The 144179-nt window shown below is 43.4% G+C and overlaps 3 protein-coding genes across 3 annotated transcripts; 1 reads left to right on the top strand and 2 right to left on the bottom strand.

Annotated features, from left to right (window-relative positions):
* Positions 1 to 36869: 36869 nt before the first annotated feature.
* UBC (ubiquitin C) lies at positions 36870 to 40014 on the top strand. Its single transcript, XM_073565343.1, has 2 exons — positions 36870 to 37023; positions 38300 to 40014. Exon 2 carries the CDS (start codon positions 38306 to 38308, stop codon positions 39905 to 39907), a length of 1602 nt encoding a protein of 533 aa, XP_073421444.1. The 5' UTR covers positions 36870 to 37023; positions 38300 to 38305; the 3' UTR covers positions 39908 to 40014.
* Positions 40015 to 62085: 22071 nt separating this feature from the next.
* LOC141079453 (uncharacterized) lies at positions 62086 to 98008 on the bottom strand. Its single transcript, XM_073565340.1, has 13 exons — positions 97496 to 98008; positions 93842 to 93916; positions 91369 to 91508; positions 90214 to 90367; positions 85403 to 85478; positions 85063 to 85152; positions 82390 to 82480; positions 81763 to 81855; positions 76706 to 76734; positions 72104 to 72195; positions 71935 to 72021; positions 70575 to 70669; positions 62086 to 62263 (listed from the first exon to the last, which is right to left on the bottom strand). Exons 1-13 carry the CDS (start codon positions 97563 to 97565, stop codon positions 62087 to 62089), a joined length of 1269 nt encoding a protein of 422 aa, XP_073421441.1. The 5' UTR covers positions 97566 to 98008; the 3' UTR covers position 62086.
* A 6598-nt stretch (positions 98009 to 104606) lies between these two features.
* LOC141078500 (uncharacterized) lies at positions 104607 to 134402 on the bottom strand. Its single transcript, XM_073565165.1, has 5 exons — positions 134307 to 134402; positions 128496 to 128634; positions 124806 to 124951; positions 110148 to 110265; positions 104607 to 105096 (listed from the first exon to the last, which is right to left on the bottom strand). The coding sequence occupies exons 1-5, from the start codon at positions 134400 to 134402 to the stop codon at positions 104963 to 104965; spliced, it is 633 nt and encodes a 210-aa protein (XP_073421266.1). The 3' UTR covers positions 104607 to 104962.
* Positions 134403 to 144179: the final 9777 nt, after the last annotated feature.

The raw sequence follows: 144179 nt of genomic DNA, 5'->3' as shown, positions 1-144179 counted from the left end.
GCCTATATAAACAACTGTTGGTAAAAGCTAGTTGATCCTTTTGTTATTGTGCAGTCGGCAGTGATTGTATCAGGGTATATACATATATATTCCATGAGTTGGAATTGGTGGTGTATATACGATACGCTCACTGTAAGTTCCCCAATAGCTGGCTTAGTACTGGAAACAGCTGCAGCCTTGTCCATCTCTCATCAATTATCCTGATGTTTGGAGGCAGCAGTGTTGCGTCCCCTGACAAATTAGTGACAGAGGTGGGATCTGTGTGTCTTCACTGGTGTTCTCCCTGACTGGGGGCCTATGCTGGGGCATATACTGTATGTAGAAGGACTTTGTGGGGCTCATACTGTATATAGGGGGCTGTTTGGGGGCTCATAACATATAGACGGCCGGTGCGTGGGCTCATACTGTATATTGGGCAGTATGGGGCTCATACTGTATATAGAGGGGCTGTGTGTGGGCTCATCCTGTAAATAGAAAGGTTATGTGGGGCTCTTTGTCAAGAATACTGCACAGAACTTGCTCACTGAGCCAGTGAGCATGTCCTGAGTAAGACAAATTGTGCTCAAAGATACCTGTGGAGTGGGGCAGCAGCGGTGAAGATGCGTGCTTCAGACTAACAGGACCTGAAGTGTTATGAATGAGTCACCGTAGGAGGCAAAAGCAGAAATACAAGCTAAGTCCAGAAAACCAGAGAAGTTGGCAACTATCAGATTGCAGACCCCTGAACCTATCAACACAACTAGCAGTAGCCGTGGGGGGTTCCTACGATGCCCTAGACCCCTCGATCACAGCCGGAGAAATACACAGGCCTAAAGAAAGAAAGGGGAAATCTAAACTGCCCCAGAGCAGACCCCAAAGCAATAGGCAGCCCCCAACATATAATGACGGTGAAGCAAGATGAAAATACTAACACAGACAGAAAGATAGACTGAGCAAAGACGGGGCCCCAAAACTACCTAGATAGGAAAGGACAGGAAGGCTGCTGTCTGCAATCTGCCAAAACCCTATCAAAGACAAAAGCCAACCAGCTGATATGAAAAAGGCCCTGAAGCAGCTAGGCTTCAAAAACTGAATCAGCACTCAGGTATTTTCAGAAGACAGAGCTAAATGAATTCAGCACACCCCAGCAGGTAATGGCAGAAATCCAGAAAAACAAAGCAAAAACAAAGTCAAAGCAAAAAAGCAAAAGGCCGAGCAGCAAACTTAGCTTTGGAGGAGCAGGAATTCAGACTGGTCTCCAAGGATCCCACAGAGAAATCACCCGCAGGGCAGAAGGGTGTCGGCAGCATTATATCCAGTCCGTAACTCCACTCAGCCAGTCACAATCATCAGCCTCAGGTGTTTGACAATCAGGCTCACTACCTTTCTTTACCAGAAGAGGGAGTTCCTCGGGCCTCAGTAATGAAGGGGAAAATGAACTCACAACAGTACCTCCCCCTTGAGGAGGGGTCACCGAACCCTCAACTATGCCACCAGGGCGATCAGGGTGAGCCCGATGAAAGGCACGCACCAATCGTTTGGCATGAATATCAGAGGCGGAGACCCAGGAATTATCCTCCTGACCATAACCCTTCCACTTAACCAAATACTGGAGTCTCCGTCTAGCCAGACGGGAATCCAGTACTTTCTCTACCTCATACTCCATGTTACCTTCAACCAATACAGGGTCTGGAGGTGCCACCCCCGGAACAACAGGTTCAACAAACCTCTTCAACAAAGATTTATGGAACACATTATGGATTTTAAATGTGACAGGAAGAGCCAAACGAAAAGAGACCGGATTAATAATCTCCACAATCTTGTAAGGTCCAATAAATCTAGGCTTAAACTTAGGAGAAGCCACCTTCATAGCAATATTTTTTGATGATAACCACACCATATCACCAACCTTAAACTGGGGACCAATGGTCCTATGTCGGTTGGAAAACCGCTGGGCCTTCTCCTGGGAGAAAGATAACTTATCCACCACTTGGTCCCAGATCTGGTGCATTCTCTCCACCACAGTGTCAACACCTGGGCAGGCAGAGGGCTCCACCTGCCCTGAAGAAAATCGAGGATGAAACCCAAAGTTACAAAAAAAAGGTGCCATCAAAGTGGCAGAACTAGCTCTATTATTCAAAGCAATTTCGGCCAAGGGCAAAAATGAAACCCAATCATCCTGATCAGCAGAAATAAAACATCTCAAATATGACTCCAAGGTCTGGTTTGTTCTCTCTGTCTGCCCATTGGTCTGAGGGTGAAAAGCAGAGGAGAAGGACAACTGAATTCCCAGCCTGGAACAGAAAGTTCTCCAAAATCTAGACACAAACTGCACTCCTCTGTCAGATACAATGTTCTCAGGAATCCCGTGCAAACGAATCACCTGTTGTAAAAACAGGGGCACCAACTCAGAGAAAGACGGCAACTTAGGGAGTGGTACAAGATGAACCATCTTAGAGAACCTATCACAAATCACCCAAATAACAGTCATCCTCTGAGAGACAGGCATATCAGAGATGAAATCCATTGAAATATGGGTCCATGGCCTCTTGGGGACAGGCAAAGGCATCAACAACCCACTAGAGCGAGAACACGATTTAGACCGGGAGCACGTCCCACAGGACTGCACAAAATTCCTGACATCACGAGACAAGGAGGGCCACCAAAAAAAACGACTCACCAGATCTCTAGTACCAAAAATACCTGGATGACTAGCCAAAGCAGAGCAATGAACTTCAGACATCACTCTCTTCTTCCACTGGTTAGGAACATACAACTTTCCACTGGGACAACGCTCAGGTTTGTCCTCCTGGAACTCTTCCAGAGCACATCTCAAATCGGGCGAGATGGCAGAAAGAACTACCCCTTCGCCTAAGATGGTAGCAGGCTTGGTCACCACAGGAGAATCAGCAAGGAAGCTCCTAGAGAGGGCATCTGCCTTGACATTCTTTGTTCCAGGAAGAAAAGAAACCACAAAATCAAAACGTGTAAAAAAAACAAGGCCCACCTAGCCTGTCTCGGGTTCAAGCGCTTAGCCGACTCTAGGTAAATCAAATTCTTGTGGTCAGTGAGGACCACGACTTGATGCTTAGCTCCCTCCAACCAATGTCTCCACTCCTCAAATGCCCATTTCATGGCCAACAGTTCCCTATTCCCCACATCATAGTTACGTTCAGATGGAGAGAACTTTCGGGAAAAGAAAGCACAGGGATTCATTTTAGATGTTACAGGATCCTTTTGGGACAAAACAGCTCCTGCACCAATCTCAGAAGCATCCACCTCTACCTGGAATGGAAGTGAGACATCAGGTTGCCGCAAAACCGGGGCGGAGGTGAATCTTCGCTTCAACTCCTGAAAGGAAGAAACAGCCTCCGGAGACCAATTTAACACATCAGCACCCTTTTTAGTCAAATCAGTCAATGGCTTGGCAATACTAGAAAATTTTGCTATAAATTTCCGATAAGAATTAGCAAAACCCAAAAAGTTCTGGAGGGCCTTCAAAGAAGTGGGCTGAACCCAATCATGAATGGCCTGTACCTTGGCCGGGTCCATTTCAATAGTTGACGGGAACAAAATAAATCCCAAAAAAGAAATCCTCTGTACTCCAAAAAGGCATTTAGATCCCTTGACATACAGGGAATTCTCCCTCAAGATCTGGAACACAGTCCGAATATGTCCCACATGAGAATCCCAATCCTTGGAGAAGATCAAAATATCATCCAGATAGATAATCAAAAATTTATCGACAAAATCTCGGAAAATATCGTTCATGAAGCACTGGAAGACAGAAGGGGCATTAGTGAGCCCAAAAGGCATCACCAGGTACTCAAAATGTCCCTCCGGAGTATTAAACGCCGTCTTCCATTCATCCCCATGCTTAATGCGAATAAGATTATACGCCCCCCTGAGGTCAAGCTTGGTAAACCAGCAAGCACCTTTAACTCTGGAGAATAGATCAGAAATCAGGGGTAACGGATACTGATATTTAACAGTAATTTTGTTGAGGGCACGATAATCAATACAAGGCCTTAATGATCCATCCTTTTTGGCTACAAAAAAAAAAAACGGCACCCAAGGGTGACGAGGATGGTCTAATATGACCCTTCTCCAACGCCTCCTTAATATAGGCTCGCATAGCCTCGTGCTCGGGCACAGATAAATTGAAGAGCCGACCCTTGGGAAATTTACACCCCGGGCTCAGTTCAATTGCACAGTCATAACTCCTATGAGGAGGCAGAGACGCAGACTCATTCTCACTAAATACATCATAAAAGTCCGCCAAATAATCAGGAACATCATGCGACTGAGGAGAGGTGGAAAACACCGGAGCCTCACTAAAGGCACACCGACAACCCCAACTCACCACAGACACAGATTTCCAATCCAAAACTGGATTATGAATCTGTAACCAGGGAAACCCCAGAACAACAGTATCATGCAGATTATGCAACACCAGAAATCTGCAATTTTCTTGATGGTCTGGGGCGACCCGCATTACCACCTGGGTCCAAAACTGGGGTTTATTTTTAGCCAAAGGAGTAGCATCAATTCCCCTCAAAGGGATAGGCGTCTGCAGAGGTGTCATCGGAAATCCACAACGTTTAGCAAAATCCAAGTCCATTAGGTTTAGGGCTGCTCCCGAATCCACAAACGCCTTGGCGGAAAATGTGGACAGGGAGCAGATCAGAGTAATAGCCAGAAGAAACTTAGGTTGAACACCCACAACAGAAAACGTGTGTGCAAAGCGTTTCTCTCGTTTGGGACAGACAGAAATAATATGCGAGGCATCTCCACAGAAAAAACACAACTTATTACGCCTTCTGAACTCCTGACGCTGCTCTCTGGAAAAAAACTCTATCACATTGCATAGGTTCAGACATTTGTTCAACAGGTGGCAACACCTCTCGTGCAGCTTTGCGTTCGCGCAAACGCCGATCAACCTGAATGGCTAATGACATAGAATCGTCAAGACCAGAGGGAACAGGAAATCCCACCATAGTATCTTTTACGGCTTCTGACAACCCCTTCCGAAAGAGAGCAGCCAAGGCATTATCATTCCAGGTAGTAAGTACTGCCCACTTTCGGAATTTTTGACAGTACAATTCTGCAGAATCATGACCCTGGCTCAATGCCAGCAGGGTCTTTTCAGCCTGATCAATGGCATTAGGTTCGTCATACAACAACCCCAAAGCTTGAAAGAATGCGTTCACATTAGTCAGAATAGGATCATCTGGTTTCAAAGAAAACGCCCAATCCTGGGGATCGCCACGCAGCAAAGAGATGACAATTTTAACCTGCTGCGCGAAGCTCCCTGACAAGTTAGGCTTCAAGGCAAAAAATAATTTACAATTATTTTTGAAATTCAAAAATTTAGACCGATCCCCAAAAAATACATCAGGTGTAGGAATCTTTGGTTCAGCAGCATGTGAATGAGCAAGGTAGGCGGAAATTCCCCGCACTTCCGCAGCGAGCTGCTCCACACGATCAGACAATTGCTTTATCTCCATTGAGAGAAAAAAAAATTCCCCCTACGGCCTCAGAGATATAGAGGAAAAAATATACACTTTTTTTTTTTTTTTTTTTACAATTCTTTCCTGCTATTGAGTACCCTAGAATCTGCGTTATGGCGGGTGATTCTGTTATGAATGAGTCACCGTAGGAGGCAAAAGCAGAAATACAAGCTAAGTCCAGAAAACCAGAGAAGTTGGCAACTATCAGATTGCAGACCCCTGAACCTATCAACACGACTAGCAGTAGCCGTGGGGGGTTCCTACGATGCCCTAGACCCCTCGATCACAGCCGGAGAAATACACAGGCCTAAAGAAAGAAAGGGGAAATCTAAACTGCCCCAGAGCAGACCCCAAAGCAATAGGCAGCCCCCAACATATAATGACGGTGAAGCAAGATGAAAATACTAACACAGACAGAAAGATAGACTGAGCAAAGACGGGGCCCCAAAACTACCTAGATAGGAAAGGACAGGAAGGCTGCTGTCTGCAATCTGCCAAAACCCTATCAAAGGCATAAGCCAACCAGCTGATATGAAAAAGACCCTGAAGCAGATAGGTATTTTCAGAAGACAGAGCTAAATGAATTCAGCACACCCCAGCAGGGAATGGCAGAAATCCAGAAAAACAAAGCAAAAACAAAGTCAAAGCAAAAAAGCAAAAGGCCGAGCAGCAAACTTAGCTTTGGAGGAGCAGGAATTCAGACTGGTCTCCAAGGATCCCACAGAGAAATCACCCGCAGGGCAGAAGGGAGTCGGCAGCATTATATCCAGTCCGTAACTCCACTCAGCCAGTCACAATCATCAGCCTCAGGTGTTTGACAATCAGGCTCACTACCTTTCTTTACCAGAAGAGGGAGTTCCTCGGGCCTCAGTAATGAAGGGAAAAATGAACTCACAACACTGAAGCACGTGACGGCTGGGGCGTGGCCTAAGCTCCAGAGAGCTAGGAGCTGAATGAAAACTCCTAGAAGGGTAACTACGGTACAAAGTTACCAAGTGGCATAGACAGGGATGTAAACCAGATCAGGCCGGCGTCAAAGCACGAGATAGCAAAGGATTAGATAGAACAGATAATCAGGACATAGCAGGAGTCAGAAACCAGAGAAGCAGATACACAGTACAGAATCAAAAGGCAAACTCACAACGGGGACAGAACCAGGTCAGAACCATAGAAGCAAGCTAGAAGACAACGAACAGGCACAGGCGCACAGGGGTCACCACACTCGGCCAAGGGCAAAAGTATAACTGACGGGGATTGGAGTTTCCCAGGGCTATAAGAAGCTCTCCCCGAACCAAAGAGAGGCCACAATAATTAACCCCAGGTGTGCAGGTCAAAGCCTGCACTGGGCTCAAGACATTAACCCCTGGCATGCAGGTCAAAAACCTGCACTGGGATCATGAGACTCTTACTGTATATAGAAGGCTGTGTGTGAGCTCATACTGTACAGTATATAGGGGGTTCTGTGTATGGGGTCATTCTGCATATAAGGGATTTTGTGTGTGTGATCATACTCTTTACAGGGAGCTGGGTGGATGCTCATACTGTATATACTGTGTGGGCTGTATATAGGGGGGTCTTAGCATACTTAATTATGCTCAATATTAAGTGATACAATTAATATTAAATAATAATTATTAATATGTTATTATTAATATTGATCAAAATTAATTTCAGGCTGTTGGTTCGGCCTCCACAACAGTCTTGGTCTCCCATGTGGTGCCTCGAGAAAATTAATTGCCCACTCCTGCCCTAGAAACATCATATGTCGTCCTAAGGCTTTTTTCTGCAATTGTATAATTAACAGAGTTCTCCACTTTATGATTTTGTGGTTCTTACTAATATATAATTATTAAAGAGGCAGAGTCTCTCAGATGCAAAGATGGTCAGAGGTTCACCAATTTGTGAACAACCATGTGTAAAAATTGTGGAACAATTTTAGAAAAATGTTCCTCAATTCAAAATTGCAAAGACTTTGAATATCCCAATATCTCCAGTACAACCTATCATCAAAAGATTCAGAAGTTTGTGGAGAAATCCATGTGCACAAGAGATAAAGCCAATGGTCAATGTAACGCCGGTGTCCCTGCAGGGAGGAGGTAGAGTAACCAACATGCTCACACAGGCTGTATCCCTTGATCTGTCTCCCGCAGCAGCTCCCAGCTTCCAACATCCTTGCACGTCATAAAGGTCTCCCAGCAACGAAATTAGGGCGCGTGTTCTCTGCTTCTTAACAGGGCAGTGTGCGCACTCTGGAAATGTCACCACTCCCCAGCCAACATCTGTGAAGCTTTAGGTATTTAAGGCATCTAAGCAACTTTAGTATCTAGTGTGTCCTAGCACATTAGTCTGTTGTTAGGTACCTGTTACTTAGCCCGTCCTGCAGACTCAAGAGGAAAGGGACTACCCAACTTGCCATCATTGCACAGTTCAAAAGCCTAAATAATTGAAGGCATGTTATTGCATTAGTGCCTATGGCATGGGCAATGTACAGTAGACATCTTGTTGTAGGGTTATTGTGGTTAGCTTCAAGAGCCTATGCAGATTGTTGATTTTAGTTATCAAAATTTTCCAATTTACACTGTTGCTGTTATGTTCATATTAGAGCCAGGGACCTCTATCTACACTGCTCAAAAAAAATAACGGGAACACTCAAATAACACATTCTAGATCTAAATGAATGAAATATTCTCATTGAATACTTTATTCTGTACAAAGTAGAATTGGCTGTCAACATAATCATACAAAAATCATCAATGGAAATCAAATTTTTGAACCAATGGAGGCCTGGATTTGGAGAGACCCACAAAATGAAAGTGGAAACAAGTCAAAATGAAAAACAAAACAAGACAAAATTAAAGTGGAAACAAGTCAAAATGATGCTCAGTATTGTGTGTGGCCTCCACGTGCCTGTATGACCTCCCTACAATGCCTGGCCATGCTCCTGATGAGGTTGTGGATGTTCTCTGAGGGATCTCCTCCCTGACCTGGACTAAAGCATCCGTCAACTCCTGGACAGTCTGTGGTGCAACGTGACGTTGGTGGTTGGAGCGATACATGTTATCACAGATGTTCTCAATCGGATTCAGGTCTGGGGAACAGGCAGGCCAGTCCATAGCTTCAATGCCTTCATCTTGCAGGAACTGCTGACACACTCCAGCCACATGAGGTCTGGCATTGTCCTGCATTAGGAGGAACCCAGGGTCAACCGCACCAGCATATGGTCTCACAATGGGTCTGAGGATCTCATCTTGGAACCTAATGGCAGTCAGGCTACCTCTGGCGAGCACATGGAGGGCTGTGTGGCCCTCCAAAGAAATGCCACCCCACACCATTACTGACCCACAGCCAAACCGGTCATGCTGAAGAATGTTGCAGGCAGCAGGTTCACACTCAGCACATGTGACAGACATGACAGTGGCCTGGGACACTGACCGTGAGGTGTTGTGTAGGAAAAGGCGAAAAAGCAACACAGTGCGACGACCTGGAAAGGCAGATACTGAAGGGAGTGCTGGGAAGGTGTTCTCCATCTTTCTGGGAGTTGACTGGGCCCCTCATCTGAAGAACGCAGCACCAAGCGGGCATCTGTTCGAACCAGAACTGTGAGTAAAGCTTTGGAACTGCACCCCGCTGTGTCCTGATTCTTTCTGCAACACCTATTCAGCACTGCTACATCTCTTGCCAAATATACTACACCACCTTCTACAACATACATCTGCCCTGGGACAACAGCTCTGCCTATGGAGAGCTACTCCAATTCTGCTTCATCACACCATCAGTCCCAGAGGATCTGCACTGCAGCTCTGCTTGCCTCTGACCAGAAACCACAGGTGTCGTCACGAACACTTCATTATAAACTTTAGCATCCCTTGTAAATATTCCCCTTCTATTGGACGCCCAGGGCCACGGACGGGGTCACCGCCGCTGTGACACTGCCCCTTTAAGAAGTGGCCCGGTATCGATTACCCCACGGCCCTGGCGGGTGCTCCAGGGTTACTACAGGCAGGGTCCAGGGTTGGAGGGGTCACCGCAGGCAGGGGCCAGGGTTGGAAGGGTCAACACAGGCAGGGGCTAGGTTTGGAGGGATCACCACAGGCGGATTGGAGAGGTCACCACAGAACCATAGGCGGGAGCTAGGGTTGGAGGTGTCACCAATGGTGGGGACCAGGATTGGAAGGGTCACCACAGGTGGGGGCTGGAGTAATGGCACCAAACAAATAAAATACTATCAATACTTGGGTAATCATTTATTTTATTTGTGTTGTAAATCTGTAGTGTTGAATATAGGAAGTGAAATTTTTTTGTGCAATATAATCATTATAATTTTTTATAACTATCCACAGTTAGTTACTATGCCAGGGCAATGCCGGGCTCTTCAGCTAGTTACTTATAATCTTTAGATATTTCCAATTTATCCATAAAAAGTTGACTGTCAGTGATCTTTGAATAGACTGTCCAGAGAAAAAAGGTTGGCAACGCAGTGTCTTAGGAGGACTATATCACATTAGAAGACTTCAGTATTTTAAGTGGCTCATAATTGATGAGGTACTGTTGCAAATGTTGCATTTGGCTAGATATTAAAACATCATGTAACAACTGTTAGGGTATGTGCACATGTTGCGGATTCTGCTGCGGTTGAGCAACGTTTTTGGCCCTGCGGATCCGCAGCAGTTCTGCAGACATGGTACAGTACCATGTTATCCTACGTGTTTTCAAAACCGCTGTGCCCACGCTGCGGATTCCGCAGCGGTTTCGCACCTGTTCCATTGTCCAGGTGTTAAACCGCAGGAAAACCCCAAGTCACTTTACCTGCGGTTTTACCTGCGGATCTGCACGGAAAAACCCGCAGGTGAATCCGCAGCGTGTGCACATAGCCTTACAGTAAGCTGAAAACAGTGATACTACTTAACGTACGTCTTCACGATATGCTTTCTAGCAAATTCGGCGTAGAACTTGCCTGAATAAGCGTGTGAGCTCTGTTTTACCCTCTTTTTCATGTTGCCAGAATACGTTTAGTTGGAATGTGGCCAGAAGTGTGGAAAGGGTGGAAACCTCATACTTGTGGTCACTTGATGGCAGCTCCCAAAGCCAATATCGGAGTATCCTGAAGGTGCACGCTGTGAGGATTCAGAAGTCTGAAGTCAAATAGACTTTAACCCCAAGCCTGGTCAACTCCTTTAATGATCAGTATGGTGGTATTATCCCTACTGTGTATGCTGGTAACATTTGGTTATGGTTTGTTGGTATTTGTTTGTTATATTGCAATATTGTTATTGCAGTATTGTTATTATTATTCAAAGTAATATAGCGATATTTTGGGTATTATTAAAAATATTGGAAATCTTGATTTCCTCCAGATAGTGTGATATTAGTAATAGATATCTTCATCTGGGGCACGGGGTTGGGGACAGCATGGGCCTGTGTGCTTTAAAACGCCAGGGCTGAATTTCAGTCCCAGTCCGTCCCTAATGGGTACATCAGCATCTAAAAGATGTTGTATGCACATACCCTTGTAGTCTTCACAATTGTACAAAATATTGCTGCTTGAAACAAATTTGGATCAACACTACAATGACATCCCTGTCAGCTATGTAGTTCTTGCCTATAATTAGAGTGTTGTACGCCTGTGGGTGTTAGGCGCTGTTTAATTTGCATTAGAGCCTTTTCTCTGATGTATGCGGTATGTTGGAAAGCTTTCTGAAAGTATAGCCATATAGTAACATACGCTGCTAGAAGCTTTTACCAGCAAATAAACTAAGCATAAGGTTCAAATGCCGTGTTTACAAAACCTTAGCGAATCCAGCAAGAAAATGCTATTAATCAGTAGCAACAAGGAAGGAAAAGAAATGTATACGAGTCATACCGAAGTGGAGCCAAGCTGTCCAGCCGTAGACCACAGAGGATTTTTGTCTTTACAGGATGTTATCCGACAGTGATATTTTAGGTGCATTTTTACACATGATAAGCATAGAAACCGGAATCTTTTGTAAGCCAAAACCAACATGTAAAGTGCTGCAACATGAGTGAGGAACCAATAACATATTTCTGCAAATAGTATATTGTACATGAAGAGAACAACTACATATTAATTTGTTGTTGTTTTTTTTATTGGTTCTGGGTTATTTAACTAATGATGCCTTATCTATTGACAAATTAACTTGTCTTCTCACATGTCTTTTTTGCTACAATAAAAGCTTAACTTTAGTCTAAATAGCTTTGGACTCCTGTTTCATTTTTTTCTCCTGTTTCATTTAAGTAAAGGAGTCGTCTCTATTGCATATATTATTGAGGCATATTGTTGTATATACAGGTGATGGATTGAAAAGGTCTTTTTGGAGTATCTTATTCATATTAATTTGTTACACATAGTCAGTGTCGGACTGGCCCACCGGAGAACCGGAGGATTCTCCGGTGGGCCCTGGCATCTGGTGGGCTCTGGCACCTGCTGGCATACAGGGCCAGCAGTTGCCTAGGGCCCCCACTGCTCCAGGGGCCCCCAGCCAGTGCTGTGTCGCTAATATGGTGGCCCGTGCCAGCAGAGCAGCAGCGGGTGACAGGAGGCAGGAGCCCCTGTCCCCGCTGCTAAAGATAAATGAATATTCACTGCTTCCCATGCCCACATGGGCGTGAGAAGCAGTGAATATCATTTCACTTTAGCGGTCTCCACTCCCCCGGGGCCCCGCCCCCAAGCCTAGGATAGCCGGCACCGCTCTCAATTGCAATGGAAGAGAGAGCCTCTCTCCCATCAGTCCCCTCTTCTGATTCACAGCCGATGCGCGATGACGTCACTTCATTGCGCACCCGCTGTGTGTCTGGCAGACGGGGCAGCTCCTGAGACTGAAGCAGGCACCGCATCAGCGTGGGAGCGAGGAGGAGAGGTGAGTATTGTGCTTTGTTTTTTTATATCTCTCTATCTATCTATCCAGTGGTGGGATTCAAATTTTTAACAACAGGTTCTGTGTTTGTGTGTAGGAAAACCACCCCCATTTAAGCCACACCCATTTTAAGCCACACCCATTATCAAGCCACACCCATTTACACACACCTTTTCCTCAAACATATACAAGTAGGGGCGCAGTCAAACAGTTGAAAAAAAAAATAAATTGGAATGAGATCAGAACAGTGCACATTCTGGCCAGCGGCTCTCCTGACCTGAGTGTGACAGCTGCATATATTTCTATGCAGCTGTCTCACTTGACTGTCCGGCTGGCCAGGCTGTGCACTACATGTCTGCGTCCTAATGGAAATTAAAAGTAAAAATAACCATACCCTTCCTGGAAACTGGTGTTACTCAAGTCCCATCTATGTCAAACAATGATGATTTTAATTGCAGGGTTAAATTGGCATACTTCCACAACTAGAACACCACAAAAAGAATGGCTCATGACAATATCACAACCACAAGTATAATCGACAGAGTAATAATAATTTATTAATGTATAGTACTTATAAAATCACATCAGAACTACAAAGTGCCAAATCCCCAATAGGCAGGCACAGGTCCCCAATAGGCAGCATTGTTCCCTAATAGGCAGCACAGGTCCCCAATAGGCAGCATTGTTCCCTAATAGGCAGGCACAGGTCCCCAATAGGCAGTATTGTTCCCTATAGGCAGCACACGTCCCCAAAAGGCAGTCACAGGTCCCCAATAGGCAGCATTGTTCCCTATAGGCAGCACACATTCCCAATAGGCAGCACAGGTCCCCAAAAGGCAGCATTGTTCCCTAATAGGCAGCACAGGTCCCCAATAGGCAGCACACATCCCCAATAGGCAGCACAGGTCCCCAATAGGCAGCACAGTGCTGCACAGGTTCCCAATAGGCAGGCACAGGTCCCTAATAGGCAGTACAGGTCCCCAATAGGCAGCACAGGTCCCTAGTAGGCAGCACAGCACAGGCCCCCAATAGGCAGGCACACAGGTCCCTAATAGGCAGCACTGCACAGCACAGGTCTCCAATAAGCAGCAACACTGCACATATACAACTGACCTGGTGTTGGCCTGTGTGTACCACAGGCTGAAGTTGAACTGAAGACTGAAGTAAATAATCCCTCGGTGAGGCAGGCGGGCGGCGGGCCACGGTCACCACACACAGACTAGTGTCCTCCTGTCCAGGCCGCCGGGGTGTGCTGTGCTGCTCTGTCCAGTAGTCAGCAGACAGAGAGCAGCACGTCAAGTATCAATGCGCTCGGTATCCGGCAGGAAGCAGAGCAAGAGTCCTCCTTTGCTCCTTGCCTGCAGGCAGCGCCGCCAGCAACATCAGAGGACCGGATCGCGGCTCTGGATCTCCCCGGTTCGGGGAACCAGCTGCTTTAACAACCGGTTCCACCGAACCGGGGAGAACCCGCTGAATCCCGCCCCTGTATCTATCTATCTCTATATCTATATCTATCTATATCTCTGTCTATCTCTATATCTATCTATCTATCTCTCTATCTCTATCTCTATCTGTCTCTATCTTACATATAGAGTTAGAGAGATAGAGAGATATAGAGATAGATATAGATAGAGATAGATAGATAGATAGATAGATATATATAGAGATTGATAGATATAGAGATAGATAGATAGAGATACAGTAGATATAGAGATTGATAGATATAGAGATAGATAGATAGAGACACAGTAGATATAGAGATAGATAGATAGATATAGAGATAGAAAGATAGATAAATGTAGCGATAGATAGATAAATGCAGAGATAGATAAATGTAGAGATAGCTAGAGATAGACTATTTATATCTATCTCTATATCTATCTATCTATCTCTATCTCTATAGCTATCTACAGTATATCTATCTATAGCTATCTCTATTATCTATTTATCTATATATCTATCTATCCATAGATCTATTTATTTATCCCATATCTATCCCTATATCTATCCATCTCTATATCTATCTATTTATCCATTATCTATCTTCTATCTCTCCATCTATCCATAGATCTATCTATTTATCCCATATCTATCTATCTCTATATCTAACTATCTCTATCTCTATATCTATCTATTTATCCATTATCTTCTATCTATCCATAGATCTATTTATCCCATATCTATCTATCCATCGCTATATCTATCTATTTATCCATTATCTATCTTCTATCTACCTATCCATCTATCCATAGATCTATTTATCCCATATCTATCTATCTATATATCTCTATCTATATCTATCTATATATAGCATTATACCCTATGAGGGGGCGGCATTATACCCTACCAGGGTATGCATTATACCCTATGAGGGGGGCAGCATTATATTCTATGAGGGGGTGCATTATACCCTATGAGGAGGGGAAGCATTATACCCTATGAGAGGGTGCATTATACCCTATGAGGGGGCAGCATTATACCCTATGAGGGGGTGCATTATACCCTATGAGGAGGCAGCATTATACCCTATGAGGGGGCAGCATTATACCCTGAGTGAGCAACATTATACCCTATGAGGGGGCAGCATTATACCCTATGAGGGGACTACATTATATTCTATGAGATGACTGCATTATAATCTATGAGGGGGCTGCATTATAATCTATGAGGGGCCTACATTATATTCTATGAGGGGGCTGCATTATACTATATGAGGGGGCTGCTTTATGTTCTATGAGGGAGGCTTCCCCAACTCCTGCTACGTAATTAAGACATACTACCTTATATTAAACCCTGATATTAGCGCGTTTTACCACACAGTTGGCGGTCTTGTATTTATTTCTATGTAGCTACATAGTGGGCCCCAAGAAAGATTTTCTCTGGTAGGCCCAAGGTGCTCCAGTCCGACGTTGCACATAGTAATGGCCAAAAGGGTTGGCACTCTTGAAATTGTTCCAGAAAACAAAATATTTCCCCTGAAATGTATTCAATTACATGTTCTGTTATACATTTTATTTCCTTTGTGTATATTGGAAAAACACACAAAAAAGAGAAAAAAGGGCAAGTTAGACATAATTTCACACAAAACCCCCAAAATGGGCTGGACAATATTGTTGGCACCCTCAACTTAATATTTGGTTGGACACCCTTTGGAATAAATAACTGCAATCAATCTCTTCCTATAAACATCACTAAGCTTCTTACACCTCTCAACTGGAATTTTTGACCACTCTTCTTTTGCAAACTGCTCCAGGTCTCTTCTCCCAACATCAATTTTAAGATCTCTGCACAGGTTTTCAATGGGATTTAATCTGGATGCATTGCTGCCACTTCAGAACTCTCCAGCATTTTGTTTCCATCCATTTCTGGGTGCTTCTTGAAGTGTTTGAGATCATTGTCCTGCAAGAAGACCCATGACCTAAGAACCAGCTTTCTGACACTGGGCACTACTTTGTGACCAAAAATCCTTTGGTAATCTTCAGATTTCATGATGCCTGGCACACAACTATGGCACCCAGTGCCTGCAAAACAACCCCAAAACATCTTTGAACCTCCACCATGTTTGACTGTAGGTACTGTGTTCATTTTTTCTAGACCTCATTCTGTTATTGGTAAACAAGGTTTAATTTTCATATTGCCCACACCTGTTACTTGCCACAGTTGAGTTTGAATGAGCATGAAACAAAGTTGTTTACCCACAATTTTGCAAAGGTGACAACAATTTTGGAGGTTTTGTGAGAAATTATGTCTAATTTCACTTTTTTTCTCTTTTTTTGTGTTGTTACAATAAACACAAAGGAAATAAACATGTGTATAACAAAACGTGTAATTGCTAAAATTTACTGGGAGAAATACTTCATTTTCTGGAACAATTTCAAGGGTGCAAACACTGTTGGCCATGACTGTATGTATGTTGCACTAAAAGTAGAAACTGATTCTATTGGGGCATATGAATATTAAGGAGGGGCGTTGTTCACTGGGGACCCACTATGAACCAGAATGGAGAGCTGCTCTATAAGATATGACCATCATGTCTTGCGACTAGTGATGAGCGAACGTGCTCATCACTCTTATCTGAGCACACTCAGGTATTATCCAAGCATCTGGGAGTGCTCGTATATTATGTTCCAGTCCCTGATGCTGCCTGATTTGTGGCTGTTAGCCAGCCTCAACATATGTGGCGATTCCCTAACAAACAGGCAATCCACACATGTGTTCACACTGTCAAACAGGTGCAAGTCATGCAGCCACAGGAACTCGAACATAATATGCGAGCACACCCAAGATAAGACGTTATCTGACCACATTGGCTCATCACTGCTTGCCACTCATTATTGTCAGAGACACCGCACTGAACTTGCTCACTGAGCCAGTGCGCGTGTCCTGAGTAAAGCGAACAGTGCTCAAAGCTACCTGTGGAGCGGGCAGCAACCGAGTAGATGTGTACTTCACACCCGCAGGACCTGAAGCACGTGACTGCTAGAGGCGTGGCCTAAACTCCACAGAGCTAGGAGCTGCAAGACAATTCCTAGCAGAGTAACTGCGAGACAAAGTTACCAAGGGGAATAGACAGTGAGAATAGTCAGGACGTAGCCAAAGACTCACACACAGATAGCTGCAAGGTACAAGAGGGGCGAGCAGAGAGTAATCAGGTCACAGGCAATGGGTCATACACAGATAATAACGCAGTACAAAATCAACAGGCAAACTCACAACGGGAAACAGAATCGGGTCAGAACCATATAAACAAGCTATAGCAACAAACAGGCACATGGGGGTCAGTACACTCGGCCAAAGGCAAAAGTATAACTGGCAGGGATTGAAGCTACCCAGGGGTTTATGAAGCTCTCCCAGAACCAGAAAGAGACCACAATCATTAACCCCAAGTGTGCAGGTCAAAACCTGCACAGAGCTCCAGACATTAACCCCCGGTGTGCAGCTCAAAAACCTGCACTGGGATCATGACAGTACCCCCCTCTCAACGGGGGGCCTCTGGACCCCCAGGCTTCCCCGGGTACTTGGCATGGAACACCTGAACCAGACGATCTGCATGTACCGAGCGAGCAGGGACCCATGAGCGCTTTTCTGGTCCATATCCCTTCCAGTGGACTAGGTACTGCAAAGAGCGGCGCACCCGCCGAGAGTCCACAATATGTCCGACCTCATACTCCAATTGACCCTCCTCCAGCACTGGAGGAACAACAGTCTCAGAGTTCTCTTTGACAGATCCTGCTGGTTTCAACAGAGACTTATGGAACACATTATTATTATTATTATTATTATTTATTGTTATAGCGCCATTTATTCCATGGCGCTTTACATGTGAGGGGGGTATACATAAAAACAAGTACAATAATCTTAAACAATACAAGTCATAACTGGTACAGGAGGAGAGAGGACCCTGCCCGCGAGGGCTCACAATCTTCAAGGGATGGGTGATAATACAGTAGGCGAGGGTAGAGCTGGTCGTGCAGCGGTTTGGTCGATCGGTGGTTACTGCAGGTTATAGGCTTGTCGGAAGAGGTGGGTCTTCAGGCTCTTTTTGAAGGTTTCGATGGTAGGTGAGAGTCTGATATGTTGTGGTAGAGAGTTCCAGAGTAGGGGTGATGCGCGAGAGAAATCTTGTATGCGATTGTGGGAAGAGGAGATAAGAGGGGAGTAGAGAAGGAGATCTTGTGAGGATCGGAGGTTGCGTGCAGGAAAGTACCGGGAGACGAGGTCACAGATGTATGGAGGAGACAAGTTGTGGATGGCTTTGTATGTCATGGTTAGGGTTTTGTAATGGAGTCTCTGGGCAATTGGGAGCCAGTGAAGGGATTGACAGAGGGGAGAAGCTGGGGAATAGCGGGGGGACAGGTGGATTAGTCGGGCAGCAGAGTTTAGAATAGATTGGAGGGGTGCGAGAGTGTTTGAGGGGAGGCCGCAGAGCATGAGGTTGCAGTAGTCAAGGCGAGAGATGATGAGGGCATGGACTAGGGTTTTTGCAGATTCTTGGGTGAGGAATGAACGGATGCGTGAAATATTTTTGAGTTGAAGTCGGCAGGAAGTGGAAAGGGTTTGGATATGTGGTTTGAAGGAGAGATCAGCATCAAGGATTACTCCGAGGCAGCGGGCTTGTGGGACTGGGGAGAGTGGGCAGTCATTTACTGTAATTGATAGGTTCGTAGGGGGGGTCACGTGAGATGGGGGAAAGATGATGAATTCTGTTTTGTCCATGTTGAGTTTCAGATATCTAGTGGAGAAGAAGGATGAAATAGTGGACAGACATTGAGGGATTCTGGTGAGTAGGGAGGTGATATCTGGTCCAGAGATGTAGATCTGTGTGTCATCAGCATAAAGATGATACTGAAAGCCATGAGATTCTATGAGCTGTCCCAGGCCAAAGGTGTAAATAGAGAACAGCAGGGGCCCTAGGACTGAACCTTGTGGGACTCCGACAGATAGGGGGCGAGGTGAGGAGGTGGTGTGTGAGTGGGAGACGCTGAATGTCCGGTCTGTTAGGTATGATGAGATCCAGGAGAGGGCCAAGTCTGTGATGCCGAGGGATGAGAGGGTCTGTAATAATAGGGAATGGTCCACTGTGTCAAAGGCAGCCGACAGGTCCAGGAGGAGGAGGACAGAGTAGTGTCGCTTGCTCTTGGCAGTTAAGAGGTCATTGGTGACCTTAGTAAGGGCAGTTTCAGTGGAGTGGTGTGACCGGAAGCCAGATTGTAAGCGGTCGAAGAGGGAGCAAGAAGAGAGATGGGAGGACAGTTCAAGGTAGACGTGTTGTTCCAGTAGCTTGGAGGCGTATGGGAGAAGTGATATAGGGCGATAGCTAGATACAGAGGATGGGTCAAGAGAGGGCTTTTTGAGGATAGGTGTGATGGAGGCATGTTTAAAGCTTGAGGGGAAAACACCAGTTGTTAGTGATAGGTTGAAGAGATGGGTTAGGGTTGGGATGAAGACTGTGGTGAGGTTTGGGATGAAGTGGGATGGGATCGGGTCGAGTGCACAGGTGGTGAGATGTGATCTTGAGAGTAGAGTGGAGAGTTGATCTTCTGTAATGGTGGAGAAGTTGGTTTTGAAGGTGGAGGGCTGGGAAGTCGGGAGGAAGGGCTCTGGGGGTTGTTGACCAAAACTGTCCCTGATGTTATCAATTTTCTGCTTGAAAAATGAGGCAAAGTCTTCAGCTGAGATGAGTGGGGAGGGAGGAGGTGCTGGGGGGCGGAGGAGAGAATTGAAGGTGTTGAATAACTGTTTAGGGTTGTGAGACAGGGAGGATATGAGAGATGAGAAGTAGGTTTGTTTAGCTGTGGCGAGTGTGGTCTTGAAAGTAGTGAGGGACTGTTTGAATGCGATGAAATGCTCGTTGGAGTGGGATCTTTTCCATCTGCGCTCAGCAGCCCTGGAAGCTCGCCTCAGCTCTTTGGTCAGGCTGGTGTGCCAGGGCTGTCTGTTGATTTTGCGAGTTTTGGTATGTGTAAGTGGGGCAGCGGATTCCAAAGCTACAGCTATTGTGGTGTTATATAGAGCGGCAGCGTCATCCGCATTGTGTAAGGAACTTATATCTGTAAGAGGGAGGAGGGATTCGGAGAATGAGTGTAGGTCAAGGTGTTTAAGATTCCTGCGAGGGTGTGAAAGTTTGTGGGGTGGGGATTGTAGACATGGAGTGAAGAGGGAAGAGAATGTGAGCAGGTTGTGGTCAGAGAGAGGAAGAGGTGAGTTAGAGAGGTTAGATAGGGAGCAGAGGCGGGTGAAGATGAGGTCCAGTGTGTGGCCATCTTTGTGGGTGGCTGTAGAAGACCATTGAGTGAGGCCGAAGGAGGAAGTGAGAGATAGAAGTTTAGTGGCAGCTGAGAGGGAAGTGTCAATGGGGATGTTGAAGTCGCCCATGATGATAGTAGGGATGTCCGCGGAAAGGAAATGAAGTAACCAGGTGGTGAAGTGGTCAAAGAAGGAGGTGGCTGGCCCTGGGGGGCGGTAGATGACAGCCAGTTGGAGGTTGGAGGGGGAGTAGATGCGCACAGAGTGCACCTCAAAGGAAGGGAGGGTAACAGAGGGTGGCAGTGGGATTGGGGTGAAGGAGCAGGTATCTGACAGGAGAAAACCAACTCCTCCACCATGTTTGCTGCTGGGGCGGGGGGTGTGAGAAAGGTGGAAGCCGCCATACGAAAGTGCAGCAGGAGCGGCTGTGTCAGAAGGGGTGAGCCAGGTTTCGGTGATGGCGAGGAAGGAGAGTTTGGTAGTAACAAAAAGATCATGGATGTAGGAAAGCTTGTTGCAGACAGAGCGAGCGTTCCACAGAGCTCCTGTTAGTGGGACTGGGGAAGCGGGGGCTGGGTGAATGGGTATAAGGTTGGAGAGGTTACGGAAGGTTGTGATAGAGCGTGGATGGGAGGTAGAAATGACTGTGGGAATGTGGTGAGGAGGACCAGGATTTGGAGAGATATCACCAGCAGTGAGAAGGAGCAGAGAAAGTGTTACCAGGTGGGAGCAGGAGAGGGCATGAGGGGGCTGTCTGTGTTTGGAGACAGAGGATTGTATGTTAAGGAACAGTTTTGAGGCGGAGGTGAGGTGGATGGGGAGGATTGAAGAAGAGATGAACAGTTCCTTACTAGGAGTAGGGATTAGGGGAATTAGCAGAAAGTGAAGGATTATTGGGGTGAAAGTGAAAACAAACATTGTTTACAGTGACTGTGTCCAGTTACCTTCAGTTCCCTTCTGGTTCAATTCTGGTTTTAATTCTTAAATTAATCTTCACACTTCTAGCACACACTTATAGGAATCACAATGCAGACTGAAGTCTATGCAGACTTGTACTCTGCAATATATGTACAACTAAGTGCAGTCAGGTGTGAAGCAGAGAGGAGTGGTCTCTGCTCATTTTGGTCAGACAATTAAGAGTGGACCAGATGTATATGATCAAGCCAGAGTAAACAAGGTCATAAATAACACTGGGGTAAGCTGGGGTTAGCTGAAAGGCATACCATGTGAATGCTAGGTGCAGAGGCAAGTCTATGTGCAAAGCTGGGTGACGCACTGTGTGTCCTTCATAGACAGACAGCAGGAGAGCAGGAGAGCTGGGTGGATGGACATACCATGTGAATGCTAGGTGCAGAGGCAAGTCTATGTGCAAAGCTGGGTGACGCACTGTGTGTCCTTCATAGACAGACAGCAGGAGAGCAGGAGAGCTGGGTGGATGGACATACCATGTGAATGCTAGGTGCAGAGGCAAGTCTATGTGCAAAGCTGGGTGACGCACTGTGTGTCCTTCATAGACAGACAGCAGGAGAGCTGGGTGGATGGACATACCATGTGAATGCTAGGTGCAGAGGCAAGTCTATGTGCAAAGCTGGGTGACGCACTGTGTGTCCTTCATAGACAGACAGCAGGAGAGCAGGAGAGCTGGGTGGATGGACATACCTGTCGGAAGAATAGAGATGCTTGTTAGAGTGCGATGGTGGCAGGTAGCAGGGCACAGTCTGTATTCATCCTTCTGGTTTTAATTCTTAAATTAATCTTCACACTTCTAGCACACACTTATAGCAATCACAACGGGAGTATTCTCCAGAGCAAGGAGGGACAACAGGCCTGGGAACGATCCAACAGATTTATTGACCAGAAAACAGGAACAACACGAAGATAATTTGCAGAGTCCCAAAATAAGTCCACAGGAAACTGATTCGGGGGCACCTCCCGACAATCCTTGTGCCCCCAACACATTAGATATTTTTAAGGAGGCGGGGAGACGCAACCTATATGCCACAGGGTTGACTATCTCCATAATCTCGTACGGACCAATGAACTTTGGTCCCAACTTAACTGATGGTACCTTTAAGTTGATGTTACGTGTGGAGAGCCAAACCTTCTTTCCCACCTGAAACATGTCTCCCGAGGCTCTCTTTTTGTCCGCAAAATATTTGTATCTCCCCTGGGCCCGAGAGATATTACGCCGGACTTCAGCCCAGAGGTTTTTTAACCGTTGAACAGACCCCTCTGCTCCTGGACAACCGGAATCCACCCGAGAAAACTCCCCAAAATGCGGATTAAAGCCATAGTTAATCAGGAATGGGGACATGTTGGTGGACTGACTCACCTGGTTGTTAAAAGCGAATTCAGCCAACGTTAATGCATCACACCAATCCTCCTGTCTGGCGGAGGTCAGACACCTGAGAATTTGTTCCAGGGATTGATTGGTGCGTTCTGTCTGACCATTACTCTCCGGGTGATATGCCGACGAGAAGGAGAGTGAGATGCCCAATTTCATACAGAACGCCCTCCAAAATTTGGCCACAAACTGCACACCTCTGTCAGACACAACATTCAGGGGTACCCCATGCAATCGGACCACATGCTGCACAAACAATCTTGACAACGTTTCTGCTGAAGGTAATGCTGCCAAGGGAATGAAATGGGCCTGTTTAGAAAACCTATCCACCACCACCCAGATCACGGTATTGCCCCTGGAAGGTGGAAGGCCGGTAATAAAATCCATGGAAAGATGAGTCCATGGCCTATCAGGAACCGGTAAAGGTATGAGTTCCCCAGCAGGTCGGTTATGCGAGCTTTTGGAACGGGCACATATGTCACAAGCAGAAACAAATTCCTTGACATCGGACCTTAATGAAGGCCACCAAAAACCCCTGGCTACTGCCTCTCTAGTGGCCGTGATACCTGGATGAGCACTCAGCCTAGAATCATGAAACTCCTGCAGAAGTCTAGGCCGCAATGAATCTGGAACAAACAGTTTATCGCTTGGCCTGGTTGCCGGAGCTAGGGCTTGAGCCCTTAGGATTTCTTGTTCCAACTCAGTTGAGACCCCCGCCACTACCACCCCTGGGGGAAGAATGGAGGACGGCGGCTCAGGGGGAGACACTGGATCAAAACTTCTGGACAGGGCATCCGCTTTAACATTTTTGGACCCCGGTCGAAAAGTAATTGAGAATTGAAATCGTGAAAAAAAAAGTGACCAACGGGCCTGTCTAGGAGTAAGCCTCTTAGCAGATTCAAGGTATGCCAAATTTTTGTGATCCGTGACAACCGTGATAGGGTGAGCCGCCCCTTCCAAAAAGTGCCTCCATTCCTCAAACGCCAGCTTGACCGCAAGAAGTTCTCTATTGCCTACATCATAGTTTTTCTCAGCTGAAGAGAACTTCTTGGAGAAGAAGGCACAGGGTTTGAGATTGGTAAGGGTGGCCAGACCCTGGGACAGCACAGCCCCCACCCCCACCTCAGAAGCATCCACCTCCACAATGAATGGTTTGGACGGGTCAGGTTGCACCAACACCGGGGCAGACATAAAACATTTCTTAATCGCTGAGAAGGATTCCTTAGCAAGTACAGACCAATTTTTTACATCAGCTCCCTTCTGGGTAAGATCCGTGAGTGGTTTCACCACTTGTGAGAAACCTTTAATGAATCTCCGGTAATAGTTCGCAAATCCTAAGAAGCGCTGGAGCCCCTTGAGATCTCGAGGCTGAACCCAGTCAGCGATCGCCAGCACCTTCTTAGGATCCATACGAAACCCCTCACAGGACACAATCAACCCCAAAAAAGACAGCTCCTGTACAAAAAACGAACATTTTTCCAATTTGGCGAACAATTGGTTCTCCCTGAGTCTCTGGAGAACTGTCTTTAGATGTTGCAAGTGAGATTGACTGTCCGGGGAATACACCAAAATATCATCCAAATAAATAATAACAAAACGGCCTATCAGATCAGAAAACACAACATTGATGAAATTTTGGAAAATAGCGGGTGCATTAGTTAACTCAAATGGCATTACCAGGTTCTCAAAGAGTCCTTCTGATGTGAGGAATGCCGTTTTCCACTCGTCCCCTTCCCGAACCCTTATCAGATTGTAGGCCCCCCGCAGATCTAACTTGGAGAACCATTGGGCCCCAGCTAACTGGTTACATAAGTCTGGGATGAGGGGAAGTGGGTAAGAGTTCCTAACCGTTATCTTGTTCAGTTCCCGAAAGTCGAGGCACGGCCGCAAACCACCATCTTTTTTCTTCACAAAGAAGAACCCTGCTGCCACAGGTGACACAGAAGGCCTGATATGCCCTTTGCGGAGATTCTCAGCTATGTACTCCTTCATGGCTTGGCGCTCAGGCCCAGACAAATTGAACAATCGAGCCTTAGGTAACTTGGCTCCGGGTACTAAATCAATGGCACAATCATAGGGTCTATGTGGTGGCAGCGCCTCAGCCTCACTTTCGGAAAAAACGTCTTCGAAATCTTTCAGGTACTCCGGAATACCTTCCAGATCGACAGACGACACGGATTTAACAGCGTTAACAAGATGTCCCCGGTTACCACATTTATTATTGCATCCCCATTGAGTGATTTCCCCTGTAACCCAATCAATGGTAGGATTATGGCGTTGAAGCCAAGGCATCCCCAGTACCAGTCCTGCAGGCAAATTATCTAGCACCAGACAACTTAGTTTCTCCACATGAGTGGAACCCACTTTTAGAGAAAAAAGTTCAGACCTGCAACAGATACCATCTTGGGTAAGAGGAGATGAGTCAATTGCCACAAGTTTAACAGGATCATGAAGCCTGACTGTCCCTATCTTATTAAGAGTAATAACCTTGGTATCAATCAGGTTCACAGCCGAACCGCAGTCAATAAAAGCAGTAGTCTGAACAGGACCATAACCAAGTTCCAGTTCCACCTGCAGCACCATCTTTGCACATGAGGAAAATTGTACCTGAAGGTCTGGGTAGCCTCCTCGATTACTACCCAGACCTAGTCGTTTCCCGCCATCTTGGAGGATGACGGACAGGAGGGGCAGTCCTTCTTCCAATGTCCAGATTTCCCACAATAGAAGCACAACTGCTTTTCCCGGCGGCGTCTTCTTTCCTTTCCCTCACAGGTGACAGCGCTCACCTCCATAGCCATAGGAAGAGTCTGGGTCTCATCTCCACTGAAGAATAAGGGCGATTCCCGTTGCATAATGCCTCTAGCCCGCAGCCTGCGATCCATGCGAACCGCTTGGACCATGGCATCCTCCAGGGAGTCAGGCGGAGGATGGAGTGCCAAAGCATCCTTCAGACGTTCACACAGGCCTCTGTTGAACAGCCCCCGAAGGGCGGCATCACTCCAGGAAATCTTTGCTGCCCAACGTCTGAATTCAGTACAGAACCATTCGGCCGAGTGCTCCCTCTGACAGACACTCATTACTTTGTCCTCAGCCAACCGCACTCTATCAGGCTCATCATAAATAAGCCCTAAGGCTTCAAAAAATGCATCCACAGACATTCTCTCAGGGGCAGAAGAGGAAAGTGAGAATGCCCAGGCTTGTGGGGACCCCCTAAGCAGGGACATCACTACCCCCACCCTCTGTTTCTCATCCCCAGAGGAGCGGGGTCTCAAAGAAAAAAAAAGCTTACAGCCCTCCTTAAATGCCCTGAAATCATCCTTGTTACCAGAAAATATATCTGGCAATTTAACCGGGGATTCAGGGTTGGGACTAAAATGACATCTCTATTCCCCACCTGCTGGAAGCCTGCGGAAAGTACCCCCTGAACTGAGTCCTCAACCCGCCGTTGGGACTGGGCCAGAGCTTGGTGTTCCAAACTAAGCTTCTGCAGCGACTGAGTCAAGCATTTCACCTGCTCAGATAAAGCACACATTGGGTCCATGCTGCAGAAGTGAGGAGAGAAAAAAAAATTGTAGGCCAGTTATAATGTCAGAGACACCGCACTGAACTTGCTCACTGAGCCAGTGCGCGTGTCCTGAGTAAAGCGAACAGTGCTCAAAGCTACCTGTGGAGCGGGCAGCAACCGAGTAGATGTGTACTTCACACCCGCAGGACCTGAAGCACGTGACTGCTAGAGGCGTGGCCTAAACTCCACAGAGCTAGGAGCTGCAAGACAATTCCTAGCAGAGTAACTGCGAGACAAAGTTACCAAGGGGAATAGACAGTGAGAATAGTCAGGATGTAGCCAAAGACTCACACACAGATAGCTGCAAGGTACAAGAGGGGCGAGCAGAGAGTAATCAGGTCACAGGCAATGGGTCATACACAGATAATAACGCAGTACAAAATCAACAGGCAAACTCACAACGGGAAACAGAATCGGGTCAGAACCATATAAACAAGCTATAGCAACAAACAGGCACACGGGGGTCAGTACACTCGGCCAAAGGCAAAAGTATAACTGGCAGGGATTGAAGCTACCCAGGGGTTTATGAAGCTCTCCCAGAACCAGAAAGATACCACAATCATTAACCCCAAGTGTGCAGGTCAAAACCTGCACAGAGCTCCAGACATTAACCCCCGGTGTGCAGCTCAAAAACCTGCACTGGGATCATGACAATTATACATGAGTGGGCAAACATTGCATTCCAAGCTGAAAACAGCTGATTGCCAGGTGTGAGAAAAGTTGGATATGCACGATCAATGGATCAACGTCCTCAAATAATTGTTTTTAAAGGGTGTATGTTTAACCCCTTTCTGATATCGGATGTAATATTCCATCCATGTGACCTGTTCAATTCTGAACAGCCAATTGCAGCATTTCTGATTGCTTCAGGCAGTCAGATTGCCTGAAACACTGATGTCCCAGCCTAGGATCGAGCACTGATCCTACGCTGGTGCCTGGCAACGCCGGAACGGACTCTGATTGGTGCAATTGACAATTACATTGATCGCGTCAAGCGCAGGGCACAGCCGCGGTGTGACCGCGATGTGCCCTGCCTGTGACCCGCCTAGGATCGGAGCTGTAAGAGCACTGCTCCTAGGCCGGTGCCTAGCAATGCCAGGCATGGCCTGGACCCGCTGATTGGCGCAATGAACGATTACATCGATCACGCCAATCATAGGGCACAGCCGCAGTCTGACCGCGCTTGACCTGGCTGTGAACTGCCTAGGATCGGAGCTGTGAGCTCTCACCCTAGGCTGTTGCCTTGACAATTCCAGCATCATCAGGGCCAGCTCAGCTCTGATTGGTGCGATCGATGTCATCATCAATCGCACCAATGACAGAGCACAGCAGGGGTATGACCGCTCTGTGACCTGTCTGTGATCACGCTGCAGGTCCTCACACAGTTAGCTGAGGATTCCAGGAGAACGGTCATGCTACAGGATCTCCTGCTGTGCTGGGCCTTGTAGTGCCACAGAAGCCTGTGACACCACAATCCCTGCTGAAGAAAGAAGAACAAAGAACAGAGAAGACAGAAGACAAGACAGAAAAAAGAAGAGAGACAACAAGTGTAAGTGTTTTGATCCCTGATCCCTGCCCAATCTCTCTTCATCCACCTCAATCCCCCTCTTCCCCCCTTTCCCCTTCCCATCTCCCCCTTCCTCCTCTTTTTACCCCCTCCACCCCCCTTTGCGCCACCTTTGTGCGCACATTCAGCAGCCGCCGAGCGTTGATTGGTGATGCAGTTCACCGATCAACACTTGTTCCAGCTGTTTTCCACTTTTCTTTTTCACTCCACTTTGTGCCACCCCCGGGCTCACATCCAGTAGCCGCCGAGCTTTGATTAGTGATGCAGTTCACTCATCAGAGCTTGTGCTTGCTGTTTTCCACATTTCTTTATTACCCTCCATTTGCGCCACCCCCATGTGCACATCCAGCAGCCGCCGAACTTTGATAAGTGATGCAGTTCACTCATCAGAGCTCGTGCTTGCTGTTTTACACATTTCACTGACATTTTTTTCTCCTTGGTTGTGCTTTTTTCTTTTAGCTTTTTCTTTTCAGACAAATAAGTTTACACCAATCTCACACACACAAACAGTTAAATAAAGTACTGACACAATCACCATATTCATAAAAAAATGTCGCCCCAACAACACTATTTAGTTGAGGTTGAGGAGGCATATGCTTTCCTTGCCTCTAACACTGATAGCGAGGGAGAGGATCCAACATTTCTTTAATTTTCAGATTCGTCATCCTCTTCCTCCTCCTCACCTTCCTCATTAGGTCCTGCTGATCCGTCACGCATACGTCCCAGGACAGAAGATGAAGCAGCGCCCACCATTCCAGAAGATGAACCTGCACACCCCATTACGGACCCCTATGGACCTCACCCCTCCGAAAATTGTGAGCCACTGATTCCTGATTTTGTGGCAGTTTGATACCACTGGCCTCACAGAACTAGACTTTTTCAAGTCTTTTTCTCTGAGGATTTTGTTAACCTCATGGTGGGCCAAACTGATTTATATGCTCATCAATTTTTGGCACAAAACCCTGGTTCATCATTTTCTAACTGGTCTCCTGTAGACGCAGTTGAAATTATGCAGTTTTGGGGCTTGGTCCTTCACATGGGGATCCTGAAGAAGCCAGAACTTCAGCAATATTGGAGTGTTGATGTTTTATACAACACTCCAATGTTCCGAATGGTCATGGCCCAGACACGTTTTGAGGCCATCAACAAATTCCTGCATTATACAGATAATGCATAGTGTCCCCCACGAGATGACCACAACTTTGACTGTCTGTTCAAAGTTCGGCCGGTCATTGAACACTTCAACAAAAAGTTTTCTGAAGTGTACAAAGGGGCATCTGTGTGGATAAGTTCTTAATTCATTTTAAGGGGGGGACTCAAATTCCGTCAGTACCTGCCCAGCAAGCATTCTTTTAATTGGGTCCTTTTTTGAAGCCTTTTTATATACAGTATATATATACGTTTGGTTCTCCTTTTTTAATGTAGGCCATTTTGGGTGGGGTTTATAAAAGTTTATGGGTGATCTATCAATTTAAAATTGTTAAAAAGTCACAAAATTTGTCGAAAATGTACTCCAGTTTTCCCCCACAGTGATTTTATGTCTAAGAATTATTTTGGCTCAGACTTTGTGCCATTTTACAAAATGTGAAGCTAAAAAGTCATAAAACAGTTGAAGCAAAACAATTTAATAACTTTAGTAGGAAACTCACTTATGCTCAGCACCTCAAGGAACCTGACAACTATTTTTTTTTCTGACAGAATCCTGGAAAACTAACATATTTAAAGGGAATCTGTCACCCTTTTTCAACTATGAGCTGCCGCCACTGACATCAGGGGCTTATCTACAGCATTCTGTAATGCTGTAGATAAGCCCCCGATGTAACCTGAAAGAGAAGAAAAAGGAGTTAGATTATACTCACCAGGGGGTGGTCTGGTCTTGGTCCGATGGGTGTTGCGGTCCGGCGCCTCCCATCTTCTAACGGTGACGTCCTCTTCTTTCCTTCCTGTCGTGGCTCTGGCGCAGGCGCACTGCTCTGCCCTGTTGTCATACATAGCGACGCGCCAGCGATTCCGACAACGATATGACCTTGTCAGGATCGCTGGTGTGTCGCTACAGGATCGCTGGTGAGCTGCCAAACAGGCAGCTTCACCAGCGATCAGCACCAGCGACAGGAGGGTAACAACATAATCCTATTGCTGTATACATTGGTGAGTTAAATGGAGTCATAGGAGCTGATTCATTAAGACTGGCGTTAATGAACGGGCATTAAGACGTGTGCCACTTAATGAATTTGCTGCATCTTGTTAGTGGCTTGAGACTGGTGTAAGAAACACCAACAGGTTTGCAGAATTTTACGAGTGGATGTAGCCACATCTCATCCCTAGCTGAACATATTTTTGTGGAACTGATTCAAATTGATGTGAACAGGCCAAACGTCACAACATTTTTGCACAAACGACTTCTCAAAGCGTTTTACTCCAGTTTTCTGGTGTAAACTCTTTCATGAATAGGGGCCCTAGGTCATGTGCACACATTGAGTATTTGGTGATTTTTTACCCCAGTATGTGTAAGCCAAAACCAGGGGTCGAAAGGTCAGAGGAAAAGCATAATAGAAACATTTGCACCACTTCTGCATTTTTCACCCACTCCTGGTTTTGGCTTACAAATACTGGGGTAAAAAAAATCAAATGCTCAATGTGTGCATGTGGCCATAGGCTTTGATTCATCAGATGGATTCCAATAGAGTGTCCTTGAGGCCTCATCCTGTCATTATTGTAGTTATTTTGCCCTGTATGTAATAGTACTGCACACTACAATTTTTCGTATAGATGGAGAGTGTACAAATGGATACCACATGATACACTTGTTCATTTTTTACTGTGGCAACATAAGCGAATACAGAAGAGGATTCCATTCTCCCAACAAAAACCTCATTCATGTATCACGTTTTCTTGTCGTTGTCGACTGCTTAGTCTTTCTTTTTCAGTAAAAAACCCCAAAACAATAACAAATGAATACTAACCTTTACCTGCTGGACACAAAACAAAAGAGCATTATTTTGTCATCTTTCAGGTTTGTAGAGGCTAATGGACATGTTACAGCATGGCTGATTTGTTAGGGCCCTCTCACCAGCTGAGGCGAGCTCCCATGTGGCCCAGACAAGGCTAAATTGATGGATTTTTTCTGCATGAATTTTCTTGGATCAGCTACACAGCATTTTACAGTAGCAGGAAAATGAATGAGAGTTCTAAAAATCCCATTCCTGTGTTTCTTATATTTTTTTGCATTTTTTTCTTTACCTGCTGTATTTTTTTTTTGTTCAAGACGCAGCATATCAATTCTTTCACTTTTTACATGTTAATATCAATGAGGGTCATAAAGAACGCAGTTGAAAGTTTACATGTGTATTACCTGTTTGTTTGTTTTTACCTTAAAAATGCAAATGTGTTTTTAGGATTGGTGAATACTGCATCATCCAGGAGGACAAGTGAGACGATGGGACCTAAAAACCCGCAATGAAAACTGTTTTAAAAAAAGATCATAATTTGTCAAAAATGGACATAAATGTACACAGTGATTTCCCTACCACTTCTCTGCATATTTCATGTGGAAAAAAAATGCTGCAAAACAGGAAGTTTCGTGCTGCATCTAAAAGATGTTTTGTGCCTGAGAGCTCATTCCCACTTGCGATACAATCGGATAATTGCAACCGAGAATCAGATCACATGCACCCATATATGTCTATGGGCGTGTGAAACATCGCACGCGGATATCACATGAGTGCAGTGCGATTCCCGCCAACGTCGGCAGCAGACAGTGGTGTGACTACAAAGTTATGGGCCCCGGTGCGAACTTTCAAATGGGCCCCATGCCAAAATACACGCACATCTCCGCTCCATACACCTCGTACACGCATGGCTCCGCTCCGCACACCTCATACAAGAGTGGCCCCGCTCCGCACACCTCGTACAAGCATGGCTCCGCTCTGTACATCTCGTGCACGCATATCTCTGCTCCGTACACCTCGTACATGCATGGCTCCGCTCCGCACATCTCATACAAGAGTGGCCCCGCTCCGCACACCTCGTACAAGCGTGGCTCCGCTCTGTACATCTCGTACACGCATATCTCCGCTCCGTACACCTCCTACACGTGCGGCTCCGCTCCGTACACCTCGTACACGCGAGGCTCCGCTCCGTACACCTCGTACACGCGCGTCTCCGCTCTGTACACCTCGTACACGCGCGGCTCTGCTCCGTAATTGCGTGGCTCTGCTCCATACACACACGGCTCCTCTCCGTCCACCTCATACACATGCGGCTTCGCTCCATACACTTCGTACACACACTGCTCCACTCCATCCACCTCAAACACACACGGCTCCTTCGTCCACCTCATACATATGCGGCTCCGCTCCGTTCACTTCATACACACACGGCTCCTCTCCGACCACCTCATACACATGCGGCTCCGCTCTGTACACTTTGTACACACACGGCTCCTCTCCGTCCACCTCATACACATGCGGCTCCGATCCGTACACGTCGTACACATGCGGCTCTGCTCCGTCCACCTCATAGACACACGGCTCCGCTCTGTACACTTCGTACACATGCGGCTTCTCTCCGTACACACACGGCTCCTCTCCGTCCACCTCATACCCTCATACACATGCGGCTTCGCTCCATACACATCTTACACGCGGCTCCACGCCGTCCACCTCATACACACGCGACTCCACTCTGCACACTTCGTAGACACAAAGCTTCTCTCCATACACACACGGCTCCTCTCCATACACTTGGTACACACACGGCTCCTCTCCGTCCACCTGACACACATGCGGCTCCGCTCCGTACACCTCGCACACATGCGGCTCCGCTCCACACGCCTCATACACACGCGGCTCTGCTCCGTACACATGCGGCTTCTCTCCGTACACCTCATACACACACGGCTCCGCTCACCTCGTACACACAAGGCTGCGCTCCATACACTTCGTACACACATGGCTCCACTCCGTACACCTTGTAAACACACGGCTCTGCTACATGCAACCTGTAAACCCCTCCTGACCCCACACATAAACTTACCCTCACCCAGCACCATGACAACCAGCACAGCAGAGTCCTGCATACATGGAGGCTCCTGATCATATGACCCCTGACTCCTACCCCCGTGACCTCATCACAGGTCCTGTGTGCACAGAGCAGCCATCGCGTCAGGCCAATTGCAGCCTGGCAGCCAATCAAAGCATGGAGCTGCACAGCCAATGAGCGGCTGCAGCTCCACGATCGGGCCCCTAAGCACTCCGGGCCCCGTCTCAGCTGCAACCGCTAAGACCGCGGTAGTCACGCCACTGGCAGCAGGTGAGATGGAGAAATTACTTTCTCAGTCTCCACCGCAGCTGTGATCCGATTCTGTCATGCGAGAAGATCGGAGCACAGTAGCATGACCCTGGCCTAATTCAGATGTTCCTGTTGCACATACGTGTTGCATCTGTTTTTTTTTTCATAGGTAGAACACGTACCCATTATAATCTATGAGGTTGTTCACATGTCCATGTTTTTTCACAGACTGGGTGTTCGTGCAAAACTCCGTTTTTTTTCCAGCAGCACAGATGAAATGGACCAGTACAAGTCTATGGGTCTATGAAAAACACGTACAGCACACGGATGGCATTAATGTCCAGTCTGTGTGCTTTCCATATTTAACAATGCAAAGGATAGGAAAAGTTTTATCATTTATGCATTTATCCATCCACGAAAACCACTGATGACTATATTACTAGTGCACGCTGAAGATACTCGGATAACCAGGGTCAGACTGGTCCACAGGAGAACCGGAGGATTCTCTGGTGGGCCCAGGCACTGACACCTGCTGGCATACAGGGCCAACAGCTGCTCCAGGGGCTCCCAGCCAGTGGTGTGTCGTTAATAGCAGCACACCACGCAGCTGCTATGGGGGCCCTCTGTGAGTCCTGGTTGCATTATATCCTATGAGGGGGCAGCATTATACCCTATCCTTATATGAGGGGGGCTGCATTATACCCTATGATGAGTGCAGCATTATACTCTATGAGGGTTGTGTATTATACCCTATGAGGGGGGCAGCATTATACCCTATGAGGAAGCAGTATTATACCCTATGAGGGGGCTGCATTATACTCTATGATGGGGTGCATTATACCCTATGACGGTGGCAGCACTATACCCTATGAGGGGGCTACATTATGTTCTGTGGGGGGCTGCATTATACTCTGAGGGGGGCTACATTATATTCTTTGGGGGGATACACTATACTATATGAGGGGGTACATTATATTTTATGAGGGGGCTGCATTATACCCTATGAGGGGGCTACATTATACCTTATGAGAGGGTTGCATTATACTCTGAGGGGGCTACATTATATTCTGTGGGGGCTGCATTATACTATATAAGGCTAGCTGCATTACACCATATGAGGGGGCTACATTATATCCTATGGGGGGCTGCATTATATTCTAAGAGGGGGGTTACATTATTTTCTCTGAGGGGGCTACATTATATTCTATGAAGGGGCTGCATTATACTATATGAGGGCTGCATTATATTCTATGAGGGTGCTACTTTATATTCTATGAGGGGGCTACATTATATTCTATGGGGGGCTGCATTATACTATATGAGGGGGCTATCACAACCCCTGCTACATAATTAAGACATGTACTACCTTATATTATACCCTGATATTAGCGCGCGTTACCGAAAAATTGGTGGTCTTGTATTTACTTCTATGTAGTTACATAGTGGGCCCTAAGAATGATTTTCTCTGGTGGGCTCAAGGTGCTTCAGTCCGACGCTGCGGATAACACCAGTGCATGATATCGGGGCACGTTCGCTCATCATTACATATTGTCAATCCCCCAAGTGAACTGCTGTTGAGCTGAATAACCATGGGGCCATCAAATGTGTTGCCTGGTGAAAACAAGTTATGACTTATCCAAAGGACTCATACAAACGAGCGCAATAATCAGATGAGTGCGATCCATGGATTTGATGGATAGCACTCGCCCCCATGTTATTCTTCGGGGTTGTGCACATGTTCGATCTTTTCCTTGAACCAATTTGGTCTAATGAAAATATTGCCACATGCATGAGAAGATTCCAATAATCGGATGGCACTCTGCCATTCATATCTATGGGTTTGTGAAAACCATCATACATCCGAGTGCAGTCCGATTTTCATGGACACACTACAAGTAGAAGATGAAGAAACTTTTTTTTCTCCACATCTGAGAAAATCGGATCACTATCGATTAAGAAAGTCAGACTATCTTGCTGATGGGTGTCCTCTGAAAATTGGAGCACTTTTATCTGTTACTAGATGGCGTGGCAGGTCAGACGCCCAAACGCCACTGCATTTAATCCTTATGTGGCTGCTGTGTGCTGTAATTTTTCCAGCAGACCCAGAGAGAACGAATACAGCCGTGTTGTGCATCTGACCTGTGGCGCCATCTTATAAGAGGAATAAAGTTCCCCGAACTGCCGATCAGTGCGGCTCCTGGCAGGCAGACCCCATTGATCGAGTTATCACCGCACGAGAAGACAGGTGACAAGCTGTTTAAGGCCACGTTCACACGTTCAGTATTTGGTCAGTTTTTTACCTCAGTATTTGTAAAACAAAACCGGGAGTGGGTGATAAATGCAGAAGTGGTAACGTCTTTCTAGTATAATTTTCCTCATGGTTTTTGCTTACAAATACTGATGTAAAATACCAAATACTGAACGTAGTAACATGGTCATCTAATATATGATCGTCTAATTCTGTTTGTAATGGAAATCCTGCGTCGCTGATTGGTCGCGGTCGGCCGGGCACGACCAATCAGCGACAGGCGCAGTCCAGCCGTGAATTGGCACGGAATTCTGCAGCCACTGCCATCAGGGGCTTATCTACAGCATTCTGTAATACTGTAGATAAGCTCCCAATGATACCTGAAAGATAAGAAAAAAGAGTTAGATTATACTCACCCCTGCGTTCAGTCCGGTCCGATGGGTGCCGTCCCGTCCGACGCCTCCCATCTTCATATGATGACGTCCTCTTGCTTGCTTCTCCCTCGGCTCCTGCGCACGCGTACTTTATCGGCCCTGTTAAGGGCAGAGTACAGTACTGCAGTGCGCAGGACCTCTCTGACCTTTCCCGGCGCCTGCGCACTGCAGTACTTTACTCTGCCCTCAACAGGACCGATAAAGTACGCGTGCGCAGGAGCCGAGGGAGAAGCAAGCAAGAGGACGTCATCATATGAAGATGGGAGGCGCCGGACCGGACACCACCGCCCCTGCCCCCCAGTGAGTATAATCTAACGTGTTTTTCTTTTCAGGCTTTATCTGGGGCTTATCTACAGCATTGCAGAATGCTGCAGATAAGCCCCTGATGGCGTTGGCCGCAGCTTATGGGGCAAAAATGGGGTGACAGATTCCCTTTAAATAAACTACATACATATTCTAGAATACCCGCTGCGTTAGGGTATGTGCACACGGTGCGGATTCTGCTGCGTTGTACAGTACCTTTATTTCCTATGGAAATTAAAAAACGCTGTGCACATGCTGCAGATTTTTCCGCGCGGTTTTGCTGCGGTTTACAATCCGCAGCATGTCAATTGTTTGGTGCAGAAACGCTGAAGTTTTGTCCTGCGGATTTACCTGTGGTTTTCTCTACAAAATCCGCAGACCCAAAACACTCCGTGTGCACATAGCCTTAGAATCTGGCCACCATCTAGTAATCACATAAACCCCTCCACTCTGGCGCCATTCCAATCCCTATGAGGATGACCGTGGCGCTGCTGCAGCGTGTGAATCCAGCCTAAAAAAACTCTAACCAGCCCTTTGCCATTAGGTATTGCATTTTACAGCCTGTAACAGCTCATTAACAGGAACTCAACATCCTTGTTTCACATTTGGCTTCCAGTGAACGCCGGGAAGAACGAGGAAGCAGAACACCGCCATCACCACCACAGCTGGCGGCCCAGCACAGCAGCTAGAATCTGCCAGCCAGCCCTAGCAACAACATTGCGTCACAACCCACCAATCAGCGCTCGCCAAATACCCGCCCAAGCAAAAACCCCTGCTGGAATCTTCTAGAGGTCTCGGCTGCTACGCCACACCCCCTCCGCTATGTATCCCTCCGCGCTGATTTATCGAATGAAGTAATACATTGTATATGAAGTCATTTATGCTAATAAATCAGTGTAAAAAAGCCTCTATTCAACGGCATTCATTCTACCAGAGAAAAAGCGAGTATATTCCAAAGTATAATTCCTACCCGCGCCTTTATCCCGGGAGCTATGTTTTCTTTGTGGCGCATGAGCCAATCAGTTACTTGGTGGTGATGAGTCAGCGCTCTCGCTATAAATAAGAGGCTTGTGACGCAGCGGTATTATTACAGTTTACCACAGCTAACAGAGGAAGCGTCGAGTGCCCGGCAGAAAGGGTTATTGCTAACGCTTGTCTTTTAGGAGGTAAGCTCTACGTGACATATAGTATTATTTTTTTTGGTCGTTGTGCAGTGCTAAATAATGTGAGGTGCGGTTGTGGAAAGGAACTATTCCGCTGGGCGGGAAGGCGGTTTCGATTGGAAATATTATGGCGGGGTCTGTGAGGAGAGCTGAGCGGTCGGACGCGCTGTATCTTGTGAGCTGATGGCTTCTCTTACGGGAAGGTATTGGTAGAAGGTTCTGCGGGGTGTTACACCATGTTATCCGTGGGGTCAGTGTAGTATGACTGGTGTAGCCCGGCAGCCAGCTGTATGTACGGGAGGCCTGGTGACGGCTGGCACAGGCGTTATCAGGAGGTGCAGGTCATATGTAGGAAGAGCTCTGCTGAAGGGCGGCGTGCTGGATTAAGGGGCTATGGTTTTGCTTGTCTCGGCAGCTCACCATATGTCTTTATAGGCGTCTTGCCCTGCCCAGTGTCAATCCGCAGGAACTAGTAACTGTAAGGTTAAATCCATAGCCATGTACAGCTGTAATGGGAATGGTGTACGTCTATCTTCAGGATAAGTGCACACGTAGCAGAAAATTTCTGCTAGAAAACCTGACTCCCTTCCCAGAAACTATTTTTTTTTTTTTTTTTTTTTTGCTGCGAGTTTTCTGCATGTTTTTTCCGCGCATAGAACTAGCCAAAAACGTGGAAAAATCCACCAAATTAATGAGCATGCTGCGTTTTTTACCGCAGTGCAGTCTTTTCGTGGTAAATGCATCAATGTGTGCAAAATGCATAGAAATGACTGGGAAGCTTATTTTTTAGTGGTTTTATAGCTGGTTTATAGGGAAAACAGCTAAAAAAAAAGCTGTGTGAAAACAGCCTAACAGTAAGAATGATAGTATCTGTCTTAAACAAAGGGTCAGTGTGATCTATAATATAACTTTACCTCCAACATCTATCTTTTAAATGAGCTTGATTATGTCTAAGGCCTGTTTCACACCAGTTTTTTTTTTTTGTGGCGTCCGCCAAAGTGTGAAAACGGATCCGTTTCTGTTTTGCCACAAACGGATGCTACCGGATCTGTTTTTTTGGACAGATTTGCTTTAGCCACTAATGCAAGTCTATGGGGGGAAAAAAAACAGATCCACCAAAAAAAGCGGATCTGTTTTTTTTTTTTTTTTTTTCCAAAACGGCGGATTTTGACGGACGTCAAAAAACGATGTGATCCACCCTTTAGATGAGCTTTAACAGACTATGTTGATACAGCTGACTTACCTTGGGTTATAACGTGGCTTAATCTTCTTTTCCTAGGTCAGGATGCAGATCTTCGTAAAAACCTTAACTGGCAAGACCATCACCCTCGAGGTTGAACCCAGTGACACTATCGAAAATGTAAAGGCCAAAATCCAAGACAAAGAGGGTATTCCACCAGATCAGCAGAGACTGATCTTTGCTGGAAAGCAGTTGGAAGATGGCCGCACCCTTTCTGACTACAACATCCAGAAAGAATCCACCCTCCACCTTGTGCTCCGTCTGAGAGGTGGTATGCAAATCTTTGTGAAGACCCTGACTGGCAAGACCATTACCCTTGAGGTGGAGCCCAGTGACACCATTGAGAATGTGAAGGCTAAGATCCAAGACAAGGAGGGCATCCCACCAGATCAGCAGAGGTTGATCTTTGCCGGAAAGCAATTGGAAGATGGACGCACTCTCTCAGACTACAACATCCAGAAAGAATCCACCCTCCACCTTGTGCTCCGTCTGAGAGGTGGTATGCAGATCTTCGTGAAGACCCTGACTGGAAAGACCATCACCCTTGAGGTGGAGCCCAGTGACACCATTGAGAATGTGAAGGCTAAGATCCAAGACAAGGAGGGCATCCCACCAGATCAGCAGAGGTTGATCTTTGCTGGAAAGCAGCTTGAAGATGGCCGCACCCTTTCTGACTACAACATCCAAAAGGAATCTACCCTCCACCTTGTGCTCCGTCTTAGAGGTGGTATGCAGATATTTGTGAAGACCCTGACTGGAAAGACCATCACCCTTGAGGTGGAGCCCAGTGACACCATTGAGAACGTAAAGGCCAAAATCCAAGACAAGGAGGGCATCCCACCAGATCAGCAGAGGTTGATCTTTGCTGGAAAGCAATTGGAAGATGGACGCACTCTCTCAGACTACAACATCCAGAAAGAATCCACCCTCCACCTTGTGCTCCGTCTGAGAGGTGGTATGCAGATCTTCGTGAAGACCCTGACTGGAAAGACCATCACCCTTGAGGTGGAGCCCAGTGACACCATTGAGAATGTGAAGGCTAAGATCCAAGACAAGGAGGGCATCCCACCAGATCAGCAGAGGTTGATCTTTGCCGGAAAGCAATTGGAAGATGGACGCACTCTCTCAGACTACAACATCCAGAAAGAATCCACCCTCCACCTTGTGCTCCGTCTGAGAGGTGGTATGCAGATCTTCGTGAAGACCCTGACTGGAAAGACCATCACCCTTGAGGTGGAGCCCAGTGACACCATTGAGAACGTAAAGGCCAAAATCCAAGACAAGGAGGGCATCCCACCAGATCAGCAGAGGTTGATCTTTGCTGGAAAGCAGCTTGAAGATGGCCGCACCCTTTCTGACTACAACATCCAAAAGGAATCTACCCTCCACCTTGTGCTCCGTCTTAGAGGTGGTATGCAGATATTTGTGAAGACCCTGACTGGAAAGACCATCACCCTTGAGGTGGAGCCCAGTGACACCATTGAGAACGTAAAGGCCAAAATCCAAGACAAGGAGGGCATCCCACCTGATCAGCAGAGGTTGATCTTTGCCGGAAAGCAATTGGAAGATGGACGCACTCTCTCAGACTACAATATCCAAAAAGAATCCACCCTCCACCTTGTGCTCCGTCTGAGGGGTGGCTTTTAAATCTGATTCTTCATTCCATGTTGCTATATGTTGCACTGTTTTGTTTCGTAAGCTACGGTCACATTACTGTAGACCTGTTATAGCTAAATAAAGATTGTTGCACAGCATATGTTTCTTTTTTTTATTAAACTATGGTTATGGTGCAAAAAATCATTCTTAAACAAACTTGATGGGTAAAGTGCCCAGTTCTGCTTGCTTTATTCCTACTGAGATGCATATCTTGCACATCCATACAACTGAAGGGATATGAGGGTTTGTTTTTTTGGCACGGACTTTCAAAAGTGCAGTTGCTCTGTACACTCTTTGCTTTCAGTCTTTGGCTTTATAGAGAGCTGTCAAAAGTTGAGGGGATGTGATATATGGGCATGCTGAGTGTGCACTGAGCAACTTTCTTAGTTTAAGCAGTGCAGTCTTTTTGTGCTGACAGGCTCCCTTAAAGGGGTTGTCCAGGCTTTTCACATAATCTCAGTGCATATCTGGGCTGCAGAATGCTGACTAAGTAATTTACCTTCTGTGGCCAGTTTGTAGGGTTTCCAAGATATGATCTCTTGTAAGAAAAATGTCCAGGGGTGTGTGTTCTGGCATTGAAATGAGAACTGGTTGTTTCCTCCTACTGTACTAAAAACATGCCCTCTATAGCAACAACCCCACCCTCCATAGCTACAGGCCCTCCCTGACCACATGAACAAGCCTATCCCTCACACAGTAACAAATCCTCCCCCTCTATCTGCCTCAGTGCAGAGAGCAGAATTGCCTAGCTGCTCCTCCCCAGACATGCTGAACACTCATCTATGGAAAGTGAAACTATTGAGGTGGAAACAACCAGTTCTCATTTCAATGCCAGAACCCCCCCCCCCCGGACATTTTTCATAGAAGCAAGAGATCATATCTTGGAAACGCTGCAAACTGGCCACAGAAGGTAAACTACTTGTCAACATTCTGCAGCCCAGATATGCACTGAGATTATGTGAAAAGCCTGGACAACCCCTTTAAGTGACTATTTTTATGGCCTTTACCAAGGGGGAGGGATGTTCACTAAACTAAATTTGTATTTTGATTGCTCTGCATAATTTACTATATGAGCAACATCACTTGGTTAAGACCAAATACTACCATTAGAAAAAAAGCCTGAGTTACTCAGTGGGTATAAATGAAACAAGCTTGTTACTTTTGATCTAGTAACTTGCTCTTAAATGCTTAAGGGTGTGTGCACACACTGCAGATCTGCAGTGGATTTGGCTGCTGTGGTTCTGCAGCAGTTTTTGCTTTGGTGTACATTAGCATTCTAAGCTATGGGAAAAATGCTGTGCAGATGCTGCAGAATTTTCTGTGTGGATTTGCTGTTTCAAAACTGCAGAAAGAACTGACATGTCAGTTCTTTATGTGGATTCTGCTGCGGTTTGACATCTCCATTGTGGAGATGAAAAACCGCAGTCTTCTGACCTGCGGATTTTGCAAAATCCGTGTGGCCAAATCCGCAGAGCATTCTGCAGCGTGTGCACATAACCTAAGGAGGTTGTCCACTGCTTTCACCTTGGCCTATCTTTAGGATGTGCCCTCATTGTCTAACTGGCAGGGGTGATACCTGTCACCCCACTGATATGCTACTGGAGTCAGTGGCTGTCTAGTCCAGAAGTACTCCCTGGGCTGCTCCATGTTCTTGTAATGGCTGGGGCTTGGTACTTGCACATCTGTGTCCCATTGATATGAATAGGATGCAGATGTGAAGTACCCTGCAGTGGCCACTATAAGACCGCTCAGGTTAACAAGTGAGTACTTGAGGCTGCTGACACTGATAACTTGATCAGCAGGAGTGTCTGTGACCCTGGCAGATCAGACATTGACTACCTGTCCTAAGGATAGGTCAAAGTAGTGGACAACCCTTTTAAGCAGAGATCACTCTTGTGTTAAATTAATCCCTTCTCCCTACTGGTGGAGGATCCTTGGAAGTTTTCCCCAAAGTACTCCATAAAAATTTAAAACAAGTTCCACAATTTTATGCATTAAACAAAGTCCTCTGCGATGTACTGTGGAATGGTGGTTTACCTGAACAGGGACATGGTCTGGTCAATACCACAGCTCATGGACAGGAAATGAGAGGACACTGACATCACAGCATGGGATCTCAGCTGATCCTTTCTGTTAGGTAAAGCATTTCACTGCCTATTACAACTGGCTGTGTCCTCATGCTGTAATGTGAATCCTCTTGCTTCCTCTGCCCAGGAGCTGTGGCATGATCGGGCCATGTTCCTGCAGTCAAGACACACCAATGTACATGGGAAACATTTAAGATCTTGGCATGTGAATATATATTTTTTCTTATATCCAACTGTGGAAATTATTGTTCAAAGATCTGTTTGCTTAAAGTTACCTTTGTGGTAAAGGCCCTTAACCCTAATAACCTTACCTTGCTCTGGGTCAGCAGGCCCCAGTATAGATGGGACAGATGGACAAAACTGTCCTAAATATGCTTGTAGAAAGCTAGATGGACAAGGTGCACAGACCAAAGTGGTTGCACAACCCAAACTATAATGCACCTTCACACTATCAATTAAAAGACACCTTTAAAATAATTGAGAAACGGAATGAATGGCACCAAGACCAAACCATCAAGCCTGTGATAGTGGATGAATGGCAAAAGGTGAACGGTATGCTGGCTTAGGGTTACTAGTGCACAGCATTGAAAAAACATTCAGAATTAGAAAAAAATGCAGCACTCACCCATAAGCAGTAATAATGAAGTCCTTTATTCAACCATACAAGGTATTTGGACACAGTTTATGGGACAAGCAGGTGCTGGAGGGTAGTGGGGATAGAGCTGGATGACTGTTGTTCCGCGTTGACCCTTCTATGGGTCCAGGTACAGTTGACTAAAGGACTTCATTTATTACTGCTTATGGGTGAGTACTGCAGTAAGTAAATAGTCATACACATAAAACCACAGGGTACTCTGATTTATTTTATTTTTTTTAAATTGTAAAACCATTTTTTCTAACAAGTACCTAAGCAGAATGGTTTCCTAACATCTTTGCATGTGTCAGCAGGCCTCAAAATTGAATTGGGCAGAAAACTGACTGGCTTTCCAGAACTTTCCCTTTGACTGTACATCTAGTCTATAACACTTCATGGGCAGGTGTAAAAAAAAAAAAAGTCAGGTCTAGGTCCATCTCTGGCTGTCTATTTTGAGGCCTGCTGGCATAGGGAGGTGAATTATTAGAGCTAAAAACAACCCTGATTTGCAAGACTCACATGCTGGTACAGGAAGTATTCTGTGATGTGTTATTGCTCCACATCTCTAGGTGTTGCTGCAATAAGTAAACATCTAGTAGGATCTGGCTATAGCACTTCCAAAACTTTTTTCATAAAAGGCCTAGCAACACAAGATGACCAAGCCAAGTACAGGCACTGGGTCTCTCATGGCAGGGCCAATCCTTTTTCTACACCTTAACTTGCTTGTTTTCACTATCTCCACCCCTCTCTGGGCCCATGAAGCTAGAGCTGTCAAAGTAGGGGGGAGTGGAGATGAGAGGGAGCAGGGGAAACAAGCAAGTAGGAAGGTGAATAGCTATGCTTTGATGTATAGAGCAGTCATTCTGTCCTGACAGTTCCTTTAGGCCCTGTGCACACTGTGCAGATTCTGTGCAGTGCTGCAGCAGATTTGGCCCTGCAGAACTACACGTGATGTACAGTACCATTTAAGGCTATGTAAAACAAAAAACGCTGTGCACATGCTGCAGATTTTTCCACTCAGATTTGGTACGGTAGGCTATGTGCACACGGTGCGGATTCTGCTGTGGAATTTTCCATGCAGATTTTGCTAAATCTACAAGTAAAATGACCTGCGTTTTAGTGCAGATTTAGTGCAGTTTTTGTGTGGATTTCCCCTGCAGTTTTCCCCTGCATGTGCACAGCGTTTTTGTTTTACATAGCCTTAAATGGTACTGTACATCATGTGCAGTTCTGCAGGGCCAAATCTGCTGCAGAACTGCACAGAATCTGCACCGTGTGCACAGGGCTTAAAAGAAGCATCATGTCACTTGTGTGTGGTTTTGCTGCAGTTTTCCACCTGCTCCCATTATAGAAATATGCAGGTGTAAACTGCAGGGGAAATCTGCACTAAAACTGCAGGTAAAACGCAGGTCATTTTACCTGCAGATTTAGCAAAATCTGCGGAAAATTCCACAGCAGAATCCGCACCGTGTGCACATAGCCTCAAAGCAGTGTTTTCCAAACGCCAGTCCTCAACATGTCATGTTTTCAGGATTTCCTTAGGCCCTGTGCACACGGTGCAGATTCTGAAAAAAACAAAAACCGTTTATACTCGCCTATCGCCTAATTCCACCGAAGCCCTCATCTTCTGTAATAAAAAAAAAACAAAACATTATCCCTCACCTGTCCGTCATTCTGTCCCATGCCGTAATCCATGTCTGGGAGAAAATTAGTTTTCAACCTGGATGGTGCCAAACCACTGGTGAATGAGCTGCTGCGAGCTCAGCCTCAGTGACTAGCGGGCTTCAGCCCTGCTCTGTCTAGCAGAAATGCGCACTTGCCATGAATGCCGACCGCTGGGTGGCGCTCATAGTCATCTGACTATAGCAACCACAGGGGTCTCCTGCAGACCCCGGGTTGGCATGCCAAACCATCGGTTGATCCGTGGCCATGTGACATGGGCTCTGATGGGCAGCGCTAAGCTGCATATCCAGTTTGCGCAAGTTAAATGCCACTGTGAGAGATTGACAGCGGCATTTAACTAGTTAACAGCCGCGGGTGGATCATGATTCCACCCGCGGCTGTTAGGGGCAAATGTCAGCTGATTAGATCAGCTGTCGTGCTGGAAATATGCAGGCTCATCGCCAGAGCTTGCACCAAAGTGGGGGAGGTGCCCTGTGACAGATACTGCACGTCAGGTCATGAAGGGGTTAAGCCTACACAACATATTTTGATCCAACGGCTACATTGCCATACTGAGCCAATCTCATGGGCTAGAAAAAAAAAATTGAAAGGGGGAATGGGTGTAGTTCTTGCGAGAATGCATCACCAGAACCATGTTTTGAATATATGAGGATTTGGAAAGTTTCTGCTAAAGAAAACGTATTTAATTGTATTGCATGAACCTACAATTCCCAATATGTGGTTATGAAAGGTAAGAAGATACTTGGAGTTGTTACCAGCCATCATCAGAATGCAGACCATACAGGAGCAACAGTACTGTTGAGATGTAGTCAGTATCACAATCAAACATTTACTTCCAAGTACCTTATAATTGACACTAGATGTGTGCCCGAAGCTATCGCATTGGGAGGGCAATGACATCACGATGGGGCAGCTCTGTGGCACTGGGGGTGGTGTCTGTCCCCCCCCTCCCCCACGTGTGTGTACATGTGTGTGTATGAGTATATGTATGTCTGTGTACGTATGTGTGTATGTACATGTGGGTATGTGTGTGAGTACATGTGTGTGTCCCGCAGCTGCCTGCCCACCCACCTCCGTGCAGTCACAGCCGGCAGCAAAGACGGTGGTTTGCGGTCTATGCTGGAGATGGGATGCGGCGCCACTAGAGGGCACCCGCATCCCATCTCCTGCACAGGCTGCAAGCCGTGGTCTTTCCTGCCGGCTGTGACTGCATGGAGATGGGTGGGCAGGCAGCTGAGGGATACGGCGTGTGTCCTGGCGGGGGGGTCCGCTGGTAGTACTGCGCAAGGGCCAGGTACCACCAGCGGGTGCCAGGACTGCGCCCGTCACTGACCATCAGCGACGCGGGATTTCCGTTACAAACAAACGAGATTCTCTGATTAGCTTCGTTCCCAGACCCTTTTGTCTCCATGTAGTACAGATTTCACGCCCAGAACTCATCTCTCCACATTTCACTCTTCTCTGTCTTCAGCAGCACTTCCCCACATGGTGCCCTTTAAAAGTATCAATCTATAGCCCCATTAACAAAAATATCTCCCATGCTGTGCCCCTGAATAAATAATTGCCCCTCACTATGCTTCTTGCATAAACGTCCCCCCAAACTGCCCCTCACCAGAATGTACCCCCCCACTGCCCTTTTCCATATCATTCCTCCATGCTTCCTCACTGCATAATGTCCCCACTGCTCCTTGCTATACTGTGCCCCCTTTCACAATCCTCTTCCATTGCCCCATAATGTGCACTAGCCATAACACAATTCTCCCCGACACCTCATGTTAAATAATAGGACATTTAATCTGCTTCACCTTGAAGCATTTACCGTTGCTGACCTCATCATGCTTCTACATGAGCCGCATTTATAAAGCAGGCAGAGAGAATAAAGTCCATCAAAAGAAATTCAGCAAATTCTAAGCTCCCAAATCCAAATGCCCCCCCTCCCTTCTGAGCCCCAGTCTGCCTAAACCACAATTAGTGCCCACATGTTTGGCATTTCTGTAGTGCTGAGAGCCCACCTAATTTTCATGAGATGCATGAGCTGGGCACAACGTACTGGTCACTATAAAAAAAAGTTTGCAATTTTCACTTGACAACATATTTAGAATTGAGAGTCCTCAGTGGTTGATACCTTTAATGGCTAACTGAAAAGATGGTAACAAATTGCAAGCTTTCAAGACTACTAAGGTCTCTTCATCAGGCAAAGACTACTACAACATCTGAAGAATCACATATTTATGCACAAAACAGCACAGAAATAACGCAATAGATAAGATAAGTGACTTGAAGCAGAATTGTCATTATGGGAAAGGGATAAATATTGGAACAGTTCATAGGTAAGAAGTGTGAAAGTTTTATTGTCCTCTGATTGGGGTCTGGTTCTGTGTTGTGTAATGCTCCCAGAAGGTCTGAAGAGCAAATTCCTTAATTTATGTAAAAAGACAGAAATCCATGTGACACATTCATTCCTGCCCTGAGTGTGTCAAAGGTCATAAATTTATACTCCCAGACCATCCTGTCTCTCTGAGACTTGAAGTTACCTTTTAATACAAGTAATTTAATGTCCATCATGCTATGACCGGGGATACAAAAATGTTTTGCCACAGGTAGATCCATTCTTTTTTCTCTTATTGTGTGGCGATGAGATTTCATCCTTGTTCTCAATTTTTGCCCGGTCTCCCCTACATATAGACACCCAGTTGGACATTTAGTACAAATAATTAGGTACACCACATTAGACGTGATGCAGCTGAAAGTACCTGGTCTGAGAATTGCTATTGTGAAGCACTTGTTACCATGTAGCTCTAGCCTTATCAAGGCCAGTTTAAAACAAAGTGGGGTCCTGGGCAAAAGTTTAAATGCTCACATAATGCACCAAAGCACAATCATTTCGGTAGTATTTATATGGGCTGAGTTCAGGTCGTTAAACGAGGTAATGCAGCCCATAGTCCTTCATAAAGTATAATGCAGCCCCCATAGTCCTATACAGTATAATCCAGCCACCATATAGTATAATGCAACCATAGTCCTCAATAGAGCATAATGCGGCCATCCCATAGAGTATAATGTAGACCCCCACAAAGAGTATAATGCAACCTCCCTATACACGCACACAGGATAATGCAGCACCCCACACACAGTATAATGCATACTTACACACACACCCACGCAGACCCACAGTCCAGCAGTATTACAAAGTATAATGCACAAACACACAATACTTACCTCTCCCCATTCCCCCGTTCCCTCGCTGCTCTGGCTTCTGCAGCATGTCTCATCAGCTCCACTGCTGGCACAGCGTGTCGCACCATGATGTGACGTAATTGCGCGCCTGCTACATCAGCAGAGGGGTAATGATGGGAGAGGAAGCGTCATCTGACACTCTCTCCTCCATCATTGCTTTCAACTGTATTGGCATCAATGATGCCAATAAGTTGAATGCGCAATGCTGGGAGGAGGGCACTCTTACTCACAGGCCCCATAGCGGCCTTGTGGTGTGCAACTATTATTGGCACTCAACTGGTTGTCTGCCCCTAACGCCGGTCCTGAGCCTTATGATAAATATGGCACATCCTTACATACTTTTATCTAACTTTATTCGTCCCCTTGGCTGTTTTACCTTAGATCGAATTTTTGCTCTAAAATTTAGTTGATTTAGTTGCAATGTGGCTCATTCTTGACTAGTTCATTATTTTATAGCACAATCAATATTCTTAAAATATAGAATGAAGCTGTGTTATATGGCAAAGTGGTTGTTAAATAGTGTGTAACTTGTTTAGTTTCTTATAGTCACATGTAAGACGCCTGCCTTCTTTCAAGACAGCACCTGTCAGAAGTCAGAAATATCCCTGTCAGTGGCACTTCACAGACTTATAACGTGACTGGATGTGATATTTCAATATAGAATATTATAAACAATTTTCCCATTCAAGAGATTTTTAGAAATGTTTTCTAGGATGTTTGCTTTTTATTCTTAAAGGAGTGGTCTCCTGAAGAGTCAAACGAATGTATGGGTGAGCCAGGTTAGCCAGAATGGCTCCCAATGTGGTGCCGTTGAGAAGTTCTCCCTGTACATCTATACGATCACTTAGTTCAAACCATTTAAGGATGTAACTTATTTAGAGATTAAAAAGGACTGATCTCCTCAACTTGTATATGTTTTTAACCACTTACCGACATCCTCCATATACAGTCATGGCCGAAAATGTTGGCTCCCTTGATATTGTTCCAGAAAATGAAGTATTTCTCTAAGAAAATTACTGCAATTACACATGTTTTGCTGTACACATGTTTATTTTCTTTTTGTGTATTTGGAACAACACAAAAACATGAAAAAAAGGCAAATTTAACATAATTTCACACAAAACTCCTAAAATAGGCTGAACAAAATTACTGTCACCCTCAACTTAATATTTGGTTGCACACCCTTTTGGAATAAATAGCTGCAATCAATTGCTTCCTATAACCATCAACAAGCTTTTTGCACCTCTCAAATTTTGGACCACTGTTCTTTTGTAAACTACTCCAGGTCTCTCATATGTGAAGGTCGCCTTCTCCTAACAGTAATTTTAACATTAGTGATGAGCGATGTGCTTGTGCGCTAACCGAGTGACTACAGCAAGCTCGAATAATAAGTTTGAGTCCCCGCACCTGCATGACTTGCGGCTGTTCAACAGCCGCAACACATGCAGGGATTATCCAACAGGCAATTCCTGCATGTGTTGCGATTAGTGTTGAGCGATACCTTCCGATATCGTGAAATATCGGAATATCGGATTGGATCGGACCGATACCCAAAAAGTATCGGATATTGCCGATTCCGATACTGGAAACCAATGCAAGTCAATGGGACAGAAATATCGGAATTAAAATAAACCCTTTCTTTCCTTGTAGGTTAATTCTACATGAAGAAAAACAACTAATAATAATGTAGAATGTATTGGGGGAGGTGGAGGAGACATTAAAGGCATAGAGGTTTAGCCCAATCAAATGGAATGGCAGGAATATATATATATTTTTTTTAAGACGTTCAGAGTTACAAAGATATTGACTATGTTAACCTTTTCTATATTTTGTCAGATATGTATGCTTCACTACTTCCATGCTCTTCACCTTCTTTTTTACTTCTCCCACACCTTCATGATCCTCAGCAGCAGCATCTTTTTCATCAACGTCTTCACCTTATTCATCTTCACCTTCTTCTTATTATTCTTTTTTTTACATTCTTCATATTCTTCTTATTCAACTATTATTCTTCTTCATATTCTACTTCTTCATCTTCTTCCTATTCTTCTTCTTCATCATATTCTTATTTGTGACAGGCATTCCTGTAGTTGTTATCTATAAAAGTTTGAAGATTACACCAGCTGTTCTGCCTGTCACAAAAGATTTACAACAGGATTTGTCTGCGTTCAGTTTGGCCTGCAGCAGCAGGCATTTTCCAGGGGCACCTCGAGGAGGAACGGACTCACCCCCATACACTGCTTAGTCTTCTTCTGCTTATAATTTAGATAATATCTTTTGCTCTGATTTTTAGTCTTATGCTTTTTGTTCTGCTTTTTGTTCTTCTTCTTGGTCTTCTGTCTCTTGTTGTTCTGTATCTTTGTGGTTGTCTTCATGTTCTTTGTCCTCTTGGTCATCTTCAGGGTCATCTTTTTGGTCTTCTTTGGGGTGGTCTTCAGGGTCATCGTCAGGGAGATCCAGAGTGATTACCAAAAACCATTTCAAAAAGTTTGAACTTGGAAATGTAGCAGAAGGTACAAGAAGGCTGAGGAACTGCCGAGAACCAGCTGACTGTACTGGAACCCGGATGGGTAGCAGAAGGAACAAGAGCCAATGGAACTACCGAGGACCAGCTGATGGTACTGGAACCCGGTTACTAAGCAGGAAGTACCTGTGCTAGAAAGCACTACCATGGACCAGCAGACGTTACTGGAACTCGGATACCGAAAAGGAGGCACCTAAGCCAAAGGCACTGCTGAGAACCAGCTGATGGTGCTGGAACCTGGATGGGTAGCAGAAGGTACCCATGAAAAACAAAGTTGCAAGGCCACGAGCCGGCCGCAGTTACTGAAACCCACAGTCCTACAGGGGGTGCTTGTCCTATTGGCACTACGGAACCAGCCTTTATTGCCAGAACTCGCAGCCCACATAGGAAGCACCTAAATTGCAGGCACCATAGAGTCGGCTAACCCAACTGCAACATGACAGGACAACGTATTGGTGCCAAAGTGACGTTGACACTTCCCTTAAACAGCTGATGGTGCTGGAACCCGGAGGGGCAGCAGAAGGAACAACAGCCAATGGCACTACCGAGGACCAGCTGACGGTACTGGAACCCGGTGACTAAGCAGGAGGTACCTGTGCTAGAAAGCACTACCAAGGACCAGCAGATGTTGCTGGAACTTGGATACCGAGATGGAGGCACCTAAGCAAAAGGCACTGCCGAGAACCAGCTGACGGTGCTGGAACCCGGAGGGGCAGCAGAAGTAACAAGAGGCAATGGAACTACCGAGGACCAGCTGACGGTGCTGGAACCCGGATGGGTAGCAGAAGCTACAAGAGCCAATGGCACTACCGAGGACCAGCTGACGGTACTGGAACCCGGTTACTAAGCAGGAGGTACCTGTGCTAGAAAGCACTACCAAGGACCAGCAGACGTTGCTGGAACTCGGATACCGAGATGGAGGCACCTAAGCCAAAGGCACTGCCGAGAACCAGCTGACGGTGCTGGAACCTGGAGGGGCAGCAGAAGGTACCAATGAAAAACAAAGTTGCAAGGCCGCGAGCCGACCGCAGTTACTGAAACCCACAGTCCTACGGGGGGTGCTTGTCCTATTGGCACTACGGAGCCAGCCTTTATTGCCAGAACCCGCAGCCCACATAGGAAGCACCTAAACTGCAGTCACCATAGTCGGCTAACCCAACCGCAACATGACAGGACAACGAATTGGTGACAAACTGACGTTGACACCTCCCGGAAACAGCTGGCGTGCTGGAACCAGGCTGGCCAGGAAGGACTACCTGTGCCAAAGGCACTTCTGAGCAGCAACTGGTCGTGTTGGAGCCCAGGGATTACAGTTCAGGTGGTAGAAACATGAACATAACAGGAGACCTGGATACTGTTGCCAACCAATTATTTAATCTGGAAGAGGACTGGCAAATTCAGGTGAGATCCAGGCCTTGTTCATATTCAGAAAAGTAAGCCGGTCAACGTTATCAGAAGACAGTAGCATGCGACGGTCTGTTAGTACACCCCCTGCGGCACTAAAGACGCGTTCCGATAATACACTAGCAGCAGGGCAAGCTGTATAGTACAAGTTATTTTTATATGGTTTCAATCAGTATAATATAATATACACTGAGATGAGGTAGGCAAAAGGTCACTGAAACTTACTTAATATAAAGGAATGTAAATTACTGGTCATTTGTTTATCCGTCAACAAAGGACCATTGATATTCAAGGCAACTAACTTAATTAGATGGGTGTGTTAACTTTCCCCATGGATGTTATCTTGTGCTCCGAAGCCCCTCCTCCAGCTTGCTGTATTTCTGCCATGTGGCACACATGAGGCCCCCTCCTCTAGTTTCCTGTATTATATACTGGTTAAAACAGGTATTGAGGGGATGTGTTTATAGCCAATGAACAATAGACTTGCGACATCATTCCCCACATGGTGGGGCTGGACATTTTAAAAGAACTAGGACACATGTTCTCAGTCTCTCTTGGCTCCTGGAGGATGACTGGTCGACGTCTATCTGAATAATGTAACGTATGAATAATGCTTGTTTCTGATTAATGCATATGTATTTATAGTTTTAAATTGTTTATTATTTAATCTTATCATTTATTAAGTAAATCAATTTAGTAAATTCAATTCTTGTGTGAGCATTTTCTAATGCATTCATTACAATCCATTGGAACCCTTACAATACACAAGCCAGCACCTCCAATGCATACTGGCTAAGCTCTGGCCAGGTATCCAGCTTAGAGACCCAAAACTTGAAGGGGGAAGAGCCGTCTGGGAGTACATTGAGAGGGCAAGACATGTAGTCTGTCACCATCTGACGGAAACGTTGCCTCCTGCTGACTGGAGCCGTCTGTGAAGGTGTAGACATTTGTGGCGGGCACACAAAACTTTGCCACATTTTGGCCATACTGGTCTTGCCTTGTGCTGAGGCGCTGCTTCTGCTCCCTCTTTGTGCAGAGCTTCCTCCACTGCCTCGACGCACAGAGCTGCTTTGTAAAGCACTAGCAGCACTGCTCTCGGGTGGAATGGAGAACATGATGGAATGCACCAGTGTGTCTTTGTACTCCCGCATTTTACGCTCCCGGTTCAACGGTGTTATGAGGCTTTGTAAGTTGTCCCGGTAGCGAGGATCTAGGAGGGTGTACACCCAATAATCAGCCGTGTTGAGAAAGTGGGCGATGCGGCGGTCGTTTCTCAGGCACTGCAGCATGAAATCAACCATGTGCTGCAGACTCCCAACTGGCCAAGAAATGCTGTCATCTCTGCCTGCTCTGCATCACCCCACCCTCGCTCTACATACTGACTACTAGAGCATTGTGTACCTCCCTCCTCTGGAGAGATGTCTTCCTCCTCCATTGACTCCTCCTCATCCTCCTCACAAAGTGTCCCCTGCCTAGGCCTTTGTGAGGAACCACGTTGCGCAGACTGTCCAGAAGCAGATGGCATTTGTGACTCCTCATCCTCCACTTCTTCCAAAACCTCCTCCCTTAGAGCTTGCAGTGTTTTTTGAAGCAGGCAGATAAGGGGGACAGTCATGCTGACTAGTGCATCATCTGCACTCGCCATCCGCGTGGAAGCATCGAAGGTACGCAAAACGTGGCAGATGTCCTTCATAGAGGCCCACTCAGTGGTGGTGAAGTGTGACCGGCGCGCAGTGCGATTTGTTTGCGCCTGATGCAGCTGGTACTCCATTACTGCTGCCTGCTGCTCACACAACCGCTCCAACATATGTAACGTTGAATTCCACCTGGTGGGTAGGTCACATATGATGTGATGTTCCGGAAAGCGGAATCGGCGCTGCAGAGCTGCAATGCGCGATCTTGCCATGCTGGAACGCCGCAAGTGAGCACACTCTAGGTGGACCTTGTGCAGCAGTGCATCAGGATCCGGATAGTCCCTCAGAAAGCTCTGCACGACCAAGTTGAGCACATGTGCCAGACATGGGATGTGAGTGAGGTTGCCTAGGCCCAGTGCTGCCACCAGATTTCGGCCATTGTCACACATTACCAAGCCTGGCTGGAGATTCGCTGGCACAAACTACATGTCGCTCTCCTGCTTGATGGCATTCCAGAGCTCCTGCGCTGTGTGGCTTCGATTCCCCAAAGAAATTAATTTCAGTACGGCCTGTTGACGTTTGGCCACGGCTGTGCTCATATCGGTCGTAACAGGTAAGCATTCACGGGTCCATGTGGAGGTAGACCGTGACGGCTCCTGCAGCGCTGATTCTGAGGAACTAGAGTATGAGGAGGAGTCAATGTGTACAGACTGGATTCCTGCAATCCTTGGCGTTGGTAGAACACGTACAGCGCCACTCTCAAGATCTGTACCCGGCTCTACAACATTGACCCAATGGGCAGTGAGGGAAAGGTATCGTCCCTGTCCATGGTTACTGGTCCACGCATCGGTGGTCAGGTGGACCTTGCTACTGACGGCGTTTAGTAGTGCATGTTTAATTTTTCCCTCCACATGCTTTTGCAGGGCAGGGACTGCTTGCCTGCTGAAATAAAAGTGGCTGGGCACGGTGTATTGTGGGACTGCCAATGCCATGAAGTTACGGAAGGTGTCAGTCTCCAACAGCCTGATTGAGAGCATTTCAAGGGCCAGTAGTTTTGCAATGCCAGCATTCAGAGCCTGTGCTCGGGGATGGTTTGCCGAGTATGGCCGCCTTTTCTCCCATGCCTGTGCTACCGATGGCTGTAGAGTGGCCTGGGAGTGTGAGGATGACAGGGAACGTGGTGCTGTGGGTGGAATGTCACTGGGTCTCTGGACATCAGTGCCAGAGGTTCTTCCATGGCGATCCTGTGAGGAAGCCGAACCAGCTGTGTGTGAGCTGAAGGAAGAGGCTACAACAAGAGCTGAAGAGGTGGTAGATGGTGCTGTAGGTTGGCCTACGTCTTCAGTGTGTCTTTGAAACTCCACCACGTGCTTGGTCCGTACATGTTTCCACATATTTGTGGTATTGAGGTTGCTGACACTTTTCCCTCTTTTGACTTTCTGATTACACAGCTTGCATTTGACAAAGCAAATGTCATCTGCAACTGTGTCAAAAAAGGACCACGAACTGCAAGTCCTGGGAGCGCCCATTTTGGGTTTTGGAAGAGGAATGCTCCCAATGGGTGCCGAAGTGGAGGCTTTAGGCAACCAAGTCTGCCCCCTCCTTCTTCCTCCTGTTTTGGCCGTTCGGGGAATCTCTTCCTCAGAGCTGCTCCCACCACCTTCCTGTTCCTCACGCCATGATGGGTCAAGGACCTCATCATCTACACTCCCCTCTTCAAACACCTGCTTCTCCTGGGTAGTCTTGCCAGCACAGTACGCACCAGAAAGTGGCACCTGAGTCTCATCATCTGATGCGTACTGAGGTGTGCTGACCATAGGCACTGGCCCACCCGCCTCTTCAGATTCAGAGGAACAAAGCAGTTGCGCATCACTGCATACTCCCTCTTCTTCACATTCTAGAATGCTGCTTGGCTGGCCCCCTGTTTCCAAGCCAAGAGATTCAGAGAACAGAAGTAGAGATGGCTCCTGTCCAGGGCTTTCTGACTGCCTGGGCAATTTGGCAGGTGGTGAAGAGACAGATGGTTGCTCTTCAGTGCTTTGGCCCTGAGAGGATGTGGAAGTAATTGAAGTCGATGCGTTAGCTGCCATCCATCCGACAACAGCTTCAATTTGTTCGTCCCGCAGCAGTGGGGTACGGCGAGGTTCTACAAAGCTGCGCATAAAGGACTGATCCCTGGTAAAACTGGGGGATGCTGAGTCACTGGTGCCCGCAGCAGACACAGAATCCCCACGTCCTCTCCCTGCTGAAACTCCACGCCCACGCCCACGTGCCTTACTCCCTGCCTTCTTCATCTTGGTAGACTGATAAAGATAGGCAGAAAAGTACAAAGGGGGGGGCTTAGTGTGCTTATTCCTGAACAGCTGCTAACAGGTATAAGAAACACTAATTTTATAAAGTGTGTGGACTACACAACTGTCAAGTGGAGTGTTTGGTGAACTTTATTTACGTGTTTTTTTTTCAAAAAAACAAAAAGGATGTGACCAAAGATGTGAAAGCGATAGTATCACAAACTTTTTGGAGCTATTACAATGTAGGAAGGTAACCTACAATGCAATAGATGAGGCTCCAAAAAATAGGCTAATACTAATCTGGCTGGGGCTGCAGGGCACAAGCCAGAAAAAGGCTCCTCTATCTACTCCTATATAGTGTTTACAACCAATCTAGCTGGATACAGATGGAAGCACACTACTAGGAGAAATTCAGGAAAAATAAGCAGCACTACAGCAAAAAAACAACAATGTATGAGGCAGTGACGCACGCTGAGCGGACTACAACCAGAGGTAGCTGCAGAACACACTACAGCGTGAGCTGCACTCACACACAGAGACCTCACAGACAGCCGTGAACAATGCAGAGAACTGTGCACTAGCACTGAAATGCTGCAGAAAGGCTCCGCTGTCTACTCCTACAGTTGTGGCCAAAAGTATTGACACCCCTGCAATTCTGTCAGATAATACTCAGTTTCTTCCTGAAAATGATTGCAAACACAAATTCTTTGGTATTATTATCTTCATTTAATTTGTCTTAAATGAAAAAAAACATGGGCCAGACAAAAGTATTGGCACCCTTTGCCTAATACTTGGTTGCACAAGCTTTAGCCAAAATAACTGCGACCAACCGCTTCTGGTAACCATCAATGAGTTTCTTACAATGTTCTGCTGGAATTTTAGACCATTCTTCTTTGGCAAACTGCTCCAGGTCCCTGATATTTAAAGGGTGCCTTCTCCAAACTGCCATTTTTAGATCTCTCCACAGGTGTTCTATGGGATTCAGGTCTGGACTCATTGCTGGCCACCTTGGAAGTCTCCAGTGCTTTCTCTCAAACCATTTTCTAGTGCTTTTTGAAGTGTGTTTTGGGTCATTGTCCTGCTGGAAGACCCATGACCTCTGAGGGATGCCCAGCTTTCTCACACTGGGCCCTACATTATGCTGCAAAATTTGTTGGTAATCTTCTGACTTCATAATGCCATGCACACGGTCAAGAAGTCCAGTGCCAGAGGCAGCAAAGCAACCCTAAAACATCAGGGAACCTCCGCCATGTTTGACTGTAGGGACCATGCTCTTTTCTTTGAATGCCTTTTTTTTCTCCTGTAAACTCTATGCCTTTGCCCAAAAAGCTCTACTTTTGTCTCATCTGACCAGAGAACATTCTTCCAAAACATTTTAGGCTTTTTCAGGTAAGTTTTGGCAAACTCCAGCCTGGCTTTTTTATGTCTCAGGGTAAGAAGTGGGGTCTTCCTGGGTCTCCTACCATACAGTCCCTTTTCATTCAAACGCCGACGGATAGTACGGGTTGACACTGTTGTACCCTCGGACTGCAGGGCAGCTTGAACTTGTTTGGATGTTAGTCGAGGTTCTTTATCCAACATCCGCACAATCTTGCGTTGAAATCTCTTGTCAATTTTTCTTTTCCGGCCACATCTAGGGAGGTTAGCCACAGTGCAATGGGCTTTAAACTTCTTGATGACACTGTGCATGGTAGACACAGGAACATTCAGGTCTTTGGAGATGGACTTGTAGCCTTGAGATTGCTCATGCTTCCTCACACTTTGGTTTCTCAAGTCCTCAGACAGTTCTTTGGTCTTCTTTCTTTTCTCCATGCTCAATGTGGTACACACAAGGACACAGGACAGAGGTTGAGTCAACTTTAATCCATGTCAACTGGCTGCAAGTGTGATTTATTTATTGCCAACACCTGTTAGGTGCCACAGGTGCTGTTAATTACACAAATTAGAGAAGCATCACATGATTTTTCGAACAGTGCCAATACTTTTGTCCACCCTCTTTTTTTATGTTTGGTGTGGAATTATATCCAATTTGGCTTTAGGACAATTCTTTTTGTGTTTTTTCATTTAAGACAAATTAAATGAAGATAATAATACCAAAGAATTTGTGTTTGCAATCATTTTCAGGAAGAAACTGAGTATTATCTGACAGAATTGCAGGGGTGTCAATACTTTTAGCCACAACTGTATATAGAGTTTGCAACCAATGTAGATAGATACGGATGGATGCACACTAATAGGAGAATTAATGAAAAATGAGCAGCAATAAAACAAAAATAAATATGTATGAGGCAGTGACGCACGCTGAGCGGCCTACAACCAGAGGTGGCTGCAGGACACACTACAGCGTCAGCTGCACTCACACAGACCTTGCAGACAGCTGTGAACAGCGCTGCAAGGCAAAAGAAAGCTTCTCACAGTGGTTGCTAAACTAGCCTGGGTAAAGCACAATCTAGCAAATCGATATTTCTAACTGTCCCTCAGAGTCACAAGAGCAGCGTCCTGTCCCTAACTGAATTCACAGCAGAGTAAACCCAAAATGGTGGCGGCTTTTATAGTACATCATGACATCATTTCAGCAGCCAATCACAGCAATGCCATTAGTTAACATGCCTACACTTCTTAGGATTCCTCATTGGCTGAATCAAATCAAACTAGCTCATAGCATTATGGGACCTTCCGATTCTGGTATTCGATATGCAAAAAGTATCGGAACTCAGTATCGGAATTCTGATACCGCGAATATCGGCCGATACCCGATATTTGCGGTATCGGAATGCTCAACACTAGTTGCGACTGTCGAACAGCTGTGGGACATGCAGCGGCATATTTTTGAACATGTTGAAGACACTTGGTTAGTACACGAGTATGCTCAGATAACACCTTATCTGAGCACGTTCACTCATCTCGCCACAGGTGTGCAATGGGATTTAGATCCTGACTCATTAATGGCCACTTCAGAACTCTCTAGCACTTCCATCCATCCATTTCTCCATCCATCCATCCATTTCTGGGTGCTTTTTGTAGTATGTTTGTGGTCATTGGTCTGCTGGAAGAACCATGACCTAGAATGCAAACCCAGCTTTCCGACACTGGGCATACATTGCAACACAAAAGGTTTTGGTAATCTTAAGATTTCATGATACCTTGCACACAGTAAACCACCTAGTGCCAGAGGCAGCAAAATAACCTCATAATAATAATAATAATAAATTTTATTTTTATAGCGCCGACATATTCCGCAGCACTTTACATTTCAGAGGGGATTTGTACAGACAATAGACATTACAGCATAACAATAATCACATACAGTAGATTATAACAAATACCAAGAGGAGTGAGGGCCCTGCTCGCAAGCTTACAGTCTATGAGGAAAGAGGTAGACACGAAAGGTGGGTGGTAACAGTTGCCCTGATTGTATGGACCAGCCATAATGTTAAGTGTGTAACAGTACAGATACAGAGGGCTAATGGATGCATAAAGCATGTGGGAACATGATGCTGGGAACCTGGTTATGGTAAAACTTTTGGCTCTGCCACACAGGGATAGGTTAGATTAATGTGTTGAGGCGATAGGCCAGTCTGAATAAATGCGTTTTCAGGACACGCTTAAAATTGTGGGGATTGGGGACTAATCGTATTGACCTGGGAAGTGCATTCCAAAGAATTGGCGCGGCACGTGTAAAGTCTTGGAGACGGGAGTGGGAGGTTCTGACTATTGAGGATACTAACCTCAGGTCATCAGCAGAATGGAGGGCGCGGGTAGGGTGGTATACTGAAACAAGGGAGGAGATGTAGGGTGGTGCTGAGCCATGGAGGGCTTTGTGGGTGAGGGTAATAAGTTTATACTGAATTCTGGAGTGGATGGGTAGCCAGTGTAATGACTGGCACAAGATAGAGGCATCGGTGTAACGATTGGTGAGGAATATGATCCTGGCTGCAGCATTCAAGACAGATTGGAGAGGGGAGAGTTTTGTAAGAGGCAGACCGATTAGAAGAGAGTTACAATAGTCGAGACGAGTATGAATAAGAGAAACAGTAAGAGTTTTTGCAGAGTCAAAAGTAAGAAAAGGTCGAATTCTAGAAATGTTTTTGAGGTGCAGATGACAAGAGCGAGCCAGTGATCGAATGTGGGGGGCAAAGGAAAGCTCGGAATCAAGTATGACCCCAAGACAGCGGGCATGTTGCTGGGGAGTAATAGTGGAACCACAGACGGAAATGGCAATGTCGGGTGTAGGTACATTAGTAGCGGGAGGAAACACAAGGAGTTCAGTCTTTGACAGGTTCAGTTTCAGATATAGTGAGGACATGATATTAGACACAGCGTTTAGACAATCGCCAGTGTTTTCTAGAAAGGCTGGCGTGATGTCAGGAGAAGAAGCGTATAATTGGGTGTCATCAGCATAGAGATGGTAATGGAAACCAAATCTACTGATTGTTTGACCAATAGGGGCAGTGTACAAGCAGAAGAGGAGGGGGCCTAGAACCGATCCTTGAGGAACCCCAACAGTAAGGGGAAGGTGAGAGGAGGAGGAACCGGCAAAAGAAACAGTAAAGGAGCGGTCGGAGAATAATTCAGTATAAACCTCAAAACATATTTGAACCTGCAGCATATTTGACTGCAGGTACTGTGTTCTTTCCTTTGTAGGCGCCATATTTCATTTTCGGTAAAGAGAATGATGTGCTTTACCAAATAACTATCTTGATCTCATCTGTCCACAAGACACTTTCCCAGAAGGATTTTAGCTTAATCACGTACATCGTAGCAAACTGCAGTCTAGCTTTTTTATGTCTGTGTCAGCAGTGGGGTCCACCCGGGTCTCCTGCTATAGAGATTCATTTTATTTAAATGTCGATGGATAGTTCGCTCTATCACTGATGCACATTGAGCCTGTGTAACAAGGGGGCACGGGGTGGTAGTCGCGGGCGAGTCCACTAAAGCAGATTCAGTACACACCCCGACACCTTGCACATGAAATGACATTTGTAATCACAGCCCTGGGTCACAGTGGGTTACCTCAGTTCTGCGGCTGTTCTCTATGATGGGACAGTGTCCTCCGAAAGAGCCACACTTCGCAATGTACAGGGCCCAACAGTGGCAACTGGTATTTTAATGATGAGGATGTGGAAAATAAACAAGGGAAGTATAATTCCTGCTCTGTCTCTAGTCACAACAACGGCTGCAGTAGCAGGGGCAATGCTTTACAGACAGTCCCCAGACAGTTTCCAGGGGTAGCAGTCTCTGGTAGGGCAGTCGTATAGTCCTTGTTTCCTCTGATCGATACTCCTCAAGCAGCTTTGTCCCTTCCAGGGGCACGGGCAGCTCCCAGGCAGGGGAGCACATCCTGCCACGGGCACGTCTGCCCGGGCACTGCTCCAGAAGCAAGAGCTTCCTGCTCTCTTGAGGCTGCTAGTTCCGCCTCGTCCTATTAACTACTTCTTTCCCTAAGCTACAGACATAATACATTACAATGGTACAACATTAGGACATTACAAACATAGCACATAAACATCAACATTACATTAATACATATAGGGAATATTGCAATACAATACATGTTAATAACAGTGCAAAACACCAGGGGAACCGTATAAGGAGAGAGGGGAGGCAATGAGGTTCTCTGCCACCTCCTTACACCTGCAGGACAGTTTAAATTTCTTTGGAACTTGATTGGGGCTGCTTATCCACCATAAGGACTATTCTGCATTGCAACCTTTCAGCAATTTTTCTCTGCTGTCACTGTCCAAAGAGAGCCATGGGTTGTAAACTTCTTGATTAGGCTGCACACTGCTGACAAAGGAACATTAAGATCTCTGGAGATGGACTTGTAACCTTGTTATTGTTGATATATTTTAACAATTTTGGTTCTCAAGTCCTCAGACAGTTCTCTTCTCCTCTGTTCTCCATGCTTAGTGTGGCACACACAGATACACAATGCAAAGATTGAGTCAACATCTCCCCCTTTTGATCTGGTTTCAGGTGTAATTTTCATATTGTGTATAGCAAAACGTGTAATTATAATTACAATAATTTTCTGGGAGAAGAAATACTTAATTTTCTAGAACAATTTCAAGGGTGCCAACACTTTCGGCTATGTTTGTGTACTCCTAAAGCTTGATTCAAAGCTACACTGTTACTTCTACGTTACGTCCTCCATGCTGCTTCTGCTTTTGAGTATGATATCCAACATGATATACAACAGAATTTCATACTGTATGTGTACAGCCTATGGTAGACATCACAGCAACTTGTCTTTACCCATTAGCTCTGGAAAAAAACAAAATAAGAAGTGGATAATGCAGAGGGGAGATCTGATGAAAAAAGCAAGGTACAAGTCATATAATGGCCAGAAATAATGTTATTCTTCATGTACACAAATTACAGATACGCTTTAAATAATATGACAACTTTAGTGTTCATTGCAATTTGCCATAAATATAAGAGTAACATATGTATATTGTATGTTTATTACCTTTTGCAGCTTTTATTAAACCCTTCCAAAAATATGATATACAACTGCGTGGTACCAATGATGTTGTCATGGAAGAAATCTACAACGCATCCTTAAAAACAAGCCCTCATAACAAAAATGTCAATGAACAAATAAAAATGTAATGGCCCTTCCGAAATAGGGAAAGAAAGAATAAAAGAAAAAATAAACCAGCCCACATTTTGTGCATCAATTATAAGTTACATTGTGAGATAAGCTTTCTGCACTTGCTTTCCTTGTGGCTATATAACGTCCTTCTGAACGACGCTTTGTTGCTTCTGATAACTTCTTAGATATTGATGTTTTCTTGGGTTCTTTTATGTTGTTTAATTCATTTAACTCCAGCTCACGACCAAATATTTCAATCTAAAACATGAAAGTTTAGTTAGAGACATTCATGCAATAAATTACATTTAGTTTACTTCTGATTTACCTGTATTTTTAGCAATGTCCCTATTATTTCCTTTGAGGCTTAATTAAGACAAATAAAATAGTATTTTACACCCTGTATTTTCCACCCTAAGGGTGAGTGCACACAGTGCGGATTTTTTCACGCGGATTTGCAGGTAAAATCGCAGGTAAAGTGACCTGCGGTTTACCTGCGGATTAGCCTGCGGTTTTCCCCTGCGGTTTGACACCTGGACAATGGAACAGGTGTCAAACCGCTGCGGAATCCGCAGAAAGAATTGACATGCTGCGGATTTAAAACCGCAGCAAATCCGCAACATCTGCACTGCTGTTTTGAAATCCCATAGATTTGTACTGTACAATGCCTGCGGATTTGCAGCAGATTCGCGGAGGCAAATCCGCTGCGGATACACAGCAAAATCCGCACCGTGTGCACATACCCTAAGACTGGATTCGTTTTTTTTGTCTAACCCAAAGAATGCATCCTAAAAGTTAGAACTCATCCCACAGCTGTCTAAATTTTATCTGTAGCATACAGTGGCTTGCAAAAGTACCCCCTTTGACTGTTTACCTATTTTGTAACATTATAACCCACGTATAAATATTTTTATAATCCGATTTGTGTGTGATGCATCAACACTAAATAGTTTAAGTTGGTGAAGTGAAGTGAGAAAAATATAGGCACAAATTAAATTTACATAAAAAAAAATTAAAAAAATGTTTCAGCTCACCTCTTAGCGTCCTCTGGATAGCAGGAACCACACCGTCGCACGGAGCCGCCCTGGCCTGGCGGATACAAGTCCAAACACAGTAATCTCCAGCGATCTCAGGCAGGATGGTAGTTCTAAAAAATATTCCTTTATTTCTTTTTGTTAAAAGAACATGTTACAGGTAGTGGATACCCCAGTGGATGGTAAAAAAATCCAACGCGTTTCAACTCAAAAGAGTCTTAATCATGGATTACAAATTCTGACAAAATGTGACATTTTAAAAGTCTCCAGACAGGAGTGAGGAGGTGGTAGGCAATGCCCTCATTAGCATGTTTAATTAATGTATCCAATTATCCACACCCAACCTCCAGGTTGAAGACAAGTTAAAAAGAGAGAGAAAGAGGTTTTTTTTTTCCTCTTTCTCTTTTTAACTTGTCTTCAACCTGGAGGTTGGGTGTGGATAATTGGATACATTAATTAAACATGCTAATGAGGGCATTGCCTACCACCTCCTCACTCCTCTCTGGAGACTTTTAAAATGTCACATTTTGTCAGAATTTGTAATCCATGATTTAGACTCTTTTGAGTTGAAACGCGTTGGATTTTTTACCATCCACTGGGGTATCCACTACCTGTAACATGTTCTTTTAACAAAAAGAAATAAAGGAATATTTTTATAACTACCTTTCTGCCTGAGATCGCTGGAGATTACTGTGTGTTTAAATTAAATTTATGGGATACAAAAACTAAAAATTGATATGGGCATATGTATTCACCCCTTTTGCTATGAAAACTCTAAAATTTCTGGTGCAAACAATTACCTTCATGAGTCACATGCTTAGAGAAAGGGCTTCCACCTATATGCAATCTAAGCATCACTTGGTCTGTCAGTATATACACACCTTTTCTGAAAGGCCACAGAGGCTGCAACACCATTAACCTAGGGGCACCACTAACCAAATACCATGAAGACCAAGGAGATCTCCAAACAAGTCAGGGACAAAATTGTTGAGAAGTACAAGTCAGAGTTGGGTTATAAAAAATATCCCAATCTCTGATGATCCCACGGAGCACCATCAAATCTATTATCATCAGATGGAAAGAACTTGGTACCACAGCAAACCTGCCAGGAGAGGGCTGCCCACCAAAACTCTCAGCCTAGGCAAGAAGGGCATTAATCAGAGAGGCAGCACAGAGACCAAAGATAACCATGAAGGAGCTGCAGAGTTCCCAAGCAGAGACTGGATTATCTGTCCATACAACCACAATAAGCCATATATTCCATAGAAGTGACTTTTCTGGAAGAGTGGGCAGAAAAAAGCCATTACTGACACACAAAAATTGTAAGGCTTATTTTGAGTTTGCCAAAAGATGTGTGGGAGACTCTCCAAATGTATGGAAGAAGGTGCTGTGGTCAGTTGAGACCAAAATTGAACTTTTTGGCCACCAAGGTAAATGCTATGTCTGGTGCCAAACCAACACAGCTTCTCACCCCTAGAACACCATCCCCACAGTGAAACAGGATGGTGGTAGCATCATGCTGTGGGGATTTTTTTTTACAGCAGGGACAGGGAAAATGGTCAGGTGTCGAGAGGAATACGGATAGCGCAAGATACAGGGATATTCTTGAGCAAAACCTGTTTCAATTTGTCAGTGATTTGAGACTGGGGCGGATGTCCATCTTCCAACAAGAAAATGACCCAAACACTATAGTGGTTTAAGGGAAAGAGTGTAAATGTTTTGGAGTGGCCTAGTCAAAACGCAGACCTTAATCCAATTGAGAAGTGGTCAGACTTGAAAATTGCTGTACACCAGAGGTAACCACCTAACTTGAAAGAGGCGGAGCAGTTTTGCCTTGAGGAATTGATAAAAATCCTAGTGGTAAGATGTGGAAAGCTCATAGCGACTCATCCAAAGCGATGTTCAGCTGTAATTCCTGTAAAAAGAGGCTCTGCAAAGTACTGATTTTAGGAGGATGAATAGTTACGCACACAAAAAACAGTGAAATTCTAGGCTCTGAGGTAGCAAAACACGAAAAATGCTAAAGGAGTGGGGGTGAATACTTTGGCAAGCCACTGTATATAGTGCATGTTATCTTAATTTCCGGCACTTTTGGAGCAAAGGATTCTTTGGATAGTTGTTTGATTGGTCAGTGCCTTCACTGCTCTTGCAACTTTTAGGATAGGGTTGTACAACCATTTAGTCTGCATTGTAAAATGAAACCACTCCCTATGCTTGCATTAAAACTTAATATAATATATAATAATATAATTACGGTATGTGGTAAGTATTGTCTTCCATTTTTGGGACTTTCACTGCCTAATAAAACTGAATAAATGTACAGATGCAGATTTTTGTGACTCCATTGCTTTTGCATACAAACATATAGAAATGTACTCTGAGCATGCTTATGTACAGTATATTAATAAACATCTAAGGTCTGAATCTCAAAATTAACATATAAAGCTTCATTACTGATATACACACTACAGTGAAATGTAAAAGTTTGGGCACCCATGTTCAAAATTACTGTTATTGTGAACAGATGATCAAGTTGAAGATGAAATGATCTCTACTAGGCTTAAAGATAAAGATGACACATTTCCTTTGTATTTTAGGCAAAACAATATATTTTCATCTTTTATATTTTAAAAATTGCAAAAAGTAAAATGGGTTGATGCAAAAGATTTGGTACCCTGCATGGTGGTTAGCAGCTAGTAGTACCTCCTTTTGAAATTATCACAGCTTGTAAATGCTTTCTATATTCAGTCAAGAGTATTTCAAATCTTGTTTGAGGGATTTTCATCCATTCTTCCTTGGAAAATTCTTCCAGTTCTGTGAGATTCCTGGGTCCTCTTGCATGCACTGTTTTTTTGAGGGCTAGCTACAGATTTTCATTGATGTTCAGATCAGGGGACTGCGAGGGCCATTGTAAAACCTTCAGTTTGTGCCTTTTGAGGTCATCTATTATGGATTTTCACTTGTGTTTAGGATCATTATCTATTTGTAGAAGCCATCTTCTTTTCAACTTCAACTTTTTTACTATGTTTGCATGAAGAATTTGTTGAAATTTTATTGAATCCTTCTCTCTGCCCTTGAAATGTTACTAGTAACATTGGCTGTAACACAACCCCAAAGCATGATTGATCAACCCCAATTTTTAATAGTTGGCAAGATGTTCTTTTCCTGAAATTCTGTGCCCTGTTTTCGCCGCACATACATTAGATTCTTGTGGTCTTGTGGCTAAAGATTTCTATTTTAACCTCATTGGTTCATAGGAGTTGTGTCAAAATGTATTAGGCTTGTTTAGATATTCTTTTGCATATCTCTGATGCTGAATTTTTTAATGAGGACACAGGAGAGGATTTCGATGACTCTTCCATGAAGGCCATATTGTGCAGGTGTCTCTGAACAGTAGAACAGTGTACCTGAACTCCAGAGTCTGCTAAATGTTTTGCAGTCAAGTGGGGATTTTGATTTGCCTCTCTAGCAATCCTACAGGCAGCTCTCACTGAAATGTTGGTTGGTCTTCCACACTTTATCTTGACCTCCACTGTTCCTGTTAACTGCCATTCTTAATTACATTTCAAACTCAGGAAAGGGCAACTTGAAAACGCTTCTTTTAGCCTTTTCTTGCTTTGTGGGCCACCACCATTTTCAGTTTCAGAGTGCTAGGCATCTGCTTAGAAGAACACATTGCTCCTGTTTTTGGCACAAGGTTAGAGGAAGCAGGGTTTTTATAAAGTTGGGAAATTTGCATCACCCAGCCTTTCTTAATGATGACCATCAACAAGTCTTAACTAACAGGCTAATTAAATTCTGAAACCTTGGTCAAAGTTAACTGAGCACACAAATGTTCAAAGATGCCCAATTTTTTCCATTGGCCCATTTTTCTGTTTATAATTTTTAAAATGTAAAAAATGACGATTTAACTCTAGGCCTTTTAGGGATCATTTAAGCTTCAACTTGCTTTACTGTTCACAATAACAGTAATTTTGACCATGGGTGCCCAAACCTTTATGTCACTGTATACCTATTTATTAGAGGGACTAGTGTACATTTTAATCAAATTGTGAGAGCCCATCCGCCAGCAACAAGGTGACTTACTAGATGGCAACCTATTATAACTGACTTGCCTCTTCTGGCTTTAGCCCTACAAATTTACATGGTAGGTAGCATCCAAAATTAAGTAAAACAGCCTTGAGCATATGGAAATAGTGCAATATGGTGGTGGCTAGTGATGAGCGCAACTGCTCATTACTCGAGTTTGCTTGGGATGCTCAGCTATGCACTGAGTATTGCGAGTGCTCAAGTGACATGTTCATGTCCCTGTGGTAGCAGATTTTGTGGCTGATAGACAGCTGCAAAACATGCGGGGGTTGCCAGACAAACATGAGCAATCCCCGCATGTTTTGTGGCTGTCTAATAGCAGCAAAACATGCGGCCTTAGGGATGCAAATATGTCACTCGAGCACCTGCGATACTGGGTGCATACTCGAGCACCCTCGGAAAATTCGAGTAACGAGCACTTGCGCTCATCATTAGTGGTAGTCATTTACAAATGAACACTGCAAAAAAACTGCTTGGCTCCTTTCCCACAGTATTATTCAGTAGGCAAGTGTGGAAGCTATATTTGATAAGGAAGAACAGCCTTACCATTATTAAAGAAGGCCTTTTACCATATTTTCCTGCTAAACTGGCCACATCATGAAAAAGTGGCTAAAGAGCTGAATAAAAAGTTGTTTTTATTTTTTTATTTCTCACCTCTGTTGCAGAGATGAGCTTGTAAAGTTTATATGCTGATTTCCACTATAACCAAAGGGGCATTATCAGAGATTCTTCTTTGGAGTGTTTATTTTTTCCCTGTATGATGTTGCCCAATCATTGCAGAGAATGCATGCTCAGCACTTTTCATAGATTGTTGGATTAATGTGTGGCTGAACTTTCCTACCAAAGCTAAGATATAATTTTTTGCCCACAGGGATTGTCCACTACATGGATAACCCATTCTTAAATGCAACAGGTATCCATTTTAAATAAAAACATTATATTTTCAATTCCCGGACTGGCGTTGTTCCAGCAGTGTCGGTACTGTGACTGCTTGAGCTCACGTGAAGCGAGCACTCAAGTCCATCAGCGGCTGAGCACTAATATGCTTTAGCACTCATGTCCCCACTGTGAAATAAAGTGTCATTAGTGATGTCCTTTTCAGAGGCTGGGCTAGTCCCAGCTCTATTGAGCATGCATCGATTGTCAATTCCGACGTGCACTTTCATGTCAGCACTAAATAGAATTGATGAGCCGGCAACAGAGTGCACTGTAAGGGCACATTACAATGAAAGAACGCATCGAGCAGGAACCATCCACGCCTTGGAAAGTGACATTGGTTTCGAGGCAGGGATGGTCCCTGCTTGCCATTTGCTCTCCTTACAGTGCGCACTGATAGTGTCCTTTGTTGCCTGGTCATCAATTCTAATTGAGACAGCTAAGGAGCGCACTATCACTGTTTATTGAAAAAAAATATTGCACACTGACAAGGGAGCTTGTACTGAGCATACATCGGAATTGACAAATGACACTTTCTCAATAGAGCAGGGACTAGCCCAGTCCCTGAAATGGACATCATTATTGACATTTCGAATCAGGGTGGGGACATAGGCTGTGGCAGTGACTGCAACCTGTTACCCCTGATGATATCTTGTTTGAGTATCCCAGCATGCACTGCAGATTCACAAATTACAGTTAGGTCCATATATATTTGGACAGAGACAACATTTTTCTAATTTTGGTTTAAACAAAACAATTCAGATGCAGTTGAAGTTCAGACTTTCAGCTTTCGTTTGAGGGTATCCACATTAAAATTGGATGAAGGGTTTTGGAGTTTCAGCTCCTTAACATGTGCCACCCTGTTTTTAAAGGGACCAAAAGTAATTGGATAATTGACCCCAAGGCTATTTCATGGACAGGTGTGGGCAATCCCTTCGTTATGTCATTCTCAATTAAGCAGATAAAAGGCCTGGAGTTGATTTGAGGTGTGGTGCTTGCATTTGGAAGGTTTTGCTGTGAAGGAAACATGCGGTCAAAGGAGCTCTCCATGCAGGTGAAACAAGCCATCCTTAGGCTGCAAAAACAGAAAAAACCCATCTGAGAAATTGCTACAACATTAGGAGTGGCAAAATCTACAGTTTGGTACATCCTGAGAAAGAAAGAAAGCACTGGTGAACTCATCAGTGCAAAAAGACCTGGGCGCCCCCGGAAGACAACAGTGGTGGATGATCGCAGCATAATCTCCATGGTGAAGAGAAACCCCTTCACAACAGCCAACCAAGTGAACAACACTCTCCAGGAGGCAGGCGTATCAATATCCAAATCTACCATAAAGAGAAGACTGCAAGAAAGTAAATACAGAGGGTTCACTGCACGGTGCAAGCCACTCATAAGCATCAAGAATCAAAAGGCTAGACTGGACTTTGTTAAAAAACATCTAAAAATCCAGCACAGTTCTGCAAGAACATTCTTTGGACAGATGAAACCAAGATCAACCTCTACCAGAATGATGGAAAGAGAAATGTATGGCGAAGGCATGGTACAGCTCATGATCCAAAGCATACCACATCATCTGTAAAACACGGCAGAGGCAGTGTGATGGCTTGGGCATGCACGGCTGCCAGTGGCACTGGGTCACTAGTGTTTATTGATGATGTGACACAGGACAGAAGCAGCCGAATGAATTCTGAGGTATTCAGAGCCATACTGTGTGCTCAGATCCAGCCAATTGCAGCCAAACTGGTCGTCGTTTCATACTACAGATGGACAATGACCCAAAACATAAAGCCAAAGCAACCCAGGAGATTATTAAAGCAAAGAAGTGGAATATTCTTGAATGGCCAAGTCAGTCACCTGATCTCAACCCAACTGAGCATGCATTTCACTTGTTAAAGACTAAACTTCAGACAGAAAGGCCCACAAACAAACAGCAACTGAAAACCACCGAAGTGAAGGCCTGACAGAACATCAAAAAGGAGGAAACACAGCGTCTGGTGATGTCCATGAGTTCAAGACTTCAGGCAGTCATTGCCAACAAAGGGTTTTCAACCAAGTACTAGAAATGAACATTTTATTTACAATTATTTAATCTGTCCAATTACCTTTGGTCCCTTTTAAAGCAGGGTGGCACATGTTAAGGAGCTGAAACTCCTAACTAAACCCTTCATCCAATTTTAATGTGGATACCCTCAAATGAAAGCTGAATGTCTGAACTTCAACTGCATCTGAATTGTTTTGTTTAAAATTCATTGTGGTAATGTCTAGAACCAAAATTAGAAAAATGTTGTCTCTGTCCAAATATATATGGACCTAACTGTACATGAATTTTTAATTAAAGTGTATTGGAAAAGAGATTAGCATATTACAATAGATAGACATATAGGATTGTAAGCAACAGTAGTTTCAGACCACCCGTTTGCAATATTTAAAAAGTTTTACTGCAGATTTTATCCTACTTAGCCAAATAACATACAAGGCAGGAAATAATGACGCAAATATAAAAAATTACATACCTCTGCATTCTTTACATCTTCACTATATTGCTTGAGATGTTGTCTTGTAATACTATTTAAAATATCCCGTTCTGCAAGTGTCTGACCATTAATAACTATAAAGTAAGAAAAAAACAAATAATGAAGACTGCGGGGAAAGATAAGCACCAGTCTGTGAGCAACCAAACTGCTGTGCAACACCATTATCGTACAATGATGGCAGATTCTAGACTCCTACCAAATAAACTTATTTGATTTATCACATCAAAAAAAGTTAGGGCATGTTCACACACCTGATATATCATGCTGAAAATAAGACACTGATTTGAAAAAACGTTAATGAGAGAATCTGCGTTTTGATCTTCAGATTTCTGCTGCAGATTTGCAGTGTGCACTGCCGTGGTGCCAATTATGAACTACCCCCATACAAAGAACCAATAGCTTTTTGATTTAGACATTGCCTACGGGCCTGCCTGCCGTGGTTTTTGGGCACAAGCCGCACAGAAGCCACTTACATAAGTGACAAGTTGGAAAAACAGCAAAACAGATCTTCTGCTTAAAACAATGGGGGTTGGTTTATGGGAGTTTAGAGTGGAATAAGTGCTAAAAGTAACAAGAAAAAAAAAAGAATAAAAATAACCTTGTGTACATAACACTAAAAGCCTAGTGCAAGAAGTTTCTGCCATATGTCACATTTCCACAGTGTGGCACTGTTGTCAACTTTTTCTTCATACCGCGTGAAGTTTTGCCCAAGGCGGCCTGCTGCAAAATATTTTTCTTAAGCTCTAAATAGACGAATCAAGCTATGTCCTCCGTTAGCAACTCACAGAAAGTTAGAAAAAAAGTGCATAATATCCCTAAAACAGCGTATGCTTAGAAAAACAAGAGGTCGGGTGAAAATTGGGTGTCAGTGCTAGTTTGAGCAATAAACTTATACGCTCCCGAAGATTGACTGTTTGGACCTGCAGCATGGCAAAAAGGAACTGAGAGCTTTCCCAGGCTGCTGTCAGAAACACAGGGCCACCGAGACTGGACAGATCCAGTGATCCGGCAAGCTTCAGAGCGGTGAGAAAAGGCAGTAATGCATAGATCCTGCCTGTATTGTGTGCTCCTTACCCAGAAACTGGTCACTCTGAGATTGCAGTGGTGGTCGGTAACCTAGGCCACAAGCTGTACTTTATAAAATCAAAAATCCCACTGTCTTTGAGAACGGAGAGGATTTTTAATAAAAGGTAAATTGCAAATTTTATACTTTTTTTGTGTACTTTATTGTTGCTTTAAGAGTTTTATAATAGCAGAATTTCCATTTTTAGTTTTGGATTATGTGTCATATTCATAGATTCCACAACTCTCTTGTTATTATAGAAACATAAAATCCTACGTGTATCTGCAGACTTCATTATCTTCTGTAACAGGTCAAGTATAACAACATCGGTCGTCTTTCCATTTACTTCCTTAACAAAGTTATCTGGGGATGCAAGATAGACCAAGAAATGTATGATGAACGTTTTCAAAAGCATTTCATGTATAAATAAGTGTAAGTTACTGACCGGGTTGCCTTTCGCCAGTTGATGGGCTGCTATCAGTTGTACTAATCTGGGTGGGGGTTGGTGAATTAATGGAGAGAGGTGGCGCCATAAGACTGCAACATTAAAGCATAGGTTATATGTTATTTATTCACAATACAATATACTGTGTAAGTGTAGCGATGGCTTTCATATATTCATTACTGCACTTTCATGTTTCTATTTCCTGGGTGAGATTTTCACACAATTGTTGAAGCAACTAATTTATGGGCTGTGAACTAAAATTGTTCTTTAAAATTCACCTGCAATGTCATAAAAAGATTATTTGCTTTGAATTTCCAAATAATTGCTTCTAGGCTCGCTGTGAATAAGCTAAACTCAGGTGAACTTTGTCAATCTCATCAAATGCCAGCTGGCGTAAGGAGTCTTTGCTACCCCATCTGAAAGCTACATAATCTAATGGCACAGACCCTGATTCCAGCGATGTATCACTTACTGGGCTTCATGCTGCAGGTTTATCAGCCGCAGACCTCCCAATTCTCTGAATGCTGAGCTCTGTATAACTCGCCCACACCATTATCAATAAAAACCATTCCAGTTCTCATCTTATAGCCGTCAGTCAGTCTGGGTTATGGGTGAGATCCGACAGCACTGTAAGATGAGCTCTGGAAGTGTTTGTAGTGATACAAAACTCAGCTGCTCTACTGTATCTCTACACAGTATCTGCAGAGATCAGTGAGGAGTGATCTCCTCTATGTTGTTGCCTGCCTATGATTGGTTAACCTCATGCAGGAGAAGAAGTGCACGCCCCCAGGGACAAATTTCTGCTAACATAAATTTTAGTTGGGAAGTCACTATTCCATATTGTGGCCAGTTTGACATGCTTAAACTGGTGACAGGTTCTGTTTAAATGTTACTATTTGTCACTTTAATGTCCCCAAGCATATAGTCTGTTGATAGTCTCATGAACATGAGGGCCTACTTACTCTCTGCTGACAGATGATGTTGGAGAGATAAGGATTTGACCTCTGTTAGATAAGCTTCTGCCAGAGGAATTTGACAGCAGATCTCATATGCAGAACACAGGAGTGCTCAGGAGAGTGAGCATATAGCATTGGCATTCCTACACGCTTTCCATCCTCCTCTCCCCCTAGCAGGGACACTGACTCTCTTACCATCCCGGCCCTCGGCGCACACTTTATCTTCCTGCTGCTGCGCGGGGTCTGTGCATGCCTGGCAGATCCTCAAGCACTGTGTCTAAGGTGCGCGCACACTCCCTGTCTCTTAAAGAGACAGTGTGTGCTATCCTAAAGTGTCCCCAGCCAATGGCTGAGAGACACTTATTATTTAAGGCAACTCCACCTGTTGGGAAGTGCCTGAGCAAAGTGTTTAGTCAGTTGTCTGCATGCTTGCTAGTTCTCAGGTCTCAGTGCTCATATCTTAGTATACCTGTCCTGTATACCCGCAATTGCCATACCTGCCTGTATTTCAGTTGTATCTTCCAGTATGCCCATCCTGTCTACCAGTACCTGCCGTGCCAGTCTGTAAACCAGTTGTACTTGCCGGCACCTGCCATGCCCATCTGTATACCAGCCGTACCTGCCTGCACCTGTAATGCCAATCTGTATACCAGCTGTACCTGCCTGCACCAGCTGTGCCAGTCTGTATTCCTGTCTTACTTGCCTGCAATTGCCTTATCTTCCAGTATACCTGCTGTGTCTGCTTGTACTAACTAAGTCTACCCATTCCTGGTTATTCCAGCTTCCTAGCCCTTTGGGGGTCAGCTGCCATGTCTGTCCTTGAGTAGCACCTGGTGTCCATCATGAACCAAGTCTAACCACATCTTCAGGGGCTCTAGAAGAGTCAGGTGATCGACTAGTTATGCCCCTCCAGGCTCTCCTCGGCCCATGGCACAGTGGTTCCACCACTGTTCTCGCTAGAGAGCGCTTATGTGTATGGAGGAGTCAGGAGAAATAGCTGATTGCTGACCCACCAATTGACAATAGATATCTGGAGTGTATCGGGGGGGCTTTAGTCTGACATGTTACTATTTTGGTTGTTCATGCAATTGCCCGGACATATGATTCAAGCTCAATATCTAATCAAAAGGAAAAATCTTACGTCTCACTTTGTAAAGCTGGCTATAGACATTGTGGTCGTAATTCATCAAAGCAATTTTGCCATAACTTTGATGTAAATTGGTTTGAAAAATGCAAAATTTTGGTGCAGCTTGGAATTGCGCCAAAATTTTATGACTTTTGGTGTTTTCCCACAGTTTTTCCTATCTCTGCCAAAATGGGTGGAGCTGTGACAGGAAGGAGATGCACCAGAGTGTGATAGCACTGTAAGAAGATGTACCGGACCGGGGGTTCCTCTCTTGTGCCGGTTCCGGAAATGTCGGGACTGTCACCATTGTTGCACGGGGGAGAGATTTCTGGCCCGGACTGACCTATGCACTTGACAGCAGTGGACGGGTTACAGAAAAAAGGGGCTGCGCGCGGGAAAGAGACAAGAGTCCTGGCGAGAGGACCAGCGCTCAGCAGGGTGAGATGCAAGCCTTGTCAGCGGAACATCGCGTGAGTGCAGGCCCACCTTGCATATTTCCTGTGACCGTGTCCACTGCTCACAGACATCAAACTGCTGCGCACCCGACGTCCTTTGTGCCTGGAAGTGAGTCACACGCTAGACCAGTGTGACCCCTGCGTGCATGCGGCCTAGCCGAGAACAGGTGACTAGGCCGAGCATACCGACTCCTCACCCGCATACACCGTGGAGCAGAGCCACGCTCCGGTGGTATTGCATGTAGAGCTGAGATCAGTACAAGGAAACTGCGGGTATGGGAACCCGCCCAGTACAGCAAAGACTCTGTCTGCATCCTGTGCCGCCATTGACGGTGCCGCCGTTGGAGACTGAGACACTGCAATCAAGAAACCTACACACTGATAAGTTTACTCTTTTTTTCTCTCTTGAACATTCACCTAGCCCCTTTCTTTCCTATTCATCCCCCCAGTTCCAGTATTGCTACATACCCTTCCTCCCATATTAATTATCTCCGTGTGGAGTATGCATCTGTTAATAAACTTAACTCTTGCTCTGCCTCCTGTCCGTGACGACATCTCGATCCCTGCAATTCTACACCACTGTTCGTTTAATTCATGACAAGCTGTGGAGTTCGTTATCTAGAAATTTTTCTCCAGTCAGGAGGTGCGTTTAATTTGATGCTACTGATTCTGAAAGAAAGTGTACACCACTTGATGAATCGGAAGTGTCTGACTAGACAATGCCTCTTTGCCGGTTCTTATGAATTGTGCATAGGCAGATCCAACTAAATTTGGTAAAATCTACTGGCAATCTCATGGCTGTAGTGGTCAAAGACATAAGATCAAGAGCAGATGCTACTATACGTTGGATTTAATTAGCATCAACCCGCCATCTAATGTTTATGAGGGCTTCTCCACTGTCCACAACAGATTATGTCAGAGAAGATAAGAATGAGGCAGTTGCAATTAAATCTCCCAATACTTTAAACCGCTGCCAGATGAGGAAGAGTAGACAGAAAGACTTATCTCTCTCTACCCCTCTCTTTCTCCCAGTCCCACTATCTCTCTTACCCACCCTCTCTCAAATACACTCTCTCTCTGATCCTAGTCTCTTTTTCTTGCCTCCTCCATCTTCACCCGTTATAGATATTGATAGTGTTTTCTGCCTACTGGTGAATAAAGTTAATAAATGTAAAGAGACTTTTGTTTAAATTTACCAGTTTTACACTAGTGCTTTTTAGAAGGTACACACTAATCAAATAATGAAAAAATGTAAAAGGTTTTAAACTTTCTGTTCCATTTCCTCATCAGGAGATATTCCCAAATAAAAAAGTTACATCCTATTTAAAGGATAGGGGATATCTTATAGCTAGAGATTCGATTGATAGGATCACCTGTGATTCTACTATCTGTTCTACTTATTGTCAATGGTACTGTTGGAGAAAGCCAAGCAAAGTGGTTCCAAAGGCTTAATCTTGGGATCACAGCAGCTCCCAGTGGTCGGACCACGAGTGATTTTGGTAATAATCTGTAAAAAGGGATGTCCTCTCCTGGTCAACCCCTTCTTAATAGCTCATCAGGGCAAAACAAAATAAAAACACTCACGGTAATACTTAAGTTCTGAACCAGCACCGTTCCTCTACTGTGTCTTCTGAGGGTAACTTTAAATTGTTAAGCCATGTGAATCCTGTAGCCAACCACTGGCCACGGATAGGGGTCAGCCTTCACTATTCTGTCAGAGCAGACTTTTACTATATGACCACCGGTATTAGATTTTTCGTTTTGTCCTTTCGAGCTAGTGAGAAGAGGATGTCTAAAAGTGGACAAATCTTTTAATTGTGAAAACGGGAATAAGAGAAATATATCAACATTACTTATTTTTTTATATTCTGGGTATGTTTTACTTTTACTATTGAGCAGAAAATGCTTTTCATTTTCTCTTTTCTTGTACTGTAAAATTTTTACAGCAGATGCCTTATATACACTCGGCTTCTCCTTTTCATTGACGCTTACTGGACTGTGATAAACGACTCAGGAAAACAAATTAGACGCAGGTTTAGAAATGACAGGCTGCATTTATCATTACCTCTCTACTGAATTGCCACCGAGAGATGCCTAAAATACAAACAAATACTTTACATTACTTTACCTCATATAACTTTATATGAAAAGAAAATCCAAACTTTTTGTTAAATCTCAATTAACACCAATTCCATCATTAATTAGCACCATTCTCTATTCCATTCACTGCAGCGAATTAAATTAAAACTGTTGGGTAAAGAAATTTGTTCTTAATATAACATTATATTAGGAAATCAGCATTAATTCTTCAATTTGGCATTAGTTTAAAGGAAACGACCAGCGTTTTTCTGTAGATAATTAATGCATCATGTGGGCAGCACGGTGGCTCAGTGGTTAGCATGGTGGCTTAGTGGTTAGCACTGCAGCCTTGCAGAGCTGGAGTCATAGGTTCAAATCCCACCAAGGACAACATCTGCAAGGAGTTTGTATGTTCTCCCCGTGTTTGCGTGGGTTTCCTCCTGGTACTCCGGTTTCCTCCCACATTCCAAATACAGTAATGGCCAAAAGTATTCACACCCCTGCAATTCTGTCAGATAATACTCAGTTTCTTCCTGAAAATGATTGCAAACACAAATTCTTTGGTATTATTATCTTCATTTAATTTGTCTTAAATGAAAAAACACAAAAAGAATTGTCCTAAAGCCAAACTGGATATAATTCCACACCAAACATAAAAAAAGAGGGTGGACAAAAGTATTGGCACTGTTTGAAAAATCATGTGATGCTTCTCTAATTTGTGTAATTAACAGCACCTATAACTTACCTGTGGCACCTAACAGGTGTTGGCAATAACTAAATCACACTTGCAGCCAGTTGACATGGATTAAAGTTGACTCAACCTCTGTCTTGTGTCCTTGTGTGTACCACATTGAGCATGGAGAAAAGAAAGAAGACCAAAGAACTGTCTGAGGACTTGAGAAACCAAATTGTGAGGAAGCATGAGCAATCTCAAGGCTACAAGTCCATCTCCAAAGACCTGAATGTTCCTGTGTCTACCGTGCGCAGTGTCATCAAGAAGTTTAAAGCCCATGGCACTGTGGCTAACCTCCCTAGATGTGGCCAGAAAAGAAAAATTGACAAGAGATTTCAACGCAAGATTGTGCGGATGTTGGATAAAGAATCTCCACTAACATCCAAACAAGTTCAAGCTGCCCTGCAGTCCGAGGGTACAACGGTGTCAACCCGTACTATCCGTCGGCATCTGAATGAAAAGGGACTGTATGGTAGGAGACCCAGGAAGACTCCACTTCTTACCCCGAGACATAAAAAAGCCAGGCTGGAGTTTGCCAAAACTTACCTGAAAAAGCCTAAAACATTTTGGAAGAATGTTCTTTGGTCAGATGAGACAAAAGTAGAGGTTTTAGGGCAAAAGCATCCACATAGAGTTTACAGGAGAAAAAAGAGGCATTCAAATAAAAGTACATGGTCCCTACAGTCAAACATGGCGGAGGTTCCCTGATGTTTTGGGGTTGCTTTGCTGCCTCTGGCACTGGACTGCTTGACCGTGTGCATGGCATTATGAAGTCAGAAGACTACCAACAAATTTTGCAGCATAATTTAGGGCCCAGTGTGAGAAAGCTGGGTCTACCTCAGAGGTCATGGGTCTTCCAGCAGGACAATAACCCAAAACACACTTCAAAAAGCACTAGAAAATGGTTTGAGAGAAAGCACTTGGGACTTCTAAGGTGGCCAGCAATGAGTCCAGACCTGAATCCCATAGAACACCTGTGGAGAGATCTAAAAATGGCAGTTTGGAGAAGGCACCCTTCAAATATCAGGGACCTGGAGTAGTTTGCCAAAGAAGAATGGTCTAAAATTCCAGCAGAGCATTGTAAGAAACTCATTGATGGTTACCGGAAGCGGTTGGTCGCAGTTATTTTGGCTAAAGGTTGTGCAACCAAGTATTAGGCTGAGGGTGCCAATACTTTTGTCCAGCCCATTTTTGGAGTTTTGTGTGAAATGATCAATGTTTTGCTTTTTGCTTCATTCTCTTTTGCGTTTTTTCATTTAAGACAAATTAAATGAAGATAATAATACCAAAGAATTTGTGTTTGCAATCATTTTCAGGAAGAAACTGAATATTATCTGACAGAATTGCAGGGGTGTCAATACTTTTGGCCATGACTGTACATACCAATTAAGATTGTGAGCCCATGGGGTACAGTGATGATAATGTGTGCAAATTGTAAAGCACTGTGAAATATGTTAGCGCTGTATAAAAATAAAGAGTATTATTAATGCATGCTGACAATAGAGGGTGTCTTTTTTTTTTATTTCTTCTTCTGCTTTCCAAAATGCTAAGGCTATTTTCTCTGGGTTCAAAGTGTCCGTACCACAGCTCCCTGCATTTCTCCTGCCGCCTTTCGCTCTACTGCCATAGGCAATAGAGAAGGATGCATTACTGATGTCACCAGTGCGGGTCCATCCTGAGCTACTGGTGGTACAAGGAAGCATGGTTCAGACATTTCACTGCACCGCCATGTGACTGCATTGGCCATTTTGGACTAAGAGAAATCCACAAAACTTGAAAAAGGCAGCAGTGGTGATCAAAGCTAGGGCACTACATGTTTATGCATTAGTGATATATATAGTGATATCTGTGCTTGAGGATTACTTAAAAGTTGTTGCCCACCACCCTTTTTTCTGTAAACCTGGACTCAACATGGACTAAAAAAGCAAACAAATCTGTGCTCATCTATTAATCCCATGGCATTTCTCCGTAGAGTTTTGTGGTGATCTCTTTGCTTTTCTCTATCACCAAGGACTGCGCATTACCACTACATTTAATCAATGGTCGTAGGGGTAAAGAAGGCATTTAAATGGAGAAATATGTGGTTACTGAATTAAGGCAATTCATTCCATTTATTATGAGACATTTTCATAAGTATAGAGGTTTTCCAATGATATAGCATCAGGTTGCCAAAATCTAAGGGTGAGAGTTTTTCTCACGATACTAGCGAGGATCTCACCGAGGTCACCACAGTACAGCCTGTCTGGGAACGCAGCCTCAGTGACTGGATGTAACTTCGATGACATCACCACTGGTCTCTGAGGCTGCACTCGCAGCAGTTCAGTCACCAGTGGTTCTCAGCCTGGACGGTCGCATCTTGGCAGCGTCCAGGTTGAAAATTGATTATCCCCCAGACATGGATTACGGTGTGGGACAGAACGACCAACAGGTATGGTATATTGTTGTTTTATTATTTTAGTTTTATTACAGGAGAACGGGGGTTTCGGTGGAATTGGTGCTTGGTGAGTATAACTGTGTTTGTTATTTTTAAATAGAAAAGTAAAAGTGTGTTTAGTCTTATTTCTAATAAAAGACTTTATTCTGGCTGTGTCTTTATTTACAATACAACTATAGGATTAGTAATGGATAGGTGTCTTATAGACACCTCTCCATCGCTAAGCCATGGGCTTGATGTCACCCGACAATACAAAGGTGACATCAACCCCACAAATATGAACCCCACTTGCCACCGCTACAGGGCAAGTGGGAAGAGCCAGGCAAAGCGTCAGAATTGGTGCATCTAATAGATGTACCTTTTCTAGGCAGCTGCGGGCTGCTATTTTTAGGCTGAGGGGGGCAATATCCATATCCCCTTACCACCGTGAGAATACCAGCCCCCAGCTGTCTGCTTTAGCAAGGCTGGTTTTCAAAAATGATTTATTTAAATAATTTAAAAAAACAGCGTGGGGACCCATCTATTCTTGATAAACAGCATTGTTGAAGCTGACAGCTTAGTGTTGCAGTCCCCAGCTGTGAGTTTTGCCTGGCTGGTTATCAAAAATACAGGGGAACCCACACCGTTTTTTAAAAATTATTTATTTACATACCAGGAGCAGCTGATGAATACTCCCATCCGCCGCTCCTGCTCTCACTGTTATTAGCGGCAGCAGGTGTTGGATAATGGGATCAGTAGTCCCTTCAGCTGACACCAGTGACCGGAGGTAAACTTTATGCTTCCGATCACAGCTGAGGGCTCACGCTGTCTTTTGACAACTTGGGAACTGCGGCTGTCTGACCGGCAGGGATGATTTTACCACCGATCAGAAGCGGTGTTTGCCATGCTGTCATGCACATGACAGTGTGACAAACACCCGGTGTTCGGCCAGCCGAACCTGAACAGTAACATGGACTTCCTGGAGAAGTCTGTGCCCGATCAATAGGTGTTCGGTATGGACACCGAACTTTACTGTTTGGGTTCGCCCATCTCTACTCATTATGAATTAGATGAGGTGTAGCGTCATGCCCCTGATCCACTCAACTTTGTCAAAGCAGTGTGACATTGTCTTAAAGTAGTAAACAATAGCTAAATAATTGCACAACTACTCGTTATGACTTTCAAAGGGATTTACGCCTGACTTTTGGCATAATCACTTTGATGAATTGGGACCATAACACATTAACAAAGATAAACAGACGGGACTGTGCCACATTGTTTGATACTGCCCATTTATATTAAATTTTACTAGGCAATATGGGAATATTTGTAGAACAGTATAAGGGTATGTGCACACGTTGCGGATTCTGCCGTGGATCCGCAGCGTTTTTGGCCCTGCGGATCCGCAGCAGTTTCTGCTGCGGTGTACAGTACCTTTATATTCAATGGAAAATGAAAACGCTGTGCACATGCTGCGGATTTTTCGGCGTGGATTTGCTGCGGTTTTAAATCCGCAGCATGTCAATTCTTTGTGCGGAATCCACAGCGGTTTTACACCTACTCCATTGTCCAGGTGTCAAACCGCAGGGGAAAACCGCAGGCTAATACGCAGATAAACCACAGGTCTTTTGACCCGTGGATTTTGCCAAATCCGTGCGGAAAAATCCGCAGCACAATCCGCAGCGTGTGCATTTACCCTAATGTGGCATTGCCCCTCTGTATAAATTGGGCAGTGTCCTAGCTGAAGTTGCAGTTTAGACGTGGCTCAGTGCACATATCTTGGTGATAACAGAAAATAAAAGAAAGCAAAAGAAAAAAGAAAAAAAATTGTGTTCTAACTCTTTCATTGTGTTTAGAGAAGTGGAAAGGACATAATGAGATAAATATCGATCTTTACCTTTCTTTGCTTTAATAGCCTCCTGATCTGTCCTTGTAGCTCATTTATTTGCTGTGTCGCCTTTTTCTCCATTTCGTATCTGTGCTGTTGCTCCTGGTTTAAAGCATAACCACCAAAAAGTAAAAAAAATAATCAATTCATGTTCTTCGTTTATGATACTATAGCCTATAGGAGAAATAGAATTCTTTTTCCAATTACACACTTACTGGGTGCCACCATTGTCATATACATTGTTGCCAACGTCCAGAATTTAGCTGGAAGCACACATGTCTGTTTCTCATAGATTCTATGAGAATTGATATACTGCATTATAAAAGTATTCCCCACTTGAAACATTACTAATAGAGTCATGATATTGGAATACATGGAAGACCTGTGTGTATATAAGCCCTTATAAAGGGAACCCATCATCAGAAAATGACCTATTGTTTAAATCAGGTCTTTGTGTTACATGTATTTTTTATTGTAGCAATGTCCATTTTTTATATTGTAATCTTTATTAAAAGAAATAGTAATCTTGCAATTTTTACATTAAGAAATATTAAATATTTAATTTTAAATTAAAGATAAAGTAATATTCATAATAGATACAATTCAGAAAAAAATAAATATAAAATGTAACGGGACCTGCTTAAGCTGATCTTCCAGAGCTTCTTTATCTTCTTTATATTTTCTTCTAGTTTCTGCCAGAATTTGATTGAGCCTTTCTTCGTGTTGCCTACATTACACATATTCAGCAATTAGCTCATGTATTTAATTATATAGGGTCACTTGCTCTTCTAGTATCAATTCCAAAAAGTATATTATACTTTTGCCAGTGTATATGTGAGGGAGCGCCAGGTCTGTAGTCATGACTGAGAGTATGTACTTTAGCACGCCCTGGTCTCCCGTCACATGAATATTGTGTCCCATCTGCAGCATACCTTCTGCACCATCAGGGTCCCATCGGGCTGGCTGAAGTTCCACTGCTGCCGTCGTTGCATATAAAGACACAGAGTCCGTTTCAAACTTAAAACGCAAAACATTACTTTCTTGCTTTTGCAGCACATCTTTTCCAGATACAGCAACAGCATCAGTGTCTGACTGGGGTGTTAAGGGCCCAGCAGTAACATTGACTTTGGGGGCCCACTTTTCACCTGCATACAAATGTTACACTTCCTTCATTCACAAATTTACCTATATCTCTGTGTAATAATAAACTGGGTAGTTGGGTTATTGAATGCTGCTTTTTTCTGTAGAGAGTGAATCAATTGAATTATGCCAAGTACTGCCCATAGAGTGGGGTCGGCGGTCCTGATCTGCACAGGGGCCCACCGGTGGATTCCCCTGTTACCCTATGGGCCAGTTCGAGCCTGATCAGCATAGACTTCCATACAGAACACATTCTCCACTTTCCCTGCACTTCCTTCTACGTCCCTCAGCACGTGACCGAGTCGTACCGCTGCTTGCAGTAACACAGCATACTCTCTGTTCAGACTCTCTGCCCTTGGGAGTTCCCTCAGCCGGTTTGCCCCGGATCTGAGGGCATCAGCCCATGCGATGATCTGCCACATGATGAGCGACCTGCGTCCCCGTACTGATTGGGACCTCTTCTCTCACTTCTGCTCCACACTGTTGTCAGACTGCTTCTTCAGCTGCACTTCTGTTCCTGGGCCCAGGATGGCTGGGTCCTTAGCTTCCAACGTTACAGAGCTATCTGCCCTACACGGGCACCTGGGCCCTACTCACTACTAACAGGAAGACACTTTTCTCTTAACACGACTAGCTCCTCCTAAGTAAACTATGTACACTAATGTGCCCCATCTAGTGTCCAATTCAGGGTACTACACTCTCCCAATCTCTTCCTAAACACATAACAGAATGACATGAACATCTATATAAATATATACATTACTCTAAGAATGAATAAAGGTAGAAAACGCCATATATGTATACAGCAGCAACAACACATTATACTCTACTTTAAGGGGGTAGTACGTGGAACAGTTTCAGTACCCCCTTACATGTATACAACGAGAACACTATGGGGTTGATTTATTAAGACTGGTGTTGCGCCGTCTTAATGAAGGGCTCATTTTTGTATGATGTGCAAAATTCATTAAGAGGCACTCCTCTTAATGCATTAGGCGCATCTTTTGAGTGCCGTGCGCCTCTGTGCCCCTCGCCAGAAATGCTTCTTCAAGTAGAAACTGGACAAGCATTTCTGGTTTGAGAAATGCTGGCTCTTTTGTTGAATTTGATGGGTAAGCATAGCCATGCCCCGTTTTCTCTCAGCCCCTCTGCAGGTCTGCCCATTTCGGCGGAGCTATGTCAAACTATGTTCAAATGCCAAATGTTGCAAAGTTTTTGCACAACCTCAAAATTTTTCACTTTTCAAGGTATTATGCATCACTTTTCTGCTGTAAAAGTTTTGATGAATTGGTAAATTGGGCCTAGGAGTCCATGCACATGGTATTGCATTGTGCAGCGAAACACAGAGATCTTTTTGTTTTATTTTATAACTCTTCTGTTTGAGTATCAGAATCAGTGAGAAATAAACCTCTGCATGTCTTTGTTTGAAGTCAGAAGCACAGGGTGGTATAGTAGTGCCCCATTACAGATTATATACACCATACAATACTCATCCATAATGTGACCATGTGCATGAGCTATCAAAGGGATATTCTCATGTTGGACACTTAAATATGAGTCTCATCTCTGGAACTTGAAAATGAGTCCCCGGTGCAAGTTTGCGTTGAAATTTTCCTAATTCCCATAGAGGGGACTAGAGAGAGCCACCCAGGGGAGTAACTACAGCGGGTTCTGGGGTTGTAGTTGCACCTTGGACCTAATGCCTAGTGGAGGTTTAGTATTGGGTACCACTACTCATAAGGTTAAAATTTTACTTTTTGTGTCTGCTCTGCTACACCGGCTCTTCCATCATTACATCTATGCTCCCCGCTAAGTTTAGGAAGTGTGTTAAGATCTAAAGTAGATATCCAGGGCACCTGTTATAGTGCATAACTGCACGACGGTTCCAAACAACTCCTGAGTGCGGCATGCACCATCAGGTACCATAATGCCATGATGTATGGAGCATCACTCATACTTAGTACTAGTATCTCCACTGAAAGAAGTCAAAGGTACATGTCTGCCATTTGTATGCTGGCTTACAGTCCAATCTATTAAATTTTTTTATTACATTTTTAGCTTTTCCCAATAAAACATTTTTATGACTAGTTTTATTGAAATAAAATTTTGTGTAGTGCTCATCTTATAGAAATGTTTTTTGCTATTATTTATGTATAAAACATTTTTCACCTTTTTTGTTCCTCTTCTTGCTGAATTCTGTTTTGTTTTTCTCTTTGTTCGTTTTCAGCCATCTGTCTTTTTAACATTTCCCGTTCTTCTCTGCAATTACGCAAATAATGAGAGACATTAAGACAACAACACTGACATTTATATGACTAATAGTATGACTTATTGTGCATTCTCCTTGTCCTTTGCCTGAAATATCGATGGCTCCTGATAACACAGCTCAGGCATTTTTTATTTTCAGCAAACTGTCTTGTTAGCTTTGTTTTTCAATCAGGTTCATTCTAAAGGAAAAATGTACTGTACTCTTACCGATAAGATTGTATTAGTTTGAAGCAAATCTTACCTTGCTTCTCTTCTATCTTGTGGTCTTGTTCTTGGATATGTTGTCAGTTTGGTAACATAACTCCAATGTGGGGTCACTAAAAAAATCAAGTGTATTTATAAAATGTTATAATGCCAATTTTGCTAATTAGATAAATAGATAAACTGATAAATTAGATTAGTTAAATAGATAATTTTAAAGGGAACCTGTCACCATTTTCTTTAGTGTGCGAAACAATGAGCGCCTGTACTGCATTACACAAATGTGTCCATCATCTCTTAACCCCCCTGTATTCCACCAATAAGACTTTTTTATTTTCCATGCACAGTATGTAAATACTTTTGGTCCGGTCCAATGGGCATAATTTTCTCTGCGTCTGTGCGGCCTCCTTGCTGGTGCGCTCAGCGTCATCCACATAGCCGAAAGAAATCTCGCACCTACGCATTTGAATTCTTGGTCTTGCGCAGGCACACCTTGCTCTGCCCTATTGCTGGCAGAACACAAAACATAACTGAGCATGTGCCCGGGAAGCATCATTCTACTTTCTACCGGAACCTATTAGCCGTAAAGACAGTCAGTTATTTCAATGGCCATTATGTAGTGCTACATTTTCCCTGCAGCAGCTGCTACAGATAGTGGCCACGATTTAACAAAGTGTTTTCGACATTTTTTGTCATAAAATACCTTAAAATATCATACAATTTTTGCACAACTCACTTGTCAGTTTTACCAAAGTGTGCAGCTTGAGCGGCATAAGGTGTGGCAAGCGAGCATGGCAAATTTATCAATATTTATGTTATTTTGGTGATGTATATTTCACCAGAATTATACTCCAGTACCTTATTAGGTAACATTTCAAGTGAAGCTAAAATATGCCCAATTCATTTACTCCTTCATGTACGTCATATGTCATGTCCCTGGCTCATTTTCTCCAGATATCTGATTTACGGTAATCGGTCATCATTTGCCTTTACCCTGCGGCTGTTAACCTGTTAAATCTTGCTGTCAATTCCTGACAGTGGCATTTATCACACGTCTGCAGGGGGGCGCGTCATTCAACGTGCCCATCAGCGTGCCCTTGACGTGATCGCGGGACGCCGATGGGTTGCTATGACAGGTTGATGTCTGCTGAACACTGTCATACTTGTTTCTTGTCATGACAATTCTCCTGTGAAAGCCAGCCTTAAGTTTGTGATCTTGATTTTAGCTATACACAGCAGTGCTGATGCAAGTGATCAGACAGTTGCAGCTTAAAGACCCCTAAGGGGAATATTAATTATAGTAAAAAATAAATAAAGGTTTTTAAAAATATGAAGAAAAAAAAAAAAAAAAACACCAACGTTCAAATCACCCTCCCTTTTGCCTCATTAAATTAAAGCAAAATAAATAAAAAAACCCTACATATTTAATATCGCTGCATTCGTAAAAGTTTGATCTATCAAAATATAAATTCAATTATTCCAATCGATAAACGGCGTAACGAGAAAAAACTCGACATGCCAGAATAATGTTTCTTTGGCGGCCGCAACATTGCAGGGAGAGGTGATCAAAACATTGTAGCTAGCTCAAAATGATATCAGTAAAATCGTCAGCTCAAGGAGCAAAAAATAAGCTATCACATATCATAATATCCCTTAAATTGAAAGTGATACGGGTCTTGGAAAATGTTGACACAAGAAAAGTTTTCTTTTTTTAACGAATTTACAAATTTTTTGCCCCACTTAAATAAAAAAAAGTTTACTTGTTTGGCAACTGCATAATCATACTGACAGAATCATATTGCCAAGTCAGTTTTACCATATAGTGAACATGGTAAATAACCCCCCCCCCCAAAAAAAAAAAGTGAAATTGCACTTTTCTGGGGCAATTTTTAACACACTTTAATTTTTTTTCATGCTTTCTGGTGCAACACATCATAAAATGAATGATGCCATTCAAAAGTACAACTTGTCCTGCAAAAAAACAAGTCCTCATATGGCTATGTTGATAGAAAAATAAAAAAGCTATGGCTCTGGGAATAAGTGGAGGAAAAAAACAAAACAAAAAAATGGAAAATCGCCCAGGGTGAAGGGGTTAACAGGAGTAATGTATTATGGTAGGTGCATCTTACACTAGCACAGCCTTCAGTAAGTCGGGAGTGCAAAACTCTAGTTTTAATGAATTGGGCCCAAAATGTCTTGTCGGATGCATCATTCCCTGAGGACAACGGCGTCTGATCAGCCTGAATATTGTAGTTAAAAAGGGCTTGTCTCTTGATAGAAACACCAATAACTTGGTCGTATCAGTGAAACAGTTTGTGCATCCGATGTCAGACTGGGGTGCCCAGGGCCCACCAGTAACATCAACTCCAGGGCCCCACTTTTCATCTACATGCAAATACGACTTTATCCTCATTCTCACATTTCTATAGCAATAAACTGAGTTGTTAACCCTTTAGTGACTGAGTCAATTTTGTGCTTATTGACCAAGCCAATTTTTTACAATTCTGACCACTGTCCCTTTATGAGGTTATAGCTCTGGAACGGTTCGATGGATTTCACTGATCCTGAGAATGTTTTTTGTGACATATTTTACTTCATGTCGGTGGTAAAATTTCTTCAAAATGACTTGCGTTTATTTATGAAAAAAATGGACATTTGGCAAAAATGTTGAAATTCTGCAATTTTTAAACTTTCAATTTTTGTGCCCTTGAGGCCGGCGTCACACTTAATGTATGGAAAATTGGTCTGAGTCTCCCTGCCAAGAGTCACACAAGTGATCTCCTTATGGTCATCCATGTGTAATGTGTTTGCATTGCGATGATGCGATTTTCTCGCACCTATGTATTCATATGACATCCATATGACTTGCGTATGGCTTTACATTTCTCACTGATTGTCCCCATTGAAATTAATAGCTGAATGGGCTTAAATGAGGAAAATGTGTGGGTATTTGTTGAAAGCTAGACGAATAGTCCATGTGGTTTCCGAGTTTTGCTCGCACCCATAGGCTTGCATTGGCGAGTCTAGGACAATATACGTGTACAGATTTCACACGCACGTCGAATACGCCTGAGAAAAAAATACAGTGATGTGAGCTGCCCCATAGATTAACACTGGGCCGAGTGCTTGCTATGTGATGTTTTCTCGCATAGCACTTGTCCGTATTCTATGGTAGTGTGACGCTGGACTAAATCAGAGAGTCGTGGCAAACAAAATAGTTCATAAATAACATTTCCAACATGTCTACTTTACATCCGCACAATTTTAAAAACATTGTTTTTTTAAGGACATTATAAGGGTTAAAAGTTGACCAGCGATTTCTCATTTTTCCAACAAAATTTACAAAACCATTTTTTTAGGGACCACCTCACATTTGAAGTGAGCTTGGGGGGGGGGTCAATATAACAGGAAATACCCAAAGTGACACCATTCTAAAAACTGCACCCCTCAAGGTGCGCAAAACCACACTCAAGAAGTTTATTAACCCTTCAGGTGATTCACGAGAACTAAGGCAATGTGAAAGCAAAAAATGAACATTTTACTTTTTTCACAGAAAATTTACTTTGGACCCAAACTTTTTTCTTTTCACAAGGGTATCAGGAGAAAATGGACCACAAAATTTGTTGTGTAATTTCTCCTGACTATGCCAATACTGTCATGTGGGCACCTTGTCGCGTTTAGAGACTCCCTGATGTATCTAAACAGTGGAAATCCTCCAATTCTAACTCCAACCCTAACACAGGCCTAACCCCAACCCTTACCCAACACACCCTAACCCTAATCCCAACCATAACCCCAACACAACCCTAACCACAACACCACCCTAACCCAAACACCACAACCATAACCCCAACCGTAACTCCAACCCAACCCTAACCCCAACACAAATTTAACCCCAACACAACTCTAACCCTAACCACAACCCTAAACCCAACACCACCCTAACTCCAACACCACAACCATATCCCCAACCGTAGCTCCAAAACAACCTTAACCCCAACACAACCCTAACCCCAGCACAATCAATTCTAACCCTAGCCTCAACCGAAACCCTAGCCTCAACCATAACCCTAGCCCAACCCTATCCCTAGCTCTAACCTCAACCCCAACCCTAACCCTAGCCCCAATCATAACCCCAACTGCAAAGAATTGAAGAAAATAAATTTTTTTATTTTATTATTTTTACTTAACTAAGGGGATAACAAAGGGGAGTTGGATTTACTATTTTTTTTTATTTTGATCACTGTGATAGTGTCTATCACAGTGATGAAAATGAACCAATAGGAAAAATCTCCTATTGTTGCAGCCGGAAGAACTCGGCAGGCACAATGCACATACCCACCATTTTAATCCAGGAAGATGACACGGAGGGCCGGGGAATGGAACTGGAGGGTCCGGGCATGGCCTAGGTACCTGGGTGCTAGGGGAACCCCGTTTCTTTCTACTCTGGTATGCTAGATCATATCAGAGGAGAGAAAAATGAATGGAAAATCTGACTTTTTTTGTGATCGTCGTTTTCGGTTAATAATGGTGATCACAAGACTGGGGACTGAAATCCCAGAGATTTTTCATAGTTGGAGGGCGCTATACACTTATGCCGCCGTTAAAAGGCGGTTCGACGGGCGTTAAGGAGTTAAATGAATAAGATGCTGCCATTGTTTGTACGTACTGAATCAAGTATGTAGTGCCAAGTACTGCTCATGTAAGAGCATGGTGGCCCACTCCTACATGGTGGTCCATAGGAGGATTCTCCTGTTCTTCTCCTGTGGGCCAGTCTGAACCTTGTCGGCATCTGTAGCTTACATTACACACCGTATTATATCAGATTTATCCAGGAAATATGCCACTAACCTTGTGTCGGATCATGAACTGGTAACTGATCGCTACCACCCTTGTGCAATGAAATGAAGAGATCTTGATAAAAATGCTGGTTTATTACAGTCTGAAATTCTTGAACAGATAGCGACACTCCCACTGTCTTTAGTACTGCTTGCATGTCACTCTGCTAAAGGAAGGGAAACACAGCATTACAATTATCATTCTATATCCTTCAAAAGGGAAAAAAATGTGATGAGGGTTTATAATTTTTTTTTAAATAGTGTTATGGGTACAAATAACCATTGACGCCCCTGAGACACACAAAGGTCTGCCCTGTACACAACTAGATATGATGTAGGTAGATGGAATCATTAAAATGAATGTTCCTGGGGCTATATATTATATACTATGTGGTGTGACTGGTGGTCGCATGGTTAATGGGAGGTATATGTCACAGGGATGGATCCTCCCTGCGATACAACCCGGAGTACTTTGTCTCTAGTGTACATGAGCACTAAAGATGTCATTTGGTGCACTGGGTCCGGGTTGCGGGTAGCTATGAGAGATGGGAGGGTCTGGCTACCCATATTGCCTCACCTCTGAGGGTGTTGACTGTACCCCTGTTTTCCTTCAGGACCTGCAGGAGTTTCAGGACCTGCCATGAGGTCATGCCCATGTGATCCATGCCTCACCTGTGGGTGTGGTTACAACCCACATAATGGAGGCTGTGTTTAGCACATGGGCAGTGAGTGTGAGGGAGTCTGTCAGAGTGTGCACAGACTTCCATGTGTCCAGGTGGGACACTACAGAGTAGTCTGTGTTCTTAGGAAGGAGAAGCCCTCCTGTGTGTACGGCTCAAGTCGGAGCCTCCGGGCCGGATATTGTCCTGGCCTGTGTGTGCACAGGGCCTGAGGGAACAAAGCCCAGCTAAGGACTGTTTATGTTGCTTTCGACTGCTGTGAAGGCTGGAAACCGTGTTTTGTTACTGTGAGGTTTATGGAGCAAATAAACCGAATGGACTGATTTTGACCCTGAGTGTGCCAGTGTTTTACCTCCAAGACCGGCAACGTGAGTAATCCCCGCCAACAGACAGTGTAGAATGTTACAACATATAGATATTGCAATTAATACAACCATGTGGCATTCTTTTCAATGTAACCTTTGTTATGTACATTATTCAATACTTACTGCAGTCGAGCCATTAAGACTTCTTTGGAGTAATATTAGGAATGCCAACCCATAAGCTGGTAGACAATTAAACTCTGGCTCATCGAATCCCAGGATATACTGATCCCACACGTAGAGTAATGTATTCATATTCAGATAACCTGTAGTATGCGATGACAGAAATGCCCAATATTGGTGAGCCACGTCTAAAATACATTTCAGTTGTCCAAACCTAAAGGGCAGTGGCGTAACTAGAGTCCGATGTGTTGTGATGCAAAAATTGTATCTGGGGTCTAACCTGCATGTTGGTCAGATGTATGAGCCATTGTAGCATTCTAGATCCTATAAAGACATACATGTCTCCTCCTCATATACTAAAGTTCCTCATCCTGGCACTATCCTCTAATAATGTCCCCTTCCTGTAATAATGTCCCCCATCCTGCACCCCTTCCAGTAATAATGCCCCCACTCTGAACCCCTTCCTGGCACTGTATAATGTTCTCCATCCTGGGTCCCTTCCAGTAATAATATCCCCCTTACTGAGCATCTTTCAGTAATAAAGTCCCCCTGGAAGCACCTTCTAGTAATAGGATACTTCATCCTGGGCCTCGTCCTGATATAATGTTCCCCATCCGGCGCCCGGCCTCTTCCAGTAATGATGACTCTCAACCTGGGCACCTTGTAATAATAATATACTTCATCCTGGACTCCGTCCTCGCATAATGTTCCCCATCCTTCGCCCCTTCCAAGAATAATGTCCCCCATCCTGGTATGATGTCCTCCATCCTTGGTCCCTTCCTTGTATAATGTTCTACATCCTGGGCCCCTTTCAGTAATAATGTTTCCCATTCTGACCTCTTCCTGATATAATATCCACCATCCTGGGCCCCTTCCAGTAATACACATCCATCTGAAATAGTAGCTGGTGTTGGTGGGCTGCCCTTCTGCACGGGCCTGCTGGTGGTCACACCAGGGTTATTCCCATTTCTGCATTTCATGGTCAATGAAGAATAACTACTTCTAGGTTTCACCACTAGAAGCAGCTTTAGAAAAACTACCAAGCCGCAGCTGCATGACTTTGTGTAACTGCCATAGAAATTAATTGTAGTTTTGGAAACTTGGATCTTATACCATCAGCGTAGCTCACTGTTCTACACAGTATATTTAACTCCCATTTATTTCATTGGGAGTTCCAAAAACAGCATCGTTTAGCTATTTTTGGCAACCTCGGCTCTGGTGGGCCAACCTAGAAGCTGTTATTCACGTCTCAAGCATGAAAGTCAGAGATTGGAATGACCCTTCAAGGCACATAGTTCAATTCATTTTTTTTTGTTTCAAATAATAGTCTCACAACCTTTTTGCTTATGATGCTTGTTCTGTATCATCTTCATGGTGACTTTCTTTGGGATAAAGTGTCCTAAAGCTATTTTTAGAATTCTAAGTATGAAGTCTCTGAAGTCATAGACATCGATGACATTTTGTCTTGTTTTCTTTCATGAAAATCAGGTTCTAATGAAAGTCAGACAGGACCACGGCTGCACTAATGCAATGATAATTTAATGATGGCATCATCAGGCAAATATAGGCATATTACAGGCAATATTGTTATTGATTTTTGAGTTTTGTGCATAACTACCTCATATACCGTTTGTAATAACAGAATATTTTTTTCTGTAACATTCACTCAAAGGCCCTGTTTAATAATTTGCGATTTTTTTTTTTTAATATCACTTTTATTTTTTGTCTTGTGGCATTTGTCACCATTTTTTGCACCAAATTCCACAAACTAGTGCACATTAGTAATGAGCGAGTATACTCATGGTCTCCGAGTATTTTGGCGAGCTCGGAGATTTACATTTCGTCTCTCAGCTGCATGATTTACGACTGCTAGACAGCTTGAATACATGTGTGGAATGCCTGTTTGTTAGGGAATTCCCACATGTATTCAGCCTGTCTACAAGTCGCAAATCATGCAGCTGAGACGAAAAACTAAATCTCCGAGCCCGCCAAAATACTCGGAGACCACCCGAGCAACGAGTATACTCGCTCATCACTAGTCCTGAGGCCTATAAGACTCTAGTTATGCCACTGAATCAGTCATTGTTCTTTTAAACTAATATGGTCATCTATGCAAAGTCAGATATGAGTTTACAAAACACACAGATATGTACAAAAGGCATTGAAAAATCACAGCAGTAGCCATGAGAAAATTCTCCTAACACCTATGGAATCTAAATACATAGATAAAATGTGTAGGTTATTAAAGCTAATATAGCGCCCATAATCTCACCACTAAAACATGCTCAAGGTTTATTATGGTTTATGATTTCGCTTTTGGATTGGAATAATTGGTCGGGTAACAATGGAGTCACAAATTTATGAAGGACACCAAGATGTATTTAGGCCCATTATCTAGCACTGACAAAAACTAAATAAACAAATCTATACATTCACATTCAGGATCTATCAAACAGTTATATAAAAGAATTTATACCAACGAAGAAGACCTGGAAGACGGGATGCAGCATCCTCTGTAGACCAAGTATCATGACATCTTCTGAATTTGCAGCTTTTGTAAGAAAAACATAAAATAAATAAGGTAACTTGTTAATTCACTGTTTTATGCATGGAAAGATCATTGAAATATATTGTACCAAAATGTAGACTAAGGCTATGTTCGTGTTTTTTTCAGGGTTTTTTATTGCAAATTTTCACCTGCCTTTTAAAGTACTAGTACACAGTGTATACTTTGTGATTTATAAACAATGCAATCACAAAATTGCCCAATAATCACAAAATCCCAATTAAGGGTAATATACCACCAATAAACAATGTCACTTTATGGTAACCAAGAAAGTGTGAAAAATCTGGTACCACGCAATGGTATAAAAGTACAAAAACCACATCTTTAGTAACATAAAACACATAATAACAATAGAAAGGTATTAAACAATAGGTAAAGGAACTAAAAAGTCCATGGCAAATCCTACCATAGCATATTGTCAGCGACATTTGAGCACACCCATATAATAGGCCAATAAAAATGAGGGCACTATAGTCAAAAAAGTAATCTCAGGCTAGTTTCACACTTGCTTTTTTTTGCAGCGCGTTTTTCCCGCAAAAAAACGCATTGAAAAAACGCATACATAAGCATACAACTGCTGCGTTTTTTTCAAGCATTTTTATGAGCATGCATGAAAAAAACGCAGCGTTTTTATGCGTTTGTATGCGTTTTTAGCGCGTTTTTACCGCGTTTGCGTTTTTTTCCAACATTTTTAGGTGGCCCCTCACACTACCCAAACCATGACTTTACTAACCCTAACCCTGACCCTAACCCTAACCCTAACCCTGACCCTAACCCTAACCCTAACCCTGACCCTAACCCTTAACCAAATCATACTTAACCCTAACCCAAACCCTAAACCCTAACTAACCCTAACCCTAACCCTAACCCTGACCCTAACCCTAACCCTGACCCTAACCCTGACCCTAACCCTAACCCTAACCCTAACCCTGACCCTAACCCTAACCCTAACCCTGACCCTAACCCTAACCCTAACCCTGACCCTAACCCTTAACAAAACCATACTTAACCCTAACCCTGACCCTGACCCTAACCCTAACCCTAACCCTAACCCTAACCCTAACCCTAACCCTGACCCTAATCCTTAACAAAACCATACTTAACCCTAATCCTGACCCTAACCCTGACCCTAATCCTTAACAAAACCATACTTAACCCTAACCCTGACCCTAACCCTAACCCTGACCCTAACCCTAACCCTAACCCTGACCCTAACCCTAACCCTAACCCTAACCCTGACCCTAACCCTTAACAAAACCATACTTAACCCTAATCCTGACCCTAACCCTGACCCTAACCCTTAACCAAACCATACTAAACCCTAACCCTGACCCAAAACCCAACCCTAACCCTGACCCTGACCCTAACCCTAACCCTAAACCCCCTTAACTAACCCTAACTCTAACTCAAACCCCTAAATTCCATGGTTAAAAAAAAAAAACGCATATGCAAAAAAACGCTTACATGAGCATGCCAGTGCGCACATATGCGCATCCATAGGCTATAATGGCCCTTTTTAGCGCAAAACGTGCGCATATGTGCGCATGCGCTTTTTTGCAGGGCCAAAAAATGCAACATGATGCGTCTGGAAAATCCAATCGCACACCCCAAAAAAACGCAGCGCATGAAAATCGCATACATGCGCTAACAAGCGCGCAAGTATGCGCACCCATGTTAAAGATAGGGGAAAAAACGCATGCGCAGGTTAGCGTTTTTTTCCAGCGCTAAAAAACGCAAATGTGAAACCAGCCTAAGGACTATCCATACTATTGTCTATGGCTGACATAATAAAATTAAATAGCCAAAAATAACAGTCCACTCTAACATTACATCCCCTAAACAGCACTAACTGCAGGAAAGGTGAGCAATGAAGGACGTCCCTTCACCACCAGCTGACACTTTTGAGGTATATACCGTTCATTGCTCACCTTTCCTGCGGTTAGTGCCGTTCAGGGGATGTAATGTTAGAGTGGACTGTTATTTTTGGCTATTCAATTTTATTATGTCAGCCATAGACAATAATATGGATAATCCTTAGATTACTTTTTTGACTATAGTTCCCTCATTCTTATTGGCCTATTATATGGGTGTGCTCAAATGTCGTGGACAATATGCTATGGTAGGATTTCTCATGGACTTTTTTAAGTTCCTTTACCTATTGTTTAATACCTTTCTATTGTTATTATGTGTTTTATGTTACTAAAGATGTGGTTTTTGTACATTTATTCCATTGTGTGGTACCAGATTTTTCACACTTTCTTGGTTACCATAAAGTGACAGTGATTTATAAACAGTAGTCTCAGTGTATGCTATCTGACTATGTGATGTACATGCAGCAGTCTCATTGCCTTCTTTGTGATGTATAAGCAGAGTCTTATTGTATCCTATGTCATGAATATGCAAGTCTCAGTGTAGCCTATGCGATATATATATATATACAGTAGTCTCAGTGTATCCTACGTCAGATATAAAGCAGCCCCAATGTGTCTAATTTGATGTATATACAGCAGTCTCAGAGCATCCTACATGATTTATAGTCTCAGTGCATTCTACTTCTATGTGATGCATGTACAGCACTTTCAGTGTATCCTATATGATACAACCACCATCCTCAGTGTCTCCCATGTAATGTACAAAGTCAATTCTCAGTGTATCCTATGTGATGTATTTACAGCAGTCTCAGTGTCTCCTATGTGAATATATACAGCAGTCTCAGGGTCTCTTCTGTGATTATATACAGCAGTCTCAGTGTCTTCTATGGGATGTATATGCAGCAGTCTCGGTGTCTCCTATGGGATGTATGTAAACCAGACTCAGTGTCTCCTATGTGATGTATTCTGCAGACCTCTCAAAGCTTAAGTTCTATAAATGTTGCAAGAGCAGTGATGAATTTCCCTCTTTGATGAGACATGCATTGAAATATGCATCTGTGTTCAGTACTACTTACTGCTTTGAGCATTTTTTTTCAATTTCGCAAAGAGTCACCTGCGCTCCAGACAGACTCAAACGTTAAAAGCAGTTGCGAGTAGCACCATAATCTTACCACCTCACATCACATGTCTGACCAAAGAGAATCACCTCACATTAGGGATGAATTATTGAAATGTTTGACCAAATATAGCAGGGTAATTTTTAGGTCGATAATTTTGAATGGTCCACGAATGCAGATATTAATATCTAACACAAAAAAGGTTCCTCGCCCCCGTACTAGACAATCAGCAAATTGACTTCAGTATTATAGCACCTGCAGGATTTGCCTTAAATATGATAGACTATGTAGATTCACAGCCACAGGTGTTTTACAATAAAATGTGTATGCTGATTATCTGAATCTTCCAACCAGTCACATGCTTTGGGTTGGTACCGTATGGGTAAATTGAACACGATCTCATGTTGCAATGGGTCAAAAAAAGACAATTATAAGTCGAAAATATTGTAACTGGAGGCCATTGTAACCCGAGGGACCACTGTAAGTGCATGTAAAGTTTAAAGGACTGTTATTCCAGCAAGTTATTCCAAGATTATATGAAAATGGAAATTAAAAACAATGAAAAAAAATCTCACCTTCACTTGCATAGATATTTTGGATAGTTTGCGCTAGGCTTTGGTCCACGGTTTGTAATACTGATGACATTTTTTTGAATGTTTCACTTAACTAGGTAAAGTAAAAAAATAAGATGGATTACATATAAATCACTTGATGTACCGTAAGTTAATCAAACTCCGATCTCAGTCTCCAGCCCTGCGGTCATGACCTGATTCTCTGTGAAGCTGTCTATCTGCACCTTCTGAACTTCTGATAGTCTTAATATATGGCCCACAGCAAATATTAAACAAACATATGCCAACTTTCACCAACTTACTTTTTGATAGTCCAACATAAAACATGAGTTTGACATTTCTGCTTTGCTTTGTTATATGCCCTTGGTGTGACTTTATTATATCCCCTGCATGTGATCTTGTTTCTCTTGTATTTTCCATGGGCTCTCTTTTGTTGCTGGAGTTTCCCAACCAAATATTGTACGAGAAAATTCCCATGGTAAAAAAGATCAGAAGCCACTGATTTAGACACTATTTGACTCTCTTGCTCGGTTTAAAAAAATTAAGTTTTTTGGCTTATAAATACTCCCCATTACCTTTAAAATCATGTAAATGGGGCTCCTACAACCCCTTTATATCCTTATAGGTGCCGCTGCATACAATTGAAAAACTGTTTTATACAGTACATGTCCCATGCTATATTTATATTGTGTGGTCCGGTCTGATGGACAAATCGAAGTTGTAATCAACTCAAACCTGGTCCCTTCAATCGCCACCTCTTCTATCTGGATGGAGGTGGATGATGTCTCTATGACCTACACGCAGTGATCGAAGTCTTGCTCCGATGCAGTGGAATCCTAGACCTGCGCAGGTGCGAGTTACTCTACCCTACTGAACAGCCAGGGAGCTGGTGACGTACAAGTGAAGCTGTCACCTGCACATTACATGTCTTCTTGCTGTCATTTTCTGATTCCATTGCGCCGGCACGAGACTTCGAGCACTGTGTGGATGACAGAGTCGTCATCCATTTACATCTAGAGAGAAGAGTGGTGTTGCTCACAATCCAGATTTGCCCATCAGACCAGACAGTGAAATGTACATGCAGCACGGGAAAACAGTTTTTCAAAAGGTACAGGTGCTTCTCACATAATTAGAATATCATCAAAAGGTTGATTTATTTCAGTTCTTCAATGCAAAAAGTGAAACTCATATATTATATAGAGTCATTACAAACAGAGTGATCTATTTCAAGTGTTTATTTCTGTTAATGTTGATGATTATGGCTTACAGCCAATGAAAACCCAAAAGTCATTATCTCAGTAAATTAGAATACTTTATAACACCAGCTTGAAAAATTAGTTTAAAATCTAAATGTTGGCCTACTGAAATGTATGTTCAGTAAATGCACTCAGTACTTGATCGGGACTCCTTTTGCATCAGTCACTGCATCAATGTGGCGTGGCATGGAGGCGATAAGCCTGTGGCGCTGCTGAGGTGTTATGGAAGCCCAGGCTGCTTTGATAGCAGCCTTCAGCTCGTCTGCATTGTTGGGTCTGGTGTCTCTCATCTTCCTCTTGACAATGGTCCATAGATTCTCTATGGGGTTAAGGTCAGGCGAGTTTGCTGGCCAGTCAAGCACAGTGATACTGTTTTTAAACCAGGTATTAATACTTTTGGAAGTGTGAACAGGTCCTGCTGGAGAATGAAATTTCCATCTCCAAATATCTTGTTGGCAGAAAGAAGCATGAAGTGCTCTAAAATTTCCTAGTAGACGGCTGTGCTTTCTTTGGTCTTGATAAAACACAGTGGACCTACACCAGCAGATGACATGGCTCCCCAAACCATCACTGGTTCATACTAGACCTCAAGCAGCTTGGATTGTGGCCTCTCCACTCTTCCTCCAGACTCTGGGACCTTGATTTTCAAATGAAATGCAAAATTTAATTTCATCTGAAAACAACACCTAGGACCATTGAGCAATAGTCCAGTTATTTTTCTCCTTGGCTCAGGTAAGACGCTTCTGGCGTTGACTATTTGTCATGAGTGGTTTGACACATGGGATGCGTCACTTGTAGCCTATGTCCTGGATACGTCTGTGTGTGGTGGCTCTTGAAGCAATGACTCCAGTAGCAATCCACTCATTGTGAATCTCCCCCAAATTTTGGAATGGCCTTTATTAACACTCCTTTCAAGGCTGTGGTTATCCCGGTTACTTGTGCACCTTTTTCAACCACACTTTTTCCTTCCACTCAACTTTCCATTAATATGCTTGGATACAGCACTCTGTGAACAGCCAGCTTCTTTTCAATGACCTTTTGTGGCTTACCCTCCTTGTGGAGTGTGTCAGTGACTGCCTTCTGGACATCTGTCAAGTCAGCAGTCTTCCCCATGATTGTAGAGCCTATTGAAACAGACTAAAGGGGGTTTTACACTAAGCAATATCACTAGCAATATCGCTAAAACGTCACTGGTTTTGTGACGTTATAGCGATATTGCTAGTGATATCGCTATGTGTGATACTTACCAGCGACCGGCTCCCCCGCTGCTCATCGCTGATTGCGCGAGAATGTCCGGCTCCATTTCTCGTCGGGCGCTTCCTGCTGAGACTTCCTGCTGTGACGTCCAGCGACGCGTGGAGGCGGGCGGGAGGACGCAGGATCGCTGTGTGTGAATGGTAAGTATCGTGCGCTGCGTCGCTGCTGCATCGCTGTGAGGTCTTTCTGTATGAAAGCTCACTAGCGATCATTTAGCGATGCACCAGCGATCCTGACCGGGTCGGATCGCTGGTTGGATCGCTGGTGCATCGCTAAATGTAAAAGGGCCTTAAGGGACCTTTTTAGCCTTTGCAGGTGTTTTTGCTAATTATACTAATTTACTGAGTTAATGACCTCTGGGTGGCTGGAAGCCATAGTTATCAACATTAACAGAAATAAACACTTGATATAAACCACTATGTTTGTAATGACTATAATATATGAATTTCACTTTTTGTATTGAAGAACTGAAATAAATTAACTCTTTGATGATATTCTAATTTTGGGAGAAACACTTGTATGTAGGGGCACATATGAGTATATGAAGGGGTTGTAGATATCCCTCTTACATGATGTAAATGTGATGGGATGGTTTATAAGCCAAAAAAACTGGTGACAGGATCCCTTTAGGCTATGTGCACACAGATTTTTTTGCCTCTGCGGATTTTGAAGTGAAAACCGCAGATAAATCCGCAGGACTAAAGTCCTGCGATTTATCTGCAGATTTGCCTGCGGTTTTGCCATGCGGTTTCACACCTCATAATGGATGAGGTGTGAAACCGCAGCGTTTCTGGACCAAAGGATTGACATGCTGCGGATTGTAAACCGCAGCAAATCCACGCGGAAAAATCTGCAGCATGTGCACAGCGTTTTCCAGTTTACCATTGAAAACAATGGTAATGTACAACGCACCTAAATCTGCTGCGGACCCGCAGCTGCAGAAACGCTGCCTGCGGATCTGCAGCAGAATCCGCACCATGTGCACATACCCTTAAAATATCAGAAATATCTACCTTTAGGTAGCATCTTTTTTTTTTTTTTCTTTTTACAAAATATAGCAAACATGATTTCTAATATGAAAAATAAAGCTACCATTTTGTTAAACTTCAGACAGGATAATGGTGGAGAATTTGCCTTTGAGATATTGCACTGCAAATCCATAGCAATTGCCAGTAAAATACCAGTGGATGTTATTTCAAAAACCTCTCCTTGCGTAGTAAAAAAAAAGATCCTAAGTTGCATTACCAAAAGTGTATTTTTTCAGGTTTAACTACAGTTTGTTTTACGTTTTTCAATTTTCAAAGAAATACAGGCTTAGGATGCTGAGGCATTAATGAACTAAACTGTAGGTTTTTTTTAAAACGAAAAACAAGTTGAAATTTGTCACATGAAAATTTGAAATAATTGCTCAAATAGTGGAAAAAAGTTTTCCATTTTTTTACTATTAGATTAGGTCTGCAGTTTCTCCACGCCAGCTGGCATTGAACAGTTTGATAAATCATTGCTGAAACAGTCTCTGAAGGAAATGAAAAGGATTTCACTACTTTAATCTGTTTACAAAATTGTATTTGATAAATTCAAGTAGACATTATTTAATTTGAACAAGCAGGTAAGCATAGTCAGCATTTTTATCTGTTATTTGTAGTTAAGCATTTCTTTTTATAAAGGCTTATGTTTTCTAGAACTTTTTTTTTGTTTTGCATAAGTAAAATATCAAAACTTTATGCTGCTCTTTGATTTTCATGTTCAACACTTTTTGTGGAATTTTAGTCTTGAAAACGAACATTTCCTAACAAGAATGTATCATTGTCTGCTATGTTAGGCCTCTTTCACACTTCAGTTTTTTGTGTCAGTTAAAATCCGCCAAAAAGGCGGAAAAGCGGATCCGTTCCTAACTGATGTGAACGGATGGCACAGGATCCGTTTTTTGACGGATCCACAGAATGAAGAATTTTAAAGGAACCGCTGGCCGGGAAGGAGAGAGAGAGAGAGAGAGGCATGCCGGCGGACGCAAAAAGTTTGGCGGATCCGCAAAAAAACGGATCCAACGGATGGCCATCCGTCAAGATCCGCCAGTAATGCAACTCAATGGGGCAAAAAACGGATCCGCCAAAAAAAAATGGCGGATCAGTTTTTTTCAAAACCTGGCGGATTTTGACTGATGGTCAAAAACGGAAGTGTGAAAGAGGCCTTACAGACACAATGGATCTACAGTCCAGTCATGGTCACTGTTTCTACAGACCTGCCAGCTTACATTACACTTACCACCCTTCCTTCTAACTTTGAAGTCAGACGGCCAAATAACATGGATGACGATTGCATTGCAGTGCTTGGACTGGCTGTCCGCACTCCTGACCCGCGTGTGATAATATATATTTCTAGGCAGCTGTCAGGCTCAGGTAAGTAGAGCCGCCGGTCAGTCTGTACACTGTGACGTGATCGTCACCCGCGTTATAAAGCCATCTGAAAGCACTCTAATACTGTAGAAATAGACTGATTAAATTAGTTTTGATGCTGCTTTGATCCCAGGTCTTTTTTAGCTAAAAGTTCCCCACTACAGACACACTAACAAATGGTAAATCCTTGTTTGAGTAGGATATTCAAGTCATTTTTTTATTGTTTTTAATTTCCTATCTCTCACTCTCTCAACCTTCCTCTCATTTTCTCTTTCCGTCTCTCGTTCTCTCGTTTTTTCTATCATTCTCCTCGTTATCTCCATTGCTCATTCTCTTGCTCTTATTCTCTTTTTGTTTGCCTCTCTACTCCACTCAGTTTTTTTCGTTCTTTCTCTCTGTCTCTTGTTCCCTTTCTGTCTCTCTCGTTCACACTCCCTCTAGTTTGCGCTTTCTCATTCTCTCTCACTCTCTCTGCTGTTCAAAAATTAATAAACGTATGAAGAATTCTTTTCTTTGAATTTTAGTGTTACACAACTGAACTTTAGAATGTTTGCTCCAATCGCTTAATTAAAAGTTTAAAAAAAAGTTTATAAACTTTCTGCTCCATTTCCCGTGATTTCAAAATCTCTGTTGTCAGTGAATGAATACATTCTTGTTTAGAATTTGAAGTTGAGAACCCAGATGAACCTGTTGCTGGCAATGTATTAACACTTTAACAGCAGCTCCACACACGTCGCTCCAGTGTTGGTTCTAGCTTGCTACAATTTTCAGCAGTAGACGAGAAGAAAAAAGATTAATCTGTACTCTAGCAAGCTATAATTGGCATCAAACAATATATGTAATATACCTCTGGATGCTCATTCCTAAGCGTGATGGATGGCCGGGAGTCCATAAATGTGATGTATTCCTCAGCCAACAGGGTAGATAATGAATCTAGAGATGTACTAGATTTGGATGTTGCAAAGACTGTCTGCGCTAGAGGTACAAGTAAAAGATAGTCTTCTTCTAAAAGGTTTATCTTTCCTTGTTTATGAAAGTAGGACACCACATTTCGCATACATTTTACAATGCCTAAAAATACATCAACATAAACATTAAAAGTGCATGTATGAAGTCTTTTACCTTAAAGCATACCAATAATGGCATTATATTCTCATAGCTACGTTATTTGTAAATCTGGGGAACATCATATGAAATAAAAGGTGTTCCCCTTAAAATTTAAAGTAATAAAAAAAGATATATTTACATAACACAAACCATTTTAAAGAAATGCAAAATAAAAAAAAATTATTAAAAAACACTCCTCTTTCTTGTGGCTGTTTTATGTAAAAAAGAAATGAAACAATTAAATTAAACAAAAAAAAATAAGCTTGAAGGGAATCTGTCAGTTAGTTCAACCCCTCGGAAACTATGTATTTTGGCATACATGTCTTTCAAATGAATAAATCCATTAACACCATCATATTTTCTATCCATTGCTGCCTTCTGAAGAAATTAGTGCTTTAATGCATAAAGTCATGGCTAAAACTGTTGGCACCCTTGAAATTGTTCCAGAAAATGAACTATTTCTCCCAAAAAATTATTGTCCCTGCAGTCTGTTGCTTGGCAGACTCAACCTTTCGCCTACTGTACATTCTAAAAAGAGTAAAAAGGAGGACAGTGACATCTTGTGGCTGTTGGTTAGTACTGCAGACCACAGGAAAATTAACACTTGGTTACCATAAGAAACCATATTTCACATATTTACATTACTTGTTTTTTTCATGTTGGTGAAGTCCTTGGGGATGGAACAACACCGCAAAGGGTTACTGCTGGTTATAGGGTTAATTTGGCTGAACTAAATCCACTTGGAATCTCCTATACACACCAGCTAATTTCTAGAAAGGGTAACACCCAGAAATTCAGTGGTGTTTTTCCCTGGCTTCATACTATATATGCGGTTTCAATTCATTCCTCACTTGGACCTGGAGGAAGGCACTTTTAGTGTCGAAACATGTTGTCCAAAAGGGATTGACTATATGCAAAATTGTTACTGAAGAAACATGGAACCTTTTTTAATGGAAAAATAAAAGCTACATTTTACCCCACCATTGGACTGATCGCTGGAGAACCCATACTATTTCATATATATATATATATATATATATATATATATATATATATATATATATATATAGTGACACAGTCACTGACAAGGTACTGGAGAGAAGATATGTATCACTGAGGTTGTTAGCTTTAGTGATATGAACCTAGGAAAATGCTCTAGCACACTAAGGGTATGTTTCCACGGTCAGTAAATGCTGCGGTTGGACGCTGTGTACAGCTGCAGCACCCAATCCGCAGAGGCCAGATGTTACAGCATAGTGGATGGGATTTTATGAAATCCCATCTCCACTGTGCGTGCAGGGATGTCTCCATATGTGCCATATGTTATGTTTTTTTTTCCTGTTAAGCCAGAAAGGCCATGTTTGTTTTTCCAACGCTGCACTGGTTTAAGCAGAACCTTTAATATGTATGGAAGCCTTAAGGTCTAACACTGATCCAATCTTGACCTCTGTATATTACTTACCTTTGTTATCTTTCAGATTATTAAATGTTTGCTCCTTTGAGAGCAGGTCCTCACAATGCAGAGCTATCTGTAGGTCTAGTGCAGATTGCGCCTTGTTCATTGGCACATGTGTCAGATCCAGGTGGGCTGCAAAGATGGCGCAGTTAATAAATAAAATTGATGGTAGCAATGGTGGCCACTCTAGCATGTCGTGCACACATACACCATTACCCTCATACTTTTTGCTGGAAACTATTCTGACTCTGTGTCTATGTCAGTTAAAGGGAATCTGTCAGTTGGATCAACCCTCCTAAACCATCTATGTGGACATTTAGCTTATAGAAATCTGAATAAAATGATACCTGGATATCTGCGAACCTATGTCTTATTGCAGAGAAATCAATGTTTATTTTAATATGTAAAACATAGATCTCTCTGAGAATCTGTTTGCAGCGATGATTTTAAATGAAAGAGGGAGATATCCATATAATACATGTAGATCAGGAGAGCAGACTGTCAGTCATTACATGTTTTCACACTGGTAACACTTTCTTTTGCAATAAGCTCTGGAGGAAAACATTTCAGGAAGATCAGTGTCCGGCCCACAGATCTTACTAGATCAGTGATGGCAAACCTATGGCACGCGTGCCAAAGAGGGAACGCAGAGCCCTCTCAGCTGGCACGCGGCCTCGCCTCAGTGATCCGGAGCTGCAGCTTCCTCCTTCCTCTCACTTATTGAGCGGAGCTGAATGATGATGTCATCCAGCCGTGGCCACGCCCCTCAATGTGTGAGAGGAACGGAAGCTGCCGGCGCGCGGAGAGGTGAGTGTGGCAGCTGGTGTGTGTGTGTGGCCGCTGGTGTGTCTGGCCTCTGGTGTGTGTGTGTGGCCGCTGATATGTGTGTGGCTGCTGGTGTGTGTGTGTGGCCGCTAGTGGGTGTTGAATGTGGGCGCTGGTGTGTGTGTTTGTGGCCGCTGGTGTGCGTGTGATGGGGAGAGGGCCAATGATGGGAGTGATGGGGAGAGGGGAATGATGGGAGTGATGGGGGAGGGGCTAATGATGGGGAGAGGGCTAATGATGAAAGTAATGGGGATAGGGGAATGATGGGAGTGAAGGGGACAGGGGAGTGATGGGAGTGATGGGGAGAGGGGAATGATGGGGAGAGGGCCAATGATGGGAGTGATGGGGAGAGGGCTAATGATGAGAGTGATGGGGAGAGGGGAATGATGGGAGTGATGGGGAGAGAGGAATGATGGGAGTGATGGGGAGAGGTGAATGATGGGGGTGATGGGAAGAGGGGAATGATGGGAGTGATGGGGAGAGGGCTAATGATGGGAGCAATGGGGAGAGGGCCAATGATGGGAGTGATAGGGAGAGGGCTAATGATGGGAGTGATGGGGAGAGGGGAATGATGGGGGTAATGGAGAAGGCAATGATGGGAGTGATGGACCCCAACAATCCTGGACCCCCACAGCTCATAACCCCCATTACTACCTCTTCCTACCACTCCCTATCTAAAAAAAACTACTGCAATCTTTCCAACTTAAAACCCGTGCCATTGACACCCAACCAGCTGCTCCCTCTATCTGGAGCACTTTGGAATGCCTGCTCCATCTGCAATAAGCTTTATATGATTCATGACCTCTTTCTCTCTCACAATCTTGCCTTTCTCGGCCTCACAGAACCCTGGCTGACACCCTCTGACACCGCCTCCCCTGCCACGCTGTGTTACGGCGGCCTCCACTTCACCCACACTCCTCGCCCTGGCAACAGACATGGTGGAGGAGTGGGCCTTCTCCTTTCTTCCAACTGCACCTTCAACCCAATCCCACCTCTTCCCTCCCTAATCCTCCCCTCTTTTGAAGTCCACTCTGTCCGCATCTACTCTCCCTTCAACCTCCAAGTGGCCGTCATATACTGACCTCCAGGCCCGACCACTGCCTTCATTGACCAATTCTCTACCTGGCTTCTTCACTTTCTTTCAACTGACATCCCCACTATCATTATGGGTTACTTCAACATCCCCACTGAGACCCTTCAGTCAGCAGCCTCCAAACTCCTGTCCGTTATTTCATTCTTTGGACTTACTCAGTGGCCCTCCTCAGCCACCCACACAGATGGACATACATTAGACCTGGTCTTCACCCACCTCTGCTCTCTTTCTAACTTCACCACCTCCTCTCTCCCTCCATCTGACCACCATCTACTCACTTTCTCATCCCTGTCCTCCTCTCCTGGCACCCATGTCCAGCAACATGCGCACCCCCGCAGAAACCTTGCACACCTAGACACCCACGCGCTCTCTGACTCTTTTCTACCACTGGCATCCATATCCTCACTCCAAGACACAGACAGTGCCACTGCTTTCTACAATGCCACTCTCGCATCAGCTATTGACACGGTCGCCCCTCTCATTCATGGCAGAATGCGATGTACCAACAGACAACTCTGGCACAATAACACCACTAAAAAGCTCCGGCAAGTGTCCAGGGCTGCAGAGCGGCGTTGGAAGAAAGCAAATTCGCAAGACAACTTCACTGCATTCAAACAGGAAACACTCGCTTTCAAATCTGCCCTCACCTCTGCTAAACAGGCCTACTTCACAACCCTCGTATCTTCCCTATCCTACAATCCCAAACAGTTATTCAAAACTTTCAACTCCCTCCTCCGCCCACTACTGCCCCCTCCAACCTCCCTCATCTCTGCTGAGGACTTTGCCACACACTTCAAAAATAAGATCGACCAAACAAGGCAAGTCTTCATTATTCAACCACCACAACCCTTTTGTATACCAGACCAATGCCCAAACCCCATAACCTCCCTCTCCAACATCACTGAAGGGGAGCTTAATCGCCTCTTCTCCAAATCGCACCTCACAACCTGTGCACTTGACCCCATCCCATCCCACCTCCTCCCCAACCTCACCACCACACTTGTCCCATCCCTAACACACCTCTTCAACCTATCGCTAACGTCCGGTACCTTCCCTTCTGCTTTTAAACATTCCACAATCACGCCTATCCTTAAAAAGCCAACCCTCCACCCAACCGCTACGTCCAGCTCTCGCTCAATATCACTGCTCCCATTCGCTTCCAAACTCCTGGAGCTGCACGTCCACACTGAACTTTCCTCCCACCTCTCAGCTAACTTGCTCTTTGACAATCTACAATCTGGTTTCCACCCCCATCACTCCACTGAGACAGCCCTGACCAAAAGCACTAACGACCTACTTACAGCCAAAGCAAACGGACAATACTCTATACTTCTGCTTCTAGACCTGTCCTCTGCATTCAACACAGTTGACCACTTCCTCCTACTACAGATCCTCTCCTCCTTTGGCATCAAAGACCTCGCCCTATCCTGGAACTCCTCATACCTCTCAAACCGCACATTCAGCGTCTCCCACTCTCACACTACCTCCTCATCCCACCCTCTCTCTGTTGGAGTCCCCCAAGGCTTTGTTCTAGGACCCCTAATCTTCTCAATTTATACTCTTGGCCTGGGTCAACTCATAAAGTCCCATGGATTCCAGTGCCACCTTTATGCTGATGACACTCAGATTCTCTCTGGCCCAGACTTCACCTCTCTGCTGTCCAGAATCTCGGAGTGTCTATCAGCCATATCCTCCTTCTTCTCCTCTCGCTTCCTCAAGCTCAGTGTGGACAAATCCAAACACATCATCTTTCCTCCGTCTCACAGAACATCCTTACCTGAACTATCTATCACAATTAATGACATCACGCTTTCCCCAGTACCTAAAGTCCGGTGCCTTGAAGTAACCCATGACTCTGCCCTGTCCTTCAAACCACATATCCAAGCTCTTTCTACCTCTTGTTGCTTCCAGCTCAAAAATATTTCCAGAATCTGTCCTTTCCACAACTCTCAATCTACTAAAATGCTTGTACACGCTCTCATCATCTCCCACCTCAACTACTGCAACATCCTTTTCTGTGGTCTCCCTGCAAACACCCTCGCACCTCTCCAGTCCATCCTTAACTCTGCTACCCGAGTAATTCATCTCTCTCCTTGCTACTCCTCCGCTTCTCCCCTCTGCAAATCTCTTCACTGGCTTCCATTCCCTCAGCGTATCCAGTTCAAATTACTAATACTGACCTACAAGGCCATCTATAACCTGTCTCCCCCATATGTCTCTGAACTAATCTCCCGATACCTTCCCTCACATAATCTCCGATCCTCCCAAGACCTCCTTCTCTCCTCCACAATTTTCGCTCCTCACCCAACCGCCTCCAAGACTTCTTGCGAATATCCCCCATCCTCTGGAATTCTTTGCCCCAACAAATCCGACTATCAACCACATTTGGATCTTTCAGACGGAACCTGAAAACCCACCTCTTCAAGAAAGCCTACAGCCTGCAATGACCCCACTACCTCCTCACCACTACTGGAGATATCACCTTAACCAACACCGGAACTGCTGCAACCCCCCAACCTACTGTCTCCTTCCCCACCATCCTGCAGCATGTAAACCCTAAAGGGCAGGGTCCTCTCCCCTCTGTATCAGTCTGTCATTGTAAGTCTGTTGACCGTAAGTGATATCTGTAATTTGTATGTAACCCCTTCGTACAGCACCATGGAATCAATGGTATTATATAAATAAATAAATAATAATAATAATAATTGCAACTCTGTGTTGTGCTGTTCCTCTATCATTCCTCTCAAATGTGCATGACTAAATTGATAACTGTGTCTTGCCATTTTCCTATGATTTTAGGATATGCCCTAAAGTATGAATGAAGATCTAGTGTAAGCCTTGACCAAACTAGAGATTTGGACGTCCACCAGCAGAGCACTGCATGTTGGTCTGAGATTCTACATCCACGTTTCACGGTTCTAGGATGGACCATGATATATGAACTGGCAGTGGACCTATTGATCAGAACTCAACATATAAGATTATGAAATTGTTGCGTTTGGGTCAGGAGACCTGTGGGGGGTCAGAACATCATGGTCTGCATTCTGACTGTGAAACAGGCCTTACTTGTTTCTTTTAGGTCACAATTCAATGAGTCAGTATAACATTTATGAATAGGAAATAGGGAAGAAGTTGAGAATGGTTAGGTGATCGCAAGCGTGTTTAAAGGTTACACAATGCAAAATGAAATTAATGTATATTTACACACATCAGAATCCATTGCAGAAATCTGGGGGTTGAGACATGTGCACGTGTTCATCATTACCTTTTGCATTAGATAATTGCAATTTCCAGGTCAGAGTTCTGAGTGTGACTGGTATGGGTTGATTTAAAAGAACATGCAATTTTACCTTCATGCATGGTCTGCTTTCTAATATGCTGATCTAAAAAAATAAATATTAAATATGAAAAAAAATGTACCAGAAACAAATAACATTTGTGGTAAAATGTAGTAACCATAGTACAATATATGTCTTTCTCCATAAGGGTGAGGATATAGCAATCTTAAATACTTTTATAACTTGGAAGATTCTTGGAACTAAGCTCTTGTAGAGCTCGCCATTATCTAAAGTTCCATCATTTCAAAGGGTCGATATTGACTTACGATATTGATATAGGATTACTACTTCCAATAGGTGGCAATATAATTCAAGTCCTGTTCCTCTCTAAAGAGACAATTTGCATATTTAATTTCCCAGAGGAGCATGCAAAGTATTTAAGTCTCCTCATACTGGCATGCCAATCCTGGCTTGTCACTCTCCACAAGGAGAAACCTTACCTCTTAAGTCACAGTCTTATCCTCTTACCTAGCCAAATCAGATCTCACACTTTGCATTAATGAGGGGCAATGCCCCGAAACACTGTGTCTGCAAACTGGGATTCCGGTTTGGCTTTTATCCTAAAGGGCCTGTCACACTAAGTGATATCGCTAGCAATATCGCTATAACGTCACTGGTTTTTGTGACGTTATAGCGATATTGCTAGCGATATCGCTATGTCTGATACTTACCTCCGACCGCTCCCCCGCTGGTTATCGCTGATTGCGCGAGAACGTCCTGGGCGGTTTCTCGTCAGCTTCCTGCGTCGCTTCCTGCTGTGACGACGAGCGACGCGTGGACGCGGGCGGGAGGATGTCAGGATCGCCTCATCTGACAGGTAAGTAGCGACCCCCGACTCCTGCGATGTCGCTGGTGTGATCTGCCTGTGTGGCAGCTCACTAGCGACCACTTAGCGATGTACCAGCGATCCTGACTGCGTCATATCGCTGGTCGGGATCGCTGGTGCATCGCTAAGTGTGACAGTACCTTTAGTCAGGTGGCAAGGCTCGTTAAAAGGTTGATGTTGACTTATTGGATTGCTACTTCCAATAGGTGGCGCTGGAGTTGAAGTCCTCTTTCTTTCTGAAGAGATAATTTGCATATTTAAATTCCAAGATGAGCATGCAAGGTGTTTAAGTGTCCTCATACTGGCATGCCAGACGTGGCTTGTCACTCTCCACAAGAAGAAACCTTACCCCTTAGATGGAAACCTTCCTTCCAAAACATTTAAGGGACAATTCTTCATTGTTTTTACGCTTTTTTGGAGTAAAATGGTTCTCATGACGACTTGTATATTTGTTCCTCATTCATTGTTAAATTTGAGCCTTTATGTTAACTTTACTTGACTTCACCTTTTTTCTTTTTTTTTTTATAGCATTGGTGTGATTTTGGTTATCCAGATATATTAGCCCGACTCATCATTTACAAGTTTTGGAAATGTAACAAAACGTTTTCATTGCTGTATTGTAGAATGATAAAACCTGTCTAATGTATTTTTTACCATCAAAAAGGTGTCCATAAGAAACAATAAAAAATATGGCACTTCAACTCAGATATGTAACACAAATCCTTTCTTATAATAAAGAAGCGAAAAAGAAGAGATCCGTAAAATCATCATATTTCTTTCCACCATTAAAATATCCAAGAAGTATCATTTCTCCTTGCGGAGAATGACATGCTAAGCATGTCGAGGTGAGGAGACTTAAAGCCGCAATGCTCCTGGAAATATGCTAATTATGCAAATTGTCTCTTCAGAGAGGAAGAGGACTAGAACTCTAGTGCCACTTATTGGAAGTAGCAATCCTAGTGGCATGTCATTCTCCGCAAGGAGAAATGATACTTCTTGGATATCGGTCAGACGCCTCTTACACAGCCAAACTAGATCTCACACTTTGCACTGATGAGCGGCAAAGTTTCCTGAATACCTTGAGTGCTGTCTCTTGGCCTTCTGGCATCGCCACTTCGGTGGCTTAAGCCGGTCGCTGCTTTTGGGAGATAGCCAGGAGGGATTCGGGGAGGAGATCCTTGGAGCTGTGGACGATGGGAGTCCGACTTCAATTCTCTGGGACCGGTGATAGCCGGGTCAAAAATGTATTCAGGATTGACATCGCTGAAGATAACAAGTTGCATTTTTCTCTGGGATATTTGGTCAACATGGTGTTTTATGACGTCCTGAAGATTCGGAAGTCTCATATAATATGCCTGCAGGAGTTTAGGAGGGAAGGCAGGTATGTACTGGTGCTATCTTCTATGGCAGCTTGCCAGAATTTGTTTACTGCCCTGAAAAATGAAGTTGCAAATCCTTTGCTGGAAGGTCTTACCTTTACTGTGCTGTACTCTAAGGGAGATATCCCACTTGTAGTTTTGATGCACAACCCTTTTGTTTCCCAGGAGGACATTGCTTTATTTTTGAAAAGACATTGCATTTATGTTCAGTACTCTCACAGGGTCCTGAATGGAGAAGGGCTCTGGACCGGGAAGTACAAATTTTTTGTGAGATTTGGGATGGATCCCCAAGGTCCAGGAGGCATCCATTACCCCCCTCTTAATTTTTCAATTGGGAAAAATAGTGTTTTTTTGTTCTTTCCAGATGCCCCGATGTATTGCAGGAGGTGTAAACATTTTGGGCATACCCAGGATAGTTGCAAGGAGATGCCAACTTGCAGGAATTGCAGTGCTTCTGGCCATATGGCAAAAGACTGCACAAATCCTGTTATGTGTAATGCTTGTGGTGAGGAGGGCCATAAGTATCGGGACTGTAAGGCCAGGATCAGTCCTAGGTCTTACGCTGAGATCTCAGGTTGGGCAGCTGCGCCCCCTGCTCCTGTTGCTGACATTCCACAGGTTTCAGACCTGGATCTTATTGAGGAACCTGAAATCATGGATGCACATGAGGAGGCCCTACCCCAAACGGAGTCTCCCAGCCCAGAGGTGGCAGTTTTGGAAGTTGCAGATGTTGAATGTGAGCTCCCTCATCAGTCTGATGTCTGTGGGGAGGGGGAGTTGGAGAGTACTCTTGGCAATACCCCAAGTGTATCTTGGTTTGCTACTGAGGAGGAGTTGGCCAGTTGTGGAGATCAAGGTGACTTCACTCTTGCGAGGTCCTCTGAGGATGAGGAGCCTGAAACTTCCTGTAAGAAGCCCAGAACGGATTGGGCAGACCCCGGTGAAGTTGGTTTAAGTCCGGTGAGGGAATGTAGTTACCCTCAGAATGTCTTCTCTCCTGACACCAATGCTTTCTTAGGCATTCCCGAAGACGTAAACAGATTCAGGGAGTTGCAGTTCCACATGGAAGACGAAAACGGCTGAAGAAGTGGCGTGTTTGTCGTCATGTAAATAAGGCTGGTTTCACATTTGCGTTTTTTTGCGCTGTAAAAAAACGCATACGTACGCATGCGTTTTTTCCCCTATATTTAACATGGGTACGCATACCTGCGCGCTGGTAAGCGCACGTATGCGATTTTCATGCGCTGCGTTTTTTTGGGGTGTGCGTTTGTATTTTCCAGACGCAGCATGTTGCATTTTTTGGCCCTGCAAAAAAGCGCATGCGCACGTTTTGCGCTAAAAATGTCCATTATAGCCTATGGATGCACATACGTGCGCACTGGCATGCTCATGTATGCGTTTTTTTGCACATGCGTTTTTTTTGTTAACCATGGAATTTAGGGGTTTGGGTTAGAGTTAGGGTTAGTTAAGGGGGTTTAGGGTTAGGGTTAGGGTCAGGGTCAGGGTTGGGGTTAGGGTCAGGGTTAGGGTTAAGTATGGTTTGGTTAAGGGTTAGGGTCAGGGTTAGGGTTAAGTATGGTTTGGTTAAGGGTTAGGGTCAGGGTTAGGGTTAGGGTCAGGGTTAGGGTTAAGTATGGTTTGGTTAAGGGTTAGGGTCAGGGTTAGGGTTAAGTATGGTTTGGTTAAGGGTTAGGGTCAGGGTTAGGGTTAGGGTCAGGGTTAGGGTTAAGTATGGTTTGGTTAAGGGTTAGGGTCAGGGTTAGGGTTAGGGTTAGGGTCAGGGTTAGGGTTAGGGTTAGTTAGGGTTTAGGGTTTGGGTTAGGGTTAAGTATGGTTTGGTTAAGGGTTAGGGTCAGGGTTAGGGTTAGGGTTAGGGTTAGGGTCAGGGTTAGGGTTAGGGTCAGGGTTAGGGTTAGGGTTAGGGTTAGTTAGGGTTTAGGGTTTGGGTTAGGGTTAAGTATGGTTTGGTTAAGGGTTAGGGTCAGGGTTAGGGTTAGGGTCAGGGTTAGGGTTAGGGTTAGGGTCAGGGTTAGGGTTAGTAAAGTCATGGTTTTGGTTAGTGTGAGGGGCCACCTAATGTTGGAAAAAAACGCAAACGCGGTAAAAACGCACTAAAAACGCATACAAACGCATAAAAACGCTGCGTTTTTTTCATGCATGCTCATAAAAATGCTTGAAAAAAACGCAGCAGTTGTATGCTTTTGTATGCGTTTTTTCAATGCGTTTTTTTGCGGGAAAAACGCGCTGCAAAAAAAAGCAAGTGTGAAACTAGCCTAACACAGTCATGTTATGGCTCCCCAAGCTGGTTGGGGCATTGCGTCCCTTAATGTCAGGCAAATTAGATCCAAATTCAGGAGGGCAATCGTTCTAGATTATATTAAACAGATGAATGCTCACATCTTTTGCCTTCAGGAAAGTGGGATTGTGGACTCTCCAAGCGATAAGGACTGGCTTACGGACAGCATGTATGGTCTGGCTCATGTGTTAACAGGAATGATGGTGTAGGGATATTAATGGGTAACAGGGAGATTAGTTTAGATAGCTACACGGTGGTAGAGGTGGGTAGATGTATAATTGCACATGTTAGCTATAGGGGGTGGCGGGCTAGAATTATTAATGTGTACTGTCCATCAGGACACGACAGGAAAAAGGAGCGTCTGGCTCTTTGGGAAAAATGAAGTTTGTTTCTTCTGGGCAAAATGCCTACAGTTTTAGTTGGAGACTTTAATTGCGTCACAGAAGGAAATTGTGACATAACTGGTAAAAAGTTATCCAATCTTATTTCTGGTTTTTCCCTTCTAGATGCTGCTGCTCTGAAATTTGGCATCCCACCACCGCCAACGTACCATGCTGATAAGGGTGGTATTGCATCCAGGATAGATAAAATGTTGTTTTCCAAAAATATGTTGTGTATGAATTTTGAACAAAATGCTGTACCTTTTTCTGATCATGAGTGTTTGAGAGGTGCGTTTAGTGCGATTGATGACCGTGTGTATGGGGGTGGGGTTTGGAAGCTGAATGTAAGATTGTTAGAAGATGAGGATCTGATGAAAGAATTAAAAATAAAGTATAAAGAGTGGAGAGTATGTAAGAATGATTTTGCGTGTGTGCTGGAATGGTGGGACTGGGTTAAGGTGTGTTGCAAAAAATTCTTTAAAAAGTGGGGTTATAAAAAAGCTGCTATTTATCGGAGTAGATTTAATGATTTACACAGGCATTTAGACTGGTTAAGGAAGTGTGGAGAAAGTGGGATGGATGTGTCTGATCTGCTGGCTGAGACAAAGAGTGAATTAACCCCTTCCTGACATCCGACGTACTATCCCGTCCATGGGACCCGGGCCCCTATGCCCATGGACGGGATAGTACGTCTACCGCGATCAGCGGCGCCCACGTGGTGAGCGCCGCTGATCGCGGCCGGGTGTCAGCTGATTATCACAGCTGACACCCGGCACAATGTGTCAGGGGCGGTCACAGACCGCCCCCAACACGTTAACCCCTTGCACACCGCGATCAAACATGATCGCGGTGTACCGGGGGTTAAAGGGAAGCATCGGCAGGGAGGGGGCTCCCTCCGTGCTTCCCTGAGCCCCCCACGGCAGCGCAATGTGCAGCGCTGCTGCGGGGGGCTTCTTTCCTGCAGGCCCCCGAATCCAAGATGGCGACGGGGGCCTACGGGGGCCTGCAGGAAGCTGGCTTCCTCAGTGCCTGCAAAGCGCAGGCATGAGGAAGCCTTCTGCACTGCCTGTGACAGATCGTTGATCTGTCACAGTGATCTGTGATGTCCCACCTGGGACTATTTAATAAAGTAAAAAAAAAAATAAAAAAAAGTGTTAAAATAATTTTAAAAAAATCGCCAAATAAATTAGAAAAAAAAAAAATATTCCCCCAAATAAATCCATTTTTTGGAAATAAAAAACAAACAAACAATAAAAGTACACATATTAGGCATCGCCGCGTCCGTAACGACCCGCCCTATAAAACTGTCACATTAGTTAACCCCTTTAGCGAACCCCTTAAAAAATAAAAATAAAAAACGAAGCAAAAAATAATGATTTATTATCATACCGCCAAACAAAAAGTGTAATAACGCGTGATCAAAAAGACGCATATAAATATCCATGGTACCGCTGAAAACGTCATCTTGTCCCGCAAAAAACGAGCTGCCACACAGCATCATCAGCAAAAAAATAAAAAAGTTATAGCTCGCAGAATAAAGCGATGCAAAAATAATTATTTTTTATATAAAATAGTTTTCATTGCATAAAACCGACAAAACATAAAAAAAGACCTAAATGAGGTATCGCTGTAACCGTACCGACCCAAACAATAAAACCGCTTTATCAATTTTACTGCACGCGGAACGGTGTAAACGCAACCCCCCAAAAGAAATTCATGAAACGCTGGTTTTTGTTCATTCTGCGTCCCAAAAATCGGAATAAAAAGAGATAAAAAATGTCACATGCCCGAAAATGGTACCAATAAAAACGTCAACTCGTCCCGCAAAAAATAAGACCTCACATGACTCAGTGGGTCAAAATACGGAAAAATTATAGCTCTCAATATGTGGTGATGCAAAAACTATTTTTTACAATAAAAAGCGTCTTTTAGCGTGTGACAGCTGCCAAATATAAAAACCACCATAAATAGTAAAATCAAACCCCCCGTTATCACCCCCTTAGTTAGGGAAAAATAATAAAATAAAAAAAATGTATTTATTTCCATTTTTCCATTAGGGTTAGGGCTAGGACTAGGGTTAGGGCTAGGGTTAGGGTTAGGGTTAGGGCTGAGATTAGGGTTAGGGGTGTGTTGGGGTTTGGGTTGGAGTTAGAATTGGGGGTTTCCACTGTTTGGGCACATCAGGGGCTCACCAAATGCAACATGGCGTCTGATCTCAATTCCAGCCAATTCTGAGTTGAAAAAGTCAAATTGTGCTCCTTCCCTTCCAAGCTCTGCCATGCGCCCAAACAGTGTTTTACCCCACATGTAGGGTATCAGCCTACTCAGGACAAATTGCAAAACAATTTTTGGGGTCCAATTTCTCCTGTTACCCTTAGGAAAATAAAAAATTGGGGGCAAAAATATCATTTTTGTGGAAAAAAATGATTTTTTTTTATTTTCACGTCCAAGCATTATAAACTTCTGTGAAGCACTTGGGGGTTCAAAGTGCTCACCACACATCTAGATAAGTTCCGTGGGGGGTCTAGTGTCCAAAATGGGGTCACTTGTGGGGAGTTTCAATAGTTTAGGTACATCAGGGGCTCTCCAAACGCACATGACACCCGCAGACCATTCCATCAAAGTCTGCATTCCAAAACATCACTGCTTCCCTTCCGAGCCCCGACGTGTGTCCATACAGTAGTTTTCTCCCACATATGGGGTGTCAGCGTACTCATGACAAATTGGACAACAACGTTTGGGGTCCAATTTCTCCTGTTACCCTTGGGAAAATGAAAAAATTGGGGACTAATTGATCATGTTTGTGGAAAAAATGCGATTTATTTATTTTCATGCCCGGGCATTATAAACTTCTGTGAAGCCCTTGGGGGTTCAAAGTGCTCACCACACATCTAGATAAGTTCCTTAGGGGGTCTTGTTTCCAAAATGGGGTCATTTGTGGGGGGTTTCCACTGTTTAGGTACATTAGGGGCTCTCCAAAGGCAACATGACACCCGCAGAACATTCCCTCAAAGTCTGCATTCCAAAACGTCACTACTTCCCTTCCGAGCCCTGACGTGTGTCCATACAGTAGTTTTCTCCCACATATGGGGTGTCAGCGTACTCAGGACAAATTGGAAAACAACTTTTGGGGTTCAATTTCTCTTGTTACCCTTGGAAAATAAAAAATTGGGGACTAATTGATCATGTTTGTGGAAAAAATACAATTTTTTTATTTTCATGCCCTGGCATTATAAACTTCTGTGAAGCCCTTTGGGGTTCAAAGTGCTCACCACACATCTAGATAAGTTCCTTAGGGGGTCTAGTTTTCAAAATGGGGTCATTTGTGGGGGGTTTCCACTGTTTAGGTACATTAGGGGCTCTCCAAAGGCAACATTACACCCGCAGACCATTCCATCAAAGTCTGCATTCCAAAACGTCACTACTTCCCTTCCGAGCCCCGACGTGTGCCCATACAGTAGTTTTCTCCCACATATGGGGTATCGGCATACTCAGGACAAATTGGACAACAACTTTTGGGGTCCAATTTCTCCTGGTACCCTTGGGAAAATAAAAAAATAGTGACTAAAAGATCATGTTTGTGGAAAAAATACGAATTTTTTATTTTCATGCCCGGGCGTTATAAACTTCTGTAAAACACTGAGGGGGTACAAAGTGCTCACCACACATCTGGATAAGTTCCTTGGGGGGTCTAGTTTACAAAATGGTGTCATTTGTGGGGGGTTTCCACTGTTTAGGTACATCAGGGGTTTTCCAATCGCGACATGGTGTCCGATCTCAATTCCAGCCAAAAACGTCAAATGGCGCTGCTTCCCTTCCGAGCTCTGCCATGTGCCCAAATAGTGGTTTACCCCCACATGTGGGGTATCAGCGTACTTAGCACAAATTGCACAATAACTTTTAGGGTCCTGTTACCCTTGAAAAAATAAGAATTGAGGGTGAAAAGATAATTTTTGTGGAAAAAATATGATTTTTTAATTGTGCGGCTTTATGTTATAAACTTCTGTGAAGCCCTTGGGGGTTCAAAGTTCTCACCACACATCTAGATAAGTTCCTTAGGGGGTCTAGTTTCTAAAATGGTGTCATTTGTGGGGGGTTTCCACTGTTTTGGTACATCAGGGGTTTTCCAATCGCGACATGATGTCCGATCTCAATTCCAGCCAAAAACGTCAAATGGCACTGCTTCCCTTCCGAGCTCTGCCATGCGCCCAAATAATGGTTTACCCCCACTTGTGGGGTATCAGCGTACTCAGGACAAATTGCACAATAACTTTTAGGGTCCTGTTACCCTTGGGAAAATAAAAATTGGGGTGAAAAGATCATTTTTGTGGAAAAAATATGATTTTTTAATTGTACCGCTGTACGTTATAAACTTCTGTAAAGCCCTTGTGGGTTCAAAGTTCTCACCACATATCTAGATAAGTTCCTTGGGGGGTCTATTTTCCAAAATGGGGTCACTTGTAGGGGGTTTCCACTGTTTAGGTACATCAGGGACTCTCCAAACGTGACATGGCGTCGGATCTGAATTCCAGCCAATTTTGCATTGAAAAAGTCAAACGGCGCTCCTTCCATTCTGAGCTCTGCCATGCGCCGAAACAGTCGTTCCCTCCCACATATCAGGTATCAGCGTACTCAGGACAAATTGCACAATAACTTTTGCAGTCCAATTTCTCCTGTTACCCTTGGTAAAATAAGAAAAATTGAACCTGAAGTATTTTTTTTGTGAAAAAAAGTTAGATGTTCATTTTTTTTTTAAATATTCAAAAAAATTCCTGTGACGCACCTAAAGGGTTAATAAACTTCTTGAATGTGGTTTTGAGCACCTTAAGGGATGCAGTTTTTAGAATGGTGTCACTTTTGGGTATTTTCTATCATATAGACCCCTCAAAGTGGCTTCAAATGTGATGTGGTCCTAAAAATAAAATGGTGTTGTAAAAATGAGAAATCGCTGGTCAACTTTTAACCCTTATAACTTCCTAACAAAAACAAATTTTGGTTCCAAAATTGTGCTGATGTAAAGTAAACATGTGGGAAATGTTAGTTATCAAGTTTTTTGTGTGCCGTATCTCTGTGATTTAAGGGCATAAAAATTCAAAGTTGGAAAATTGCGAAATTTTCAAAATTTTCGCCAAATTTCCATTTTTTTCACAAATAAACGCAAGTTATTTGAATGAAATTTTACCACTAACATGAAGTACAATATGTCACGAGAAAACAATGTCAGAATCACCGGGATCCATGGAAGCGTTCCAGAGTTATGACCTCATAAAGGTACAGTGGTCAGAATTGTAAAATTGGCCCGGTCATGAACGTGCAAACCACCCTTGGGGGTGAAGGGTTTAAAGAGTGTTATGGATGAAAAAGGGAAAGAAATAATCTATCGCACCAAAATAGAACATCTTGAGAAAGATGAAAAGTGCACGAGGTTCTTTTTTAAGAAAATGAATGGGAGAAACCTTGATGTGGATAAAATCCTGGATAGGAACGGTTTGTGTGTGTCAGGTGAGAATGTGATAAAGGAGGTGAATAGGTTCTATAGCAAGTTATATGATAAAAAATGGATTGATTCTGGACTTGTTTCAGAAGTGCTGAATGGGTTAGAGAACAAGTTGGATAGTGGAGAATGTGATATTTTGAATGAGGACGTAATTATGGAAGAAGTAGAAAATGTGATGAAGAGTGCTAAAAAGAATAAGACATCAGGTACAGACGGATTGCCGGTAGAATTCTATGTGAAGGCGTGGGATTTTCTGGGTGCTGATTTGACTGAGATATGTAAGTATATGTGGGAGAGTGGTAAGTTGTGTGAATCAATGAAAGAGGGGGTGGTTGTGCTTGTGCCTAAGAAAGGTGAGAGAAAGTGTTTAGAGAATTGGAGACCTATAACATTGCTGAATACAGATTACAAAATCTATAGCAAATTGTTGGCGAATCGTATGCGTGAGGTGATTGGTAGAGTTGTGGATGAGGATCAAGTGTGTGCTGTGCCTGGAAGAAGTATGAGTGATAACTTATTGTTATTAAAGGATTTGATTGGAGACTGCAAGGAAAGGAAACGGAAGTGTATGGTTCTGTCAATTGATTTTGAGAAAGCGTTTGATAGGGTCTCGCATGTGTTTTTGTTTAAAGTTCTGGAGAGAATGGGATTTCCTCAAAAATTTGTGAATGGGATAATGTGTTTGTATGATTGTGTGCCAAGTGAGTTTCTTGTTAATGGGTGGTTGAGTGAGAAAGTGAATATTAAGTCTGGTGTAAGGCAGGGGTGTCCCATGTCCCCTGTCTTGTTTGTATGTGTGATTGAACCTTTGTTGTGCTTGGTGAGACGTGATAAAATGATGCGAGATTTGTTGGTACCTGGGAGTGGTGTGGAAGTTCTTGGATATATGGATGATGTTGTGGCTGTGAGTGAAAGTGTTGCGTCTATGAGTAGGGTTAAGTTGCTTCTGGAGTTTTTCTGTGGTGCATCTGGCTTTAGAGTGAATTGGAATAAATGTAGTTTTAAATGTTTTTGGGATGACAGGGTTTAAAATGGAGAGGGTAAAGTGTATGGAGGGTGCTATCAAAGTGCTGGGAGTATATTTAATAAGGAATTGGAAGGTAAGGAGAGCTGGTAGGAGTGTGGATTGCGCATAGAGCATAAGTTAAATTTTTGGCGACTGAGACACTTGACCTTGAGTGGTAAGATTTTGGTCGCAAAAGCGGTGATTCTTCCGATTTTGCTTTTTATTGCAACAGTTTTTCCACCGTCGTGTAGGAAAATAAAAAAAGTGGAAAAGTTAGTTTTTACTTTTTTCTGGAGCAGTAAAATAGAGAAACTTAAGAGAGAAAGTCTTTTTAAAGCGTGTCACCATGGTGGCATGGCCTTTCCAAACATTGAGATTTTTCTGGGGCTTCAGTATATCAAAACTGTTGTTATTTTGCTGAATAAAGGAAATAAGGGAGCGTATATGGAAAGTTATTCTGCTGTTGGATGTTATATGGCTTATGTTGGAGAAAGAGGGATGCTAGAGTGCCTGTTGCTTTCCAGTGTCTGATCTGGTATGAGGTGATTGAGAAGTTTGTGAGGAAGCATGATTTACTGAGTGTGCCAATGAATGATTTTAGAATGGCTACGAATGTGATGAAAATAATACATAAGAACGATGTGGAATGTAATATTGTGGGGTTGAGAGGAAATGAAGTTTCGGTTGCATGGAAGAGTTTGGGAACGCACGGGATGTCTAACAGACAAAGGGATATTGTATGGATGTCCTTGCACAATATTTTGCCTGTGCGACAGGTTCAGAAGAGACGAGGTCTGACCAGAACTGATGTGTGCCCGAGGGAAGGATGTGGTGGATGTGAGACTGTGTTGCATACTATGTGGGATTGTGATTACGCATGCAGTGTGTGGAAGTGTGTAGGTGGGTTGTGTAAAGAGTTAGCGGGTGTAAGTTTTATTGACTGGCATGTTGCAATGTTTGGAATTTAGAAATTTTCAAAGCGAAGCATGTATCTGTGAATAAGTGTGTCGGGCTGATCCTTTCTAGATTATACTTGATTTATAAATTAGACAGCGAAGGCGATGGTGGTTCTGATGCAGAGGGTGTCTGTAAATTTAAAAAATGGCAGCACCTGATCAAATATCAGTGAATTTTAGTGATGTTTAATAACATGCTCCATACATTATGCCCCATAAGATGCTCCATAGAATATGCCCCCATAAGATGCTCCATGGGGTGTCAGAATGGGCACCACAACTTGCACCAGGTGAATCGTTCTCCCTGTTATAGATTATATATAGATTATACCTTCTTATATTGACTTAGCATGTATTGGGATAATTCAGCACTTACCTCTTCAGCCCTCCATGGCTCGTAACATTGTTTAGCAATATAACTTGGCACTAGGTTTATCGCTCTCTCTACCATGAATTATACTTTCTAATAGTGACTTTGTACATATTGGGATTATTCCGCAGTTACCTCTTTAGCCTCTTATGGCTTTTTACTTTGTTTAGCCATATTTATTGATCTATATTTGATTGGAGTGGTACATTTCATGGAAATAGCATCTTATATCCTCTCTCTAGCTATTAATAATATACTTATTTATTGTATGTATTTTGGCATGGAGAGCCCGGCGCTGCCCGGGCATAGTAACTAATTGTGGCTAGTTATAGCAAATTATAGTTATCCTCTATCCCATAGTCCCGTGCCCATATACCCATCATACATATCCACGATCCCATAGGCCTGTGCCCATATACGCATCATACATATCCTCCATCCCATAGTCAAGTACCCATCACACATCCTCCATCCCATAGTCCCATGCCCATATACCCATCATACATATTCGTCATCCCATAGTCGAGTGCCCATATACCCATCACACATCCTCCATCCCATAGTCCCGTGCCCATATACCCATCATACATATCCTCCATCCCATAGTCCAGTGACCATATACCCATCACACATCCTCATCCCATAGTCAACCATTATGACATCATAATGAGCGGCGGGGCTTGCAACCTATGATGACATCAGCGTCGCCATGGCAACCATTATGACATCATAATGAGGGGCGGGGCTTGATACACACTTTTTCCCCATTATGTAGATAGGGGCAAAATTGTTTGGTGAATTGGAATGTGCGGGGTTAAAATTTCACCTCACAACAAAGCTTAGGACACTCTCGGGGTCCAGACGTGTGACTGCCAAATTTTGTGGCTGTAGCTGTGATGGTGCAGATGCCAATCCCGGACATACACACACACACACACACACACACACACACACACACACACACACACACACACACACACACACACACACACATACATACACACACTTGAGCTTTATATATTAGATTTACCAGTAGCTGCTGCATTTTCCACCCTAGGCTTATACGCGAGTCAATACGTTTTTCCAGTTTTTTGTGGCAAAATTAGGGGGGTTGGCTTATACTCGGGTCGGCTTATACACGAGTATATACGGTACTTACAGAATCTGGTTTAGGTGGATTAGCTTTCTGAGTTCTGCTCCATATTAAGTCTAAAAACTCTGATTGTATCACAACTGCTGCACCCAGTAATAAATGATACATCCTTGGAATCAGGGTCTCTTACTCTACATTATGCTGCTTCTGATGAAGTAGCAAAAAACCTGATGACAGATTCTATTTAAAGCTTACTAAAATGAAAATGATTGTGTGAAAAAAATCATCTTAAAATTTGTGCCAATTCATCAAACAATGTGCACCAATTTTAATGAATTTATTGCTCTTTCCATCAGCACAAAAAATGAAAGAAAAGGTAAAAAATTGGAAATGAAGAATTGGGGCTTTTATTTGTCGATTGATTTCCTCCCAGTTACATGAAGTAAAGGTTCGCCTATTAAATTATATATTAATGGGATAATATGTTTCTTGTGGAATAGTTTGATATAAGTCCTATCTATGTGGATGTTTTTATAAGTATTAGAACAATAAAGCTGACTTTGACTCTTAATAAGTGCTCGGGTTGGTGCAACTGATGAACTTCTGCACTAGGGTCAATGATCCTTTAACTATGTTTCTGATCTGTCACTATATTTTCCAGCATGAAATAATAAAATGGGGCTTTGCAGGTTTTGTACAAATTGCCAGTCCCTTACTTTTTATGTGAATAAAACCTGTTCTTACCTTCTACTTTTGCAGGAAAGAGAACAAGTTTCACCTACCACTCCATCCTGAATATGAGAGGACACCACTTCTGACTGCCTTCTTGGAATGTTGCCATCTTGTTCTTGATCTTGAGCAACATAACTGAGTAGATTTTCTTCCAAACTGGAGCTGATCCGAGCTGAAAGTTCACTGTAAATGGCACCTGGAAGTGACAGAATTCCATCTGTGTCTATAGATTTTTGTTTACCATTTTTAGAAAAAAAATGATCAGGGTCAGCTTTGTAGATGATACCTCTACCTTTTCTGCGTCTAAAATATTTTATAGCAATTCCCCAAATGGTGCTGATTCATGTAGGCATCCTAAGTGAGTGTGTATTCAGCCATCAGTTTTTCATGTACAAGTTCTACCTGTGGTTTTAAGGAATAAAACTTGTACCTATGAATGTCTATATGGCTGTTCAATTTTCAGTGTATTTTTACACATCAAATATTTACACAAAAGTTCAGAAACATGTCCAATTTTTATCAGCGCCTAGGATCAAAATTGACAATGCAAGTTTACGGCCGCTTGAAAAAAATTGGCCAGCACTAGAATGCAATCCATATGCTGTCCATGTTTCATAGACTGTTTCATAGAAGAACTTGAGAAATCATCATCCTTTTTCTTTTCATATCTGAGAAAAACTGATGAAGCTTTTACTAAAACTCTTATGACACTAGGACCAATATTTTCGTACAAGAAAAATCGCTATCGTCTAAATGAGGCTAAAGGGTGTATTCAGATTTTGGGATTAAAAACTGAATCAAAGACAGTTTTATTTTGATTTGATGCAGTTGTTCAATGCCGTAATTTACTATTCATTTCTTACAAGGAGACATTTATTTTATGTTCCACTTCTAAATAATATATAATTAATTACGGCATCTCAAACCAATATATATATATATATATATATATATATATATATATATATATACTGTATATATATATATTTTTTCAGGTCCAGTTTTGATGCATTTCTAACTATTGCTTGATGGCAAGGTATGAATGCAATCTTATGCTTTTATGATTTCATTGAGTACGGGATCACAGCCGCCACCTTCTTTCTTGCTGTTCTTTTTAAATCCAGCTAGTTCACTCATTTGGTGCCCGAGTGTCATTTCTGTTCAGCCCTTTCCTTTAGTTTGAATTGAAGTCTGATAGCTAAAGGCCCAAAAATCTAATTTTAACCAATCCAAAATAAAACAAAACTTGTTGTAACCATTAAATTAAAAATATGAGTAACTAGTGCAAATCATATGTTACATATGCACAGTAAAGTTACACTTTGTTTCTTATTGGTCCTGCATATTGGTCTGGTCTGTACCTTATTGGTCCTTCCAGTGCATTTGCTTCATTACCCTGATGAAGACTGTAAGGGTGAAACATGCTGAGGAGGCTCTTTCTCTATTTTAATAGCACCTTTTTTCACTGGTCATTGCAAAATAGGATACAATCCCTGATGGTCAGATAATGGATTGCAGTGCTTTTGCTTTATAACAGTTATTGGGGATGAGTGAACATACATAGTGATACTCAGATATCACTCAAGTATCTGGGTGCTCGGACCTACTCAACACTTAGCGAGCATTAGCTGATGCTGGAATTTGAAATTCGAATCGCCATTTCTGCACCAAATGGTTAACGTGTGTGTACTTTTTTTGCTTGCTTTACTCTACTATTTGCAGATCTGATTGTCATTAATACAAACTGTGGCAGTGAATAGGTTGTACCTACACTGTAACTTGGCAAACAATTACTTACTGTTAAAAGGTTTGTCTGATGCCTATAATGCCTTCTGTGTGATGGCGCTGCAGTCACTCACCCTGATTCTATAAACGCCCGTAATGACAATTCATTCCATGGTGGTGATAGAAGCTGTGAGGCGGGGTTGCTGTCACTTACCCTGCTTCTATCACTGCACCCTGATGATGATTAATTCCATGGATCTGGTAGAAGCTATGAGGTGTCGCCGCTGTCACGCACACTTCTTCTATCACCGCCCCCTGATGACATCTCAATTCAGGAAAATAGATGGCGATGTCAGACACAGGAACTGTGATGGCAACTGAAGTATCATTACAGCTATTAAAGATGCCTACAGGTGTCTGCAGGACCATGTAGTACCACTGGATTTTTCATACAGGGGCACACATTCATGGGCGAAAGATTCGGTACCCTTGAAATTTTTTCAGAAAATGAACTATTTTTTCCAGAAAATTATTGCAATTTGACATATTTTGTTATACCTATGTTTATTTGCTTTGTGTGTATTGGAACAACACCAAAAAATTGGAAAAAAAGGCAAATTGAATATAATTTCACAGAAAACCCCAAAAATGGGCTGGACAAAATTGTTGGCACTTTTCCAAAATTGTGGGTAAACAACTTTGTTTCAAGCATGTGATGCTCATTCAAATTCTTCTGCGGCAAGTAACAGATGTGTGCAAGATGAAAAAATCACACCTGAAACCAGGTCCATGGTGCGCAACATAATCAAGAAGTTTACAACCCATGGAACTGCAGCTAATCTCCCTGGACATGGACAGCAGAGAAAAATGTATGAATGGTTGCGATACAGGATTCTCTGGATGGTGGATAAGCAGCCCCAATCAAGTTCCAAAGAAATTCAAGCTGTCCTGCAGGCTCAGGGTGCATCAGTGTCACCCCGAACTAGCCGTCGACATTTGAATGAAATGAAACGCTGTGGGAGGAGACCCAAGAGGACCCCACTACTGACACAAAGAATTAAAAAAGTTAGGCTGCAATTTTCCAAAATGTACATGAGCAAGCCAAAATCCTTCTGGGAAAGCATCTTGTGGACAGAGGAGACCATGATATATCTTTTTGTTAAAGCACATAATTCTACTGTTTAACGAAACCAGAATGAGGTCTACAAAGAAAAGATCACAGTACCTACAGTTGAATATGGTGATTTAAATATGTCTGGAGGTTGTTTTGCTGGCTCTGGCAATGGGTGCCTTGACTGTGAACAAGGCATCATGAAGTCTGAAGATTACCAAAGGATTTTGGGTTGCAATGTACTCCGCAGTGTCAGAAAACTGAGTTTGAGTTTTAGGTCATAGGTCTTCCAGCAGGACAACTTATTTCAAGAAGCACCCATAAATGGAAGGAAGCAAAGTTCTGGAAAGTTCTGAAGTGACCAGCCATGAGTCCGGATCTAAATCCCATTGAACACCTGTGGAGAGATCTTAAAATTGCTGTTGGAAGAAGGCACCCATCAAATACGAGAGACCTGGAGCAGTTTTCAAAAGAAAAGTGGTCCAAAATTCCAGTTGAGAGGTGTAAGAAGCTTGTTGATGGTTATAGAAAGCGACTGATTGCAGTTATTTATTCCAAGGGGCGTGCAATTAAATATTAAGTTGAGGATGCCAACAATTTTGTCTGGCCCATTTTTGAGGTTTTGTGTGAAATTATGGCCAATTTGCCTATTTTTCAGTTTTTTATGTTGTTCCAGTGCACACTAACAAAATAAAAGTGTATTACAAAACATGTGTAATTGCAAAAATTTTCTGGGAGAAGTACTTCATTTTCAATACTTCAATTTCAAGGGTGCTATCACTTTTGGCCAAGACTGTAAATCCAAGTCTTTGTGTAACACAGTCATTGATATTGCGTGTGTCTTTTTACAGGTTCTGTACACAAAGATTCGCCTTATGCATGAAATATTATTCATTCACAGTACCTGACTTTAGAGCTTTGGCTGCTTTTTCTAGGACAAAAATCTTTTCTGTTTCTGACAGGTCATTGAAGAAGTTGATGTTATTCTCAGTCATCTGTTGTTGCACGGCATCATATAATTTACTTGAAAATTCCTTCCATTCCTATCAATGCAGATAAAAGGAAACAGATCTATTGGACACCATTACCAAAAGAATTTGTAAAGCGTACTGTCTTTCTCTACCTAAATATTTCTGGCTCAACGTTCAGTATTTGGTCAGTTTTCTACCTCTAAGCCAACACCAGGAGTGGGTGAGAAATGCAGAAGTGGTGATGTGTTTCTATAATACTTTTCCTTTCCTGGCTTTGACTTAGAAATACTGATGTAAAATACTGACCAAAAATTAATATGGCCAACCACGGGTCTCCAGACTCAAGTGTGACAACTTCATATATTTCTATGACGCTGTCACACTTGGGTGGCCTGCCTGTGCGCTGTGGTCCCATATCAGACAGATTTGCATGGAACCCCTGATGAAGGTACACAGAAATGCGTGTCGGGGTGGGCGAATGCTATGAATGCAGGAGGTCATACAGACTTAAAGGGGTCTTCCCATCTCCAAGATCCTATCCCAATATGTAGTAGATGTAATAATAAGAATATTAGCAAATACCTCCAATTAAAAATGTAGTATAGTTCTTCTGATTCACTGTTTCTTTCCTCATGTGCAGGCATTGCAGGAACTTAGGTATCCATGGTTATAGTTAGTTAGCTAGTTCCTAGTGGTCGTAACCATGGATACATAAGGTCCTGCAATGCCTGCACATGAGGAAAGAGACATAGCGAATCAGAAAAACTTTACAACATTTCTAACTGGAGGTATTTGCTAATATTATTACATCTAGTACATATTGGGATAGAATCTTGGAGATGGGAATACCCCTTAAAGCCACAGGCTCAGGTACATACAATTTCCCTTATTATATCTAGCTAATGGGATTATGTGCACTTTTGCTCTTTTGAGTACCACTGTCTGATCACCTTTGTACTCCCCCTTTTAGGGACTATTTAAAAATGCACAATACATCATGATTCATCGGCACTTTACAATATATGCGCCATGACTATATGTTGACATATACAGCTCTGGCAACATCAAAACCATGTCATGGCCAGCCCATTCTCCATACTTGAACCCCATTGAAAACCTCTGGAATGTAATCAAGCGGATGATGGATAGCCACAAGCCATCAAACAAAGAAGAACTGCTTACATTTTAGCGCCAGAAGCAGTGTGAAAGACTGGTGGAAAGCATGCCAAGACGCATGAAAGCTGTGATTAAAAACCATGGTTATTCCACAAAATATTGATTTCTGAACTCTTCCTGAGTTAAAACAATAGTGTTGTTGTTTCTAAATGATTATGAACTTGTTTTCTTGCATTATTTGAGGTCTGAAAGCACTGGGTTTTGTTTTTTTTTTACATTTTGACCATTTCTCCTTTTCAGAAAAAAACCCCCAAAATGTATTGCTTGGAAATTCGGAGACATGTTGTCAGAAGTTTGTAGATTAAAAGAACAATTTACATTTTATTCAAAAATATACCTATAAAGAGAAAAATCAGACAAAATGAACATTTGAAAGTGGTCTCTTAATTTTTGCCAGAGAGAGCTGTATATTAGAGTTATCACTTCTTACTAATATTTTTGTATTTTTATGGGATTCATTTGTTTCATCAGATTATTATTATTGTCTGATCATACTTGTGCACCCCCATGTAGGGGTTATTTTTTGCACAACACATCACAATCTATTTGCACTTGCACTTTGGTACTTATAAAATATATGTGATGTGGGCATAGTGACTAAATTACATGGTAGTTTTTTTGTACCTTAATACCTGATATTTGCACTTTGGTATATATAATATGTGTTATATGACTATATGTAAACAAAGAAACTAAATTCTATGTGACTTTTTCTGTATTTTTATATTTAACCAGACCAACTGATTTCTAAATGGGGACTCATATAGATTTATTTGTTAATATTCATTTCCTTATGGAGACACATGCATAGCAACCCTGTTATACCAACCTGATAGACAGGTATACCATTTGACAGCAGGTCTACTCCCATCTTTCTTTCACATTTTTTCATCATTATTGTGATGCCAATTTTTCTTTGTTGCATCCTTTTACTTTTACATGACATGATATGCGTCTCCTATAGTTTCTTTTACATATCCATTGCTGACAATAGTTATTGTTTCATAATAAAATTTATATTTTATACATTGATATGACCTGATCTTGGTTTCTTTTTCATTTTGTTTCACTGTGAATATCACATTTTATTTACTATTGTATCAACGTATATACGGTATGGGTATAGACCTTTTTTGTTCTTTGATGCCCATTCTTAACTTGAGATTTGCATGGACGTCTACATGAGCCCTCAGGCTATGTTCCCATGATAAGTGTTTGGAGAACCTTTGGGCCTCGTGCACACGATGAGTATTTGAACCAGCGATTTCTAATTTTTCCAACAAAATTTACAAAACCATTATTTTAGGGATGCAGGTTCAGTTAAGGTTGGTTTCACACTAGCATTTTTTTGCGCTGTGTTTTTGCACATACATGCGCATGCGTCCTTTTCCCCTATCTTTAACATGGGTGTGCATGGTCTAGCGTTTGCACACGTTCGTACGCGTTTAGGTGCGCATGCGTTTTTTTGTAGTGTGCGCCCAAGCGCGGCGGACACAACCGGTTGCATTTTTGGTCCGTCCGACCTGTCTCAAAAAAACGCATGCAGACGGAATGCGCAAAAAAACACATTACAGTCAATGGGGACGCAGATGTGCGCATGGATATGCACATGTCTGCGTTTAAAACGCATGCATTTTAAGAGTAAAAATGGCTAAAAAATGGTTAAAACACATGCGCAAAAAAGCAGCAAACGCATAAAAAACGCATGATGCGTTTTTTGTATGCGTTTGCACTGCTCAAAAGCGCAGCGCAAAAAAAACGCTAGTGTGAAACTAGCCTAACCTCTTTTGCCGTGCGGGCCTGCATGGCAATAGTTAAAGCCACCAGCCAATCGGAGGCTGGCAGCTGACGTCAGCATGCACATCGCCGGCGTATGACGTCATTGTGCGCTTGAAACGCCTGGAGGGATCATCGTCGCAGGAGCTCGGCCAAGTAAGGAGAAGATTTTTTTTTTAAATTTTAAATCAAAGCGGCAAGCTGCAATATGTATGTTTCACTGGCAGGGTGGAGACACATGGACCATGTGTCTCCATCTTGCCCGGGGCAGAATGGAGATATGGGGGCAGGATGGGAGACACGGGGGCAGGATGGGAGACACGGGGGCAGGATGGGACACACGGGAGCAGAATGGAGACATGGGGGGAAGGATGGGAGACACGGGGGGCAGAATGGAGACATGGGGGCAGGATCGGAGACAGGGGGCAGTATGGAGACACAGGGAGCAGGATAGGAGACATGGGGGTAGGATGGGAGTCATGGGGGCAGAATGGAGACACGGGGCAGGATGGGAGACACGGGGGCAGAATGGAGACACAAGGGCAGGATTGGAGACACAGAACAGGATGGAAGACACAGGGGCAGGATGGAAGACACGGGAGAAGAATGGAGACATAGGGCAGAATGGGAGACATGGGGGCAGAATGGAGACACAAGGGCAGGATTGGAGACACAGAACAGGATGGGAGACACAGTGGGCAGGATGGAGACACAGGGGGAAGGATGAGAGACATGGAGGCAGGATTGGAGACATGGGGGGCAGGATGGAGACACAGGGGTAGGATTGGAGACACAGGGGCAGGAGGGCAGGAAGGGAGACATAGGGGCAGGATTGGAGACACGGGGCAGAATTGGAGACACAGGGGGCAGAATGGATACTCAGGGTCAGGATGGAGACATGGTGCAGGATGGAGACATGGTGCAGGATGGAGACATGGTGCAGAATGGAGACATGGTGCAGAAGGATGGAGACAGATGGGGCAGGAATATTGGGCAGGATGGAGACAGATGGTGCAGGATCATGGGGCAGGATGGAGACATATGGGGCAGGATCATGGGGCAGGATGGGGCCAGATGGAGACACACGAGGCCAGATGGAGACAAATGGTGCAGGATCATGGGACAGGATGGATACGATGGAGACAGACCGGGCAGGATCATGGGACAGATGGGGCAGGACGGGGAGATCATATAGGGCCAGGATGGGAGTGCATATGGATATTATTACCATAGGGGCTAATTAAGGGATATTATTACTGCAGTGATGTATTTATTTTATTTTTTGAGGATGCAGTTTTAAATGGGGGCAGCGGTCCTGTTACTGTGCAAAGCGACACTATCGCTTTTTTTTCTTCATCTGGTGTAATTTAGAATTTGGGAAAAAATTAAGTAATTTGTTCTGCAAGTGGTGCTCTAGGTAACTGTGTTATTTCCTGCAGAGACGAGCCGTGGCAGGAAGAAATGATGGCGGTCTGTGCTGGATGAATATGAAAAGCGAAGATGAAAGACTTTACCTAGAGACATCACTAGTGAGCCATTGTATAACCTGTACACTGATACTATACACTGTATACTATATACAGCAGTCCTGTGTACAATGTCACCAGTGATCACTGTATTACCTTTACACTATACACTATATACAGAGCTCCTGTGTATAATGTCACCAGTGATCACTGTATTACTCGCACACTGACATTATATACAGAGCTTTTGGGTGTAATGTCACCGGTGATCACTGTATTATCTATACACAGACACTGCATACTAAGTTCACATCTCCTGTGTATAATTGCACGTATGGTGATATTAGTATTGAGGGTTTTTTTTTATTAATGATCAGTATTGTAGTATTCAGTCACTATGTGGTGGTAATATGTTGTCCAGAGATAGTGTGGCTGTATTTGTTCCTTGTATGTGCTATTATTCAGTTACTGTTCCTGGTATGTGGTATTATAGGTCTCTATGTGGTGGTAATATGGTGTCTGGTCATGGTGCGGTGGTATTTGTCCCTTGTATGTGATATTATTGGTCATTTTAAAAATTGAAAAATAAAGAAAAATATACCTAAATTGTATTGGATATTTTAACAAATGTTTATTAGGTTAGAGTAGGGCCTGGCCAAAAGAGTCTACCTCTGTTGTGGTGGCGGCTTAAAAAATCTTTTGGCCAAAACAAAAGCAGCCGGCTATGTGTGTTGTCTGGTATTTGGAACTGTTAATGTGTGATTGGTGAGAAGTGGAGTTTTTCCAAGAGAGAGCGATGGGACTGTGGACAGTTCGAGGGGTAGAGGCAGGGCTGGGGTGGAGGTTGAGCGGAGTCTCAAGGGGGCCATGAAAATTTTGCCAGTATGGAGTCACAAAATTCATAGTGGCAGCCCTGGCGATTGCATCTGTGAATCGGATCGCACGCACCCATGTAAGTCTATTGGTGCATGTGAAGCATCGCACTGCACTTAGATATCATTCAAGTGCAGTGCAATTTCCGCTGATGCTGACAATGGAGGAGATGCAAAAATTACTTTCTTCATGTTTTCCCACCATGCTTCATGGTTGGGAAATTGTTCCAGGGTTTGTCTTCAGCCTTCTTCTTCCCTAAAACACAAGTGGAGTTGATACCAAAAGTTTTCTTTTGGTCTCATCTGACCACATGGCATTCTCCCATGCTTCCTCTGGATCATCCAGATGGTCGTTTGCAAACTACAGATGGGCCTGGAAATGTGCTGGTGTAAGCAGGGTGACATTGCGTGCCCTGCAGGATTTTAATCCGTGATGGTGTAGTGTTTTACTAACGGTCATGTTGGGGACTGAGGTCTCAGATCTTTTCAGGTCATTGATCAGGTCCTCCCATGTATTTCTGGGCTGATGTTTGATCTTTCCCAGAATCATCCTTACCCCACAAAGCGACCGAGGAGGACTGACAGTTATTTTGTGTTTCTTCCATTTTCTAATAACTGTGCCAACAGATGTTACCGTCTCACTAAGCTGCTTGCCCATTGTCCTGTAGCCCATCCCAGCCTTGTGCAGGTCTACAATTTTGTCCCTGGTGTCCTAAGACAGCTCTTTGGCCTTGGCCATGGTGGAGAGGTTGGTGTGATTGTTTGAGTGGACATGTGTCTTTTACACAGGTAATGAGGTCAAACAGGTGCAATTAATACAGGTAATGAGGGCAGAGTAGGAGGGCTTCTTAAAGTAAAACTAAGGTCAGTGAGAGCCAGAATTCTTGCTGGTTAGTAGGTGATCAAATACTTATTTCATGTAATAAAATGCTAATTAATTATGTAAAAATCATACAATGTGAATATTTGTTTATTTATTTTTATATTCTGTCTCTCACAATTGAAGTGTACCTATGATACAAATTACAGACCTCTCCATTCTTTGTAGGTGGGAAAACTTATACCACAAGATATGGCCTTCCCAAAACCCTGTCTGATGACAAATGCACATGTAGCAGGATGCAGCAGGCCTCCACTAATAAAGGCAAGGGGCAGCTCAGGTGAAAACTACTGATAAAAACAACCACCCCACACCTACCAGACCATGGAGGGGTTGGCTGCCTAATAGAAAAAATGCACATAGATAAGGCTTTCATAGGACGCCAGTCATAAATATAAGTGTGATGCCAAGTGTCTGGCTTGCAACCTATTAATGACGCCCATAGTATTCTCAGGTGGGCTGCTCCAGCACTATAACATGCAACACACAGTAACAGACGCCCTAATAGACCAAGCCAACAAAAAGCGGCCCGGCTGCATCCTGCAAAAAATTATATATTGCCAAAAATTAATGCATACAATGAGTACATTAAATGAGGTATTGGTTAATATTTTGGCCAAAATAGATAGAGCCTGCAAGCCGCGTCAAGGCTCCTCATAATTTGCAGGTCCCTAACACTAATATCAAAACAACTAACATAGAAAAAATTCAAAAAAACTCACACAACAAGATATGGCCTTCCCAAAACCCTGTCTGATGACAAATGCACATATAGCAGGATGCAGCAGGCCTCCACTAATAGAGGCAAGGAGCAGCACAGGTGCAAACTACTGATAAAAACAACCACCTCACACCTACCAGACCATGGAGGGGTTGGCTGCCTAGTTTTTTAGGGTTTTGGGAAGGCCATATCTTGTGGTATGAGTTTTTTTTTAATTTTTTCTATGTTAGCAGGTGGGAAAACTTGCAAAATCATCAGTGTATCAAACATGTATTTTCTCCATTGTATATCTTATGGCCAGTCACATGACCCTTTATATACTGTTTTTATAAAAAAATTAATTAGTACAATTTAAGGCTTTCTATAAGAACATTTATTTAATATCCAGCAATCTGCAATGTATTTGATTTATAGAGGCTTATTTACCTGTAGATTTTGGATCTGTAATTTAGTTTTTTCCAGCCACATGAGACTTGCTGAGCTCGCTGCCATGCCTTCTCCTGATTTGTATATTACCAGCAAAGAAGTTGCTACAACAAACTATGCAAATGTGTACCGGATAGACAGGCGAAGGCGGAGTACCTGGGTATATTTACATGGTAAGGAAACAAAAGATTAACCCAGTATTTGCTGGAAGATCACTGCAAACAGTAGCCATGTGTTCATCTCTACAGTTATGAAACGGTATCATAGAGTTGGTAATATACAGTACTTTGCCCATAATTCAGACATTAAAGGGAATACTTGTCTCCAGCGCATAATTCTGATTTGAAGATATCTTCTGCATTCACTGTATACTGCAAAATTAGAATAATTACAGTTATAATCTGTATTAACTTCTTACAAAATCACAACTTAAATTTTTTTTTTACAGACAGGACAAAAAAGTGCCTTATGTTAACAGACTGTCCTGGAATTTCTGGACAGTCAGCAATCATGGTTTGATGTCATTTTTTATGATGCAATATATATAATCAAAGACTACATCAAGATGTTCAAATCTTAAAGTTCCTATACACTCACATCCCATTACATTAATAATAATAATAATAATAATAATAATCTTTATTTATATAGCGGCAACATATTCCTAGACGCTTTACAGTTTAACAGTTTCAAAACACAAGTCATAAATAACAACGTTAACAATACAATAATTAAAGCAAAATAATAGTTGTATAGGTTTTCCAGGAGTTTATTAAAAAAAATTACCTTAACATCAGTGACAATTGTAAAAAAAAAACCAGCCAGACATTAGTCACCTGCTAAGTCTCATGCTAACCGATAGTCTTCTCCTCACTAGTCTTTCTTTATTTCCCTGCAGCAGTGGGAAGCGATGTACATCTAACCACTGGCAGAGACAGACAGAAGAGGGCTCCTGTACAAGAATATGGGTCCTTTTCAATCTAATGGCTCATCATAATGCACAACTCCAGCTGCTTTGGAGGTTGAAGTGGCCCCCTTTCCTTTTGGGCTGTTGTGTGGCTACATAGATTGCACCAATGGTATGTCCACCCCTACATCTAATCGATTTCTGTGACCATTCAGTGCATATATTGCATGGGACAGCTAAGGCCAGGCATTGGTTGGCCATGCACAGAATTACTTTTTCCTGAGGCTTGTGATACATTATGCAGCATGTAATTTTTTTAACGCTAACATTCGCTTCTTTGCAGTAGAGGAGCATGCCCTCAATAAAGATATCAAGACCTGACAGCCAGGGGAATTGATGATGTTAAAAGGGGCAGGATTCCGGTACGTGTTCTGAACTGTGAAGAGGAGGAAGCTTGCTTGCCCCGTTATGCAAGCGTAGCCAAACTGTTCACAGTCTGTAACAATGATATTCAGGCTGTAGGACCCTTGACTCCGTCAGAAGCGACGGATGGCAATGGCTCTTCTGTCCAGATGGAGGAATGGTTCCAAAAGATACATGTTGGCACCGACCCCACTAATGTACATCAGAAAAATGGAGTGCAGCGGGTGGTGCAAGAATACGAGAGGGTTTTCAGTAAGCATCCTTTGGATTTTGGGCAGGTAAAAGGGTTTCAACATAACATCCCCACAGGAGATCACCCACCTATCAAAGAAAGGTATGTCCTGTACCTCCAGCTCATTATCAGTGTGCAAAAGGTATGCTAAGAGAAATGAAACAAGCAGGGGTAATCAGAGATAGCTACAGTCCTTGGGCAGCTCCCCTGGTGTTTGTCAAAAAGAAAGATGGTACAATGCGCATGTGTGTAGATTACAGACAACTTAACAAAATTACCCACAAAGATGCATACCCCTTACCGCGCATAGAGGAGTCTCTAGCAGCATTAAAATCAGCTACTTCTCCACTTTGGTCTTAACCAGTGGGTACTGGCAGGTTCCTGTTGCTGAGGCACACAAAGAAAAAACTGCGTTCACTACTCCTATGGGGCTATGTGAATTTAACTACATGCCATGCGGACTGAGCAGTGCTCCTGGAATCTTTCAGAGAATTATGGAATGTTGCCTGGGACACATGAACTTTGAGACTGCTATTGTACTTGGATGATGTGATTGTATATTCCAGGACCTATGAGGAACATCTGCAACACCTGGCAGAGGTCTTGGAGGCGTTGTCCAACTTCGGCTTGAAGGTAAAACCATCGAAGTCTCATCACCTAAAGCCCAAAGTGCAGTATTTAGGCCATGTCATGAGTGCAGAAGGAGTAGCACCCGGCCCAGACAAAGTGACTGTCATCAGAGACTGGCAGGTACCCACCAACATCCAAGAGGAAAGCATAACTCAGAACTGTACATATATAACCCTTTTGTGGCGATAAAGACACAGGGTGCCACACTTACATTGCTGGGAGAAAATTTAGGTGGCAATTACTTTTCCCAAGCACATTTGCAATCACTTGGAAAACCAACCATGTGATAAATTGATTTTGATTCAACAACAAAATTAACAGATACCAGATTCTTTGGTTGGTTGAACACAGACTAAACAATTACAGGTAGGAATGCTGCATTTTTTTATGCAAACCTCATCAAATTTGTTCATTTTTAACCACATGCAGTGTAAAATCTCAGACACAAGCCTTAACATTCATTACAAATGTACAAAATGCTGTATGAGTTCATTACATGTGAGACACAGGATTATTTATGAACTGAAAAAGGCAATGAATTGAAACCCCCCAAAAAGCTTACCTTCCCTACGCAAATATCTTTTAGCTTAATTTTCAATGATTTGCAGAATGCACTTAATAAATATATTGTCAATAGGAGAATAAAATATATAAACTTAATGTTTGTCAACATATACAGTACTGTGCTTAAAAGTTTTAGGCAGATGCAGAAAAATCCTGCAAATTAAGAATACTATGAAAAATAGAAATGTTAATAGTTTATTTTTTTTTTTTAGCAATGAACAAAATGTTAAGCAAATGTACAAAACAACAGAAATCTATATCCAGTCAAAAATTGCTGGGCCGCCCTTTGGCTTTAGAACGGAATCAAAGCATAAATTCGTCAAGGTACATTTGCTCAAAGTTCGGCAGGAAGGTTGTTCCAAATGTGAAGGTTGGGGGGATGTAATGGCAGCTTACAATTGTCCTGTAAGAATGTGTTGCTCTAACAAGACACCTGGCTTAGCTGGTGGCCCTGCTTTTGAGCTGCAAGTCAGAATTCAAACCCCGACCAGCTAGCTAGAATCCAGCTCCTTCAAGAAGACCCCTTTGTGGATCCAAACCATGCGTTCCGCTTTGTTCAGACAGCTAGTATTTTATAATGAGAATATGGGCTTAATATACACCCTAGCCACACACCGGTTACATTTTCGTGATCTCTGGACTGGACCGAGTGTCTTCCTAGGTCTTGATCCGTTCTAGCACCCAGGGTATGGAGATGTATAGAACAGCTACTAGAAGTCAGGTAGTAAAACTGTGTTTGGTCTTAACTCGTAGCAGGGACCCAGCTGGATCTGATGGTGCCAGAACTGCTGTTCCTAAAGATGTCCAAAAAGAAGTTTTGATCTTTCATAGGTTTTGAGAGACTTGGCTACCAACCTCCAGGGGAGGGAATTTAGGTTCAGTCCAGAGGGCAGGAGAGGAGTTACCTAAAAGGGATAAAAACTAGTGTAAGGCCTAGTAGTCTGTCTGTCCCTCTATCTCTCTCCCTGTTGCCTGCAGTCCACTTTGAACTGGGATCATGACGAGTAACAGGCTGTGAATGACCTAGGATCCTTCTGGAAGCCAATGCCACTGAGGTCCAGTGTAAACAAGATAGAACATCATCCAGTAATTGACATGATTCATCTGCTCATACTTTTGTACTACCACCTGACCATTGTATATGTATAACCAGTGTGTATATAGTGTATTGTCTAGTGTGCCCGTAAGATGATTAAATATATAATTTAACCTAGGGCTGCTCTTTTATATCGATCCTCGAATGTACACGTCCGTTTCTCAGTTTAACTTTCCATGCTACCGGGGCTGGTTCTTGGCCCGATATAACCCTATTAATGGACCAGACTTATATAGAAAGAAGAGCTGGCAGCAGTCTTACCAGGTGGACCTGGCGCTGTTTCACTGGTGTTAGTGAAAGGGGCCTCTCAGCCTGTCAGGATTGTGCATGAGTGTGGCGAGACGTCAGTGTTGGCGTGGGCCATATCCTCTCATTCTCTGTGCCTCCCTTGGTCTGTGTGGACAGGAGGGATGTCTGTGTAAAACTGTACCAATCTGACCTTACGTGTCCCCAGGGTGTGCGGATTGTCATGCTGGTGCAAGTGGGGAAACCTTACCATGTGATCCCGCTGATGTAATATTGACGTCAGGTGGGGTGGCAAGGTGCAGATCCTTCACACCAAACATTTTGAAGAACCAACTGTTTATCTTCTGAGGATGTAGACTTCTGCAAATCGTTCTATCTCTCCATGTAATGTGATATAATCATCACTTCCGTGAATTCTTATTTTTCTTTACGCTGAAGATAGTTTTTAAAAGGGTGGTCCATTACATAACTAGCATTTATTTTAATCCCAAGTGTCTGTCTATTTAATGTTATAATCTAATCTCTTTTCTAATATACTTTAAGTCCATATTGTCTCCCCCACTATGCTATCTAACTGCTTAACTGCTTTATTAATTTTTTATATACTTCCTGTTTGATGAGAAACCCCACTGCATGCTGGGATACTTAAAATGGAGACATAATTAGGGCGCAGAGGCTGCAGTCACTGCCGGAGCCTCTGCCACCACCCTGATACAAAGTGTCATAAGTGATGTCTGTTTCAGGGTCTAGGCTAGCCCCAGCTCTACTGAGCATGTGTTGTGTGACAATTCCAAGTATGCTCAGCAGACTCTTGTAAATATGCAATATTCTGCTTATTACACAGTGACAGTGCGTTCTGTTGCTGGCTGTGATGATAAATGACAAGTCAGAAAGAGAGTGCACTGTCAGTGCATATTGTAAGAAGATAGCCTGGTGAATAGAGACCAGCCCCGTCCCTACAATTGACGTCACTTGTGGTGACGGAGCTGGTCTCTGCCCACCAGGTTTCTCCTTACAATACACACTGACAGTGCACTCTCTTGCAAGTGATGACTTTCCACAGCTTCTGTCCCAGCCATCTCCTGATGATCTCCTGTGTTGGGTGTAGTGGGGCGGGGTGATAGAAGTGACTGTGGGTCCATTCTCCGGTGATGTCTGCTTGAGTCTCCCGTGAAAGAAAATGTCACAGGAAGTAAAGTACAAAGACAGAGACGGGGAATAGCTGTATAGGGAGAATAGTAGGGACTTGTATAATAAAGTAGACTACAAAAATGGCTAGGGCTTAAAGATAGATATTTATAAACGTCATTATAGGCGTTGGACAACCCCTTTAAGACTTAAATTTAAAGGGAATTTTTTTTAGCTAAATCCATCATGTGACAGATATCAAGATTTCCCAATGACTCATGACTTATAATAGTATCTAATAATTTAGGCTATATCTCTTATGATAATATAAAAATGTGTGCAAACTGTAAAGCGCTGCGGAATTTGTTAGCGCTATATAAAAATAAAGATTATTATTATTATAAAAGAAAAAATACTGAAGAGCATGGACCTTTAAGACGAACCAGTCCTAATTTCTGATCAGGACTCTTTTTCCCCACAAAAAAAGTCCAAAGTTGTAATTTGGAAAATTGTCACCTTACATTACATTAATGTGTGATGCAGTTTACAATAAATTGTCTTCTATACTTTATATATGTTTTCTGACATGGATTCCAGTGGCTCCTATAGATATTTGCCATCTAGTGGCCAAACACTGTACATCAGATGTCAATTCATCAGTGCACAAAAATGAGGGCAAGCACAAGATACCTTAGAGCTGGGCATCTGCCCAAAACATATCGCCAAAAGTGTTTTTAAGCACATAAAAACCCTTAATTCCTGTACAATGTGGAGACGACTCAGTAAGGGTATTGCGCACGTTGTGGATTAGTCTGCGGAATTTTCTGCAGAAATCCGCATTTCTTGGCAGAAAACGCAGGGTAAATCGCTTGCGGTTTTCCTGCGGAACTGATGCAGATTCCTTGCGGATTTTACTGCGTTTTTGCTGTGCTGATTTGGAGAGATAGAGAGAGAGAGATTTTTATGGGCCAGACTGGAAAACGCTGCTGCGGATCCGCAAAAAGAATTGACATGCTGCTGAAGAAAACTGCTGCAAATCTGCGCGGATTTTTCCGCATAATGTGCACATCGATTCTTCATTTACCATTCACTATCATTAGCTGTGCACTACACTGCGGATTTGATGAAAATTGCAATTAGATTTCTGCCCTTTGTTTGCTATTTCAAGCAGCTGTTCCGTACCAGTGCACTTTATCTCTTTTCTATTAGACCACGTTCACACATTCAGTATGTGGTGAGTATTTTACATCAGTATTTGTAAGCCAAAACCAGGAGAGGAACAATCAGAGGAAAAGTATAATAGAAACCCGTCACCACTTCTGTATTCATCACCCACTCCACATGTGAACATGGTCTTCACGGACCTAATAGACAATCTTACTTATGAGGGTCTGTCATAATGACAAATGTGACAAATGACCTAATTTAACATTGATTTATAATAATAAATCTCCCATGGGTAGCCCTGCAAGATTACTTCCCTTACTGCTCTACTTTGTCCAGGAAGACTGGGTGATAGCTAGAACAGATGTCATGTTTTGTTTGCCATCTTGCCAAAATCAGATATCACTAATAAAAGGCCAATTGCACTTTAAATAACTTGGTCAGCTTGTATTCACAGGTCATTTTTCCTTTTTTATTTTTTTTTATTTAATTAATATATAAGCATTTATTTTCCCTTAACTAATGTGATATTGCTTCTGTAAATCAAAGTCAGAAATCTCAATGTCACAATTTATCGTTATCAATATCCGATACAATTGTTTGTTTAAGTGCAGACGTTGAATCCTTATTTTTTCATATCTCCTCCTGATTTGTATGTTCAGAGCACTAAACCATCCCATACTATGTAAGCCATGCAAAATAGGGCAGATACCAAGGGCTTATTTACATTGTAAGGAAATACTGCAGCTTAGCTGATTCATAAACTCATACACATAGTTTTCCATGTGCCAGATTAACTGAATGTACCGCACTTGTACCATTTTGTTCTGCTCGTGTAATAGACCCATTTGATATTATGACCTGCTTCCAAAAAAAGTAAAGTGCAGCCACCAGGAGGCAAAATGGCATCGTTCTTTTTCTTGTGCTGCTGTAACTACATTCAAGCAATTAGGAAAAAAATGAGCTGGAGTATAAGTTAGTACGCATGCAAAGTGTAGGAGCTTGTTCACACTGGCGATTAAACAGAGAAACCCTAAGATAGAAACACAATGAACATATACCCTGCAGTGAGTAAAAATCAATAGTGCATATAAATAACATAGGGAACTTAGTAAACCCTGTTTTTGATATAACAGCCATCCCACCAGCTCCAAGGTGTACTCAGTCGGGATGGACATTTTTCGCACGTTGGTCGTCGGGACGCAGGCAATTTCAGAAAAAGCAAGCTGGTCAAATGTAAATGTATTTCATGAGCTGATGAACACAGACAGGTATTTATATATGTAGATTGGTAATACGATAAATTGGTTTGCTAAGTAGAGGCCAAAAAATGTTTTCCAGGTTGAGGCGCCACCTGCAGGTCATTGTTTCTTTCTACAGGTTTATGAAAATGAATGTTTAAACTGTATTTAGTCATAAAATCTTGAATGTGTGTTTTTTGGCTCTTTTTTTGCTGAAAGAAGAAAGTTTATCTTTGAAATTGTGTATCATTTGTGTGTGTGGGGCGAAGTAATCAGCGAAAAAGCAGTGCATGTTTACAAATGTGTTTACATATGTGACTCACCTGTAGTGAAGTGTGCAATCTTCCAATGTGCCTCAAATAGGCTGAGCACGCACTTGAGCAAGCTGGAAAGACCCCAAGGCAAATGTTTGGATTTGTTTGTGACGTCTGTAGGCAGCTTTGTGGTAGTGTGCTTTGGGGTAGTGTGCTGCCACCTGCAGGTCATTTGACCTTTCAAATGGTGTATCATTTGTTTGTGTGGGTGGAGTATGAATGGAGCAAGTGTGCAATTCAATAGGCAGTGCATGTTTACAAATGTGTTTAAATATGTGACTCACCTGCAGTGAAGTGTGCAATCCTCCAATTTGCCTGAAATAGGCTGGGCAAGCAGTTTGGCAAGCTGGAAAGC

This window comes from Dendrobates tinctorius, unplaced genomic scaffold (assembly GCF_039654945.1).
Source record: "Dendrobates tinctorius isolate UK_male_01 unplaced genomic scaffold, ASM3965494v1 ptg000016l, whole genome shotgun sequence".
NCBI lineage: Eukaryota > Metazoa > Chordata > Amphibia > Anura > Dendrobatidae > Dendrobates > Dendrobates tinctorius.
This window is presented reverse-complemented; position numbering and strand designations above follow the sequence as displayed.

What these genes read in the sequence shown, in the direction of transcription:
- UBC (XM_073565343.1), top strand. Translation starts at nt 38,306, where the DNA reads ATGCAGATCTTCGTAAAAACCTTAACTGGCAAGACCATCACCCTCGAG.
- LOC141079453 (XM_073565340.1), bottom strand. Translation starts at nt 97,565, where the DNA reads ATGTCATCAGTATTACAAACCGTGGACCAAAGCCTAGCGCAAACTATC. An exon ending in CTTCCAGGTCTTCTTCGTTG is followed by an intron (nt 91,509 to 93,841) that starts GTATAAATTCTT and finishes CGCATACTACAG; the next exon opens with GTTATCTGAATATGAATACA. An exon ending in CAAGAAGAGGAACAAAAAAG is followed by an intron (nt 82,481 to 85,062) that starts GTGAAAAATGTT and finishes TGTGTAATGTAG; the next exon opens with GCAACACGAAGAAAGGCTCA.
- LOC141078500 (XM_073565165.1), bottom strand. Translation starts at nt 134,402, where the DNA reads ATGATTCTGGGAAAGATCAAACATCAGCCCAGAAATACATGGGAGGAC. An exon ending in CCTCAGTCCCCAACATGACC is followed by an intron (nt 128,635 to 134,306) that starts GTTAGTAAAACA and finishes CTGCATTGATAG; the next exon opens with GAATGGAAGGAATTTTCAAG. An exon ending in GCAATTATCTAATGCAAAAG is followed by an intron (nt 105,097 to 110,147) that starts GTAATGATGAAC and finishes CCATCTTTGCAG; the next exon opens with CCCACCTGGATCTGACACAT.